Genomic DNA, 144,179 nt, shown 5'->3' on the forward strand with positions numbered 1-144,179 from the left:
GTGAGGGGGGGCTCTGCCGGGGACACCTGATGTGAGGGGGGGCTCCACTGGGGGACTCTTGATGTGAGGGGGGCTCCGCCAGGGACACCTGATGTGAGGGGGGCTCCGCCAGGGACACCTGATGTGAGGGGGGGCTCCGCCAGGGACACCTGATGTGAGGGGGGGCTCCGCCAGGGACACCTGATGTGAGGGGGGGCTCCGCCAGGGACACCTGATGTGAGGGGGGGCTCCACTGGGGGACACCTGATGTGAGGGGGGGCTCCGCCGGGGACACCTGATGCGAGGGGGGCTCCGTCGGGGACACCTGATGCGAGGGGGGGCTCCGTCGGGGACACCTGATGTGAGGGGGAGCTCCGCCAGGGACACCTGATGTGAGGGGGGGCTCCACTGGGGGACACCTGATGTGAGGGGGGGCTCCGCCGGGGACACCTGATGCGAGGGGGGGCTCCGCCGGGGACACCTGATGCGAGGGGGGGCTCCGCCGGGGACACCTGATGCGAGGGGGGCTCTGCCGGGGACACCTGATGCGAGGGGGGGGCTCTGCCGGGGACACCTGATGCGAGGGGGGGCTCTGCCGGGGACACCTGATGCGAGGGGGGGCTCTGCCGGGGACACCTGATGTGAGGACGGACTCTGCCGGGGGCAGGCGACGTGGCTAGTGACACGCTCAGGGCTCCCACTGATTCTGCATTATGGTGAGTTGAATGATTTATTTTATATTACAATGTAATAATAGAAATATTGCACTTCAATCATCCTGACACAATAACAATCATGGTGCCGGGATGATTGAAGTGCTAACACCAGGTGTTTGGAGTATCTTTATCTGCTGATTGTTAAACTTTCTAGAATACACATATTTTTATTGTGTAGGATCTGGGGCTGCTGTCCCGTCATTTCCCTCTCCCCCTCTCCCCCTTTCCCTCTCCCCCTTTCCCTCTCCCCCTTTCCCTCTCCCCCTCTCCCTCTCCCCCTCTCCCCCTTTCCCTCTCCCCTTTTCCCTCTCCCCCTTTCCCTCTCCCCCTTTCCCTCTCCCCCTTTCCCTCTCCATCCCTCATTCATCTCAGACTCTAACCACACCCTCTTGAGCCACGCCCATTTAAGCCACACCCACCCACTATGACGCGTAAACCACGCCCATTTTTCGCCGCGGCGCGCAAAGCGCGCCGCACTTACTATTTTTACTAAGCCACACCTACAAACGGATGCCCCGCCCCCTAATTATTGTACGGCTCCGCCTACAGCCACAAAAGTGTCCCACATTTTTTTTTTACAATGTTGGCAACTATGGGTATGCTACATGCAGAGTACAGGGTCCAGGGTGTGCTACGTGCAGAGTACACGGTTCAGGGTGTGCTACGTGCAGAGTACAGAGTTCAGGGTGTGCTACGTGCAGAATACAGAGTTCAGGATGTGCTACATGCAGAGTACCGAGTTCAGGGTGTGCTACGTGCAGAGTACAGGGTCCAGGGTGTGCTATGTGCAGAGTTCAGGGTTTGCTACATACAGAGTACAGAGTTCAGGGTGTGCTATGTGCAGAGTACAGAGTTCAGGGTGTGCTACATGCAGATTACCGAGTTCAGGGTGTACTACATGCAGAGTACAGAGTTCAGGGTGTGCTACGTGCAGAGTACAGAGTTCAGGGTGTGTTACGTGCAGAATACAGAGTCCAGGGTGTGCTGCATGCAGAATACAGAGTCCAGGGTATGCTATTTATGCTATTTGCAGAGTACAGAGTTCAGGGTGTGCTACGTGCAGAGTACAGAGTTCAGGGTGTGCTACGTGCAGAATACAGAGTCCAGGGTGTGCTATGTGCAGAATACAGAGTCCAGGGTGTGCTATGTGCAGAGTACAGGGTTCAGGGTGTGCTACATGCAGAGTACAGAGTTCAGGGTGTGCTACGTAAAGAGTTCAGGGTGTGCTACATGCAGAGTACAGGGTCCAGGGTGTGCTACATGCAGTGTACAGAGTGTGCTATGTGCAGAGTACAGAGTTCAGGGTGTGCTACATGCAGAGTACAGGGTCCAGGGTGTGCTACATGCAGTGTACAGAGTGTGCTATGTGCAGAGTACAGGGTTCAGGGTATGCTACATGCAGAGTACAGGGTCCAGGGTGTGCTACGTGCAGAGTACAGAGTCCAGGGTGTGCTATGTGCAGAGTTCAGGGTTTGCTACATACAGAGTACAGAGTTCAGGGTGTGCTATGTGCAGAGTACAGAGTTCAGGGTGTGCTACATGCAGATTACAGAGTTCAGGGTGTACTACATGCAGAGTACAGAGTTCAGGGTGTGCTACGTGCAGAGTACAGAGTTCAGGGTGTGCTACATGCAGAGTACAGAGTTCAGGGTGTGCTACGTGCAGAATACAGAGTTCAGGATGTGCTACATGCAGAGTACAGAGTTCAGGGTGTGCTTCGTGCAGAGTACAGGGTCCAGGGTGTACTACGTGCAGAGTACAGAGTTCAGGGTGTGCTACGTGCAGAGTACAGAGTTCAGGGTGTGCTACGTGCAGAATACAGAGTTCAGGATGTGCTACGTGCAGAGTACCGAGTTCAGGGTGTGCTTTGTGCAGAGTACAGGGTCCAGGGTGTACTACGTGCAGAGTACAGAGTTCAGGGTGTGCTACGTGCAGAGTACAGAGTTCAGGGTGTGCTACGTGCAGAGTACAGAGTTCAGGGTGTGCTACGTGCAGAGTACAGAGTTCAGGGTGTGTTATGTGCAGAATACAGAGTCCAGGGTGTGCTATGTGCAGAATACAGAGTCCAGGGTGTGCTATGTGCAGAGTACAGAGTTCAGGGTGTGCTACATGCAGAGTACAGAGTTCAGGGTGTGCTACGTACAGAGTTCAGGGTGTGCTACATGCAGAGTACAGGGTCCAGGGTGTGCTACATGCAGTGTACAGAGTGTGCTATGTGCAGAGTACAGAGTTCAGGGTGTGCTACATGCAGAGTACAGGGTCCAGGGTGTGCTACATGCAGTGTACAGAGTGTGCTATGTGCAGAGTACAGGGTTCAGGGTAGGCTACATGCAGAGTACAGGGTCCAGGGTGTGCTACGTGCAGAGTACAGGGTCCAGGGTGTGCTATGTGCAGAGTTCAGGGTTTGCTACATACAGAGTACAGAGTTCAGGGTGTGCTATGTGCAGAGTACAGAGTTCAGGGTGTGCTACATGCAGATTACAGAGTTCAGGGTGTACTACATGCAGAGTACAGAGTTCAGGGTGTGCTACGTGCAGAGTACAGAGTTCAGGGTGTGTTACGTGCAGAATACAGAGTCCAGGGTGTGCTACATGCAGAATACAGAGTCCAGGGTATGCTATTTGCAGAGTACAGAGTTCAGGGTGTGCTATGTGCAGAGTACAGAGTTCAGGGTGTGCTACGTGCAGAATACAGAGTCCAGGGTGTGCTATGTGCAGAATACAGAGTCCAGGGTGTGCTATGTGCAGAGTACAGAGTTCAGGGTGTGCTACATGCAGAGTACAGAGTTCAGGGTGTGCTACGTACAGAGTTCAGGGTGTGCTACATGCAGAGTACAGGGTCCAGGGTGTGCTACATGCAGTGTACAGAGTGTGCTATGTGCAGAGTACAGAGTTCAGGGTGTGCTACATGCAGAGTACAGGGTCCAGGGTGTGCTACATGCAGTGTACAGAGTGTGCTATGTGCAGAGTACAGGGTTCAGGGTATGCTACATGCAGAGTACAGGGTCCAGGGTGTGCTACGTGCAGAGTACAGAGTCCAGGGTGTGCTATGTGCAGAGTTCAGGGTTTGCTACATACAGAGTACAGAGTTCAGGGTGTGCTATGTGCAGAGTACAGAGTTCAGGGTGTGCTACATGCAGATTACAGAGTTCAGGGTGTACTACATGCAGAGTACAGAGTTCAGGGTGTGCTACGTGCAGAGTACAGAGTTCAGGGTGTGTTACGTGCAGAATACAGAGTCCAGGGTAAGCTACATGCAGAATACAGAGTCCACGGTATGCTATGTGCAGAGTACGGAGTTCTGGATGTGCTACGTGCAGAGTATAGAGTTCAGGGTGTGTTATGTGCAGAATACAGAGTCCAGGGTGTGCTATGTGCAGAATACAGAGTCCAGGGTGTGCTATGTGCAGAGTACAGAGTTCAGGGTGTGCTACATGCAGAGTACAGAGTTCAGGGTGTGCTACGTACAGAGTTCAGGGTGTGCTACATGCAGAGTACAGGGTCCAGGGTGTGCTACATGCAGTGTACAGAGTGTGCTATGTGCAGAGTACAGGGTTCAGGGTATGTTACATGCAGAGTACAGGGTCCAGGGTGTGCTACGTGCAGAGTACAGGGTCCAGGGTGTGCTATGTGCAGAGTTCAGGGTGTGCTATGTGCAGAGTACAGAGTTCAGTGTGTGCTACATGCAGATTACAGAGTTCAGGGTGTGCTACATGCAGAGTACAGAGTTCAGGGTGTGCTACGTGCAGAGTACAGAGTTCAGGGTGTGTTACGTGCAGAATACAGAGTCCAGGGTGTGCTACATGCAGAATACAGAGTCCAGGGTGTGCTATGTGCAGAGTACAGAGTTCAGGGTGTGCTACATGCAGAGTACAGAGTTCAGGGTCTGCTACGTACAGAGTTTAGGGTGTGCTATGTGCAGAGTACAGAGTTCAGGGTGTGCTTCATGCAGAGTACAGGGTCCAGGGTGTGCTACGTGCAGAGTACAGGGTCCAGGGTATGTTACGTGCAGACTACAGAGTTCAGGGTGTGCTACATGCAGATTACAGAGTTCAGGGTGTGCTACGTGCAGAGTACAGAGTTCAGGGTGTGCTACATGCAGATTACAGAGTTCAGGGTGTACTACATGCAGAGTACAGAGTTCAGGGTGTGCTACGTGCAGAGTACAGAGTTCAGGGTGTGTTACGTGCAGAATACAGAGTCCAGGGTAAGCTACATGCAGAATACAGAGTCCACGGTATGCTATGTGCAGAGTACGGAGTTCAGGGTGTGCTACGTGCAGAGTACAGAGTTCAGGGTGTGCTACGTGCAGAGTACACGGTCCAGGGTGTGCTACGTGCAGATTACAGAGTTCTGGATGTGCTACGTGCAGAGTACAGAGTTCAGGGTGTGTTATGTGCAGAATACAGAGTCCAGGGTGTGCTATGTGCAGAATACAGAGTCCAGGGTGTGCTATGTGCAGAGTACAGAGTTCAGGGTGTGCTACATGCAGAGTACAGAGTTCAGGGTGTGCTACGTACAGAGTTCAGGGTGTGCTACATGCAGAGTACAGGGTCCAGGGTGTGCTACATGCAGTGTACAGAGTGTGCTATGTGCAGAGTACAGGGTTCAGGGTATGTTACATGCAGAGTACAGGGTCCAGGGTGTGCTACGTGCAGAGTACAGGGTCCAGGGTGTGCTATGTGCAGAGTTCAGGGTGTGCTATGTGCAGAGTACAGAGTTCAGTGTGTGCTACATGCAGATTACAGAGTTCAGGGTGTGCTACATGCAGAGTACAGAGTTCAGGGTGTGCTACGTGCAGAGTACAGAGTTCAGGGTGTGTTACGTGCAGAATACAGAGTCCAGGGTGTGCTACATGCAGAATACAGAGTCCAGGGTGTGCTATGTGCAGAGTACAGAGTTCAGGGTGTGCTACATGCAGAGTACAGAGTTCAGGGTCTGCTACGTACAGAGTTTAGGGTGTGCTATGTGCAGAGTACAGAGTTCAGGGTGTGCTTCATGCAGAGTACAGGGTCCAGGGTGTGCTACATGCAGAGTACAGGGTCCAGGGTATGTTACGTGCAGACTACAGAGTTCAGGGTGTGCTACATGCAGATTACAGAGTTCAGGGTGTGCTACGTGCAGAGTACAGAGTTCAGGGTGTGCTACGTGCAGAGTACAGAGTTCAGGGTGTGTTACATGCAGAATACAGAGTCCAGGGTGTGCTACATGCAGAATACAGAGTCCAGGGTGTGCTATGTGCAGAGTACAGAGTTCAGGGTGTGCTACATGCAGAGCACAGAGTTCAGGGTCTGCTATGTACAGAGTTCAGGGTGTGCTATGTGCAGAGTACAGAGTTCAGGGTGTGCTTCATGCAGAGTACAGGGTCCAGGGTGTGCTACGTGCAGAGTACAGGGTCCAGGGTATGCTACGTGCAGACTACAGAGTTCAGGGTGTGCTACGTGCAGAGCACAGAGTTCAGGGTGTGCTACGTGCAGAGTACAGAGTTCAGGGTGTGCTACGTGCAGAATACAGAGTTCAGAGTGTGCTACATGCAGAATACAGAGTCCAGGGTGTGCTACGTGCAGAGTACAGAGTCCAGGGTATGCTACGTGCAGACTACAGAGTTCAGGGTGTGCTACGTGCAGAGTACAGAGTTCAGGGTGTGCTACGTGCAGAGTACAGAGTTCAGGGTGTGCTACGTGCAGAGTACAGAGTTCAGGGTGTGCTACATGCAGAATACAGAGTTCAGAGTGTGCTACATGCAGAATACAGAGTCCAGGGTGTGCTACGTGCATAGTACAGAGTCCAGGGTGTGCTACGTGCAGAGTACAGGGTCCTGGGTATGCTACGTGCAGAGTACAGGGTTCAGGGTGTGCTACGTGCAGAGTACAGGGTCCAGGGTATGCTACGTGCAGAGTACAGGGTCCAGGGTATGCTACGTGCAGAGTACAGGGTTCAGTGTGTGCTACGTGCAGAGTACAGGGTCCAAGGTGTGTAACGTACAGGGTCACGAGTGTGCTACGTACAGAGTCCAGGGTGTGCTATGTACAGAGTGCATATTTTAGCAGTGCCACATTTCAGCTGAAAAAAAGCCTGGGGCAAAATTATACAGTGCAAACATTGTCTGCAGCCATGAAAGATACAGCCACAGCACCTGTGATCATCATTATCATGCTGATGATTACACTGTGCAGCCTATATACAGTACAGTCACATGAAGTACAGTGTAATCATCAGCATGATAATGATGATCAGAGGTGCTGTGGCTGTATCTTTCATGGCTGCAGACAGTGTTTGCACTGTATACTTTTACTACTCTTGTTAAAAGTAGTAACAGTATACTGTAGCAACCACTGCAGGCTGAGTCTAAGGCCCCTTTCACACGATCGGACCATTCAGGTCCGCCTGTCAGTTTTGACGGCGGACCTGAACGGGCGCTCCGTGTTAGTCTATGGAGCGTCGGATGTCAGCGGAGACATGTCCGCTGACATCCGACCCCGTCCGATCCGCTAAAAGCAGACGGATGGCCCTACGTCCAGGTCCGTCGCTGGTTATAGTTATAGTCATAGTCATAGTTAGTAAGATTGAATAAAGACACCAGTCCATCCAGTTCAACCTGAGTGAGCACCCACAATTGTCCCCATCCCTGCACATTGCATCCCATCCAGATGCCCATCCACTATATTTTTTTATATATTTAGGGTACCCATGTAGCACCATCAATCTATGCAGTGCTCCACACATGTCCCCAAGGGGTCTGCAATCTAAGGTCCCCAACTCACACCCATACACCAGGGCCAATTTTTTTTTTGGACAGAAGCCAATAAACCTAACAGCATGTCTTTGGAGTGTGGGAGGAAACCGGAGTACCCGGAGGAAACCCACGCAGGCACAGGGAGAACATGCAAACTCCAGGCAGGTAGTGTCATGGTTGGGATTCGAACCAGCGACTCTATTGCTGCAAGGTGAGAGTGCTAACCACTACACCACTGTGCTGCCCCGGTGGATCGGATCGGGTGAGATCTGATGAAAACGGGCATTCTGTCCGTTTTCATCTGATCTCTTCATAGGCGGCAGCGGCGCCTGACAAGCCCCTCCCCGCTCAGTGAGCAGAGAGGGACCTGTCATCCGCCAGCTCAGCGGAGATCAACGGACAGATCTCCTGCTGAGCCGAGGGACCGAGGCGGGCTCCGTAGAAACGGAGTCCGCCTTGTGTGAAAGGGGCCTAACTCTAGTACTATAGGCAGTCAGTGTGTGGACTCCTAGTTTGGAATGCCAAAATCTGAGACAAGAGGCTGCAGGATGTGTTGGGTGCATATTTATGTGAGTGGATAGCAAAAAAGAACAGGAGATAGTGAACTGGAAAGGGGAGGAGGATGAGGATCGGTGAGTGTCTGATCATTGCATAGTCTTACCGGGAACATGTGGAGCCATGTAGTACATTGAAAGGTGTGGATGTATCAGAAGAAAGTGAAAGTAACTTTTCTCCTCTCTCACCTCGATCATTGCAGGAACTTCTGCAGTAGGGATGAGCCGAACACCCCCCTGTTCGGTTCGCACCGGAACATACGAACAGGAAAAAAATTTGTTCGAACACGCAAACACCGTTAAAGTCTATGGGACACGAACATGAATAATCAAAAGTGCTAATTTTAAAGGCTTATGTGCAAGTTATTGTCATAAAAAGTGTTTGGGGACCTGGGTCCTGCCCCAGGGGACATAGATCAATGCAAAAAAAAGTTTTAGAAACGGACGTTTTTTCGGGAGCAGTGATTTTAATAATGCTTAAAGTGAAACAGCAAAAGTGTAATATCCCTTTAAATTTCGTGCCTGGGGGGTGTCTATAGTATGCCTGTAAAGGAGCGCATGTTTCCCATGTTTGGAAAAGTCTGACAGCAAAATGACATTTCAAAGGAAAAAAAGTAATTTAAAACTACTCGCGGCTATTAATTCATTGCCGGTCCGACAATACACATAGAAGTTCATTGATAAAAACGGCATGGGAATTCCCCACAGGGGAACCCCGAACCAAAATTTAAAAAAAAATGACGTGGGGGGTCCCCCTAAATTCCATACCAGGCCCTTCAGGTCTGGTATGGATATTAAGGGGAACCCCGGCCAAAATTGGGGAAGCCCGGTGAAAAATAATATTGGCAATAACATACTGTAGCTCCCAACTGTCCCTGATTTCAAAGAACTGTCCCTCTTTCCTCCTCAGTTATCCTTCATTTTGGTCTCTGATCTATAAAGTTGTATATGAAATGCACTTTTTATCTTTTAAAAAGTATTACCCAGTTCTAAACCTTTCACCCACGTTCATATTGGGCTGATTTGGCATGCGATTTGACATGTAAAATTGCATGCCAAATCGGCGGCTATTGGCACCGTCCGAATCGGTGCGGCGCCAACTTCTCCTAAAAGTAGTTCCTGTACAACTCCTGGCGACTTCAGGGGGGCGATTTGAATAGACATCTGTGCATGAACCCGCACAGATGCCTGTCAAATCGCCCCCCCCCCCCCCCCCCCCCCCCGAAGTTGTATTGCATTGCCGGTTTCAGCTGAACTCGCACGATTTCTAACCCGCAGCAGTGTGGACCTAGGCTTAATCCAAGTTCTAAATTTCAAAAGCCAATATAAAGGAATAGTAGTGGGCGTTTACCACTCTACGAATCCCAGCAACAAGAATTTACTGATTCCTTCAGCTGGGATTGACAGCTACGTGCAGATAGGCTGTTGGTGGTCGGACTTTCCTGACTGGTCACAGTCAGCAATTATTTGCTCATTACTAGCGGCCGGTGACTGTGGCTCGATGCACTTTGTGGATTTGAAGCGTGCCTAATACCGCGTACATGCGGTCGGACTTTATCCACTTAATCCAATTTCTAAATTTCAAAAGCCAATATAAAGGAATAGTAGTGGGCGTTTACCACTCTACGAATCCCAGCAACAAGAATTTACTGATTCCTTCAGCTGGGATTGACAGCTACGTGCAGATAGGCTGTTGGTGGTCGGACTTTCCTGACTGGTCACAGTCAGCAATTATTTGCTCATTACTAGCGGCCGGTGACTGTGGCTCGATGCACTTTGTGGATTTGAAGCGTGCCTAATACCGCGTACATGCGGTCGGACTTTATCCACTTAATCCAATTTCTAAATTTCAAAAGCCAATATAAAGGAATAGTAGTGGGCGTTTACCACTCTACGAATCCCAGCAACAAGAATTTACTGATTCCTTCAGCTGGGATTGACAGCTACGTACAGATAGGCTGTTGGTGGTCGGACTTTCCTGACTGGTCACAGTCAGCAATTATTTGCTCATTACTAGCGGCCGGTGACTGTGGCTCGATGCACTTTGTGGATTTGAAGCGTGCCTAATACCGCATACACGCGGTCGGACTTTTCAATAACAAAGGTCCGACAGTCTTAACGACGGACTTTCGATGGAGTTACAATGGACTTTCGACGGACTTTCTAACGACTGGACTTGCCTACACACGATCACACCAAAGTCTGATGGATTTGTACGTGATGACGTACGACCGGACTAAAATAAGGAAGTTAATAGCCAGTAGCCAACAGCTGCCCTAGCGTCGGTTTTTGTCCATGGGGCTAGCATACAGACGAGCGGATTTTTCGACCGGACTCGAGTCAGTCGGAAAGATTTGAAGCATGTTCCAAATCTAAAGTCCGTCAGATTTTCGACCGAAAAAGTCCACTGCAGGTCCAATGAAGCCCACACACGGTCGAATTGTCCGCCGGACTCAGTCCAATCATCCCATATTTCAATGATCAGGTGATCTGAGAACCCCTGCTTGAAAGATATTCTCAAGCACACTTACAGCAGACTCCTCTCTGTTATCATATTCAAAGAACCTAATGCCTGAAAGTGGAACTCTGGCATGGAGATTTTTCCCTTTAACTGCCCCACTTCCCTGACCTGAAGCCCCGTAATTAAAAAAAAATACAAAAAAAACTATACATACCTTTTTTTCAGTAGTCTACTTGCTGGTCCAGTGACACCAATACAGCTTCCTCAGCAGGGGGGTGGGGGTCAGGGGGGTGGAGGTATTCTTCCTGGGTTTTAGAGCTTCTTAGTCCTGGAGTACTAGCCCAGCATCGCTCTAGTAATGATGTTTTAGAGCTTCTTAGTCCTGAAGTACTATCCCAGCGATTCTCTAGTAATGATGTTTTAGAGGTTCTTAGTCATGTATTACTAGCCCAGCGATGCTCTATTAATGATGTTTTAGAGCTTCTTATGCTGGCCATACACTATACGAAAAATCGGCCGAAAAATCGTTCGTATGGACACTTCGTTCGTTTTTCGGCAAGTTAGTGGGTACAAATCGATAATCGTTTGTGACGTTTTTGTGGAAAAAAAACGAACGGCATGTTTGGAAAATTTCTGCCGAACGTACGATAAATTGCAAGGTTAATGTGTTTCCCGTCCGAACTGCCTGCACTAGGTATATGTAAAAAAACGAACACAAAATTATTTATTCATGTCCACTGAACAGATTATCGGACATTATATGATGGCACGATCGTTTGCGGTCACGGTCGAACGTTCGTTTTTCGAAAATGGGTTCGGCCGATTTTCTGTATAGTGTATGGCCAGCATTAGTCCTGGAATACTAGCCCAGTCTGCTTGATGACGCACCCCAGTGACAAGACTGTTATTCTGCCCAAAGAGGACCACTGGACTAAAGATGAAGCTGGGGACAGTACTGGAGCATGGAGAGGATGAGTATAACTTGGCAATAATTTTTTTTAATACAGGAGCGGGGGTAAGATAAATATTTCAGAAAAAATGGTGTTCGGCTTGAACTTGACCTATGAACCCCTGTTTGTAATGAAGAGATATTGCCAAACACACCCACTGTACTCCTTTCTATCTCTCACATACAGAAAGCTTAATACCTGAACCAGTGATCTGAGATCCTCTGCTTGGGATGCAGAGAAGCTCCCAAACACACATTGTGGTCTTCTTTCAATCTTTTACCTACAGATGCTTGATATAAAATTACCAGAAGTCTGTCATCATTTATTCCTGTTCTTCTTTCTGTATAAGTTGAAGCTCTAGGTTTGCTATAAAACTGATGTAGCATACACAGCAGTGGTCTCCAAACGGTGGCTGGGGGTAGGATGTGGCTCTCTGCTTGCCTTTATCAGGCCTTTGGGACACTATTCCTCCCACTGATACAAGACACTATTCCCACGACACCAACAATGGGGCACAATTCCTGTCGCTGATACTAACAGTAGAGTACTATTCCTACCATTGACCCCAACAATGGTGCACTATTCTTCCAAATGACATCAGTGATTGGACACTATTCCTCCCACTGACACCAACTGCAGGGCCCTATTCTTCCCACTGACACCAATAATGGGGCACTATTTCTTCCCCTGATACCAACAATGGGGCACTATTCCTGCCAATGACACCAATGATGGGGCACTATTTACTTCCTTGATACCAACAATGGGGCACTATTCTACTCACTGACACCAATGATGGGGCACTTTTCCTTCCCCTGATACCAACAATGGGGCAATATTCCTTCCACTAATACCAATGATGGGGCATTCTTTACTACCATTGATGCCAGGGCATTTTCTACCCTCACTGGTCACAGTCCGGTATGAAGGACAGTAAACTGGCCCTATGTTAAGGGGTTTGGAGAACCCAGATACAGGGCATAGTTGCTACATAACCATTGTAATTTATTATTATTAAAACTTATTTTACAGTTTGAAATTGCAACTGCTGTGATTTTATCAAACAAAAGAAGCGAGGCAAAATTGCTACCTCTGCAAGCTTTTTATCTATATAAATGTTTCTCTAACAATCAGTTTATGTTATTATCATTTATACTGTGTACCTTATTTAAATCAGAAACCAAAGCTTTTTTGGTGATACTTCTATTGTGGGTCACAAGAGTGCACTTACTTTTGCCCTCTTGTGACCCAGAATCAGCCGCTGTCAGATGACATCACAGAGCCACTCCAGGCTCTGGAATGATTCTGACCATATTGTCAGGATCCACCCAGATACCTGATTGACAGCTGGCTCCAATTCTCAGCATGCATCTGATGGCAGAAGCCAGTTATACCCACCCCCTCACCAGCCCAGTGCTCCAGTGAGTGTTGGAAGAACAGAGCAGAGAGTGGTGACTGACAGTCACTGCTCTCCACTCCAAGAAGAATGAAAACTGAGCTATCATCTGTCATGTGATCACTCAGTTCTCGGGCTTAGAGCCCTTGCACACTGGGGCGGTTTGCAGGCGCTATTGCGCTAATAATAGCGCCTGCAAACCGCCCCGAAAGTGCCGCTACTTTCATTCCAGTGTGCAAGCCCCGAGGGCTTGCACACTGGAGCGATGCGCTGGCAGCACGGTAAAAAAAGTCCTGCTAGCAGCATCTTCGGAGCGGTGAAGGAGCGGTGTGTATACCGCTCCTTTACCGCTCCTGTCCATTGAAATCAATGGGACGGCGCGGCTATACCGCCGGCAAAGCGCCTCTGCAGAGGCGCTTTGCGGTGGTATTTAACCCTTTCTCGGCCGCTAGCGGGGGGTAAAACCGCCCCGCTAGCGGCCGCATACCGACGGTAAAACGCCGCTTATAATAGCGGCGTTTTACCGCCGACGCCGCCCCCCGCCCCAGTGTGCAAGGGCTCTTAGAGCTGACAGGAGACAGTTGCAGCATCAGACCAATGCTGCAGCATAGAGGTGAGCATAGATGTTTGTTTTTTTAAATACCACAAATTCCTTTAATGTGCTGATTATTATTTGGTATAGTATACAAAAGAAAGTAGCCGGCAACTCCAGAATCCAAAAAGTACAGTCTTTACTGCTACATATAGGTGGGTAAAAACCAGCTGGCACGTTTTGTCACAAAGCCTTGGTCACAGCACTATTATTTGGTATAGGTAACATATCAATAATACACAGTTGCTGCCTTTGAAAGCAGCTGGAGCTTATCCCTCAGGAGCAGCTTTTGAAACTAAAACTGACCATGCAAAGAACACATTTGTCACGTTCCTGATAAACAGGGCAAAATCCATTCAGTAACTAGCCCTGTGAGCATCCTCTCATCTAAAATCTTTTGACTAAAAAAAATCAAGGGAGTTGGGTGGAAAATAGTTGGCTGAACAGCAATGCTGGCTCTGTTCAGGTATTTTGACAGCCTGCTGTTAGAATACAATAATCACAGCAGAAGATTTGTCCCGCTGCACTGTTTAACGTGGATAGAGGAATCTGTGCGTATGGCCAGCTCAACCATACACGACTGTTTAGTCATAGAGATTTCTGTGACCTGACTAGACATACAATACAAGTAAGACATACTTCACACATGCAGTAAACCAAAAAATAATTCAATGATATAAACTTGATAAAATATGTAGAAATATAAGATATCATGTTTAGTGTGCTGATCACTATTTATATAGATAATTACCATGCTTACTGTAGCTGCTAACATTTTCCAAATTTGCAAAGCAGCAGCTTTCAGAAACCATCCTTACTAGGAAATAGGAATCACTATTCAGTTATGCAGACTTCTGTGGTTCTATGAAATATATGGAACCATGTTCTATACATGCAGTACAGCAGAAATCACTGATGTGAAAATTATAAGAAAGAAAGACAGAGGCCCCATACACACTATTAGATTTTCTGCTGATTTTTGTCTTCAGATTTACCAAAACCATGTAGTGCAAGGGCCTGCCTGATTGCATGCAAATTGAAACTCTTAAGGTTTGACCTCATATTACATGGTTTTGGTAATTCTGAAGACAAAAATCTGCAGAAAATCTAATAGTGTGTATGGGGCTTTACAAATGCGTTCCCATCGGTATCCAGATCACGTCTCGATCACAAGAAGAAGACTTATGCCCCATACACACGATCGGAAATTCCACCAGCAAAAGTCTGATGAGAGCTTTTGGTCGGAAATTGCGACCGTGTGTATGCTCCATTGGACTTTTGCTGGCGGAATTCCAGTCAGCAAAAGATTGAGAGCAGGTTCTTTATTTTTCGGTCGCAAAAAGTTCCTATCCGAAAATGCGTTCGTCTGTATGCATTTTGGACGCGCAAAAAATCACGCATGCTCAGAATCAAGTACAAGACGGAAGCGCTCTGTCTGGTAAAACTAGCGTTCGTAATGGAGATAGCACATTCATCATACTGTAAATTTTTGGATCTTTTAATGCAGCGCATTCTTTTGTTCTTTATAATGCTAGAATAATGAATTTGTTTTGCTGCTGATATTCACACAGAGTTCTGACAAACAAGTTTCCACAACAACATTATTATCTTGTATTTTTAAAGCTCAAGGAGGTTGGTTGGTTTCCCTTGTTAATTTGACATTGTATTTTTGAAATGTACCTGCCTACTCACAAACAAACTGTCCTATTTGAAGAAAAACACATAGGCAAGTATTTTCATATAAAAAAATCTCCATTTATTCTGGCTCATAACAAAACAAAGAGGAAGGCAATGATGAAGAAACTGCTTGAATTTGCGAAGCCTTTGTACCCCAGGGCACACATCAACTCTTTGTAAATAAAAATTGGTAGCCTGAGAAGTCCATATAATAGGGAGCACAATCTGGTCTAGGACTCCCAGAGATCAGCAACAGCAGCAGATGACATATATGTCTCCAGGCTGTGGTACTACAACAGCCTGCGTCTTCTGTCAGACCAAACTGAACCCAGGCCATCACTTTCTTGTCTTCCCTGCAGCCTTTCCTCCACGCTTCCCTGCAGCCTTCCCTGCAGCCTTCCTTGGAGGCTGTGGCTCTGGAGGTGGACTTGTGGCAGAAGGAGGAGGAGGATGGGCGAATGTCACGGAACGTCCCACACTCCGCTTGAGTGCTTCCGTCAGTATACTGCTTCCTAAGTTCTGGAACACAAGTCCAATGGATCTGGCTATAGGAACCCCCAAGAACTAGACAACACCAGTCTTGGAGTAAATCAGAACTAACTCTTTATTTGAGATCTCACACACATTTATACACCAGGCTGACTCAAAGCTAACCTAATTAACCTAATTAACATGAGCTCCAATAGGAGTCGTCCCGTCTCCTACATTGTATAGAGGACAATGTGATCAGCTCATTCAATTAACATACATTACCATAAACATCAACACAGGGTTAATTAGAATGAACAACAATGAGTTGACTACCCTTAGAACCTAGACTAAACTTATTTACATTAAACCCATTATAGCTGACATCAGACAGGTGAGTGGAGTTGATGACATTAGCATCTCCTCACAGGATGTGTCCCAACAGTATAATTCAGTCTTATCATTCTAATATGGCATATAACGGGTTCCAGAGTCTGTGTGTTTTGGGGGGACATGGAGCTGAATCCAAAGTAACACCAACCCCAGGGTCCCCAGGCATACAGCTCACAGAGAGCACCATTCCCCCAAATGCTAGGGCCCATAATTGATGGGCAAGAGGCTTGTGTTCAGTCCCCTCCAATAGCCTATGTCCCGGGTGAGTCTGTCACACTTCCCTCCACGCTTCCCTGCAGCCTTCCTTGGAGGCTGTGGCTCTGGAGGTGGACTTGTGGCAGAAGGAGGAGGAGGATGGGCGAGCGCACATAAGTGCATGTTATCAGTCATTTGGCCCCTCAACCCCTTATAAAGGGCCTGAAAAATAAGATTCTCACAGATGAGGCATTGGCCCTCCTCCACTTGCTGCAATTTTGCAGCTACATAGCAGCCATAGGCCTCTTCAGCGTCGGGGGGTGTTTTCAGGGCCACATTAGCATCCTTAATGAAGCCCAGTGCTGCCTCCTCCACGTTACTCCCCTTCCTGACCCTTTTTGTTGTAAGGTGGAGGGGAGGCACCTGGGATTGGGTGAGGCTACTGGCCCTGGCCACTTCCTGGCTGACACTTACCCCCGCCACCTTCTGGCTGACACTTACCCCCGCCTCCTCCTGGCTGACATATTCCAGAGCCTCGTCCTGGCTGAGGTCTTCCTGTGTATGAAAAAGGGACATAGTTTTAGTTTTTGGTTCATCAATCACACACCATTTTCAGCTCATGACTGTTGCAAATTGAATGTTAATTCTGAGCCCAGCATTTTTCATTCTTGTCACAATCATTTTTGGCCCCTACTGTCTATTGATATTTTAAACACTTTTTGTTAAATCATTCATTTGTTATCAATAATAACATCTAGTTAACAACAATAATTTTCGGACAATAAATATGTTAAAAAATACTATACCTGGCTCCAGCTGGGCTCCTCAACTTCCAGGATGGAACGCCCAGGTTGGTTCTTGGAAGCCTCTGCTGGGATTGAGGGAAGGGTTGAGGGAAGGGTGGATGGAAGTGTAGAAAGTGATTCCCTGGGTTCAATCTGGTCTTCCAGAAACCTGACCTTCCAGAAAACAGACTGGTTACATACACATCCTTTGCTGCTGCTCCTGATTTCATGAAAGCCTGGACCTTATTAAGCTCCTTCCTATACGTGCTTCTTAAGCTACCAATTTTCTTATCCACAAACTCTATGTCTGCGTCGGGGACCTGCGTCTTCACAAATTACAGCAGTTTCTCTAGCGATGCCTTCCTAGCTGGTTTATTTCGATATAAGGGGTTTTTAACCTCCCATTAATTTCTCATATCCCTGTATCTGTCTATGAACTGGCCCATGAATTCCGTGTCTTTGAATTGTTTCATATTTGCGGCAAGACAAAACACAAGACAAAAACACTAATATCAGGCTAAATTCTCCTAATCTTATCCCAATATAGGCCTCAATCTCGAATCAGTCTAGGCAACTGATGTCCCAAGTTAAAATGTTACCTTCGTCCTCACGATCGGCACTTCCTCCACTCACAGATTGTACCTACGACACATGCGTGTTAGCTTTATATACACTGCGCATGCGTGAAACTCCACCCGCGTCGCCCGCCCCTTTCTAGAATATTCCCCGCCCCTTCTCTTTCGTCACAGTGGGAGAGGAACATGGCGGAGACACAGCAGGTGCATAATAGCAGTAAGAGGAGGAAAGCCTGGAGCCAGAAACATCACGATCCCGCAGGAGATTTAAGGCCTCAAATGTGGCCTTTATAGAGATGGTGGAGATGGAGGACATCTTGAAGAGGGCTTACTATAACGGGAAGTATGGACCGTACCTAAACCTAAATGTGAGAAAGGCCAAGATTATGTCTAAAGTTGTGAAGAGTCTGCACAGGAATTTTGGGGTACGACGATCCAAGGAGCAATTGAGGAAATGCTGGTCAGACCTGAAATTGAGGGAGCAGGATCAGTACAGAAGGATCAAGAAAATGCTTCTAAAAAGTAAGTAGTTGTCCTGTGTTCCTATTATTATTATTACTTGCATGCTGCGCCATATGTTTTTCTTTACTGTTGTACAGTTTTAAATGGCTACTTTCATGTTCGTGGGCACAGTAATCGGTCGCAGTAAACATCATTCATTTGCCAACTAAATACAATGTTTTTGGCTGATAGAGGGTTGACTACATTTGGTCATGCTAATTTGTATTAAAAGAAGTTTAGGACATTGTTGTCTAGATGTTTTTAAAACTAGAAAGAATTGCAAACTTGATTCAGTGTAATGTAAGGAGAGGACACTCAGCAGCTGTTTACACACCTGGACTCAGGAGCACTAGTGTGGGACACCAGAACAAACTTTTTAGGGTGTCCCACATAGGTACTCCAGTGGATACTTTGGGTGTCTCCATGTATGAAACTTGTCCAAAAAAGGTAAGTATTCCAGCTTTGGTAAGGGAAAAAATCATGTCTTCAGCTTGGAACTCTGCCAAAGCAGACAATTGTACCCCACTTCCAAGCAATGTTTCATATTCCTAATTCTGCCCTCAAATATCTGTGTGCTAAGTATACCTTTTGTTTCATTATCATAGGGGAGAAAAGACTTGGGATGTCTGAGGACACCAGGAACCCCCCACCTCCTAAAGAAGGGGAACAGAGGACACCACAACCTCAGGATGTGGAGGAAGGAGAGGTGGAAGAAGTGGTTGAAATTGTCACCACAACAGGTGTCTGACACCACAGATCCAGGTAATAGATGTATGCCTGCATATTTATAATACATGGTGTGTATTTTTTCTTTTAGGTGATGTGCATGTTGTGGAAGAACAATCTCCTAATTTCACCAGTGACAGTGCACAAATGCTAATCCAGGACATAATGTTTTGTAGTCGGGATTTAGACATCATAAAGCAAAAAACAAATGAGGTTGAACAAAAACTGAAGAACATGATTGATGTACTAGGAAGAATCTAAATAACAATTTTTTTGCACCAATTTTTATACATTTTTGATGCATTTTAAAAGCCAAATTTTGAAGATGCACACAGTGTGTCAACATGTGCTATCTGCCATAAGGGGATATCAATGTACGCGTTTTGTGGGTGCAACCCCTTCCTCGCAACTCAAGTAGATAAGAGGAAGTGGCTGCACCCCCAAAACACGTCCATTGATCCCCCATGATGGGAGATAGCACATGTTGACATTAGGCATGGGATCAGGAGGGAAATCCCCAGTTTGACTCCCAATTTGTGTGCATCTTCAAAATGAGGCTTTTACAGGGGTGACATCACCCCATCTGATGAAGGCAAGATCAACACATTTTGATACCATAATTAATGTCTGATATTGTCTTCAGTTTTTCAATGTTGAACTTTGTAAGTTCCTGAGTTGTGTATGTTATGTTTTGAAACATGCCTGTTTATGTACCAAAAAATTTCCAAGGTAAAACTTTATAAAACCAAGATTTTTTTTACCCAAAAATGTTACATAATGCACATGTGCATATGCACGGAGTAAAAGGTTTTATACTTAACAATGTGTGGCTTCTTCTTTCATTGCTCAGTACTAGGGATGAGCCGAACACCCCCCGTTTCGGTTCGCAGCAGAACATGCAAACAGCCAAAAAATTTGTTTGAACACGCAAACACCGTTAAAGTCTATGGGACACGAACATGAATAATCAAAAGTGCTAATTTTAAAGGCTTATATGTAAGTTATTGTCATAAAAAATGTTTGGGGACCTGGGTCCTTCCCCAGGGAACATGTATCAATGCAAAAAGAAGTTTTAAAAACTGCCGTTTTTTCGGGAGCAGTGATTTTAATAAAAGTGAAACAATAAAAGTTAAATATTCCTTTATATTTCGTACCTGGGGGGTGTCTATAGTATGCCTATAAAGTGGCGCATGTTTCCAGTGTTTAGAACAGTCTGAGAGCAAAATTACATAGTTACATAGTAGGTGAGGTTGAAAAAAGACACACGTCCATCAAGTCCAACCTATGTGTGTGATAATGTGTCAGTATTACCTTACATATCCCTGTATGTTGCGGTCATTCAGGTGATTATCTAATAGTTTCTTGAAGCTATCAATGCTCCCCGCTGAGACCACCGCCTGTGGAAGGGAGTTCCACATCCTTACCGCTCTTACAGTAAAGAACCCTCTACGTAGTTTAAGGTTAAACCTCTTTTCTTCTAATTGTAATGAGTGGCCCCGAGACTTATTAAACTCTCTTCTGTGAAAAAGTTTTATCCCTATTGTGGGGTTACCAGTACAGTATTTGTAAATTGAAATCATATCCCCTCTCAAGCGTCTCTTCTCCAGAGAGAATAAGTTCAACGCTCGCAACCTTTCCTCATAACTAAGATCCTCCAGACCCTTTATTAGCTTTGTTGCCCTTCTTTGTACTCGCTCCATTTCCAGTACATCCTTCCTGAGGACTGGTGCCCAGAACTGGACAGCATACTCCAGGTGCGGCTGGACCAGAGTCTTGTAGAGCGGGAGAATTATCGTTTTATCTCTGGAGTTGATCCCCCTTTTAATACATGCCAATATTCTGTTTGCCTTATTAGCAGCAGCTTGGCATTGCATGCCATTGCTGAGCCTATCATCTACTAGGACCCCCAGGTCCTTTTCCATCCTAGATTCCCCCAGAGGTTCTCCCCCCAGTGTATAGATTGCATTCATATTTTTGCCACCCAAATGCATTATTTTACATTTTTCTACATTGAACCTCATTTGCCATGTAGTCGCCCATTTTTAAAGGAAAAAAGTCATTTAAAAGTACTCGTGGATATTAATGAATTGTCGGTCCTGGCAATACACATAAAAGTCATTAAAAAAAACTGCATGGGATTCCCCCACAGTCCATTACCAGGATCTTTGGGTCTGGTATGAATATTAAGGGGAACCCCGCGCCAAAATAAAAAAAATGGAATGGGGGTCCCCCTCAAAATTCATACCAGACCCTTCATGTCTGGTATGGATTTTAAGGGGAACCCCGTGCCATAATTAAAAAAAAATGGCGTGGGGCTCCCCCCAAAAATCCATACCAGACCCTTATTACGAGCACGCAATCTGGCAATCCGCCCTCCTGAACTGTACCAGGCCACATGCCCTCAACATGGGGAGGGTGCTTTGGGGTAGACCCCCAAAGCACCATGTCCCTATGTTGATGGGGACAAGGGCCTCACTCATCCCCACAACCCTTGCCCGGTGGTTGTGGGGGTATGCAGGCAGGGGACTTGGCAATAGCCCCCCTACCCGTAAAATAATCCACATATTTTTGCCGCGTTTCATGGGCGCTTTGGGGGGGCAAGGCAGGACGGCCAGCTTCCAGGGCCATCAGTGTATTTTCAGGAAGTCTGACCTCAGGCCCAACTGAAGCAACATAATTAGGAGCATTTCTCTTTAAAAATTGTGAAGTATGCAGCATGCTAGAACTATATGGTTCAGTTTGTACTCCGTCATATTAATTGCCATAAGAAATAGGCGGAACCGGCTGGCCATTATCCCAAAGGCATTCTCCACGACTCTTCTGGCTCTGGCCAGCCGGTAATTAAAAAACCTCTTCTCCGGGGTGAGGGTCCTCTGGGGGAATGGCCTCATCAGGTGATCACCCAGACCAAATGCTTCATCAGCGATAAAAACTAATGGGAGTCCTTCAATGTTCTCTTCCGCAGGTGGCAATCCCAAGCCACCACTCTGGAGACGTCGGTAGAACTCAGTCTGGGCAAAGACTCCACCATCCGACATTCTTACCCACGTCCACATATAAAAACAGACACCACCGCCATCAACACGATACTATTGAAACCCTTATAATTAAAATAGTATGACCCCGAGTGGGGTGGTGGGACAACGTGGACATGTTTCCCATCGATTGCCCCTCCACAGTTAGGAAAGTCCCAACGCTTGGCAAACTGGGAGGCCACAGTCTGCCATTCCTGTGGCATTGAAGGAAACTGTGGCGTCAAAAAAGAAACAAAAAAAATTAGTAATTTTGCACATAACATTGCAAGCAGATTAGACACAAACATTCTTGGCCAACATCAGTATAACATTTATTTTAAAGAGTATTTAAAGACAAAAATATAAGGTCCACTTATCAGATCTCACCCCCTCTGATGGCCCATTGGAAAAATTTTAGGGGGGAGGGTTATACATTATACTACAATGGAGCTGACAAAATACATTGTAAAGTGACTAGGCTAGGTGTGTATGGGCCCAGGATAGCATGCTGGGGAGGTTAGTGAAGGCAAATATGCATGTAGGCCAAAAAAGGAGCATTAAAAGCTTAAAGCATGCGTGAGGATAACGAGGGCATTCACAGCATAATCATGGTAATTAGGGAATGATGAAAGAAATACAAAACATTAGCAAACATTAAATAAATAGAATGTGATGTTTAAGGAGAAAACTTACCCTAATATAGTCCTTCTGCAGGACCTGTGTGATGGCAGAACAGGTCTCTGTAATAATGATCCCCAGAGCCTGGGGGGAGATGCCTGTAGAGAACTTGAGGTCCTGTAGACTTCTCACTGTCGCCAAGTAACGCAACGTGGCGACTAGCCTCTGCTCGGGAACGATGGCCAACAGACCGTGAAAAACGGGGTCCATCATCCGGAGAAAATTCCTGAAATTATCAGGATTATTCTCCTGGATCTCCCGCAGCAAAGGCATATGAGTGAATTGGTCACGCTGGAGTAACCAATTCTTGGTCCATGAACCCCTCCCCACCCTGTTCATGGATTGGGCTTGGGTCAAAGCAAGAACCCCAACACCAAGCCCCCGCATAGCACGAACTCTACGACGAGTACATAACTGCAACATGGCTTCAAAACGATCCTCTGGTCAGAACGAACTCACAGAACGCACTGAAAAACAGCAAGGCCTGAGGAGAGCGAGCTGAAAATCAGAAACAAGTGGACAAGAACGCACTGAAAAACAGATACGAACAGACTACACGCACTGAAAACCAGATACAAACCCACAAGTACAAACTGAAGAGCAGTAATGGACTGAAAAGCACGAGGCTGAAAAGCGCGAATCGTCTCTCACCAAACTTCTACTAACACGAGATAAACACGAGATTAGCAGAAGGAGCCCAAAGGGTGGCGCACTGGGTATTGAACTTCCGTGTGTATGCAAGACAAGCTTGAGCGGAATTCAATCGGAAAAGCCTTGGAAAATTCCGATCGTGTGTACGCAGCATTGCTGAAAACATTTTTCTCTGTTTAGTTCTTGTAACAAAGGAAAAAAAAAAGCAGGATGTACCAATTCAGGGGAAGGCGGAAGTGAAAGCAGGAGACCTTGTGATTTAGATGCGGGAAATTCCAAAACGAGGCATTGGTGAAGTCAAACAGTAATGAAGCAAAATTTCACAACGTGTTAGCTCAAGATCAAGATTTAAGAACAACTAAGGCCTCGTACACAAGATGAGAATAGCGGACGAGTGATCATTCCTTTTCTTTTTAAATGTTTGCATTCAAATTCTCTTCCGGCAGAATACATCTTTGGAAGAGATGTAATGTTATATATTGTATTGTGATGTATTCTCTTGCTTCCTACCATGGTCTTAGTCTTCTGATTTTTTTTGGACGAATACTGTACTGATTAAACTAAAATTGTACAATACCAAAAAAATCTTCATATTTGTCCCTTTGGATAATTTTGCATGAACTATCATGGCTGTCGTGTCGTGCCTGTCATACGCAGCAACTGAGCCCATCAAATGCAGCCACTGTGCCCATCAAATGCCACAACTGTGCCTGTCAAATGCAGCCACCGTGCTTGTCAAATGCAGCCACTTGTGCCCCATCAAATGCAGCCACTGTGCCCCTCAAATGCAGCCACTGTGCCCGCCAAATGCCACCACTGTGCCTGTCATATGCAGCCACTGTGTTCCTCATATGCAGCCACTTGTGCCTCAAATGCAGCCACTTGTGCCCATTATATGTAGCCACTTGTGCCCATTAAATGCAGCCACTTGTGCCCATCAAATGCAGCCACTTGTGCCCATCAAATGCAGCCACTGTGCCCATCATATGCAGCCACTTGTGCCCGTCAAATGCAGCCACTCTGCCCATCAAATGCCGCCACTGTGCCTGTCAAATGCAGCCACTTGTGCCCCATCATATGCAGCCACTTGCGCCCCTCAAATGCAGCGACTTGTGCCCGTCAAATTCAGGCACTTGTGCCCATCAAATGCAGCCACTTGTGCCTGTCAAATGCAGCCACCGTGCCCATCAAATGCTGCCACTCTGCCCGTCAAATGGCACCACTGTGCCCGGTCAAATGCCGCCACTGTGCCCGTCAAATGCAGCCACTGTGCCCAACAAATGCTGCCACTGTACCTGTTAAATGCAGCCACTGTACCTGTTAAATGCAGCCACTGTACCCTGCAAATGCCACCACTGTGCCCATCATATGCAGCCACTTGTGCCCCATCAAATGCAGACACTTGTGCCCATTATATGCAACCACTTGTGCCTATCAAATGCAGCCACTTGTGCCTATCAAATGCAGCCACTTGTGCTCATCAAATGCAGCCACCTTGCCCATCATATGCAGCCACTTGTGCTCCATCTAATGCTGCCACCTGTGCCCGTCAAATACCGCCACTGTGCCTGTCAAATGTAGCCACTTGTGTCTCATCATATGCAGCTACTTGTGACCATCAAATGCCGCCACTGTGCCCATCAAATGCAGCCACTGTGCCCGTCAAATTCCACCACTGTGCCTGTCAAATGCTGCCACTGTGCCCGTCAAATGCAGTCACTGTGCCCATCAAATGCAGTCACTGTGCACTTCAAATGCTGCCACTGTGCCCAACATATGCAGCCACTTGTGCCCCATCAAATGCAGTCACTTGTGCCCATCTTATGCAGCCACATGTGCCCATCAAATGCAGCCACGTGTGCCTATCAAATGCAGCCACTTGTGCCCATGAAATGCAGCCACTTGTGCCCATGAAATGCAGCCATTTTTGCCCATGAAATGCAGCCATTTTTGCCCATCAAATGCAGCCATTTTTGCCCATCAAATGCAGCCACTGTGACCGTCAAATGCAACCACTTGTGCCCCATCAAATGCAGCCACTGTGCCTATCAAATGCAGCCACTTGTGCCCATGAAATGCAGCCACTTGTGCCCATGAAATGCAGCCATTTTTGCCCATCAAATGCAGCCATTTTTGCCCATCAAATGCAGCCACTGTGACCGTCAAATGCAACCACTTGTGCCCCATCAAATGCAGCCACTGTGCCTGTCAAATGCAGCCACTGTGTCCATCAAATGCAGCCACTTGTGCCTGTTAAATGCAGCCACTATGCCCATCAAATGCCGCCACTGTGCCCGTCAAATGCAGCCACTGTGTCCCCGCCTACTCGCTGACTGCCCGACACTTACTCCATCTTGGTGGGGGATCAGGCAGCGGGTGGCGGCAGTGAGCTGTGGGATGGTGGGATGAGCAGCGGGTCAGGCAGCAGCTCCTGTGTCCTCCATTTGTCTCTTCTTGCTTCTGCTAGGCGTCCAATCGGAGCACCTGTGCCTTCAGCCAGTTAGGTGACGGGTATTAGACCCGCGCCTCCTGATTGTCTGAGAGGCGGTTCAGTGTAACATACCTGGGTGGGGTCCAAGCGCAATGCCTATGGCTCTAATCAGGTGCTTCAACAAAACACCCCCCTGCCCCTGTAATTCAGGTGCCTGGTGTCCGAAAAGGGGCTACAGCAGCCATGGATAGATTCATGCTATTCATGTAACCAACATATCAGCTGGAGTGACATTGGTTACTGCGCATGTGCATACCCATTGGAGGCATTTTTCGACAGAGGGAATTTATCTATAGAACAACGGCTTTACCTCTGTAGAGCTGGGTTGTGCTGCAGTGGTGTATGCCATTGTGCTCACCATGGATGGCAGCGTCCCAATGGGGAGAAAGCCCTGAGGGTACAGACAGGTGGAATCTGGTTGCCAGCCACGCTGGTGAAAGATGTCAGAGCCAACAAGCAGCTCTAGTGGGGGAACAGCCCGGGTGTGATGTCATGCACAGTGGAGCCTGCCGTCCAGAGAGATATCTGAGCCGCAGGTGGAACACAAGCGTGGTGGGAGTGTGAAGGTGGAAGCTGTTGTCCTGGCATCACGTTTCAGGCGTGGCCCATTGTCAAGTTACGTGACTGGGACAGCAAGGGGGATTTAAATAGGAGGGCTGGCCATGGGGCATTTCAGATTTTAAAGAAGCAGCAACTCATATTGTAACAACCTCAGCACAACTCTAGGTAGTTCAATATAAAACATATGACACTAATAATAAAAAGGCATAGTAATGCAATTATACAGATGAACAGAAAATGAATTTATATTGACACAAACAAAAATAAAAAATAGATAAAAAAAGAAAGAGTCAAAATTTTTTAATAACTAATAATAGAAAAATGAAAAATATATATAAAAATGGAAAATGTATATATAAAAAAAAGGGATTTTAAAATATAAAACGAGAAAAGTAAATAAATAATAAGGGGCTTTCTTCCCCTTCCATTGGGGCTTTCTCCCCCATCGGGTCGCTGCCATCCATGGTGAGCACAGCGGCACACACCACCGCAGCACAACCCAGCCCTGCAGAGGTAAAGCAGGTGTTCTGCCAAGAAAGTTCCCCTCGGCGGATAATGACCCCCCTGTACTGCAGCGCTTACACAGTACGAACAACAAGGGAACCGCCGAAAAGATCCGAGAGTGAGCTGTACACAGCGTCTGCGCAATGAGCAAGACATTGTGGCCGACGCTGCCGCATGCTCCCGATGCTCGTGCTACTCAGCAAGGGGAAGGTGTATTACTGTGATAATGTGTTTATTATCCTCCCCTTGCAGAGTAGCACGAGCATCGGGAGCGTGCAGCATTGTCTGGTAGCATCGGGAGCGTGTGGTAGAATGTGGTGTTAAATGTGCACAGGCGCGGTGTAAAGCTGACGCTCAGCTGTGTATGTTCGGCTATTTTCGGCTCGGTAGTGCTTCATACTGCACAAGCGCTGCGCCTGCGCAGTACATGGGGGTCATTATCCTCCGGGGGAACTTTTCGGCAAGACACCGTAATGCGCAAGCGCTGCGCCTGCGCAGTACAGGGGAGTAGTTATCCACCGGGGGAACTTTTTGGGGAAGACACCAGCATCATGCAGGAAGATGTTTACTTAGTGAGTCTTTGTTTGCTTTGTTATCCAGTGTGGTTTATGAGTGAACTGCTATCAACTGCTGCCATTGATTTATTGCTTGTGATTAGAACTGTCTTTGAATAAACTTACTGCTGTTTTTATTATACTTGCTGGTGTCACCAGATTTTTCATAAGTGCATACACATGTCATCTTTAATATTCACCAGTGGTCCTAATTGTTTACAGGTAAGCCTAAAATAAGGCTAACCTGTAGGAACAATAAATGTTTCCTAATTATGCACAGTTTAGGACAGGGATATGCAATTAGCGGACCTCCAGCTGTTGCAGAACTACAAGTCCCATGAGGCATAGCAAGACACTGACAGCCACAAGCATGACACCAATAGGCATGATGGGACTTGTAGTTTTGCAACAATTGCATATCCCTGGCTTAGGAGATATTTAATATACTAGCAGCCGATGACGTCAGGAGTGAGGTCATTGTGGCTCAGCCAGTCAAACTGTTGAAGCCCACCAGCCCGAATAGAAGACCAGGTGAAGATGGAAGCCCTATCAACGGTGACAGCGTGCCGCTTCACTCTAAGCTAAGTCTTTCATAATGTGCTAGTATGTGATGTTATTATTTTGCAGGAGAATTTTTTTTTGCGGTTTACTACTGCTTCAAGATATTAACTGTGCATCGTTTTTAAGTTTCAATGCTTATGAACTATCACCCAGTTCAGGGCTCTCTTGCAAAGCTGGCAGGGCTAAAGATGCAAAATTAAACAACTCGAAAAGGAAAAGGTTGTAAAAGAAGTAAGCCAAAGGGAACATAATGTTTTCATCCACTGCTGTGGGGACAGTCTAAATGAATGATACAGAAGTGTTACCAGGAGAAGTCTAAGGGCCAGTTCACACCATAGAAACGCAGTCCGGATGCGTTCCAGACGCTTTTCTGTATGCATGTTTTTGATGCATTTTTGATGCATTTTTGGTGCGTTTTTGATGTGTTTTTGGTGTGTTTTTGATGCAGTGCAGTTAATTTTTTCCCCCACTTTTTTCTTACCCTTAAATAAGGACATGTGTGTTCCAATGCATTATTGGTGCATTTAGGTGTCTACTGGAACTGCAAGCACTGGTGTGAACTTTGCCATTGAAAACCATATGACCTACTTTCCATGCGTTTTTGATGCAGAAAAAAACCACACTGGACTGCATGTGGTGTGAATTGGCCCAGGACAAATCCACTCCAAAACCTGTACTGATCTAAACCAAGAGAAAACCCATCTGATTCAGAATATGCACCCACTATTACTAATTTAGGGATTATAGTGATACACTACACTGAAAGAGCAAGGTGGAAAAGAAAAAGCAGTGGAGAAGGAAAGGGGGGAAGAAGGGAGTAGGAGAGGGAAAAGATGGGGCGGGGGGGGAGGAGGAAGAGGAGAGGAAGCTGCATGCTATAGGGCTCCTGCCAATGAGACTAAAGCTGGCCATACATGGATCAAAATTTGGTTCAGCAAGGGCTGGCCGAATTTCGATCCATGTATGCAGTGGTGTATTTTGGTTTTGTGCTGCCCTAGGCGTAACTAAAATCGGGTGCCCCCCATCTAAATTTGTCCCACCCCAGCCACGGTAAACCGTTTTTGTCTCAGAGTCTGATGGGGAAGCTACAGCCATTCACAGTGAAAATCTGCAGCTTTCTCATCAGACCCTGAGACATGATTCATCCAAGTGCCATATATAGAATTACTGGCCATGGTCTGATGTTCACGGTGATACCTCATGAGGACCCCGCCCTCTGTTATATAAGAGCTGTCACAAGAACAGATACGCCACACAGCAGGAGACTCCCATTTAGGTGGATCGTCCGGAGGACGAAGCGGGGAAGGAGAAGCCGGAGGAAGATGCCGGAGGAAGATGCCGGAGGAAGAAGCAGAGGACGATAGAGGAAGAAGCGGGGAAGAACAAAGTGGAGGAAGAAGAAGAAACCCGAAGGAAGACCAGAAGAAAATGGAAGAAGAAGCGGGGAAAGAAGAAGACATTAATAAAGGAATTGTCAAAAACTGGCTATTGCCTTTTTTAACATTTTTGACACTTTTTTTGTGAAACGGTAGGGGTACATTTGTACCCCATTACCAATTCAAACAATAAGCCCCCCCCTCACCCGCATACGCCCACAACCACTGGGCAAGGGTCGTGGGGAGGGGGCCCTTGTCCCCATCAACATGAGGTCATCCTCCCATGTTGCGGGCATGTGGCCTGGTACGGTTCAGGAGGGGGGGCGCTCTCTCATCCCCCCTCTATTTTTGCGGCCTGCCAGGTTGTGTGCTCAGATAAGGGTCTGGTATGGATTTTTGGGGGGACCCCCACGCCATTTTTTTTATTTTGGCATGGGGTTCCCCTTAAAATCCATACCAGACCTGAAGGGTCTGGTATGGATTTTGAGGGGGACCCCCACGCCTTTTTTAAAAAAAATTTGGCGTGGGGTTCCCCTTAATATCTATACCAGACCTGAAGGGCCTGATATGGAATTTGGGGGGACCCCCACGCAATTTTTTTTTTAAATTTTAGTTCGGGGTTCCCCTTAATATTCATACCAGACCCAAAGGGCCTGGTAATGGACTGTGGGGAAATCCCACGCCGTTTTTTTCAATGACTTTTATGTGTATTGCCAGGACCGACAATTCATTAATAGCTGCAAGTACTTTTAAATGACTTTTTTTAGAAATGTCATTTTGCTCTCGACTGTTCTAAACATGGGAAACATGCGCCACTTTACAGACATACTATAGACACCCCCCAGGTACGAAATTTAAAGGAATATTTCACTTTAAGCATTATTAAAATCACTGCTCTCGAAAAAACGTCCGTTTTTAAAACTTCTTTTTGCATTGATACATGTCCCCTGGGGCAGGACTCAGGTCCCCAAACACTTTTTATGACATTAAATTGCCTATTAACCTTTAAAATTAGCCCTTTTGATTTCTCCCATAGACCTTTAAAGGGTGTTCCGCGGCTTTCGAATTTGCCGCAAACATCCCAAATTGTTCGTTATTGGGCGAACGGGCGAACAGCCAATGTTCAAGTTGAACTCATGTTTAACCCGAACATAAAGATCATCCCTACTCAATACCAGTTTTTGTATTAAGTTGGTGTTTACAGTGACAATGGGTGTTATTTAATATTGGAAAAAAACACTTGGCACTACAAGTGCATTAGGAGAACCTAGGAGACAGCTAAAAGAAACACAAGCAGTAAATCAAAATCAAGATTTTATCAGATAAAATAGATATTTACAAATTTGCTTGCATAGCAATGGCCCCCCTACCCGTAAAATAATCCACATATTTTTGCCGCACTTCACAGGCGCTTTGGGGGGGGGGGGGCAAGCCAGGACGGCCAGCTTCCAGGGCCGTCAGTGTATTTTCAGGAAGTCCGGCCTCAGGCCCAACTGAGACAACATAATTAGTTGTGAAGTATGCAGCATGCTAGCACTATGTGGTTCAGTTTGTACTCCGCCATATTAATTGCCTAAGAAACAGGCGGAACCAGCTGGCCATTATCCCAAAGGCATTCTCCACGACTCTTCTGGCTCTGGCCAGCCGGTAATTAAAAAACCTCTTCTCCGGGGTGAGGGTCCTCTGGGGGAATGGCCTCATCAGGTGATCACCCAGACCAAATGCTTCATCAGAAATAAAAACAAATGGGAGTCCTTCAACGTTCTCTTCCATAGGTGGCAATCCCAAGCTACCACTCTGGAGACGTCATTAGAACTCGGTCTGGGCAAAGACTCCACCATCCAACATCCGGCCATTCTTACCCACATCCACATATAAAAATTCATATGTCGCCGACACCACCGCCATCAACACGTTACTATTGAAAGCCTTATAATTAAAATAGTATGACCCCGAGTGGGGTGGTCGGCTGATGTGGACATGTTTCCCATCGATTGCCCCTCCGCAGTTAGGAAAGTCCCAACGCTCTGCAAACTGGGAGGCCACAGTCTGCCATTCCTGTGGCATTGAAGGAAACTGTGGCGTCAAAAAAGAAAAAAAAAATTTGTAATTTTGCACATAACATTGCAAGCAGATTAGACACAAACATTCTTGGACAACATCAGTATAACATTTATTTTAAGGAGTATTTAAAGACAAAAATATAAGGTCCGCTTATCAGATTCCTCACCCCCTCTGATGGCCCATTGGAAAAATTTTAGGGGGGGAGGGTTATAAATGAGTTTGGGACCCCAAAAAAAAGCCTCTGGCACTCTGCCTGAATTTAAGGACAACAATAACATTTGGACACATTTTAGGGGGTGTTTAGGGTAAAGCTCTACAATGGAGCTGACAAAATACATTGTTAAGTGACTAGGCTAGGTGTGTATGGGCCCAGGATAGCATGCTGGGTGGTTAGTGAAGGCAAATATGCATGTAGGCCAAAAAAGGAGCTTTAAAAGCTTAAAGCATGCATGAGGATAAAGAGGACATTCACAGAATATTACAATCATGGTAATTAGGGAATGATGAAAGAAATACAAAACATTAGCAAACATTAAATAAATAGAATGTGATGTTAAAGGAGAAAACTTACCCTAATATAGTCCTTCTGCAGGACAGGTCTCTGGAATAATGATCCCCAGAGTCTGGGTGGAGATCCCTGTAGAGAACTTGAGGACTTGAGGTCCTGTAGACTTTTCCCTGTCGCCAAGTAATGCAACGTGGCGACTAGCCTCTGCTCGGGCTTGCCGCATGCAGGTGTCCTGCTTTGTAATATAAGGGGTCAGCAAAGCCAACAGACGGTGATAAACGGGGGGTCCGTCATCCGGAGAAAATTCCTGAAATCATCAGGATTATTCTCCCGGATCTCCCGCAGCAAAGGCATATGAGAGAATTGGTCACGCTGGAGTAACCAATTATTGGTCCATGAACTCCTCCCCACCCTGTTCATGGACTGGGCTTGGGTCAAAGCAAGAACCCCAACACCAAGCCCCCGCATAGCACGAACTCTACAACGAGTATGTAACCGCAACATGGCTTCAAAACGATCGTCTAGTCAGAACAAACTAACAGAACGCACTGAAAAACAGGAAGACCTGAGAAGAGCGAACTGAAAATCAGAAACACGCGGACAAGAACGCACTGAACAACAGATACGAACTGACTACACGCACTAAAAACCAGATACAAACCCACAAGCACAAACTGAAGAGCAGTAACGGATTGAAAAGCACGAGGCTGAAAAGCACGAGGCTGAAAAGCACGAATCGTCTCTCACCAAACTTCTACTAACACAAGATAAACACGAGATTAGCAGAAGGAGCCCAAAGGGTGGCACACTGGGTATTGAATTTCCGTCTTCTAGTCCCGTTGTACGTGTTGTATGTCACCGCATTCTTGACGGTTGGAATTTGGTGTGACCGCGTGTATGCAAGACAAGCTTGAGCGGAATTCCGTCGCAAAAACCATCCAAGGCTTTTCCGACAAAAATTCCGATCGTGTGTATATGGCATTACTGAAAACATTTTTCTCTGTTTAGTTATTGTAACAAAGGAAAAAAAAAGCAGGATGTACTCATTCACAAGAAGGCAGAAGTGAAAGCAGGAGACCGTGTGATTCAGATGTGGGAAATTCCAAAACGAGGCATTGGTGAAGTCAAACAGTAATGAAGCAAAATTTCACAACGCGCTCAAGATTACCATTTCAGAACAACTAAAGCCTCGTACACACGATGAGAATAACGGACGAGTGATCATCCCTTTTCTTTTTAAAATTTTGCATGCTTGTCTCATAAAAATGAAGGAATTACTAAAGTTAGATAAATTCTCTTACAACAGAATACAACTTTGGAAGAGATGTAATGTGTTATATTGTATTGTGATGTATTCCCTTGCTTCCTACCATGGTCTTTTTTTTTTTATTTTTTTTTTAGACGAATAGTGTACTGATTAAACTAAAATCCTACAATACCAAAAAAAATTTCATATTTGTCTCTTTGGATAATTTTGCATGAACTGTCATGGCTGTCGTGTCATGCCTGTCATATGCAGCAACTGTGCCCATCAAATGCCACCACTGTGCCCGTCAAATGCCGCAACTGTGCCAGTCAAATGCAGCCAATGTGCCCGTCAAATGCAGCCACTTTTGTCCTGTCAAATGCAGCCACTATGCCCATCAAAAGCCGCCACTGTGCCGTCAAATGCAGCCACTGTGCCCGTCATATGCAGCCAATGTGCCCGTCAAATGCAGCCACTGTGCCCGTCAAATGCCACCACTGTGCCTGTCAAATGCAGCCACTGTGCCCCTCATATGCAGCCACTAGTGCCCCATCAAATGCAGCCAATTGTGCCCATTATATGTAGCTACTTGTGCCCATAAAATGCAGCCACTTGTGACCATCAAATGCAGCCACTGTGCCCATCATATGCAGCCACTTGTGCCCCATCAAATGCAGCCACTCGTGCCCGTCAAATACAGCCACTCTGCCCATCAAATGCCGCTACTGTGCCCGTCAAATGCAGCCACTTGTGCCCCATCATATGCAGCCATTTGTGCCCATCAAATGCAGCCACTTGTGCCCATCAAATGCAGCCACTGTGCCCGTCACATGCAGCCACTGTGCCCGTCACATGCAGCCACTGTGTCCGTCAAATGCAGCCACTGTACCCATCAAATGCTGCCACTGTGCCTGTCAAATTCAGCCACTATGCCCGTCAAATGCAGCCACTGTGCCCTTCATATGCAGCCACTGTGCCATCAAATGCAGCCACTTGTGCCCATCAAATGCAGCCACTTGTGCCCATCAAATGCAGCCACTGTGCCCGTCACATGCAGCCACTGTGTCCGTCAAATGCAGCCACTGTACCCATCAAATGCTGCCACTGTGCCTGTCAAATGCAGCCACTGTGCCCATCAAATGCAGCCACTGCGCCCATCAAATGCAGCCACTGTGCCGTCCAATGCCACCACTGTGCCCATCAAATGCTGCCACTGTGCCTGTCAAATGCAGCCACTATGCCCATCAAATGCCACCACTGTGCCTGTCAAAGGCAGCCACTGTGCCCGTCAAATGCCACCACTGTGCCTGTCAAATGCAGCCACTGTGCCCGTCAAATGCCAACATTGTGCCTGTCAAATGCCGCCACTGTGCCCGTCAAATGCAGCCACTTGTGCCCCATCATATGCAGCCACTTATGCCCACCAAATGCAGCCAATGTGCCCGTCAAATGCCACCACTGTGCCGTCAAATGCAGCCACTGTGCCCATTAAATGCAGCCACTTTGCCCGTCAAATGCAGCCACTTGTGCCCGTCAAATGCTGTCACTGTGCCCGTCAAATGTAGCCACTTGTGCCCCATCATATGCAGCTACTTGTACCCATCAAATTCTGCCACTGTGTCCGTCAAATGCCACCACTGTGCCCGTCAAATGCAGCCACTGTGCCTGTTAAATGGCACCACTGTGCCCGGTCAAATGCCGCTACTGTGCCCATCAAATGCAGCCACTATGCCCATCAAATGCTGCCACTGTACCCGTCAAATGCAGCCACTGTGTCCTGCAAATGCCACCACTGTGCCCATCATATGCAGCCACTTGTGCTCCATCTAATGCTGCCACCTGTGCCCGTCAAATACCGTCACTGTGCCTGTCAAATGTAGCCACTTGTGCCTCATCATATGCAGCTACTTGTGACCATCAAATGCCGCCACTGTTTCCGTCAAATGCTGCCACTGTGCCCATCAAATGCAGCCACTGTGCCCATCAAATTCCACCACTGTGCCTGTCAAATGCTGCCACTGTGCCCGTCAAATGCAGCCACTGTGCCCATCAAATTCCACCACTGTGCCTGTCAAATGCTGCCACTGTGCCCGTCAAATGCAGTCATTCTGCCCTTCAAATGTCGCCACTGTGCCCAACATATGCAGCCACTTGTGCCCCATCAAATGCAGCCACTTGTGCCCATCTCATGCAGCCACTGTGCCCATCAAATGCCGCCACTGTGACCGTCAAATGCAACCACTTGTGCCCATCAAATGCAGCCACTTCTGCCCGTCAAATGCAGCCACTGTGTCTGTCAAATGCAGCTACTTGTGCCTGTCAAATGCAGCCACTGTGCCCATCAAATGCTGCCACTGTGCCCGTCAAATGCAAAGTTATCAACACAGCATCATACAATTGCTAGGGAGCTCCCCCTGCTTTATGATGCAGTCCTTTGTTACTGTGACTGAACGCAAGGCCTTACAATGAAAGATGTAGTCTTTGATCTTCTGTCTTCTGCTATCTATTATACTGCAGTGATTGTAATCTAAGGGTTTAACAAGCAAAGCAATAGTGTAGAATAATAATTGAAACCATTCTTGCTGTAAAACACACTTGTAACTGCATCCAGTACAGTTGTCTCTGAACCGCACAGTATCAGTTCTCAGCGAAGTTTAGGCTTGAGGCCTGCTTAAACTCAGTCTGCTTGAATGAGACCCCTATGCGGAACTACAGGTCTCAGCAAACACTGTGGTATAAGTCTAAGTGTGTAAAGTGCGTTAAAGTGCTGGTCTCAGTGCTGCCGTCAGTCAGCTCTGCCACACTGCACTGCTCCGCAAGATGACCAGGATCTTCAAATGGCTCCGTCAGGTGTCTCTGGATCCTTCCCGATCCGGTCACACTGTTTCTCCAGCACACAGGTGTAAGGCAGAGTCGCTTGTTGTTCCACTTGTTGCGCTCTCTCTGGACCACCTCCTCACAGATCCTCACAGGCAGGCCACGCGTTCAGAAGAGAAAGAAAATGGCCGCGCTGGGGCTTTTATATCCTACCCAGCATGCAGTTCAGTTACTCAGTGTTCATGGGTAGGTCAGTGATCATTGTGGGTAGGTGAAACCTTTCACAAGGTAAACATTAAGTCATTTCCTGTCAGGCTCTGTCAATTTCCTTGTGTGAAAATAAGCAAAGTCTCTTTCACATTTATACCGCTAGAGGGAACCAAATACCAATTCACAATATTGTTCATTGTTTAACATTACATGGCATTATAGGGCAAAAATACCAGCGCTACATATATATGAAAAAAAGGGATTTTAAAGTATAAAATGAGAAAAGTAAATAAATAATAAGGGGCTTTCTTCCCCTTCCATTGGGGCTTTCTCCCCACTGGGACGCAGCCATCCATGGTGAGCACAGCGGCACACACCACCGCAGCACAACCCAGCCCTGCAGAGGTAAAGCCGGCATCATGCAGGAAGATGTTTACTTAGTGAGTCTTTGTTTGCTTTGTTATCCAGTGTGGTTTATGAGTGAACTGCTATCAACTGCTGCCATTGATTTATTGCTTGTGATTAGAACAGTCTTTAAATAAACTTACTGCTGCTTTTATTATACTTGCTGATGTCACCAGATTTTTCATCAGTGCATACACGTCATCTTTACTTTTCACCAGTGGTCCTAATTGTTTACAGGTAAGCCTAAAATAAGGCTAACCTGTAGGTACAATAAATGTCTCCTAATTATGCACACTTTAGGAGATATTTACTATACTAGCAGCCGGTGACGTCAGGAATGATGTCATCGTGGCTCAGCCAGCCAGACTGCTGAAGCCCACCAGCCCGGATAGAAGACCAGGTGAAGATGGAAGCCCTATAAACGTTGACAGTGTGCCGCTGGAGGGCTTCACTCTAAGCAAAGTCTTTCATAATGTGCTAGTATGTGATGTTATTATTTTGCAGGAGAATTTTTTTTTTTTTTTTTTGCGGTTTACTACTGCTTTAAGATATTAACTGTGCATCCGTTTTTAAGTTTCAGTGCTTATGAACCATCACCCAGTTCAGGGCTCTCTCACAAAGCTGGCAGGGCTAAAGATGCATAAATCAAACAACTCGAAAAGGAAAAGGTTGTAAAAGAAGTAAGCCAGAGGTAACATAATGTTTTCATCCACTACTGTGGGGACAGTCTAAATGAATGATACAGAAGTGTTACCAGGAGAAGTCTAAGGGCCAGTCCACACCATAGAAACGTGGATGCGTTCCAGATGCTTTTCTGTATGCACGTTTTTGATGCATTTTTGGTGCATTTTTTATGTGTTTTTGGTGTGTTTTTGATGCAGTGCAGTTCATTTTTTTCCCCCACTTTTTTCTTAAAAAACTGGAACTGCAAGCACTGGTGTGAACTTTGCCATTGAAAACCATATAACCTACTTTCCATGCGTTTTTGATGCAGAAAAAAACCACACTGGACTGCATGTGGTGTGAATAGGCCCAGGACAATTTCACTCCAAAACCTGTACTGATCTAAACCAAGAGAAAACCCTTCTGATTCAGAATATGCACCAATTGTCCCTCTATTACAAATTTAGGGATTATAGTGATACACTACACTGAAAGAGCAAGGTGGAAAAGAAAAAGCAGTGGAGAAGGAAAGGGGGAAGAAGGGAGTAGGAGAGGGAAAAGATGGGGCGGGGGGGGGGGGGAGAGGAGAGGAAGCTGCATGCTATAGGGCTCCTGCCAATGAGACTAAAGCTGGCCATACATGGATCAAAATTTGGTTCAGCAAGGGCTGGCCGAATTTCGATCCATGTATGCAGTGGGGTATTTTGGTTTTGTGCTGCCCTAGGCGTGACTAAAATCGGGCGCCCCCATCTAAATTTGTCCCACCCCAGCCACGGTATACCGTTTTTGTCTCAGGGTCTGATGGGGAAGCTACAGCCATTCACAGTGAAAATCTGCAGCTTTCTCATCAGACCCTGAGACATGATTCATCCAAGTGCCATATATAGAATTACTGGCCATGGTCTGATGTTCACGGTGATACCTCATGTGTATTTTTTTATTTATTTATTTTATTTTATTTATTTTTTATACTGTTACTTTATTTATTTATTTTTTTCACTTTTATTGCTGTCACGAGGAATGTAAATATCCTTGTGAAAGCAATAGGCATGTGACAGGTACTCTTTATGGAGGGATCTGGGGTCTATAAGACCCCAAATCCCTCCTCTGCACTTAAAAGCCGGAAGTGATGTCATGTCATCGCTTCTGGTCTACGAGAAATGGAGCACTCTGCTGTAGAAGCATGTCTTGCTCTAATATTGGGCAAACCAGAACTGCAGTTGAGTTCAGAAATGTTGCATTTTGCTATCAGAAAACAGAGCAGCTGCTCATGTTGACTAGTATCACTATTATCTCTTCCATATACAGTAAAACCTTGGATTGCGAGCATAATTTGTTCCAGAAACATGCTTATAATCCAAAGCACTTGTATATCAAAGCAAATTTCCCCATAAGAAATAATGAAAACTCAGATGATCCATTCCACAACCATGTATTCATAAATCCTTCAGTTTATAGTCTGTTTAAAAAGATTATAGCAATGTGATAGGTTGTGTAACCATAAAATGTCCATCCACAAATGGAAGCCTCCTCAAGGGGATTAGAAGCAAAATCCAGCAGGAGCTACAGAGTATAAAAGAGAAGAGAGGCGCCTCTAAGTGCTGCAATATGGTTACATTTAATGAAGGTAAAACATTTAGCAACTCACATTGTTGATTAAAAGAGGCACATCTAAGTATGCGACACCCGGGGTAATGCTGTCCACATAGACCATCCTGTGCACCGACAGCCCCCTCCGCTGTCAGTCTGCAATCGTGAACGGGAATCGTCTACCCTGCAGTAGAGCGATCTGAAAGCGAGGCTTGAACTGCTCGTGGAGCGCAGCGTGGAAAGGGATGATGTCAATGGCGGTGTGGAGGATGGTCTATGTGGACAGCTTTACCCCGGATGCCTGCATACTTAGATGTGCCTCTTTAAATCAACCATGTGACTTGCTAAATGTTGTACCTTCATTAAATGTAACCATATCGCTACACTTAGAGGCACCTCTCTTCTCTTTTATACTCAGTTGTGACATGACACTACTTGTATATCAAGACATCGCTTGTATATCAAGTCAAAATTTATTAAAAAATGTTGCTTGTCTTGCAAAACGCTCTCAAACCAAGTTACTCTCAATCCAAGGTTTTACTTTATATTATATGCACTAAGGAAATGAAACAATCTTACACATTTTTACTAAAAGTTTCAGTTTTATTTTAAACATTTGGATCAACGATTTAGCATAAAACAAAGAATAAAGAAAAGTGACAAAACTATACAAACATCTGATATAAAAATATACATTTTTTAACCTTTCATATCACTTTCACACCTGAACATTTTAGGTGCAGTGCAATAAAATAAAAAAGTCCTGCTTGCTGCATCTTTTATAAGCTTTCAACAAAAAGTTATATAGAGTTCAATGGTAGCGCACCTAATATGCATGTAATGCCCCGTACACACGGTCGGACTTTGTTCGGACATTCCGACAACAAAATCCTAGGATTTTTTCTGACGGATGTTGGCTCAAACTTGTCTTGCATACACACGGTCACACAAAGTTGTCGGAAAATCCGATCGTTCTAAACGCGGTGACGTAAAACACGTACGTCGGGACTATAAACGGGGCAGTGGCCAATAGCTTTCATCTCTTTATTTATTCTGAGCATGCGTGGCACTTTGTCCGTCGGATTTGTGTACACACGATCGGAATTTCCAACAACGGATTTTGTTGTCGGAAAATTTTATCTCCTGCTCTCCAACTTTGTGTGTCGGAAAATCCGATGGAAAATGTCCGATGGAGCCCACACACGGTCGGAATTTCCGACAACACGCTCCGATCGGACATTTTCCATCGGAAAATCCGACCGTGTGTACGGGGCATAAGAGATGTGAATTGAGTCTAGGTTAGGTTCACGCTTCTGTAGGTGTGGGACTAAATCACACACTTTCCCAAACCTGCCGCAAAAACACTCTACTGTTATTAATTCTTAATGGCACCCCAAGCATTGGAAACGAATGGTTACCTATGCTAAGGGATTGCATAGCACTGCAGCTGCAATTTTGGAAAAGACTGCTGTGCCCATGCAAATGTGGCCACTGGAAAAGCAGCATAGTGGGAACCTTGGCTTAATGTTATTTTTGTATAATCTGTCTGTTTACTGTCACCTGTATTACACCTTAAGTAGCAGTACCAATACAACTTTTAGGGGCAGTAGCAAGTAAAATGAGGATTTGTGGTAGTCTACACCAGTGGTTCTCAACCTCAGTCCTCAAGCACACCAAACAGGCCATGTTTTGGGAATTTCTCTTAAATAAAATAACTGTCCAAAATACCAAGCCACTGACTCCGATTAAGGCTGGCTTCACACCTATGCGAATTGGATGTGGGTTTCCCCTCATCCAAGTCGCGTAGCAGGAGAATGTGACTGACTCTCTATGGAGCCGGTTCACATGTCTCCGGGGCGACTGCGAAGCGCACTGCTCAGAAACGCTGTGTGTCTTTGCCTCCGTTTCAGGGCCAAATTCAGGCAAAGATTCTGCTTGATTCATCCTTGAAACGAAGAACAGGGACGGACAGCGTTGCTGTGCGATCCGCGGCCGGTTTAGGTGTGACTCAAGCCTTAAAGCACCTGTGCAAGATAAAGGAAAACCAGCAAAAATGGCCTGTTTGGGGTACTTGAGGACTGAGGTTGATAACCACTGGTCTACACTATTCATTTGAATAACAGTTTAAAATGTTAAATTAGAAAATATGCAACCAACATTGATTATGCAACATACTATATGCAACCAAAATGAGGATATACTAAAAGAGAAGAATAGGTTCATAAAAAAATGATACTCACCTAGGTCCATGCTGCATCTTTCCCCCGCTGTGAACTGAGCGATCAACGGCCGCTCCACCCTAACCGAACCGTACCATTTTATATGGCCCCACATCTGAAGCAGGACCCAGAATGGTGCGGTTCGGTTTGGTTGTATGGGCCGCTTTCATATGGAAACACTCAAAATAGCATACCGTACCGAACCGAACAGATCCACTCAGTTGAAACAAGGCAATATTGAATCATTGGTGGTAAAAAGCTAAGGCTCGGTTCACACTAGGACGACTTGTCAGGCGACCTAGGTCGCCTGACAAGTAGCGTCCCATTCAGTACAATGGAACCGTTCTAATCGGAGCGACGCAAGTCGCTCCGACTTAGAAAAAGGTTCCTGTACGACTTTGGGGGCAACTTGCATAGATTTCTATACAGAAGTCGTTTTGTAAGTCGCCGTGGCAGTCGCGTGCAGGTCGCCTCGGTGAGGCGACCTGCAAGTCGTGCCGCCCCTGGTGTGAACCGAGCCTAAAGCTCAACTGAACCTTTATTTCAAATCAGGGGAAATATACGTCACGTGCACTACAACAAAAAGGTGTGTCCATTTCATTTTCTTTGGAAAGCAGCCACAGCCAGAGTGTAAAAACCCTGTCCTCTGCCAGTATGGTACAAAAAACACATTCCCTGCTGAATCAGAGCTAGAGCTCTCCAATCAGCAGGAGCACGAGCTTTGCTGATTGCAGTGCTATAGGTCTGACTCAGCAGGGGACATGTCAAACCTCTGCAGAGAGACCACTGCTTCTACGCAGATCAAAGACCACACTCTACTGTATGCTGGCAGGGGATAGACTTTCTACTCTAGATGTGACTGCTTTCCATAGAAAAATATCAGAAAGATATTGAACACCTTTTTTTGTGATGCACCTGGACCGTGTTTAGATGAATATGAAATGAAGGTTTAGTTAAGCTTTAATCAGTGAATGTTCTTCTTCTTGTTCCTCAAATACTTTTACCAACCAATAGAATAAATTAGAGCCATATTTATATGCATGGCACTAACATTGTTCCCCACCGTAATCAAAATGACAGTATAGCCTAAAAAAGTGTTAATGAATTGTTAGGCTTCTAAAATTAAATGCAGTATCAGTAAAATTATACCCGTTGGCAGCTAGCACACAAGCCAGAAAATTTCCTCTGAGCATAAGAAACTTTTGCTAAGCTTACATTCAAACACAAATATGGGTTATCTTTTTTAGCATACCATACATTAAGGAGATAAATAGTAATGTTCACATTTAAATCAATAGTAAAGATACCCATAGACATGACATCACCACTGGCTGATCAAGGCCAATATTTGATGGGTTGGGCAGTGAACATAAAACTACTGTTTCCTAGGATAAAAAGCTAGATGTGGCTTTATGCACCTTCCATGCCATCCCTATCGGCACAAAAATAAATGCTTGACTTTGCCAATTGCTTGTGTTTGTACAGGAAACTGGTCCGCCATTCATAAAGCTGTGGCCAGCTTTACAATGACTATATCCATTTTAGGTAGAGTGAGTCATTATGTAGTAGTCATTACTAAAACAGTCCAGCCAAATATCTCTTTATCCAGATTCAACAGTAATTTCCAGTGTTTTGTGTACAGTGTAACATAATCTTCTAAACAACGTTTTAAGAAAGGCTTCAACAGATAATTGGGCTGATCACTGCTTTATAATGGAACAATGTCCAAAGAGAAGTATTGAAAACTTTCATAATTTGTACATCCACACCTCCTCAAAAGACTCTCCTGACTAACGTAGCTGTAAAAACTGCAAACCAATCTGCCCATAAAATTACAAATCAAGGGTGATGTGCTATTCTCTCTCACAGGTCATAGCGTTAAAAATTACAATTGTAGAAGAAAGACTTTAAAAGTGTCCAGGAATGTGGTCATAAAAGATCTGAGATAGTTACATTTGGCTATCAAGGCCAAAAAGCAATGTTGAATATAAACGGGTGGCTTGCAAGTTTTAGGCTTTTTTTCCCAGCTGCCATAACAGGTAATCTTCATAGTATACACCAGTGTTTCTCAACTCCAGTCCTCAAGGCGCCCCAACAGGTCATGTTTTCAGGCTTTCCATTATTTCGCACAAGTGATTAGATCTCTTTCACTGCCTTAGTAATTACCACAGCCGTTTCATCTGAGGGAAATTTCTGAAAACATGACCTGCTGGGGCCCCTTGAGGACTGGAGTTGAGAAACACTGGTATACACATCAGATTAAACTGATAGCAATGGAAACTTCAAAATGCAGAGGAATGGTGAACTTGTTCACTGCTTAAAATTTCTTAAACCATTGTTTCTTCATATTTTCTTTAAGTTGGTGTTCCGTCACCAATGTTTTACCTTGGTTTTGAAACACATACATTGCTATACATACACCTGAGATGAATTGTCACCAATTGCATGGCCTTGATTTGTTTCACCTTGTGCTTTTTTTTTTAATTGTTAGCTTTTTTTTTTTTTTTTACTTCCCTGTGTAGCATGTCTAGGTCTCCACACTTCAATTACAATGACTATATTGGTTTAAAACATGTTTGGGGGGGGGGGGGAGAGTATTTTGCCCTATAGAGCCACATTTTGTATTCAGGTCAGTTGAATTAGACCTCCAAATCCCAACCAATGCTTGTCATATATGCACACGCTACAACATGTTAATGCTTGAGTTTATCACTGCTCATAGCACAAGCGTTTGTTGCGCAGTAATACATTTTAGGGGATTTTTAACCTAATGTTTCAGCAATTCTCAAACAGTTCTCATCTCACATGTCCTTTGTAAATTTGCTAAAACAGCTCCTTTAGTTTCCTCTGCTCGTTAACGTCAGCAGAATGCAATACTTGTTCATTAGTTTTCCAGACAAATAACATAACATAAAGTCTTTCTCAACTGTAACTCAGATATGAAAGCCAGTGAGTGCTGTCACAAGAGTGAGGATGATGATGCTTAATGTTCCAGTTACCCCCATGGCTGAATTACCTGGTCTTGTTGTTGGACTAGGCTTTGGACTAGGCTTTGGTTGTGGTGGAGGTGGTATGAACATGATTGCCCTTGCCAAGTTAGATGGTTCTGATTTTAGATTTGCTTTGTCTATGGCAACCAAGCTGAAATAAAGTACAGTTCCATTTTTTATAGTGAGATTTTCCGGGGTGAAATTGAAATGTTCTACAGATCCAGATGGCTGTGGTGTTAGACTGGTGATGTTTATAACTGTGCCATTTTCAAAGTTAACCAACAGTTCCTTGCTGTCAAGACTCATCCGTAAATCATACCTGGAAGCTAAAATGGAAATGATGAAGAAAATTAACACCCATACAAGTTATTGATGAACTTTTTATATGATTTGAAGTCTATTGCCTTTCCAGCACTATTTTACTTTATAGCCTAAATATAATAATAAAACTGATAAGTTACAGTTTGATTTTCACAGTATCCTTTTAACTTTCTCATTCTGCATGATGCATTAGTCAAAGTTTTGTTTTGCCACTGGGGAATTCTGCCTCTGTCCCTTTCTCCTTCTTCTTCCAACTCCACACCTCTTCAGTTTTATTGACTAATTATACTGTAAAAAATTATTGTGCAACCCCCTGCTCAGTCACCCCCTCCGAACCTCTATGGTCCTTAATGCTTGATCTTCTTCCCTTGTCCCCGGACATGGCTAGGCCACCCTCTTTACTACCATGTCTGTATCTCCTCTCTCACCAAACTTGTGCATGCTCCCCCACTCACTCTCAATTCATACCTCCATACCTCCCCTGCTTTTACCCACTTTTGCCCCCTCCCACCTTTTAACTCTTAACCTCATCCTCCTCTGCCTGCTTCCCGCACCCCCCCCCACCACACTCATGTTCTTTTTACAGACGAAAATTCAAATTCGAATAGTTTTCGAATACGAATAGTTGTCAAATTCGATAAGTTTTTGAATTTGAATAGTTTTCGAATTCAAATCATTTTTGAATTTGAATAGTTTTCGAATTCAAATAGTTTTTAAATTTCCAAAGAGAATAAAATAGAACAGAAAATAAAGGAATATAATAGAAAAAAATAGAATAGAAAAGAATATAACAGACATTAAATTAATAGAATATAATAGAGTAAAACAAAACAATATAGAATAGAAAATAAAAGAACAGAATAGACTAGGATATAATATAAACTAATAGAATAGATAATAACATAGAAAGAATATAACTATCTTCTGAAATTCAAATTTCAAATAGAAGAGATTTGAATACATAAGAAAAGAATAGAATAGAAAACAATGGAATAGAAAAAAAACAGAATAGAATAGACTATAATAGAATAGAAAAGAAAAGAATAAAACAAAAAGAATAGAATAGAGTAGAAGCAATATAAGCATTTCCCAAAATTCAAATCAATCCGAATTTGAATAGAATAGAAAAGAATAGATTAGAATAGAATAGAAAATAACAGAATAGTATAGAAAAAAAAACAATAGAATATAATATAATAGACTAGAAAGACTATAACCATGTTACGAAATTTAAATTTGGAATAGAATACATTTGAATAGAAAAGAATAAAATAGACTAGAATAGAAAATAAAATAGAATGGAAATGAATAGAATAGAATAAAGAAATAGAAAAAATAATACAATTAAAAAAACAATGGAATAGAATAGAAAGAATATAACCATTTCCCAAAATTCAAGTAGAATCTATTCAAATAGAATCAAAAATAATAGATTAGAATATGAAGATGATTATATTCATTCTATTCTAATCTATTCTGTTGTTTTTTTTTTCTATACTATGCTATTTACTATTCTATTCTAGTATTTTTCTATACTATTGTGCTATTTACTATTCTATTCTACTATTCTACTCTATTCTTTTCTATTCTATTCAAATTCAAATTGATTCTATTTGAGTTTTGGAAAATAGTTATATTATTTCTATTCTATTCTATTGTTTTTTTAACTCTATTCTGTTCTATTCTATTCTATTCAAAATTCAGAAGATGGTTATAATCTTTCTATTTAATTCTAGTCTTTTTTTTTATTCTATTCTGTTCCTTTGTATTCTATTCCATCCTATTTTGTTCTGTTTTACACTAATATATTCTTTTATTTTCGGTTATATTCTTTTCTATTCTATATTTTCTTTTCTATTCCTTTATTTTCTTTTCTATGTTATTCTCTTTGGAAAACTATTTGAATTCGAAAACTATTCCAAATCTAAAAGAATTTGAAAACTTTTAGAATTCAAAAACTGTTAGAATTCGAAAACTTCGAATTCGAAAACTATTCGAAATTGATTCGAAAATGAATTTAGTATTAAACTAATTTATGTAAATAACGAATCGAAACAAAACAAATATTTTTCATTCTGCACTTGTCTACTTGAATTTGAAAGTTTATATTATAAAGCAAAACATCATGTGTGCTACTGAGAACTTTAGGGTACAACAGCAAGAAAGCCAATATCAACTGTATAGTTCATTTTAAAAAAATCATACCATTTCCTTTATCCAGGTCATCACCAGTTGCGGTCCAAGACAGTTTGACTATCTGGCCTTCAATTATTGCATTCAAGTCAGTGATTTTACTTGGGCTATAGGTATCTGGAATAGGACCTGATGGCACATTTGTGATCACAAAAGCACCTCCTGAAGAGGTTCGAGAGAAATTTCCCACATTCTGATTCTCAAAGGTATTTTTTGGTTTTGGAGGGTTAGAAATGAGGGTACCTGGAACAAGAGGGAAAACCAATAGATTTATCAGTTTTTGTAAAATACAATAAACTACTAATAAACCAATAATTGACCAATAATGATACAAGGAGATTTTAATGATAATGTATACATCTTCAGAGTAATCTTATTGGCAGTGCTATTGATATCTGCTTAATTTTGGAAATGTTCTCACCATTTTCAACATAACCAGGTAGATATAAAGCCCGACTTTTTGCTATGCCTGCTTTGGAATCTTTTCCATAATTCTCAACCCGCACTTTCAAATTGTATCTTCCATTTTGCTTGTAGCCTGTGAAGTATCTGGTATATATTCCATCATTCTTGATAATATCAGCACCTTAAAGAAGATAAATGAACAGATTAAAATATCTTTTTTAACTGTATGGTCATTCACTTCATGATATTGTATTATGTAAAGTACAAACTTAAAAGTGGGGTATGCATGTGTAAAGCCAAAACTTTGGGTTTATCAGATCTGTACTTCCTTTGTGGAGATTCCAAAACAACAACAATCTCCTGCGCTTGGGGGCTTAGTCTATAGATAAGTGGTGTGGCCAACCCTCTGAATCAAACCATGCCTGCAGTCTTGCTGCCCTTCTCAGAACAATGGGTATTCTTAAAACTGAAAAAAGAGAAAGAAGAAGGAGAGCGCACCGACCTTGTGCATTACCAATGGTAAATTTTATTGCTTTTATAGCTTTTAATAAAATTTACCATTGGTAATGCACAAGGTCAGTGCGCCCTCCTTCTTTCTCTTTGTGGAAATTCACCATCTGTGTCCTGGTGACTATTGTCATTGGGGCAGAAACCTTTGATTATTGTAAGATGTTAAATTTGGCAGCAGAACAAGAGGGATTTCCCTTCACTTTGAAGAGATTTATTCTTAATGTTGTGTCCCTGGGACAGGAAGAAAAGGGAAATCTTCCTGATAGGACACTTCCAGGAAAATAAATCTTTGGGTCGTAACCCCCTCCTGACTTTTCACAAAAAATTGTCATCCTCCTGGCAACTTCTTAGTGCCCGGAAGGCATCAATTAAAGTCCTTTGCTTGCAGCAGCACCCCCTGGAGATCACTCTAATCTTCAGAAGGGAGCTGCAAAATGCTATGCAATGGCAGCAGGTTTGCCATCTGGTAATTAGCAGGCTTGTTATGCATTTGTAGAAGTGGTTTAAGCAGCTTTGCAGCAGCCCAGTCAGTTCTATACGGTATATCTGTTGTTTAGTGATGGTAAAGTGCCAACCCTCCCTTCTAGTCCAGGGGCTCATCTGGTTCCTCTGTGAGCCCAGGACAGTTGGAGGATACAGGGCTTTAGGATAGTGATGCAGGTGGAGGAGATGTCCCTTGAGAATTAACCGAGAAGTGCTAAATTCTGAGGACTTGTTCACAGGTACCAGAACCCTGCAAGGAAAAGCAAGTCAGAGACTTTGGGCTTTATATGCTAAAGCTGGAGAGTGTAAAATCTGGCTCACTTCTGCATAGCAACAAATCAGCTTCCAGGTTTTATTGCCAAAGCTTATTTGAACAAGCTGAGGTTAGAAGCTGATTGATTTCTACACAGAAGTGAGCCTGATTTTGCACTCTCCGACTTTAGTAAATAAACCCCAATGTCCTGATCTGCCTCGACTAGTGACACAGAAGACATTAGGGGTTGATTTACTAAATGCAAATAGACTGTGCACAGTGGCACTCTGCAAATTGCAGTTGCTCCAGAGCTTAGTAAATGAGCAGAAGCTCTGCTGACTTCCATCATCCAATCATGCACAAGCAAAAATGCTTTTTTTTTTTTTTTTTTAAATTTCCTGCGCACGATTGGATTTTCTTTCCAAAGTGAAGCTTCCCCTTATTTACTAAGCTCTGGAGCAGCTGCACTTTGCAAAGTGCACGGTCTATTTGCCTTTAGTAAATTAACCCATAAAAGTCTAACAGGCTACTCATGTCTCCATAAAGAGAACCTATAATTACTATTGTAGAGGGAGATTAACAGACCCCTTATAATTGTAGTGAATATAGAAAAAGAGAAGTTAAAAAAAGTTAAGAAAAGTGTTTTAGCTGTTTGCAAGAACGCGTAAATGTTATTTTTTACGATACAGTGTAATCACTGTATGTTAACGTAACCCATAGGCTGGTCAGTGAATTACAAACATTGTACTGCAAAATGTTTGACATCTAAAAATCTAAAATATAAGCACTTGCTTATCAACCATATTGAGACCTACACATATTTGGAGCTATACAGTGGTATTGAGGTGGTTAAAGTGGTTGTTGTTAAAGCAGTCTGTATAAAAAATATAAAAGATTGCAGCTACAAATCTTTTAGCAGCTGACTTTTAATAAATGGACACTTGCCTGTCTAACGATCCAGCATTATCCTCATCCTGTCTAGTTCTTTACTTGCCTCTGGGTTCCTGGCCCCGCATTCAAACTGTGCGCAGCGGGCTGTGAGACTTTCGGCTTCATAGCCGGCTTTGTGAATGGTCCTGTAGTCTTCTGAGACCTGTGATGTGTGTTTTCCAGAAGATTGCAGGGAGGGAGGGGGGAGGGAAGAAGAACTTCCTTCCCCTCTGACTAGGTGATCCAAGTGGGACCGGGTACCTGTCAACCCCCCAGCACCTAACCCTCCAGCACCCCCAAATCTTATAATTATCTGTCCACACGACCACCACTCTAAAATCTATTGGCTGGTCCTCTGTGTCTTCAGTGCATGTGTGGAAAATTCTCAATCTTGTGGAGAGGGCACATCGCTGGGATGCTGATCGATACCCTTTCCATGGGAATGGGGGGATTAAACATGCCCTGAAGAGCTAAGGAATGGACCTTTTGAGTTTGCAGTGGTGGACGTATGTCTACCCTTGGATCAACAGTAACAAAAAAACAAAATAGACTTTAAATGAATGAAGGTCTTGCCAATGACATTCAACTTTTTTTGTTTTATAGGTTATTTGATTCGGGTCAGTATACGTTGCAAAATATGATCAGGTAATTGATCAGCTGGTTGGTAGGAATAAATAGGAAAATTCAAGCCCTTGGCTAAGCTCTTCAGGCTGTTCTGTCACTGCAAGCTCAAAAGTAATTTGATCATATGTAACCTTAAAGTGGTAGTAAACCCCAAATCAAACATTTATTGTATTACTGCTTACAAATTATTAGATGTGATGGCTGCATTCGTTTTATTTTTTAGACTTACTTTCCTCTATTTTTACGTGGTGATCTAGCCAATAAGTCTGTTGTTTTTTAAAAGGAAATTCTCCCCAGCAGAATATTTCAGCTACAGAGATGACACAAACCATTTACCACTGATGGGGGTGCTTACAATGATCAGTTTTTATTTATGTAAAACCTCTCTCTCAAAATGTTTTTTTTTTTTTTTTTTGCTGTAACTGCTTATTAAAGTGGAGGGCCACCCTGAAAAAAAAATCACCAAAAATCCTAAAAAAAATTTTAAAAAAATGTGAAAAAAAAAAATTAAACTTACCTAAACCCTTGTTGCTAGGCAGTCTTCCTAATCTGCCTCTTCCTATTCCGCTGTGAGTTCTTCTCCTCGGTGAGCGGCCCCGTTGTCTTCTGGGAACTGTGTGTGTTCCCAGAACACCACGGGGCCATTCACAGAACGGAGCGCCGCTAACGCATGAGCAGTAGGAAACTGACAGTGAAGCCGCAAGGCTCCACTGCCTGTTTCCCTTTCCTAGGATGGTGGTGCCGGAACCCGTGAGCCGAGGGACGGGTCGGCCTCGGGCGGCCGACATCGCGGGCACCCAGGACAGGTAAGTACTTATTTAAAGTCAGCAACTACAGTGTTAGTAGCTGCTGACTTTAATTTTTTTTTTTAGGACGGAATCCCGCTTTAAGTACTAGCTGGAGTTAGGTGTCACATTTTATTTTATATAAATCTGCTAGTACATCTAACACTCCCCTCCCTCTAAACTAACAATGCTGTTTCCAAAGGTGCCTCCTGTGCGCCTCCATCCAAACTGGAGGCACATTAATACAGGAGTTACGTTACTGGCTAGATCACAGGTGAGAATAGAAGGAAAAAAGCCCTAAAAAATAAAAGTAACGCAGCCACCATATCTAATGATTGGTAAGCTGCAATACATTATATTTTATATATTATATATTTTTGGTTTTGGGTTTAATAGTGCTTTAAAGTACTTGTCCACATTTAAATGAAAATTTCCCTAGCCTCCTAGCATGCCTGATGGCTGCTGCCTCCCATAGAGAATTTTATATTAAACATGTACATGTACTTTAATTTTCAAGGAGATATAGGTTTCCATTACATGGGTAGTATTTCTGTACTTCTGTGTTATATTGTGTCTACACTGTAAAGTCTTTGGGTAGCTTTAGCAAACACTTGACCATAAAAGTGAAATGACAAAAAAGTAAATAAATACAAAAAAGTAAGTAAACATTGCATATAAACCATTACCTGCCCCATTGTCCAGGAGAGGTAGCGGTGTAGAAGTTCCATCTTGTGCTTCAATGTAGGCAATCACGTTCACTCCTAGAACTGGAGCAACCCCTTGTGTTACCGTAGCATACACAACCATTGGAGTGGGGAAGCTGTTAGTGTCTGCATTAAGAAATGGTTCAACAGTAATTGGGGGGACATTTGGATCTGCTGCTCGGGAATTCACCGTAATACCAAGGACTTGAGCTGAAGATTGTGTGTTGCATATTTTGTATGGCCAGTCGCCAGGCTATAAAGAAATAAAATTATTGTTGGAGATTTCACAGTTGCATGACAGAGAACTTCTGAGGTATGGTACACATTTTATGTTATAGAAAATTCTAGACATTTGGGGAAATCCTGTGTTCATTTGGCTTTATCATGGTTCCAGCAAGTCTGTCATGTCTATATGCTGAGGCCTGTTTGATGTGGTGTTCAACTTTCCATGACTGGAGTTGAAGAGTGCTTTAAAGGTTCTTTTGAAAGCCCCCTTGCCCCAGCATTTTTGGAAAGTACTGTAATTACCTGACAAGCAGCTTCCCAGGTTGATGCTACACAGCCATTCTTCAGAATCTTCCCAGTCCCATACTGCACATGCCATGCAGGGTGACACCTAACTCCACAGGTTTCAGTGAAAAGCCTATGTGCAGATCATCAGTTTGCTGCAGTGTTTTCCATGAAAGTCAAGTTTTGGCCATGCATGCATAAAGTGCAAAGTGCAGGATCAGAAAAACTAGAGAGGCTATGGGATGCTGGGCCAAATGAACAGTGAAGTATAAAATATTATAAAAAGTTGTCCAAACAGGATAAATGAACTTCAGACACTTCAGTCTAAGAACATTAAATGGGTTGTAAAGGCATAAGGTTTTTGTTATCTTAATGCATACTATGCATTAAGATAAAATCCTTCTGTGTGCAGCAGCCCCCCTCAGCCCCCTAATACTTACCTGAGCCCCATCTCTGTCCAGTGATGTCCAGGAGTGTCTGGGCTGTCTGAGACTCTCCCTTCTGATTGGCTGAGACACGGCAGCGGCGCCAATGGCTTCTGCTGCTGTCACTCAAAGTCAGCTAGCCAATCAGGAGAGAGAGGGCCAGAGCTCCATGTCTGAATAGACATGGGGAAGCGGTGACTCGGCTTGGGTGCCCCCATAGCAAGCTGCTTGCTGTGGGGGCAATCAACAGGACCCAGATATCAAGCAATCATGCTGCAAGTTTGAAAATTACTTGCTAAGCTATTGCTAGACTTGCCAGGCTTTACAAGTCTGCAGTACGGGACTCCAGATCAACTTTCTTTGCAAACATTCTGCAAGTCTGCTAGAAGTTCTGGATCAGTAATGTTGTGCAATAGTCATCCCACCACAGGGGTCACTGTGGCTGAATTTTCATGCTGTAGACTTGTAGAGCTCTTGCTGTAGACTCACCAATGCAACTTTGCTCTTGCTAGAGATTTGCCACACAAATTTGCTACAATTTGGAAAAGTGTGCACTAGAACTTGTGCTTCAAGTGCTCTGCAAGTGTACAACTTGCCTGTGAAAATGTGTAGCAAGTTAACAGACTTACAATTCAACACTGCCACAAATTTGTGGCAAGTTATCCTTTGCTATCTGGGGAGGGAGGGGCCAGGAGCACCAAAGAGGGACCCGAGAAGAGGAGGATCTGGGCTGCTCTGTGCAAATCCTTGGCTTTCAGCTTTTGTTCAAGGCAAAGGAATGAATAAGCAAGCATGTTCTAACTGCAATTAGATTGGTGCCAAACCCCCAGTGCCTTACCACTGAAATAAACCTTTAAAATACTAACAGCATATAAGATTTAAGTGCGCAAAAGTAATACATTGCAAAAAGAAAACACCCCCACATATAACAATAATACTAATAAAAAATAATAATAGTAATAAAAAATATAGTTGTTATACCTGAGCAGTGCCTGGAACTGCGAGACGGGCAGATTTTGAGGCGGCATCAGATACAAACTGCGCATTCTCATATATTTTGCCGGATGGATCTGTCAATTGAATGCTTGGGTTCAAAAGGTTCCAAGTCACTAAAAAGAAAGTTTCATTGCCCACACTGTTGTCCATGGTCACTTTGCCAGTCAGACACTGATTTGGTTCTATTGTAGTTGCAGTACTTTCAATCTGTAGTAGCAGAAATGGACATTAATGTACAAACATAGAAGGACACAGAAATTATTTTCTTATCAGTTGTATAAATGTGTGATTTCTTTAAACATCTAATCCAGCATATTAAAGTGTCTCTTAATCTAAGAACAAACATGTAACGTATTGCAGCCTACTAGTCCTTAGACTGGGTGGTTGCATTTGTTTTGCTTTTATTTTCCCTGGGTTTTTTTTCAGATTAAGTACATTTTCTTAGCTTTACCTTTTGATCCTACCGGTAATCCAATGTGCTTGTGATTTCCTGTGCATTGATTTGAAATCTCAAAAAAAGTTATCATCTTTTACCAGTTTTCCTCTGTGAACTTATAACCCCTCTCCAATGCTATGGAGGTGAGGAGCGGGGAAGGGGATTGTAGTCCAAATCAGGAGAACAGTCTAGGGTAACCACTTCCCCCCCCCCTTAAGTGAGAGAGTGTTGTCACCCAAGGACAGGTTAAAATACAGGAAAGAAAACCTAAAAACAGAAACGATTGCAGCCACCAAATCTAAGGACTAATGCTGCACTATATCCCATTTCTGTTGGGTTTGGATACATTTTTTTTTGTTCTATTGCTATTCAGGAGATTTCCCATCACTTTCTGCTCTGGGATCAATGTTCTATCAGACAAGAAGTAAGGGAAAATCCGCACCAGAGAAAAAGAGGACAGGAGTCCTAGCATTTTCAGACTTAAAGTGGTTGCAAAGTCAGAAGGTTTTTTTTATCTTAATGCATTCTATGCATTAAGATAAAAAGCCGTCTGTGTGCAGCAGCCCCCCTAATACTTACCTGAGCCCCATCTCGCTCCAGCGATGTTGCAGGAGTGTCTCGGCTGCCCGAGACTCTCCCTCCTCATTCGCTGAGACGGCAGCACGGCACCATTGCTGCTGCTGCTGTCAATCAAATTCAGTGAGCCAATGAGAAGAGAGAGGGGCGGAGCCAGGCAGCGGCTCTGGACACGGGGAGCTATGACTCGTCTCAGGTGCCCCCATAGCAAGCTGCTTGCTGTGGGGGCACTCAACAGGAGGGAGGAGCCAGGAGCATGAAATAAGGACCAGAGAAGAGGAGAATCCGGGCTGATCTGTGCAAAGCCAACTGCACAGAGAAGGTAAATATAAAATGTTTGTTATTTTTAACAAAAAAAAAAAACTTTACAATCACTTTAACTTTAAAAAATATATATTTCTGTCTGTGTTGTTGTGATCTCCCTCCACCTTCTCTCTCGGTGACAACCTTTTTACCAGACAGAAAATCAAGGAATCTCTCCAGTAAAGCCTGACACAAGCTCTAATCCTTCCCCACTCTATCCAAAGCTAAAAAAATGGCAACATGTACACTTTAATACATTTAAGATGCCTCAAAAGAAAAGGTGTTCAATGTCTTACATTTTACTATTTTTTTAAAGCAGCCACATAATGAGGAAATAGCTTGTCCCCTGCCCCAGCCATTGCACAGGGGGGCTCCTGGTCTGCGAGGGAAAACAATTGTCTAATGACAGAGGCCCTACAGAGCCAGACCTATAGCTGTGCAATCAGCAAATTGAGGATCTGATTAGAGAGCTCTAGCTCTGACTCAGCAGGGGTGGGGGGTGAGAGAGACCACTGCATCCACACTCGGCAGGGCACAGGCTTTTCTACTCTGTGGCTGTGGTTTATTTGTGAAGAAAACAAACTGCAAGACTTGTCATACCTTTTTTTTTAGATGCACCTGGAAAGACATTAAGCTAACTTAAACTGAAAGTTCTATTGGACTTTATTTAAAAAAAAATACATTTCTCTTTATCATTTAAATTATATATCATAGACATATGATATTCTTACATATACATGGCATACTTCTTGTTTTAATATAAAGGGTGCAGTTTTGCAGCACGATGATCATGCTTTTTTCAGTACTATACTATAGATGGGGCTGTGTTCATGTCAAATTACAGTTGGGTACGCTTACAATAATAACTCAGTATGCATATTGACTAACATGTTATGATAGGTTTGCTACAGAGAATATACATACCTGTATGGACTGAGCTTGGATATCCCCACTGCTAGATTTGATGCCACTGAAGGAATCAATTAAACCATTGGCATCAACTTTATCTGACGAATATAGTTTTAAACCACCTGCAGAGAATGAATAAACATGTATTATACATGCTATGTCTTTAAAGCCATGCACTTTGTGAGCTTGCAGCATTATTTAGCTTAGTAACCCATTCCAGCTTTGAGATTAATTACTAGGGATAAGGTGAACTGCAAAGGAGTTCGGATGACAAAGCTGAACCCCATTGAAATTAATGGGTACCAATTCTGTCAAAAAAATAAATAAAAAAATGCCCATTTTCTGGACTAATAAGAAAAGTTAAGAAAAACAATTTAAAAAAAATTCCATTTTGCCAGGAGCAGTGATTTTTAAAGCACTGACATTTACAAAGAAAAAAGGTTTAAATTGCCAGTAAATGACATGAAGCCAACAATGAAATGTCATTCACTGGTAATTGAAATGGTATAATTTTATTTCTCTGTAAATGTTACTTTTGCTGTAGCAAATCCTATAGCAAGAACACAAAATACATAGAATCTCCCTTCAAATTCATACCAGACCCCTGGCAAAGTACCTTGCATCCAAATGCCCGAACAGCAAAAATGTTGTCCTAATCTATCCTAATAACCATAACCTAACTATTTTTGAAAATAGTATGTTATGGTCTTTATGTGGTTACATGGTCAAAAAGCTTTTTTTTTTAATTGGGGGGAGGGGGGTTAATTTTTAAACATGCTATGCTTCAAATGGCTTGCTCTATTGCAAGCATTGAAAGAGAAGGGGAAGTCATATACTGAACATCTTACACATACAGTATACAAGTCCCAAATCCAAGCTCCCATCCCAAAATGATAAGTAAAAGTCTCTGTTTAGGGCAAATAAAATGGAAAGCAGCTTAAAACCTCTGGATTGCCTCTTAGTTTTTAATAACTACAAATATATGTACATCCAGGTGTATTTAAAAAAACTTCCATAGTTGTTCATCCATCAAAACTTCATGTAAGTTCATTTTATTTAAATAGGGCAAATAAGTATGCTCCTTACCTCCATCTAGTGGCCATAGTCTGGTATTTTCTGCATTCAAACATTCAACTGCTTCAGATCTGCGCTATAGCCGAATGACGGCTACAGAGCAGGTCTGCTCTGCCGGGAGGCCGTCAATAGACGTCCCCTTTGCAGGCTCGCCACGCCCCCCCCCCCCCGAAGGGCACGCGCAGCGTGTGCTGTGATCACCCGAGTCAATGAGACTCGGGTGATCACAGATCCGAGTAAAGGGTCGATCCCGACACCTTACCACGTGATCAGCTGTCAGCCAACGACAGCTGCTCACGTGATGTAAACAGAAGATCGGTAATCTTTTTTTTTTCTTCTCACGCTGACAGCGCGAGGAGAAAAAAGGCGATCACCGGCTTCTGTTTGAAGGGACATCGGTCCCAAAGAGGAAGAGGTGAAGCCCCCTCATATGTGCCAACCAGTACCGCGTACCAGTGCCACCTGCCAGTGCCATGAATCAGTGCCCACAGTGCCACGAATCAGTGCCCACAGTACGTAAGTGCCAGCAATCAGTGCCACCTATCAGTGCCCACAAGTGCTACCTATCAATGCCCACCAGTGGTGCCAATCAGTGCCTCATCAGTGCCACCTAGCAGTGCTTCCTATAAGTGTCACCTACCAGTGCAGATCAGTGGCCATCACTGCCACCCATCAGTGCCCATCAGTGCCACCTATTAGTGCCCTTCAGTGCCACCTATCAATGCCCTTTAGTGCTGCCCATCAGTGCCACCCATCAGTGACACCTATCAGTGCCCACCAGTGCCACCTCATCAGTGTCCACCAGTGGCACCTCATCAGTGCCCACCAGTACCGCCTATTAGTGCCCATCAGTGCTGCCTTATCAGTGCCAATCAGTGTTGCCTTATCAGTGCCCATCAATGCAGCCCATCAGTGCAGCCTATCAGTGCCCATCAGTGCAGCCTATCAGTGCCCATCAGTGTAGCTTCATCAGCATACATCAATGAAGGAGAAAAATTACCTGTTTACAAAATGTATTATCAAAATATAAAACGGTTGTGTATTTTTTTTTTTTTAATCAGTCTTTTTTAATTTTTTTAACAAAAAATAAAAACCCAGAGGTGATCAAATACCACCAAAAGAAAGCTCTATTTGTGGGGAAAAAATAATAAAAGTTTCATTTGGGTACAGTGTTGTATGACCGCGCAATTGTCATTCAAATAGTGACAGCACTAAAAGCTGAAAATTGGTCTGGGCAGGAGGGGGGTTTAGGTGCCCAGTAAGGAAGTGGTTAAACTGCAGAGAATTAAAACATAAAATTTTGTCACATTCACACAGAACACATTTTCAGGATGAAGGAAGAACAGCTATGCAATTTTTATAAATACATCCCTAATGCCGCGTACACACGGTTGGACTTTTCGGCTACAAAAGTCCGACAGCCCGTCCGACAGACTTTCGACTGACTTTTGGCGGACTTTTGGCGGACTTGCGGCTGACTTTCTAACGAACGGACTTGCCTACATACGATCACACAAAAGTCCGACGGATTCATACGTGATGACGTACATTGAACTAAAATAAGGAAGTCGATAGCCAGTAGCCAATAGCTGCCCTAGCGTTGTTTTTTGTCCGTCGGACTAGCATACAGACGAGCGGATTTCTGGGTCCGGTGTAGTTACGACGTAAAGATTTGAAGCATGTTTCAAATCTAAAGTCCCTCAGATATGCGGCTGAAAAAGTCCGCTGAAAGTCCGGGGAAGCCCACACACGATCGGATTGTCAGCCAGCTTTGGTCCGTCGGCGTCCGTCTGACTTTTGTAGACGAAGAGTCCGACCGTGTGTACGCGGCATTAGTGTTCAATTGTGTGTTTCAGAATATAAAGACAAAAAAAAAAAAAAATGGCATTTCCTTGCCAAATGTCTCTAGTATTTGTAAGCTACTCTGTTAATTTTTTTAGTCCACATGTTTTGGGGGCCTTATTGCTTTTTTTGTTTCTTATTAACTTTTTTGAGCACCAGTAGAATTGCAGTACTGTGCATTTCAAAAGTGATGTAAAAAACATACAGTATATATCATAAAATATTCAAGCACATTACAGAAAAAGGCAAAGGATTTTTTTCGGACTTTGGGGCAACAGGATTTACTTCTTACTAGGAGGGCCCTTGCTTGTGCTTCCCAATATCATGTTTACTCTTAACCTCCCTGGCGGTATGATTATTTCATATTTTTGATGCTGAAAGCGGTACCATTATTTTGCATGGAAATTTGGCATCTTATATTGTAGACCTGTAATTCTTAGGAATAATTCACTTAAATCTGTCAAAACCAGAGTCTAGTAGACATCCCAGGTATGATAAAGTTTGAAACACAAAATCATAAATTATAATATAATAAATAACTTTAAATAATTATACAAAATAATAATATAATAATAATAAAAATTATTCAATAATGTAATCAAATCAAAAACACTGAAATTTGCTCAGTTGCAGAATCGTCGCTGTGTTTGATGACGGATCACCCCACAAATTACTATCACCCAATTCTGCAAGTGATTCTAATTTATTATCGCTGTTTTCTAGCTGGTCTAAAAACACTTTTGATGTAAAGGGACAGTTTTGGTTGCTATGGACAATCTCCAGTTTCCAGGCAGAAAGAACAGTATTTATAATATAAAACTGCATGCAGTGCACTGGAGAAACTACTAGGGACAAAAGGGAGGTGAAATAATTTAATACAGTAATGTAATCTGTAAGATTACAGTGTACTCTATGTATTGTGTATGTTTTACTTTTTGAATTTGGTGCCATTCTCCGTCCCCGTGCATTGCAACGCTCGCAGGGAACGGAGCTCGGCTCCATGATGAATCGAGCGGAGGACGAGCCGCTCACACTGCGGGGAGACATCGCAGGATCCAGGGGACAAGGTAAGTAAGCTCATTCTGGATCCTGCGATGCGATCCTGAGTCTGGCTCGGGGTTACCGCTTTTGGTTCTGAAATTCCACCCCGAGCCAGACTCAGGAATACCGCCAGGAAGGTTAAGACCAGATATTTTCAATTGGGGCTTTTCGACAAAAATTCGGGAATATTCAAATTAACCAAAACACGTTCAAGTAATTTTTCTGAAAATCTGAAAATAAGAATGCAAATTCCAAAAATTCAAACAAATGGAAATCCGATAATAAGAGCGAAACTCCAAAAACCCTAAAATTCAAAAATCCAAAATAATAACTAACTAATAATAACTATGACTAACTATTAAATTATAGGTATTGGAATTTCCTTTCAAATTTGGCTGTTAGTGAATGTAACGAATACGAATTTATGTGAAGTTACGAATTATCCGAAATAATGAATGCCGCATCTAAATGAATGAAACCTAACAAATTAATAATAATAAATTATAATAATACATTTTTCAATTATTATTATTTATTATTATTATTAATTCGTTACTTTCCATTCGTTTAGATGAGGCATTCGTTATTTCGGATAACTTCAGATAAATTCGCATTCATTATGTTCAACAACAGCCAAATTTGAAAGGAAGTTCCAATACCTATAATTTAATAGTTAGATATTATTAGTTAGTTAGTTATTATTTCTGATTTTCTAATTTTCGGATTTTCAAATTTTCTTTCTTATTTTCGGATTTTCGTTCTTATTTTTGGATTATCAAATTTTTAGGTTTTCAAATTTTCGGATTTTCAAATTATCGAAATAACGATTACTGAATCTAAACGAATGGATTGTAACAAATTTTAATTTTTTAGAAGCTACGAATTAATTTGAAATAACGAATTTCAGTCATAACGAATGACCCGAAAAACGAACAAAAAAAACAAAAAACAAATGAAACGAAAACGAACAAATTTTTCGGCAGTGCATATGTCTTCTCAATATAATCCCAGAGGACACTAGGGCTTCTGTCAGATTGTGTTTAAAAAAGAAATTGTAATTGTATTTGCAGCAGTGTTCAATCTATTGTCCGAGTCTTTCAGACTTTTGTGGATCATCTTCGTTCAGTTGTGTTAACTCTTTTTTTTGTGGTACAATATATTTTATTGAATTTTAAAGAAAGGAAAAGAAAGGATAATAAATACATGACAAAATCTTTGAAATCATTATATACAAATTTCTCTTTGTTTTGAAGTGTTATCCTGATCAACTGACTGCTTTTGAAGCCGCAACCCATATTTTTAATTCCCAGAAAAGAACATAACTTACCTGTCATGCTGGCTAATTCTTCTAGGGCTTTATCTGCTTGGTTTCCTAAAGCAAGAGTGTGAATGACTGCTCCACTGTTTTGGACATCAATAAAACAGCTGCTAATACCCGAATCCTCTCCATCTGTTAACAACACAATCTCTGTGCCATAGGTGCTTCCATCGAACCCTTTATTTACCTGTGTATGTAATAAAAACATACTCTCAGTGGTTGATAATTAAGGCATATATGTTTGTTAACAAATAGCAAAATTGAAAATCATGTACTTGAAAATCAGAACATAGGACACAATGACGTGGTCAAGATCAGTGGCGTTGAGAGGGGGGGCTGGAGCCCCGAATGGGTCCCCGAAAAGCCTCAGGCATGCATCATTTAATTGTTAGCCCTGAGCGCTGCTGGTGCTGCCAATCAGGGACCGATCTTATCCCAAGCGCCGCCGAGTGCGGCCGAGTGCGGCCGAGTGACATAGCAGGTCCTGCCTTCTGGAGCCTGCAGCACCTATGATGGACGTCCTACTGGTCCAATGCCGGGAACACGGGACGTGTGACGTCCACTATAGGCGCTGCAGGCTCCAGAAGGCGGGAATTACAATGCGGCTGCCATGACACACATCACTGTGAGATCCCTGCTCGGTGCTCGGGCGGGCAGCTCTCCTTTCCTCTCCTCCTCTGGCTGTCTGCTGTGATAATGGGTGCACCACACACCACGGCTGAGCTGAGCTGAGCTGGGCTACTGCAGGACACATGAAGTCTGTCTTCTGGTCAGGTAGGTCAGTGTATGTGTGTCAGGTAGGTAGGTCAGTCAGTGTATGTATGTATGTATGTCAGGTAGGTAGGTTGGTCAGTGTACGTATGTATGTTAGGTAGGTGGGTAGGCCAGTGTATGTATGTCAGGTAGGTAGGTCAGGGTATGTATATCAGGTAGGTAGGTCGGTCAATGTATGTATGTATGTCAGGTAGGTAGGTCAGTCAGTGTATGTATGTCAGGTAGGTAGGTAGGTCAGTGTACGTATGTCAGGTAGGTAGGTCAGTGTATGTATGTCAGGTAGGTAGGTAGGTAGGTCAGTCAGTGTATGTATGTATGTCAGGTAGGTAGGTCGATCAGTGTATGTATGTCAGGTAGGTAGGTTGGTCAGTGTATGTATGTATGTCAGGTAGGTAGGTCACTGTATGTATGTATGTCAGGTAGGTAGGTCGGTGTATGTATGTCAGGTAGGTAGGTCAGTGTATGTATGTCAGGTAAGTCAGTGTATGTCAGGTAGGTCAGATAGGTAAGTCAGTGTATGCATTTCACTACTGTCAGTGTATGCATGTCAGGTAGGTCAGTGTATGCATGTCACATAGGTCAGTGTATGCCAGGTAGGTAGGTCAGTGTATGTCCGGTAGGTAGGTCAGTGTATCAGGCAGGTGAGTTTAGCAGTCAGCATTGATGGGCACTGGTAAGCCAGGCAGCATAGCTTCCTTTTCCTGTTTGCTATTGAGAAGGATTACACATCTACTTGCAGACGCATTCAGTGCTATGAGAACTGTAGTACACATATGGGGTTATTTACAAAAGGTAAATCCACTTTGCACTACAAGTGCACGGCAAGTGCACTTCCAAGTGCACTGAAAGTGCAGTCGCTGTAGATCTGAGGGGAAGATCTGAAATAAGGGGAAGCTCTGCTGATTTTATCATCCAATCATGTGCAAGCTAAAATGCCTGCCTCAGATCTACAATGACTGCACTTCCAAGTACACTTTCAGGTGCACTGGTAGTGCAAAGTGGATTTGTCTTTAGTAAATAACCCCCATAGAGAGGAGCATGTGACCAGAAATAACAGAGCTGCTCTCTCTCTAGTAGTAGCAGTGAGGTGCATCAGCGAAGGATCAGGCATGCGCACAGGAAAATAAAAAAGCCCGAAATCAACAGTTTTCATTAAAAAAAAACAAAACACGGATTTTAATAATAATAAAAAAACAGATCTGTGGTATACCTGATATTTTATAACAATTGATGTAAAAACGTGAGTTTAGTGTCATTTTAATTTGATTCATTAAGGTGGCTGCACACAAGTACAATTCTCTTGAACCTTTGCACGGAGCTCTGATAGTTCCATTATGGACTTGACAAATTTTGTAAAAAAAAAAAAAATGAAACCCTTTGATTGCCATGCCAAAGTTTTGAATTGTACAGTAAATTTTGGGATGCACATGTGCCTTGGCGAGGGGGACATCACCATCTCTAAAGTGAGCTCCCAGGGACTGTCAAGTAGCCCAAATCTTGCAAGAAAGAAAACTTCATATTTGTTGCAGTAGATTAAGGTGTGGTAGGGGATCCCCAGTGAATCAGGCTTTGTATATGGAGATCCTTGTATGGAGTGCATTAGAAGGATTGGTTTGAATCATACAAAAAGGAAACCTAGCTTCCCTTGCATCTATGCAACACCTTTGCGAATTATCCCTTAAATTGCGCTATGTACATAGTATATGATCTGCAGCCTAAGTAGATGCAAACCTGTAACAGTCATGCAGAAGATGCCAGCTTACATAACTCCCCCCTTCCTTCCATTCCCTCAGAAACAAGCCAGGACTCATGCACCTAAAAATATTTTTTGTGGTTCTTGGATTATGCAGAACTTGGACAGATTGTAGCAGATACAAATAGTTTAAGTAAAAAATATAATATAAAAAATTAAAAAAAATATTAAAGGGGTTGTAAAGGTATAAATTTTTTCACCTTAATGCATTCTATGCATTAAGGTGAAAAAACTTTTGATAATACCGCCGCCCCCAGCCCCCCCGTTTTACTTACCTGACACCTCGAAACTCGGCCGCTCGTTCCCGACCTCCATTCAGCCGATCAGCCTGGTCGCTGATTGGCTATAGTGGATGGATTGAAAGCAGCGCAGCCATTGGCTTGCGCTGCTGTCAATCACATCCAATGACGCGGCGCGCCGGGGGCGGGGCCGAGTGATACAGCGAGCAGCTATAGCCGCCGGCTGTATCACGGGAGCGCGCCCGCAATAACTAACCACCGTGCGAGGGAGCTCGCATTAAGGTGGTTAATTATTGTGGGGAGGAGCTGAAACAGCCGCCGAGGGACCCCAGAAGAGCAAGTTCGGGGCCACTCTGTGCAGAACGAGCTGCACAGTGAAGGTAAGTATAACATGTTTGTTATTTTTAAAGATAAAAAAATTTACCTTTACAACCCCTTTAAGTAAAAAAATATCATAGTCACGCAGATGTTTATAGACTTTTGGCTGAATCTCTAAAAGTATGTCCACAAAAATGTTTCCATTAAGAATAAACAAAATGTAAACTTATAAAAGAGATGAGAGTGTAGTAGGGGCCTTGTCCTCTGTAATAAAAAAATCTGCCAAGTAAAAGATTTTACGATTAAATTACCTCAAATCCTTGACGAACTCCAGAGCATATGTTTGTACCTCCATTTGCGATTTTCGGAAGAAGATTCTTGAGTCTTTCACGGTCAAAGGTGTTAGTTATTTTTACCAAATTAGACAGAACTGTTGCGCCACTAGAGAAACTGACAATTCCAACACGGGAACCCGTTTCAACAATCTGCATGATGTAAACTTCGGAAGCCTGGTACAGGCGGTTTATGCGATCGCTCTGCAAGGAACAAAAAGTTTATGGAAAATGTTAAGCTAAACTTAACCTTAAAGCGACATAGCATAGCACAGTGCTTGTGTCATTTGGCCCTTTCTATCACCTGAAATACCTGGCTGATCCTGCCTAGCTATACCTTCCCCTCTGTAAACTGACCACGGTATATTATGGCTGCTGAGCCTTGACACCGTGGTCAGTTTACGTGACTCTGTCATCCGCAGCTCTCCTGTCCTCCGCAGCTCTCCTGTCCTCCTCACGCCCCTCCCCTCCCTGCCTGTCAACTAGTGACAGTGCCCCTCCCCCTCCCTCCTGCTGCTGGAAAAACATGTACATCTTTATACTATCAGCACTGTCTCCTAATCCTGTGTCCCCCGTTTTTGTGATTTATAGAAAAAATGCAGCTATATATCTGATTTCTGAGAGCCGTTCGGCGTTCATGTGACAGGCTGGCTCGCTCCTCCTCTCCCGACTGATGTCAGCAGGGGAATCTCGGCCCTGCCCACTGCAGCTGTCAGACAGGGAGAGGAGAGAGGCAGTGGGCCATGTGAGCACCGATCGGCGCTCAGAAATTAGGTATATAGCTAAAAATTTTTTTATAAATCACACACACAGGGGGACACAGGATTAGGAGACAGCGTTGATAGTATAAAGATGTTAGAGTGGCTAACAACCACTTAAAGCGGAGTTCTTGTTTTTCTGTTTATTAAGAGCCCTTTCACACTGAGCTGCCCTGGGCGTCGGCGGTAAAACACTGCTATTTTTAGCAGCACTTTACTGTTGTTTTTGCGGCGCTATGCAGATGCTAGCGGGGCGCTTTTAACCCCCGCCAGCAGATGAAAAAGGGTTAAAACCGATCGCAAAGCGCTGCTACAGCGGCGCTTTGCCGAATGGTTCGGTGGTGCCGGCGCTTTAGGAGCGGTGAGTTCATTGCTCCTAATGCGCTCCAAAGAAGCTGCTGGCAGGACTTTTTCTGACGCCCTGCCAGCGCACCGCTCCAGTGTGAAAGTCCTCGGGCTTTCACACTAGAGTGAATGAAGCCGCTGTTTCAGGGCTCTTTGCAGGTGCTATTTTTAACACTATAGCACCTGCAAAGCGCCTCAGTGTGAAAGGGGTCTAAAAGTCAGCAGCTACAAAAAGTGTAGCTGCTAACTTTTAATAAACACACACTCGCCTGTCCCACGGTCCAGCGATGCGGCCCCCCAAAGCCTCGATTCTCTCCCTCGCCTCCCCCTGAAAGTCCTCGGGCTTTCACACTAGAGTGAATGAAGCTGCTGTTTCAGGGCTCTTTGCAGGTGCTATTTTTAACACTATAGCACCTGCAAAGCGCCTCAGTGTGAAAGGGGTCTAAAAGTCAGCAGCTACAAAAAGTGTAGCTGCTAACTTTTAATAAACACACACTCGCCTGTCCCACGGTCCAGCGATGCGGCCCCCCAAAGCCTCGATTCTCTCCCTCGCCTCCCCCTGGCGCCAGCATCACTAGTGTGGGCACCCAGCTGTGGCAGCTTGCAGCTTCACAGCTGGGTGCGCACTGTGCATGTGCAAGTCGCGCTGCATGTCCTGAATGGCTGAGCAATCTTCTGGGACCTGTGACGTGTCCCAGAAAATTGCAGGGAGGGAGGGGGAGAGGAGGAGTCGCCCAGGCGGCACGAGCGGAAGTGGGAGCTGGGTACCTGTCAAAACTAGGTACCCACTCCCCCCCTCCACCAAAAATGACATGCCAAGTGTCACACGATAGGATTTTGCGACAACAAATGTTCGATGTGAGCTTGTTGTCGGAAATTCTGACCGTGTGTATGCTCCATCAGACATTTGCTGTCGGAATTTCTGACAACAACTGTTTGAGAGCAGGTTCTCTAATTTTCCGACAAGAATACTGCTTGTCGGAAATTCCAAGCGTGTGTACACAATTCTGAGGCACAAAAGTCCACGCATGCTCGGAATCAAGCTCAAGAGCCACACTGGCTATTGAACTTCATTTTTCTCGGCTCGTCGTACGTGTTGTACGTCACCGCATTCTTGGCGTTCGGAATTTCCGACAACATTTGTGTGACCATGTGTATGCAAGACAAGTTTGAACCAACATCCGTTGGAAAAAAACCCATGGTCTTGTTGTCGGAATGCCCGATCCTTTGTACGGGGCATAAGGCTGCATTCACACCTGAGCGTAGTGTCTCTGAGCGCTTTTCCGGCGTTTCTGCCCGAATCCAGCAACAAAAAAAGCTCCGGAACTTGTTTGAGCTTCAGGCGTTTAGCTTCCTTCGATTTGGAGTGGAGATGTAAACCATCTCCAGAGAATAATAGATCTTTTCTCCTCTAACATTTTTGAGGTTCAAGCTTCAAGCAGATAATCAATCAGGTGTGAATGGGGCCTAAGAGATTACATATTGCTGGAAATGTAATGTCAATTTCTCATTGACGTTTTTTTAAAACTATACTTACTCCACCCATGCTTCCAGAAACATCCAGTACCAAGGTGACCACTCTGTCTTTATACTGCAGCAGGGTGAAAGTAGGGGCAGGGATATTGGTATTTTCCAACGGAGCAGATTTCATGTCAGGAGATTTCATGATGACATCCCATACGCTTTGGTGGTTGCATAATCTGTTTTGTTCATTTGGAGCTTCTTTGTTGTGCGTGTCTTCTTTGCAGAATGCATGTACCTTAAAAAGAAAAGATATGAAAACGATGAGCAGCACTAACTAGTCATCTCCTATGGGTGAAACTGATTAGAAGATATTGCTGGTACTGCATGAGAAGTTTCTAGATCAGTGGTATCTATCTGTAAGGTATCCAAAGTGCTTGGGATACTGGGAACCATTTAAGCCGGCCATTAATGGATCAAATCTCAGCCAGTTCAGCAGGGATCCGCTACATTTTTGCTAGTGTAAATCATGGCATTGCATGTTTTGGTGTGTTGCAACATAAGTGTCAGTGGGTGCCATTTACAATGAATTGCACCACAGTGTAGCAACTCTCCTCAACAAACAATTTAATGGACATATACCATTTTTGCAGATACTCAGCATTGCAGTGTACCACAACATTATTAGCATTGTGATGTGCTGCCATGCATTCTGCATTGGAAATTTCTGTTCAGTGCATTGGGGGCTATTCACAAAAATGGCATTGTATTGCTCTACACATAGTACAGTGCTTACGTGCCATTTTCATTACTGCAATGCACAGGTGTGAATAGGCCCCAAAAGAATTACACAAGCTGTCACTGCTGACCTCCCCCTCTAAAAATGCTAGTTCTGTGGTTGTCATGCTAATCCAATGAGAAGAACTCCACCCAAAAGGGGAAGTTATGCTTGTTTGCACCCTCTTCTCCCCTCCATTGCCACATTTTGAACTTTTTTGGTGGGGGGGAGCAGGTACCTGGTCCGCCCCTCTCCCTTTCCCCCCGCAGTCTTCTGGGACACATCCAAGGTCCCAGAAGACTACGGGACCATTCACAAGGGGCAGCGTGGCTTGAACACGCCACAAGGCTTCACTTCCTGCTTCCCTTACTTGAAATTCTGGCGCCTGCACCCGAAGCTGATTGAAGAATCGGCTTGGGTAAGGACATCACTGGATCCCTGGACAGGTAAGTGTCCTTATATTAAAAGTCAGCAGCTACAGTATTTGTAGCTGCTGACTTTTGATTTTTTGGGGGGAGCCTGGAGCTCCTCTTTAAGTACTTATATGTATGCAAATCAGGATCTCTGACTTTACTCTGATTTTCCTGACCTGTATGTCTGTTTCAGGTCAGAATTTCAGAGTATTAAAGATACAGATAGCTAATAATATTTTTAAAAATAAACAATTTAAAGCAGTATTAAACCCAAAGGTTATTTTCACCTGGTGATCTGGCCTGTAAGTCTGTTCTTTTTAAACAGAACAAGCTGTCCAGCAGATGAGGGTTGAGACAGACCACTTATCACTGACAGGGCTGCTTACAATAACCAGCTTTTATTTAACACCTTTATTTTTTATATATATATATATATAGATAGATATATATATAGATAGATATATATCTATATATATATCTATCTATATATATATATATATAGATAGATATATATATAGATAGATATTATATATATCTATATATATAATGTTGCTGTAACAGCTTAAAATAATGTGAACTGGAGTTTGGCTTCAATTTGTTAGTGTATCTCAATCTGCTACTGTGTTTAACACTATCCTGCACTCAGACTGACAATGCTGACACTGAAAGATGCCTCTTTTACTCCTCTTTCATCCATAGTGTAGGCACCCTGATACAGGAGGTATGTTACTGGCAGGATCAGCAGGTGAAAAAAAGCACAAAAAAAAGAAAACAAATGCAGCCACCACGTATAAAGATTGGTGAGCTGCAATATATTACATTATTGGTTTTGTGTTTGATACCGCTTTAAGTAATGTACAGTACCACTTTAAATATACATGACCTAATTGGTAGAAATCTAAGTAGCACAGAAAGAAGGATAATTCAACACAGAAATATTTCTAGAGACAGATCTTGTTCTCAGGCTTACAGGTTCTAGGGCTTGTCCATACATAATAGATTCATGGACATTGCGGTCCACATTTGGGTAGAATTCACAACCATCCTCATAGAGCCCAGTGGTTTGGTCAATTTCACAGTCTACTTTTGTTTGCTTTAGTCCATCATCAATATCAATTTTAGCTAAACCACCCAGACTCAAAGGACATCTGAAACAAAACATAGAAGATATTTTACATATTATACAGTATGAGATAATAATATTTTTAATGTATTTATATTATCTTATGCTGTTTGTGACCTTATGCAAATATTTGTGAGGCTACACCAGCCTTTCTCAGCCTTTCCAACACAGAGAACCCCTTGAAATAACATTCTTGTCTCAGGGAACCCCTGCTAAAAATGACTATATCTACAACTGATGATACATTAGTGTGATGGTCAGTTTTTTAGAATGTTCCTTACACTTGTGATCATTAGGAAGAATTACCCCCTTACAGAAAGCTAAAAAGAACACTGGTATTAGTGGGAACTTATCTGAGAGGCAGAAGTTGCTCCTTGCTCAAGATACCCCTAGCAACCTCTGGAGGAACCCTAGGGTTCCATGGAGCCATGGTTGAGAAAAACCCTGGTCTACACTATTTTATCTGATGAAAACTGGATATATAGAATTAATATTTTGTACAAAAAAAATAACAAAACAGCAAGCTTGGTAAACCAAAGAACATGTCATATATTGCAGCTTACCAGTCCTTAGATTTGGTGGCTGCATTAGTTCTATTTCTTAAAGGATAAGTTCACCTTTATAGAAAAAAGAATAACTGCACATATTTTTGCAGAAAAAAAAGTGCATTTATTATTTTTTCCTGCAGTAGCCTGAGAAGCATTGCACCTATGAGCAGTAATAGAGGGGGGGGGGGGAGAGGAAGAGAGAGATCGGGAGGGAGAGAGAGGGGAGAAAGGGAGAGGGAGAGAGAGGGGGGGGGGGGGAAGAGGGAGGGGGGAGAGAGAGAGAGGTGTTTTGCAAATTCAGTCTCATGGGTGAGATATTAAAGCTGAAATCAGGGGAAAAAAACTAAAACATTGTTTATTTGTATGCATTCTAGAACTGCTGTATACGCTGTAGTCAAACCAATTTTAAAGCTATAGGTTACTGAACCATGGAATTTATTTGAGCGTAAGCACTAGACATGGGCCGAACACCCCCCTGTTTGTTTCACAGCAGAACTCCCGAACAGGGGAAATGTTCTAACCTGAACGGCAAACCTCCTTGAAGTCTATGAGAGCCGAACAGGAAAAATGCCCATTTTGAAGGCTTATGAAGCCCGCCGCCGCCCGCTGACCCGAAAAAAAAAAAGGGCTCCCACCTCCTGGGAGGCCTCCTTCTGAATGCCTGCTCTGCGCTTTGACATTTCTTATATACAGTGGATATAAAAAGTCTACACATCCCTGTTAAAATGTCAGGTTTCTGCTTTATATAAAAATAAGACAAAGATAAATCATTTCTGAACTTTTTCCACCTTTAATGTGACCTATAAACTGTACAACTCAGCTGAACAACAAACTGAAATCTTTTAGGTGGAGGGAAGTAAAAATAAAAAAATAAAATAATATGGTTGCATAAGTGTGCACATCCTTAAACTAAAACTTTGTTGAAGGAACTTTTGATTTTATTACTCAATGTTTTTGGGTATGAGTCTATCAGCATGGAACATCTTGACTTGGCAATATTTTTAGTTTAGGAGAGCCTGCGCGGGAGACTTGGGAACCGCGAGCCCAGTGACCTTGAATATTATTTGGAATATTTTGTTCCAGAAACTTCTGATTTTGGGACAATCCCACCACATGTGTAACATGGAACCTGTCATTTGACATCCTCGGAAAACAAAGAGGGGATGCTGAGGGATAGATATTTGCGTTTCAGTGGAGTCATGTACCATCTGGTAAGAACTTTCAGGCTAACTTCCGTTAAGGAAGTGTTAAGGATACCCTTATAGGATCTTGAGACAGCCCTATGCCAAGTTTCCAGGCACCATTGTTTCTAGAGGTCAGCTTCCCATGCTAGCATGTAGGAGGACTTAGACTGGGTTGAGCAAGTGACGAATAAATTATTGCTATGCCTCCTCTCTGTTCCACGACCTGTCCGCACCAAAGTTCATAGGGTGTTATGTGGGGGGGTGTTAGGTTTTGTCAACCAGATAGAGGGGAGAAAATGTGAAATTTGCCGAAACCTGAAACGTTCTGAGTCAGGAAGTTCCAGTTTGATGACAGTAGGTGAGCGAAATGGGGCCAGGGTGTGCACACTTATTCAACCACATTATTTTAGTTTTTTATTTTTACTTCCTCCCCCCTAAAAGATTTCAGTTTGCTTTTCAATTGAGTTGTACAGGTTATAGGTCACATTAAGGGTGGAAAAAGTTCTGAAATTATTTATCTTTAGCTCATATTTTTACATCACCAGAAACCTGATATTTTAACAGGGGTGTGAAGACTTTTTATATCCACTGTAGGTAAGGGGCAGGGCCACCTGACCACATCACTCGGTGGGACTGACCCCTTATGACATCACAGACTGGCGCAGGTCTAGGCAGAAAGAGAAACAAAGAGAGGGAGAGGGAGAGGGAGAGGGAGAGAGAGAGAGAGCTGTTTTGCTAATTCAGTCTTATGAGTAGGATATTAAAGCTGAAATCCAGGAGAAAAAAGAAACATTATTTATTTGTATGCATTCTAGAACTGCTGTATATGCCAAACTTCCAACTCTGAAAATTCCATCCCGGCTCAGGTACGCTGCATACAGTGCAGGCTGCTCACACTCCACCCCCTCCACTCATAAAACATCTTGTAATCATTTCATAGATCGGAAAAGGTTCTGTGACTGGAGGGGAGAGATTGTGACATTCATCCACATCTCCATCCTATCACAACACCATGTAGTCTGTGAAAAGGATACAAGATATTTTATGTCTTCACAGCCTTCATTGTATGCAGTGTAATAGAACTTGGAGTGTAGATTCCAGAGCTGGAGGTTCGGAGCTTATAGCTGTCCTAGAACGAATTAAAATGTTTACCAACCAGCAGCATCCACCAATGGGACACACGTCATTAGGGCTAATTATTTTTTACACAGTAAATAAGCAAACATTGTTTTTTTCAGCTTTAATTGCTATTTTTAAAACTTTTTGTTTACATACACAGTAAAAAAAAAGCTATAAAACATCAGTTTAAAAATGTATTACCAGAATAAAATAAATCAACACAATTACATTAGTTTCCCTTAAGTATAAAAAAGGGGGGATTTACCTGGTTGCCTCCGATTTGCCTTGCTTACTGAGATACCATGGGATATCATTGTTGTATTCATCAAAAACACCCCATCTCAAGTGAGCCCATTCATGGACTAACACTCTCCCTGCCGAAAAATAATACATAAATAGATATTTACCGCATGTCTGCCTACATTTATACAAACCAGCATTACATACAGGTATTAATCAGTTGTTGTGCTGCTCTGTCTATAATGCTGCTGCCTATATGCACTTTCCTAGCCTACAGTATAAACATGTCACCATTGCTGTTACCAATACACTTTCTCCATTAGAGACTATGAAATAAAAGCTGTGTGTACACTGTCCCATGCTGCCCACAGATTCAGTAGAGGATAGAAACACCGCCAGTTCTGGAACAGACTGCGGCTTTTGCTCAAGGTAACCTGTCCTGAATTCTGTACTAGGGCAATAAATTGGATGGGGAGATGGAGGGGTTCAGCAGGGACTGGCCAAATTTCGATCCATTTGTGTCCTTCCATGTTTGGCAGAAGTCGATCTTTTAATTGACTTCTGTAGAGCGGGAATATTGATAAACTGTCATTGATGCGTGACTGTAGCCAATCGGAGAGTCACAATGTCAGAATACAATGTGCCGATGGGGATTTCTCCATCGACCTTGTGTGTGTGTGTAGATGGAGGAATCTGTTACGCTCATTTGTTTTTGTTCAGCCCTTCGGCTAAATGCAAAAAGAAAAACTGATTTTTTATGGCCAGCTTAAGACCAGAAGCAGTGCTTAAAGTTGGCCATACACATAAAGATTTTTCCGTGTGCAATACACAGCATGGGTGGACAAATCTCTGACTCTGGCTATTGTATTTTGACAGCTGGGATGGCAAGTTTCCACCAGGCCAGGAGGCGACCAACAGAGCCACCCAATGGACAAATTTTATCAGTAGCTCGCTAAAATTCTTACAGTATATGGCCAGCATAAGTATGTAGTACGCAAATATAGAATTACAAATATATAACAAAAAACATATATAATTGCAAATCAAACCCAAACACTAGGCTTTTTAAAACATTCCTACATATCTATACATTCCCATAGAGCTCATTTGCCTTACCTCTGGGACCATATATTCGCAGCACTCTATCATTTTGAATGAAATTGGGGGTGAGGTGTATGTATTTTCCAGGCTCCCCACAACCACCATATTGCAAGGTATACGGAAAATCTCCTTTAACAAAAGGATCAGCTATAATAATATCAGCCTAAAGAAAAAAAAAAGGTTAAAAATCAGAATAGCAGAAGCTTCTTGTTTGAAAGTATTCTAGTAGAAAATATGTTGTATCTTTGTGTACGTGGATCACATAACATTGAACTGATAATTTACTTCTGTTTTACCTTCTTTAACCTGTCCTTTGTTGGCCTTTAAATTGTCTTTATACCAAGAAACTTAATAAGAATGGCTTGTATGACAAAACATTGTAGGACCCCTTTCAAATCTCCTCTTCAACCCACAACTGTACTTAAAGTAGAACTTTAGTCAGAAAATTAAGTGCTGCTAGATCACTTCAGTCTGGCCCCTTTTGCAGGTATAGCTATGTAAAAGAATAAAAATATGTGCATGTAGTGTTTAAAAAACAGCAATGTATTGGGGGTTATTTACGAAAGGCAAATCCACTTTGAACTACAAGTGCACTTGGAAGTGCAGTCGCTTTAAATCTGAGGGGAAGATCTGAAATGAGGGGAAGCTCTGCTGATTTTATCATCCAATCATGTGCAAGCTAAAATGCTGTTTTTTATTTTCCTTGCAAGTCCCCCTCAGATCTACAGTGACTGCACTTCTAAGTGCACTTGTAGTGCAAAGTGGATTTGCCTTTCGTAAAAACCCCCACTGTCTCACCCTGCTCTGCACATGCTCACTTGCTCTCTATTTTTAGGCAATGTGCAAATTTTGTAATGGAAAATCTATTGACATCCTAAAGATTTACTGCTGTTCAGGGGCTCCGGGGTTCAGCAAAATGTCATCCTCCAGCAAGAAGAAACAGAAAGAATGCTGGAGGCAATTTACAGCACACACTAATTTTGGCAGCATAATGATTAATGTATGTTCCTTGCTAAAGAGAACATTATTTTTATCAAGCCGTTATGGGTAAAGTTCCACTTTAACATCTGTACTAAACTACCCATTCCAACCAATATACAGCATGCATGCTCTGGTGCCAATTCTGACCAATCTTGTCTGCTATCTGCTACTCCCATTACTTCCTATGCACTGCTGGAAATGTTCTCCTATTCTCCTCCTTGGTGTCTGTAAGAACAATTGCCAGACCTAAGTCATTCACATGAAGGGGAGGGGAGTTCATAGAAGAGTGCAGGAGTCAATTTGTGGGGAAATTTGATTTTTTTTATAAATCTTGTAGTCTGAGCCGGGGATTGAAATAGGGGCAGTAAAGTATGGGCACTGGGGAGTGCTTGCTGTACAGTGTGGGGGTAAGTATGGTAGTTTAATAAAGGTCCACTTTAAAGGCAATACCCCTGCTGAGAAATATGTCATTATGGATAAACTTTTAATAATACATATAGGAGCATACAAATTGCTCTCATCTTCTGCAATAATGAAGAAGAATCTTGTCTATGCATTAAAGCGGGTATAAAATCTTAACTGGACATTGATCTTTCAAAGACAGGTTTGGTCTGACTACAAATTCCAGCAGTAGCTGTAGGGAGTATGAGTGTCCGATGAGTTAGATCCACTTAAATGCTTAGCAGCTGATCAGTGGATGTGCATCGACACACTGTCTTGTTGCTGACAATCCTAACCTGGGCCTACAACTGGGATTAAATATGAATTGTATGTGTGAAAGAATGACAGCTAGGAAACACTGTATTTAAAAGAGAAAATATTAGGTTGTTACCTGCCAAAGATGCCTTGTAAATCCAAACATTACATAGTTGGTGAGGTTAAAAAAAGATATCAGTCCATCCAGTTAAGCTTTTGATGTGTGTGTGTGTTTATGTCAATAGTGCATTGTATACCCCTGTATGTTGTGGTCGTTGAGGTGCCCATCTAATAGTTTTTTGAAACTATCGACGCTCCCTGCTGATACCACTGTTTGTGGAAGAGACTTTCACACCCTTACTGCTCTGACAGTAAAGAACCCTCTACGCAGTTTATAGTTAAACCGCTTCTCTTCCAACTTTAGTGAATGGCTGCGTGTCCTTTTAAATTCCCTTTCACTAAATAGTTTTTTTCGTATGCTAGGGTCACCAGTATGGTGTTTGTTCATTGATAACATATTTATCCCCTTTCAAGCGTCTCATCTCCAGAGAGAATAAGTTCAATGCTTGTAGTCTTTCCCCATAGCTGAGATCCTCCAGTCCCTTTATCAGCTTTGTTGCCCTTCTCTGGACTCTCTCCAGTTCCAGCACATCCTTCCTGAGGACTGGTGCCCCGAACTGGACAGCATACTCAAGATGCGACTGGACCAGAATCTTGTAGAGTGGGAGAATTATCGTTTTATCTCTGGAGCAAATTCCCCTTCTATTGCATGCTAATACTGTATTCTGTTGGCTTTGCTTGCAGCAGCCTGGCATTGCATGCCATTGCTGAGCCTGTCATCTACTAGGACCCCCAGGTCCTTTTCCATCCTAGATTCCCCCAGAGGAGCTCCCCCTAGCCAGTAACTTGCGCTCGTATTTTTGGCACCTAAATGCATTACCTTACATTTTTCAACATTAAACCTTATTTGCCATGTAGTTGACCACCCAATTATTTTATTTAGGTCTTCTTGCAAGGTTTTCACATCCTGCGTAGAAGTTATTGCCCTGCTTAACTTGGTATCTTCCGCAAATATTGAGATTGAGCTGTTTATCCCATCCTTTAGATTGTTTATGAATAAATTAAATGTTCTAAGATCCATATTAAACAATCAGCGTTGGTGTAGTCACAGTGTTGGTGTAGATTACCATGATGGTGGTGGGACTTTGATCCCCCTCCCCCTAAATCAAATTCTGCATTGGGCCATTCTATTTAATTTTTATCCAATTAACTATCTCATTGCACTAAGCTGCTGCTAAATCTAAAGGGGACTGTACAGTCAGATTGTAATGTACTGTAAGTGACCAATTTTTGGCCAATCATGTTCTTATGCCCTCAGAAGGCCAAAAAAGTTGAAAAAACTTTCTAAACAATGCCATGCTATATAACATTATGTCTACACACTTACCTTGTCATATGACTCTGTTTTAGGCCTGCTGTAAGTGCTGTTGGTTGTCCAAGTGCTTGGAATTAAAATCTTAACGCTTTTAAAATACAGCCTATTTTCTGTAGCTTGCAATAGGTAGGTAGATCCGTCAGCCACCATTTTCTGTGAACAAACCCAATACAAAGCAATATCATGATAAGTACAAAGAGCTCATTAACATACATGCATAAAGCATTAATCCTATGTTATCTTTTCTCAGTCAAATTGTCTTGTTTGTGGCAGATTTGTTTAACTTTCCCTGTGCTTCCAACATACCCAGATAGCAGGGTGCAGAATGCATAATGGGATTCAGCTATCCATGGGTCCCATATGCATAGGGGCAAAGAAAACTCAAATGATTCTGCTGTTAGCATCCAGTCAGATTACGGTTAATTCCAGAGAATAAAAAAGTACCTAACTGATATCAAATATAACATTCATACTTATGTTCTAGTTTCCCTAAATAACCTCAATTTCCTTCAGGATTGCAATAAGGAACTGCTGACAATCAGCAATTTATAATCAATAATCAATAGCCCCATGCATTTACCCCAGTAGTTTAAGAAAATAAGGTCAAATAATCTCTACCTTCAATGTTCCCAAAACCCTCCCTGATCTCATTGACCAGTTCTGTATTCCAGTTAATGCATGCTGGTGTACTTGGCTTCATCTGTTTGAGAGCCAACAACCAAGACCCACAACAATCTTTTTTTCTCTACTCTACTGTATATATTATCGATACAATACAAACATTTCTATGTTCATAATTAGGCCTGAGCATCTGACAGCTGTGGCAAAGTTTTGTTGGTTGGTAAGTTCTAAGCATAGAAATATAGAAAAGTCTGCCCATTTTTTTTTAAATACATGTTTTGTATATTTTTTTTTGGTCCTTTTAGTTTGAGTATAGATCTATTTTTGTCCCAAGCCATTTACTGTTGCCTGGCTCACTACCTCTGCTGGAAGTTTATTCCAAGCATCAGTAAAAAAAAAACTTTCTAAGATTAGTTTTAAACTTTCCTCCAGTTAGTTTGAGGTCATGTCCCCGTGTTCTTGATTTTGGTTTCATATTGGAAAAACTGCCCTCCTGAACCTTATTCACCCCGGATCTAAGCCCTATTTATTACTGTTAAAGTAAGCCCACATGCAAATCCTACAATGGAAGTAAAATGGAGAGTGCTAATGTTGTATATTCAATACTACACCCAGAATGGCAATGGCTCTTATGCTAGTGCTGCCATTTATTCCATTTTCATCTATATTGATAATTACTGTGCCTTGCACATTACAAGGAAAGTATAGTACATACCTTTATATTTTCGATAAGTTTTGGATTTTCAGGAATCTTGGGATTTATTGCAAAAACAATGTCTTCATACCCATTATTAACCAGCTTTACTAGAGAGTCCTTAGCCGGCTGTGACAGCTGGAGTATGGAAGCTAAAATAAGAATCCCAGCAATCTTCATGGTTGCCCCGTCGGTGTTCCAGTGTCTTATGGCAGTTGTCCTGAGTAGAAGATTCAGTACAGTCCGTCCCAACTAACGTCTGTGTCAAGCTTACTGATTCCTGTTACTGGATAAGAGTTACACAATAATGTATCAGCTAATTCAATTGTCATAGTGTACTTTTTGCATAACCGAACAATAACATGTTTTTGCTAAATAAAAGTTTTTGTTGAGTGACAAAGGGTTCAGGTAAACTGTTTATAAAAGGAAACAGAGATAGGAACTATTAACTGTGGTACATAGAAAAAAAACTTCTTATCTTCCTGGACATTCAGTGGTATTGTCACCAGTAATAATCTTACATTTAAAGTACCATGGACAAAACATTTCTATTCTATGGTAAATTTCAAGAACAGATGAGCCCCTATTGTTCTTGATGGGAAAACAATTGCATTGTCTATTCAGCACACAAAGACATTATCTTGGTTAAATAAATTGTGCCTATGTCAAGCAATTAAAAAGAAGGATCGGGGGTAGTGGTCAGTGCTTTTGTTCCATTTAAAAGTGCTACTAGTGTTTTTTTTTTCAGCTGATCATGAAGGTTGGAACTTTGGAAGGTGGACACATGTATGGGCACCATACTTAAAATTCAGAGAACCTAGGTTTCAGAGTTATGGGGGCATGCGTGCATCAATAAATGATCGGTTTTCTGATCGATCTCTTACGATAGGAATAATCAATCTATAGTTGACAACCCATTCAATCGATATGCCACACATGAGGAAGTGGATTGATAAGTTATCAATCGCATCTCTGTTTTCACTATGTAATCTCATAATCTGGTTGGAATATGATTGTGTTCATAAATAAAGTACCTCAGTGCTTCCAATCGATACAAGCGATTGATAATTTTCTGCCAGCTGACCCAGTTTGATTGGAGCAGATCTAATAGGAGCCACACATGCATTAATAAATGATCAATATCTTTTTTGATTGATCTCTTCTGATAAGATTAATCAATCCATAGATGACAACTCATTTTGTTGATTTGCCACATGGGAATTGAATTTCGACTGATAGCTAAGATATGATCGTAACTTATGCAATCAATTGTATCGCTGTTTCCATTATATAATTTCATAATCTGATTGATCAAAATATAATTGTATTCAGGAACAAAGTATTTCAGTGCTGTTGATTGATGCAAAATGTTCAATAATTTCCAGCCCTGGCTGATTAATGCAGTTTAACGGAATCTTATCAAAATCAAGTCTAAAGCCTGGTATACACTAATGCCGCGTACACACGGTCGGAATTTCCGACAACAAATGTTCGATGTGAGCTTGTTGTCAGAAATTCTGACCCTGTGTAGGCTCAATCGGACATTTGGTGTCGGAATTTCCGACAACAAAAATTTAAGAGCTGGCTCTCAAATTTTCCAACAACAAAATCTGTTGTCGGAAATTCCGATTGTGTGTAGACAGTTCCAACGCACAAAATTCAATGCATGCTTGGAATCAAGCAGAAGAGCCGCACTGGCTATTGAACTTCATTTTTCTCGGCTTGTTGTACGTGTTGTACGTCACCGCGTTCTTGACGTTCGGAATTTCCAACAACATTTGTGCGACCGTGTGTGTATGCAGGACAAGTTTGAGCAAACATCCGTCGGAAATAAATCCAGGATTTTGTTGTCGGAATGTCTGATCATGTGTACGCGGCATTAAGTTTGTTTTCATTCAACCCAGCGGGTTGAACAAAAAAACTGACAGCTCCGGTCTGAACTGCTGTACTGACGATCCGGCGTTAGTACAGCGATCTCCCCACTGAGCTGTTGTGTCCCCCCCCCCCACCAGAACACTCTGTGCTGATCGGCAGCTGGTCGGCTGCTGGTTTTCCAGCATGCTTGCCCGACAGAAGCTGGCCTAACGGCTGCTTCTGTCGGACCGGCTGACATACACACGGGCCGTGTGTTCTAGGCATTAGTCAACTGTGAGGCAAGTTATGGCTATTCAGTTGTTTTGATTGCATCACACAATGATCAGATAAAAAAATGACGTGTGTGTGTGTGTGGTGACCATAATTTGAGTCTGAATGAAAGAGAAGTTATGGCTATTTGATTGTTTGTGGATTTGATTATTTTGATTGAGTCACACATTGGATGGATAATAAAATGAAAGTGTGTATGCCCACCTATGGAGGGATCAAGCCCAGGGGGGCGGCACTCTACAAGATTTGAATAATCACATTCAAGACCTGTGGATTGAAGACCACTTCCTCCTCATTATGGAACATTGCCTGGAGACCTTGTTTGCATTTAGCGGACTCAAGCTGAGTACAAAGGCTGCTAAGCCAAACACATACTGTGCTTCTAAATTTACTATTCTACTACTCATCAGTTTGAAGCTATTGTCAATCTTTTACTGTTAGCAAAAAACATTATTCTGCTTTTTAACAGTTTGGTAGTGCTGGGAAACCTGCAACCCAATCCAAGGGTGTGTCCTTGAGACATAAGTGCTAAATGTGCAGTGACAGGTGATGGATAAATGTACACATAATTTCATATGCTGATTACTGTAAATGCTGATAACCATTTGAAAAAATGTATTGCACAATAATGAAGGCTATCATCAGTACATGTTTAGTTTTTCTGTATATTTACATGCATTTTGCAAGAGCAGATAAGCATCATGTTCTTGCAGGCTATGAGCTGTCTTTATGTCCTAGACATTGATGTATTTCTCCATAGCCCCTAAGGATATGATTGTACAGATATCCTGTTTTACTAGCATTTTTTGTTTAGAACCTAAGTGCTGAGGTTATGGTTAGTTAACATGGCCACATGCATATTCATGCTATGCCTCCAAAAACATGCTGGTTCATTGACATCTAAGTTTAGGTTATCTGAAGCCCCATGTACACGGGATGCTGAGGCAAAGTCCTCTGAACAAATTTTTTTTGACACCTTGAAACCTGCGTTTAAAACGCCCGTTTAGCCACGGTTGCATGCCGCGTTTAGCCGCGTTTTACCACGTTTGCGTCTAGAAGCCTTTATTAAGATTACCTCATTAAAGAATCTCCCCAAGCTCAAAAAACATTGTAGTTAACTATTTCAGCCATTTTGACCAGAGTGAGTAGCAGCAGCAGAGAGAGCAGTTGTCTACTTGTATTTGCCTCTATTTTTGTGCTTTTTTTTTTTTGCAATGGATCCCATAATGAGCATATGTGAGGAAATGCTCCTGACATTGCTCTTGATGAGGCTAGAACGACGTAGAAAATTACGTGAGAGGTCCAGAGTCAGAGTTCGTCGCTATTGGACCCATCCTTTGATTGCGCAGCAAGTGTCGGCAGGATATTTTGTAAACATGTACTGACAGCTGCGTACCTACCCCGACAAATTTGTTAATTTCACACGCATGTCCATTACCACATTTGACCTTCTACTTGAAAAAGTATGACTATATATGGTCTATATATGGACTATATATGGTATATATATATATATATGAATCATTGCAAGTAATTAAAACATTTTTAACTATATTTTTTAATGTTTTTTCATTGTTTTCCATCATATTTTTGTCTTTTCAGCTCTAAAATATAGGGCACCTTTAAAAACGCTTACAAACGAAAACGCGCCCAAACCGCGGGTACCCGCGTTTAGCCGCATTTGGTGTCTGAAACGTGGAAATCTTCTGCGTCTGAACCCATTTTTTTGCTTCCAAAGAAACGCTGTTAAACGCAACTGCAAAAAAAGTCAATAAACGAGACTGTGTACATGGTCACATAGGATAACATTGAATGAGTTCAGGGGCAGTTGAAAAAAAGTGTTCAACTGCCTCTGAACGCACGTTTAACAGCGTCCCGTGTACATGGGGCCTTAGTTTGGGAATGTTGGGGAAATCTAGAGGCTCATTTATAGAGCAGATACAGATATCTACTCTTTGCTGGATACTGCAGTGATACTTCACACCATAATCTACCTTTAGGTGCCGTTTACAATATAAAGTTCTGTTTTCTTAAAGTGATACTAAAACCTGCCTTTTTTAAAAATTTCATTCAAGGAATTCAGATTTGCACATTGTGTATAGTTTGCTTTTTTGAATGTTTTTCTTAGTCCCAAAGCCGCTGCCCCCACTTTTGTTTTTGGGTGAAGACACCCATGCGTGTGCTTTCCATTAACATGCACAGCACCCACAAAAATATTCCTCTGCTCTCTCCTTGCAGCTCCAGACTCACCTACCCTCATCTCTCCCCTCTTCAGCCAGTAAAGTAAGTTCAGGGAGTGGTGTGGTTCATGGAGGACCTGACAGCTGTTAGAGAGACATCAGGTACGAGTTTAAGGATGGGGGGAGCACTAGTACTGGGGCATTTTTTACCTTAATGCTGTGAATGCATTAGGGTAAAAAATGTTTAGCCTACAGTACTACCTTAATGCTGTTTGACAGGTTACATCGCCGGGCACTCCTCCCAATATCTTTTTCCATCAATTTGTTCAGTGGCTCTGCTTTCTACATTTCTACAGAGTCCCGAAACAAGTGAAGCGCAATGCACAAGAAACAAAAACGGCAACATACACATTTCTAAAGCACAGTAAAGTTTATGGTAAGGTCACTGCTTTATAATTGGGGCCATAAGACTATATAAGCGTCTAGCTATGTTGGTTATCTTTCAGTATAGTCCAGGGTAATTATGACTGAGGTTGATGTTGCTACCTGGAGACATCAGATGGTGGTTGAATCAGAAGTGCAAGTAATTTGACCACCTAAAGACCCTTTATCTGAAAGATCTCTGAATAAACAGGCCTCATGTGTCTTTTATGTCTTTAGAGAAAAGAGGAAGAGCACTGCTATGCACCCCTGGTTAAGTCTTATTCCAGGAAAAACCAAACCAATGGGGGATTGCTAGACAGGTCATTGTGTATGTATATGATCTAGATATGATCTATTGCCAACCATAGATGGAGCAAGTCTTTTTCCTGTAACCACGGACTGCAGGAAAGAAAGTAGCTTGATTCCCTCATTAACACTGTCAGTGTTGATGGGGGAATCCCTCCTGTGGAGCCATTGTGTCCTCCCGCCAGGAGGCTTTAACAGCCGCTAGCATTAGGAGGCTTTAACAGCCGCTAGCATTAATCGCATGTAAAATCTGATCTGATCGATCAACTTGGATACATTCAGCCTGCCCATTCATGTTTTGAATCTCATCTGGTTCCTGCTAATCCCAGCCGAGATTCGAAAGGTCTATGACTGACTTAAAGAGGAAGTAAAGTCTTCCTTTTTATTTGTACTACAGGTAAGCCTATATTAAGGCTTACCTGTAGGTACCATAAATATCTCTTAAACTTGCACTGTTTAGAAGATATTTACTATATACGCCGATGTCATTGTCACATTCACACTGAATAAACGGCCGCCCGTGCCGTTTCTTCAGACCCCTGTCCTGTAATCGGTGGCTTACGCACACATGCGTGGGAGTGACATAATCGCGGCTCCAGCCAATCACAGTGCTGGAACCCACAAGAAACTCCAGGGAAAATGTCAGCCACCTCAGCGGTGTGCGCGTGCCGCTGAGAGAGCTTCATTCTAAGTATTTCATAATGAGCTAGTATGCATCATTATGCATTTGACTTATAGCTTTTTTTAAATTTATTTTTTTATAGGGTTTACAACCTCTTTAACATCATAAACTCTAACCTTCTGGGATAGATGAAAAAGAACGCCTTTCAGCGTATAGTATGTGGGCAAAGGACAGATCACCACGGCATCTAGTTACACAGACCAGAAAAAATGAATATATAAAAAATAAATGGTTAAACGCACATATGATTTTTGCACCACTACTTTTCCTTCATACTGGCTTTTAAAGTTAAGAATGTATAAAGGGGGCACACCTATTTGGGCCCACTTTCTTGGGACTGGGGCCACCCGGCCCTATTAGTATAGTTGAATGGCAATTAACTGTTACGTAGTGTTTTATGGGGCCACTGTCCCTTTAAATATTCTAAAGAGGGATCTGGGTTATCCAATGGGAATTCCTGGAAGTTTCTGGATTTTCCTGGGAATGTTATATAAGGGCTGCAGAGCGGTTATGGCTTCCTCTGCAGCGGCCAGGACAAAGGAAAGAAGAGCTCCCGTCACAGCATTTTGTGTGGTTGGGTCACCCCGGAATCTGGGGGGGATGTATTCTTAATAGTTTAAGCTGCTCGAGTTCTGACAACTGGGCAAAGCCTATTTGATGATGTGATGTTTATGTTATGCAAGTTTTTGATTATTTATAATGGTTGTTATCAGCATTGTAAACCAATAAATTGCCGCGGCCATTTCTGCCAAAACATTGTGTGGTGTTGGTCTTATTGATGTATCTAGGGAATAGGTTGGGCGGGTGTGGCTTACAGTCCAAGTGCAAATGTTTGAGTTGAATCAAATGTTTCTTGTACTGCAACATGTTTGATAGTTAGATAATATAATAAAAAGTTTCACACATAAGATAAAAATATGGGACAATTGAGGAAGAAAGAGGGCAGAGGGATTTGGATCCAAAAAAGAGGGACAATCCTCCAAATAAGGGGCAGCTGGGAGCTATATCTAAAATAAAAATCTGATGTATTTGGTAGTTTACCGACTAGGCACATAAAAAATGTCATACCATACGCGCTAAACAGTACAACTCAGGGGCGGACTGACCATTGAGCCACTCGGGCACTGCCCGAGGGCCCTGGGCCACTAGGGTACCCCATCAGGGTTGCCAGCCTCAGTAAAACCAGGGACAGTATGTATAAATCTGTGTTTTTTTATATCTGTCTGTGTATACATGTATGTGTATACTGTGTGATTGTATACTGTGTGGCCCCATAATCTCTAATTGCCTGGGGGCCCCATGAGTTATCAGTCCGCCCCTGGTACAACTCTTTTAGATTAGCAAATGATCACAGTTATGGGGAAAGCACTTTGACATGCATGATGTGTATGGCATTTCATACAAAACTCTACATGTTGAAATTGCAGGTTTTAAGTTCTCCGTAACACTTTCATAAATTTGGCAAATTGAAAATATAAACTGCAAGGCAAACATTTACCTTTTAAATTAGTTCCTGAGAGGGATAGAATGTGTATTTTGTTTATTAAAACCAAATTGCAGCCAATTTTTTTTTTTTTTTTTTAGTAGTAGAGTGAAGAAAGTTTAAAACCTTTCAAACCCCAGTGCTTTCATGTCACAGTGAAAAAAGTAAGGGGAAATCTTCCCAATTCAGTCACAGACAACCAAAAAAATACCAAACATTTTTGGTCCTTCCCCACTCCATTCAAAACTAGAGCTGGCCATACATTAGTAGAGTTCTGTATGAAAATGTTTGTTTAACCGCTTCAGCCCCGGACCATTTGGCTGGCCAAAGACCGGAGCACTTTTTGCGATTCGGCACTGCGTCACTTTAACTGACAATTGCGCGGTTGTGCGACGTGGCTCCCAAACAAAATCGATGCCCTTTTTTCCCCCACAAATAGAGTTTTCTTTTGGTGGTATTTGATCACCCCTGCGGTTTTTATTTTTTGCGCTATAAACAAAAAATAAGCGTCAATTTTGAAAAAAAAAACGCATTATTTTTTACTTTTTGCTATAATAAATATCCCCAAAATATATATGAAAAAATTTTTTTTTTTTCCTCAGTTTAGGCCGATATGTATTCTTCTACATATTTTTGGTAAAAAAAATTGCAATAAGCGTATATTGATTTGTTTGCGCAAAAGTTATAGCGTTTACAAAATAGGAGATAGTTTTATAGCATTTTTATTAATAATTTTTTTTTTACTAGTAATGGCGGCGATCAGCGATTTTTATCATGCCTGCAACATTATGGCGGACACGTTGGACAATTTTGACACATTTTTGGGACCACTGGCATTAATATAGCGATCAGTGCAATTAAAAATGCATTGATTACTGTAAAAATGTCAATGGCAGTGAAGGGGATAACACTAGAAGGCAGTGAAGGGGTTAATGTGTGTCCTAGGAAGTGTTCTAACTGAAGGGGGATGTGGACTGTGCAGGGAAACTAACAGATCGTCTGTTTATACTCTGTATGAACAGAGGATCTGTCAGTTCTCCCCTCAGAGAACCGGAAACTGTGTGTTTACACACACAGGCCCTGGGTTCTCAGTGTGCCCCGAGCAATCGCAGGAGCCCGGCGGCGATCGAGACCGCTGGGCACTCACATCGGCTCGGGGGGCGAGCGGGGGGCGCGCACCTCCTAGTGGCCACAGGGCGAAGCAACGTTACATAACATCGTTTCGCCCAGCCATGCCATTCTGCTGCATTACAACTATGGCGGCTGGTCGGCATGTGGTTAAACAATGTTCGTTCTCTTTTCTAATCTTTAGTGGGTCCAGATCGACGTTTGTTTTCGACTGCAGTAATGAGAAATTCGTAAGGAGCAGGACTGAAAATCTTTATTGTTTGAACACATAACTAAAATTTCCAACAGTGAATGTGTTTATCAGTCAGTAAAGTCCATTTATTCCAAAGTTGAATTTTAAAAACAAACTAAATTTTGAAGTACATGACTTTCGAACAACATTCATCAAATCATTGAATTTTGCTACAACTGTTCATACAAATATGCGTGAGAACGTTTATTTGAAAGTCTATGTATGGCCAGCTTAAGACAAGTTTTGACTGGAGTTAGGCTTAAACTTCTATGCTTAAAATGGTTATGTTGACCAGAAAATGTCAGTTCTAGAACTTATATTATTATTTAAGGTACTTATTTAGCGCCGTCAATTTACGCAGCGCTTTACATATACATTGTACATTCACATCAGTCGCTACACTCAAGGATCTTGCAATCTAAGGTCCCTAACTCACATTCATATACTAGGGCCAATTTTAGACAGAAGCCAATTAACCTACCAGCATGTCTTTGGAGTGTGGGAGGAAACCGGAGTGCCCGGAGGAAACCCACACAGTTAGTGTTATGGTTGGGATTCGAACCATCAACCCTTTTTACTGCTAGGCAAGAGTGCTACCCACTATACCACTATGCTGCCCATACAAGATATTAATGAGTACTAATAGTTCTACATTTGCTGGTATATTCTGAAAATATTATTACGTTCATGCTCATAAATGATTGCAAAATAAAGGATTTAAATGAAATGTCATATAATATAAATTTATGTCTAACGTAGATATGCGTTACCACTGATAATAATTTTCAAAGGTCAGATTGGTTAACCATCCTCAAGTGTCTATAGTACCGGACATCCCTGTCTTGAGCGGGCCTTACATAACTCAAATTTTGGCTGATTCCTGATGAATCAGCCAAAATTTCTTCTGTGTATGGTTGAAAAGTGCCTTCATCCAATGAGACATATACATTGTTTTGGTTTTCTGATAACCAGCTCCTTTCATTTATCCCACAGGGCTGAATAAGAGGAAACTTAATACGCATGGCCCACTTTACAAATATTGGAGAAAGTAATGATTGTTAATACTGGACACATTCGTCATTGCATTCCCGCTTGCATTGGAGGTGTTTGGGCATGTTCACTACCTCCCACTTTCTTAGAAGTAAACATACCTACTGAGGCAATAAAAAGTATTAAAGAAATCTATCATCTACAGCCAACTTAATGCCATCACCCACCATTCAGACCAAGATTTGGCCTCTATCAACAAATATTCATAAAATAACACACACATAATGCACACAAGATAAGCAAATAGCTGAACACATCATATATCAAATCTACGAATCTGCAAGAATAAATACCTTTCTGAGCTTTTCTTAAACTCCCGTTAACCTTGAGGCTGCAATGAATTATCTACTATGAAATCTAGAAGTTGAAAGTATCTCTGAGAAGAGGGATAGCAAAGCTGTTTAAATATAAGCACACATTCCTAGCTCAGCTGAGAAACCACAGCGAGCCATGTGACCGAGTAGTAGGAAATTCCATAGTTAGCCAAAGCATGAGTATAAAGGAATTTTGTTTAGCTGCCCAGTTGTTTAGGCTCGGTTCACACTGGGGCGACTTGTCAGGCGACCTAGTCGCCTGACAAGTCGCCTCCCGTTCTGTGCTATGGAACCGTTCTAATCGGAGCGACGCAAGTCGCTCCGACTTAGAAAAAGGTTCCTGTATTACTTTGGGGGCGACTTGGGGCGACTTGCATAGACTTCTATGCAGAAGTCGTCTCGCAAGTCGCCCCGGCAGTCGTTTGCAGGTCGCCTCGCTGAGGCGACCTGCAAGTCGTGCCGCCCATGTGTGAACCGAGCCTTACTGTAATAGAAGATAATCCCAGCTCTTACAAAACTCTGTCATTCATTAGCATTAATAAGCCTCTATAGTATAGCCTCTATAGTTAATCGGATTAGATTCTATCCATAGTATTCAAAATAGCTATGAAAGTTTTCTAAATCAACTATGACAAATATACAGTATGTTTAAAGGAGAAGTATGACCAAAGCTTTTTTGGCTATACTTCTCCTATGGATCACAGGAATGCAGTTCATTTGTTCTGTGACCCGTTTTCAGCTGACAGCTGCGCAGCCATTCACTGGGAAGTTCAGTGTATTGCTGCTTCTCTTCCCCCAGCTCTTATGCAGATGGGAAGAGAGGGAATGGGATCACTTATAAAAAAGGGAAAAAAGGTAATTATAATGTTTTTTTTATATCCATTAAAAAATGTTTTACCTTTCTTTTTTATTTTAACTGAATGGGTTGTTTTACAAGGTGATCGTTTACAATCACGTTAGGCATGTCAAATCACATGCCAAATAGAAGCCTACTGCCAGCAATGGCACCGTCCGAATCGGTGCAACGCCGACTTTACGGCACAGCACCAATTTACAAAAGTAGTTCCTGTACTACGTTTGGCGACTTTGGGGTGATTTCAGTAGACATCTGTGCATGAACCCACACAGATGTCTTTCAAATCGCCCCCGAACTAGTAATGAAACGCGGGGTTTGAAATCTAATGTGAACGAGGGCTCAGGCTACTGCAGGTGAGAACCAGTAGATTCTTGCTGCCATATCTAAAAATTACTTGCACACATTCAGGGGAATTTAAACTAGCCCTAATGACAGATTTTTGGTGGTAGTTCCCTTTAGAACTAGCTACGCCTAATTCAGGCAAGCATTTGCACTAGGGTTGATTAATCTGGGTACACACGGATCAAAATTAGTCTGGTTCAGCAAGGATCGGCCGAATATTATTCTGTGTGTAGCTCTCCCAGTTCAACAGAAGCCAATCAATAGTTTGATAGCAAAGAACAGTCAACCAGTGAAGATGTAGAGGACAGATGAAATAGGTGAAATAGTCATGAACCGCCAATAAATATTATAACAATTAGGTAATATGATTTGAGAAATACAGCTTTATATTAAATTTGGTCATATGTAATGGTGAAATAAAAGCAATTGTGGGTTTATTGATTTTTGCATATTTATTCTCCATAGTCCATGGAACCAAGGTTGTAGGAGGAAAATGTCCCTACATACTTTGCACCAGAAGGTGTCCTTCACTTTCATCACAGAGAGCTGGGTTGTAAATAATAATAAAGATGCAGTGCATTAAAAGAACATTCATTAATAGAAGCCCATTCCCCTTGATTATCAATGTGTAACCTTGTGAATAACACACTTCCTGTTCTTGAGTGGCTAGGATCACTCTTCCACTGTATCTATAAAGGCAAGCTGCTCCCCTGATTTGAACTACAAAAAGTTCTTTTTCTATTCATCTCTAATACATGGTTGAGGTAAATTATTCGATTACAGTAAACAGGCAGAAAATATTTTTTGTGCTTTCAGCTCACAAGGATAGAGGAAGACCTCTTTGTAGTCCAGCTCAGGAAAACAGCATGCATTCATACTGTGGAAGAGTGAAGGTAGCCACCCACTGACAGGATGTGCATTTATTCACAGGATTAGCAAGAAAGAATTAATCGAAAGTATATTATTATCGAGTATAAATCGACCTATAAAAAAAAAAATTCAACCACTACATCTAAGGACTGTTAAAGGATAAGTCACCTTTGGAACATGTGTTTAGGGTGGAATATGTAACATGTTTCAGCTCCTTCCAATCCCCCCTCCCTGTGACAACGGGCGTGGGATCCTCTCCCCGCACCCACTCTGACAATTAAAACGTGTCGTGGTCATGCGAGGCTTCTGTGAATCAATGAACTACAAGTAATGCTTTACAGGCTTCAGTGTAAAAAATAATTATTATTAATAATAATAATAATAATAATATATATATATATATATATATATATATATATATATATATATATATATATATATATTTTTTTTTTTTTTCAATAAAAGGTGAACTTATCCTTTAAATTGCTATATATATATACACACATGTATTAAAGATATATATGTATATATATTTATATATTTTTTTTTTGGGGGGGGGGGGATTTGGATGAGTTTAGAGTTTTTCTCTAGTCATCTCTATTAATGGGGAGGGGAATCAGTAGTTTACAGAGACAGCTTGAAAGGCAGATAAGAATATTTTTTCCTTTTACAGTTTAACTCACAGCATGTGACAAACACGTTATGTTTCTGACAAGATCAACAAGAGTTTTCTATACATGCTGAAAATGTTCTAAGAACATTTAAAATAATGCAATTATCACATCTAAGGCTAGGTTGAGTTTATTGTGAATTGGAGAACACGCTCACAAGACTCGACACGAGACAGACACACGCTGCACTAATTCTTAATGGCACCGCCACGCATTGGCAAAACACCGGCGATTTTGCGTGCGTTCTGTGCAGCACAATTTAAAAAAAAGGTTTGGGGATTTCTTTCCCTGCATTTCTGCAGATAGGGTAGCTCATTGAAATGAATTGGCTGCCCAGCTCTACATGCAGAAGACAGCCTCCACAAGTGTGAACCAAGCCTAACTACAATACAATAGATTTTTTTTAAATTTACACAGATGGTTATATAAGTATCTCTGCAAGAGAGATCTTGATTTCAGGTGTTGATATCAATTTGCAGCATATCAGATGACTGCCAAGTAGTTAAAACTCTCAAGACCAAATCATAACTGCCCATGTAGCTGTAGGCTTCGCGTGTCTGCAGAGGCTACAGAATGTTCATTCTATCTGATCATGTGTATTCTAATCAGAGAAAATTACCTTCTAATGAGGTAAACACCTTGAAAAATTGAATATCCCCTGATTTGCATGTTTGTAGGATGTTTATTTTGGCACCTTTAGGCTGTTTTTTAGCCCAATACCTGTAGGCACCCTTAAGCTATGTTTTCTTGACACATATCTCTTCTAGCTCTTTTGTTACCTGTTTATTTAAAATAGCAGGTCAAGTATTAATTAAATAGTGTATGCAAGTTGTGGGCAAAATTTCAATACCTGCTTGAATAAGATAGTATATGTGTCATTTTGCAAATAATAACATGCAGCCAAACATTTTGGGATGATAAAATAGATCTTAATAATATTGTATCCCTTTAAGTTTAAAGCCCATCTTTGGGTGGAGCTATGTTGCTTAAAGGTAATGTTTTTCTTGCTCAGGTACATTAGTGTAGCTTGGACCAATGTAACTGTATATTTCCATAGTAGTGACAATTTCTACAGTGATTTGCAGTTTCTACAGGGATCGGTGAGTTCTACACAAGAACTGATGCTACAAGATATACATACTTCTATGTTGGACCAAAGTAACTACGCAAGAAAAATCATACCTAAACTTCAGCTTTAACAGTGGATCAAGGGAATGGTGCAATTTGGGGAAGGAAAGTACCAACTGCCTATGGTTCCACCTGTGCTGTGCTGGACCTTTAAGAAGGAATAGGCTGCAAGGCATACCAATTTTCAATATTTTATTTGATATATATGTCCCAAGATAGGAGCTCTTGAAGCCTGGAGTTAGGGACCAGATAGAGGCACCTTTGTGTGGCTTTAACAAATAATTGCAAATGTATGCTACAAAAACCTCTGTTTTTATTGCAAATTGTTAAAGCTGTTTAGACTTTTAGGCTTTTGCTGACTGGCATGTGTGCCAGGGATCTTTTTGTATTGTACTATTTTATGAATTGCCCTGTCCAGGTCCACCTTAATTATAATGGGTACAAACTGTCCCAAGTGGTAGCCATTTCTTTTTTACATCCTGTATTTTGCCCCGTACAGTTTCACTTTTATGAGAAGCCACATGACTTATCATGGGAGGAAACTAGACTGCAATGACGAAAACGTATATAAATGCAGGAAAACGATACAAACACCATTCAGTTATTGTCTCAGACATCCTCTGTTAAAATACTTCAAAGAACTGTTTTCAAAATGTTCCATTCGTGGTTATGGTTTTGCTTTTAACTTAAAGAACTATTTTTGAACCTGATTGGTGGATTTTCCAATGTTATGGCGAAATTACAAAAAAATTTCCAGCCTAATGAAAGATTTAATTTATTGGTATACCATTTTCTATAACTCAGTCACAGCTTAACTTACACACAGACTAGTTTTCTTGTGCAATATAGCTATATATGTAAAATTATTATTATTTTAAAAATTTGTAAAAAATCCACATCCTTAAAAACTCCAAATCCTTAGTTGATCACGAAAAAAATGAAAAAACCCTTACAAAAAGAGCTCCAATTTGTTGTTATTGGAGTATTACAACTATGTTGTATTTAAATTCATGTTAAACTTAGTTTAATATAAGCAGCCACTTAGAAGGATTTAATCATGTGAGAAGCTTACCTAGGGATGTCTCCTGGAGCTACAGCGAGTTGTCCAGGTTCCAGTCCTCAACTCTCAGTGCAGTGTGTGAAGCATGATATATAGCCCTAGCAGACAGAGTGCATTCCTATGGTACCCTCCCCTTTCTGTATCTCCATCCTGTCTGTGGGATGAAGGAAACACCCTCTGGATATGCCTGAACAACATCATAGTAAAAGTTTCACAAGTCAAAGGAACCTTTTGTTAGTTTCTATTACAGTCTCTTTTCACGGGAGCAAAGTAAGAATGAAAAGAGCTAGTCACTCGCTTTATTATTATTATAATTATTATTATTATTATTAGTCCTTAGACAATAAAAAAGGAGTGCATGAAAACATCTAGGTATAAAAAAAATGACTTTCTGTTTCAATTATTATTTATTTTTTTTAATGTCATTGATATCATAGATCTACACAAGGAAGGTATTTCTTGACCATAGATTTCCATGATTTAAAATGTATGTTCAGCTAAAATGTTTTCTTCTTAGTTTGCAATAGAATGGCAAAGGGTTAGAACCCCCGTTAGGTTTAAAGTGGTTGTAAACCCTTTACAACCACTTTAACCTGCAGGTAAGCCGAGATTAAGGCTTACCTGTAGGTGCTTGAAATATCTCCCAGATATTTGAAAATTGGCATAGGGCGATTGCTTCTGCGCATGTGCCAGAGTTAGAAAGGGCATGCTGTGCCGTTTCTAGCTCGGGTCATGCCGACTCCGCGACTCACACAACTCCGGCCAGTCACAGAGCCAGAGTTCGCGGCCCCGGAAGGAAGAAGGGTGAAGAATGGACGCTCGCTACTAGCGATGAAGATGGGGACATTGCGGGCTTCTCCTGCAGGTAAGTGTCACATAATGGGCTACTATGCAATGCATAGTAGCCCATTATGCTTTACCTTTGCAGGGAAACAAAGAGGAAGTAACACCCATCAGGGCTTACTTCCTCTTTAAACTTCTACTTGGGACACTGTTAGGCAGGCCATACATGGTGCAAATTCACACGATTCCCCCAACAACAACACAGACAGTGCTGACAGGGGAATGCTTCCTGCCAAGTCATTGTCTGATCCCAGCGAGGGAGAGATGGAAGCCGTCCTCGCCGGGAGAAGACAGTGATTATTACTAGCAGCTATAGCAGTCACTAATGATAATCGTAAGAGAATCCAGCAGGCTGTTTGTACTCAAGTTGATCGATCAATTAACTTGATACATTCAGCCTGCCCATTAACAGTTCGAATCTCAGTGTATGGCCAGCCTTAGGCAAGTTATACATAATTATAATTCTTTCATTCAACACATTCGAGCTAGATGAGGGAACCCCTCCCGCAGAGCTAATGAATTCTTACAACATTGAGGCTTCTCCGCTGTCAGAATACAGTCATCAACACTGATCAAGTGGACATTTTCCAACAGGCTAGTGGTACAGAAGTCAATTGAGAGATCAACTTCTGTCCAACCAGCCTACCCATAGATGGATCAAAATTTGTCCGGCCCCTGCTGAACTACGTTTCTAAAGGCAAAATACCAAGAGGGGACCAAGGTAGTGTAGCAATAGACTTTGAAGGAAAATATTAAAAGGTAAATTAACACCATATCCTAGATTGTAAGCTCTAACGAGCAGGGCCCTCTGATTCCTTCTGTATTGAATTATATTGTAACTGTACTGTCTGCCCTCATGTTATAAAGTGCTAAGCAAACTGTTGGTGCTATATAAATCCTTTATAATAATAATAATAATAATAATAATAATAAATACACTCCCCCCTCCCCACCCCTAGTCCCTGCAGTACTTACTTCCATGGGTAATGAGCTGTCAGTGTCCATGCAGCCAGTGTAGCAGTCCAGGGATTTGAAATTCCTGCTCTTCTCCCTCTTCTTTCCAGGATAGATCAGAGCAATACTGTGTACTGGCGCTGACCAATCAGAATCACTCTGATCTGTCCTGGAAGAGCTGCAAAAAGAAGAGGGAAAAGAGCGGTGATTTCAAATCCCTGGGCTGCTTCACCAGCAGGGATCGGGGGAGTGGGGAGGGTATACATTGTTCATTCATATTTGAATTTTTTCGGAAAAGGTGAACTTACACTTTAATGGAGATCGAATGCACTCAAAAGTATAAAAAATGAAATCACTTGTCTGTGGCCCTCAAATAACTCACAGTTCCAGTCCAGGATCCCTCCTGCCCCAGGCAGTGGTGGTGGTTTAAACGCAAACATGTCAGAAAAGCTGGGATCAGCATGCCAGGATCCTTTGTAGTGCTAAACAGAGCACAACTTCCACAAGCTAAAAGGCTGTAGAGTTCCCCCAACTTTCTGTGACAGACTAGCTGCGTTTCCAAGAAGACATTTTTCAGGTAGTCATTTCCTTTCTTAATAAAGCAGGGTTCCACCCAAATTTTGAACAATATCTGTATGTATTCTCTTCCTTGCCTAGATGCTGACATGCTGTTTAAAAAAATTTAAATCGCCGTAATTACCTTTTATTTTTCTATTCTTCTTTGCACTTCCTGGTTCTCCTCCCGTGGGAGTAGGCGTGTTTCTAGCCTCTCCCAGACTCCTGGGAGCTAGTCTCAGGCTTCCCAGGATGCCACTGAGCATGTGCGGGAACGAGCGGTGAATGCTGGGAGCACAGCATTCACCACATCCAGGAAATAAATGCTCGTGGGCTTCAAATGCCCACAATGAAGATGGAAACCGCCTGCAGTGAATAATATAAGTTATTCTTTCCGACGAAATCTGACACAGGCGGACATATTACACACAATATGTGAGTATGTAATGCTGAGAAGAAAAGTTTGTGAATGAACTAAAAAAAAAAAAAAAAAACGATAGATAGGTGGACCCCCGCTTTAAGCCTCGAGAAAGGGGATAGCTCCCCAAAATGCATGACAGTGGGTCCAGCTACTATAATTTGTTCACTTCATACTGAAAATACAAAGATAACAGGCTGCTCATTATCATTAAAGGGCGGAAGAATATGCAAATCCACCAAGCACTGCAGAGTACTAAATAAACTTTGGCAATGGGCAGGGGAGAGGAGGGGAAGGAATGGTAGCAGAAATAGCTTCTTGTGGTGTGTGCATATGGGTGGTTAGGAGTGGCTGGTCCAGCAGGGGTGCGCGCCCCCCTGGTTTGCATGCGGGGATGCAGGTAGGGCACTGGACTCATAGCTTGCTAAGAGTTTTTTTTTTTTTCAAGCCACATGATTAGAGTCTGAGGCTCTAATTGGCTTGAAAAAGGTTGGGCTCTGGAACCCACTCAAAGTGACACTAGCGAATCAATATTCACTATTGTCTTCCGGCTTCTCCTTCCCGCCAATCAGGACAGGAGGCAGATCGGGTTGGCCGGAAAGAGAAACCGAGGAAGCCATGGAGGGGTGAGTGCAGAGGGACTGTCACCGTGGAGGGGCTGAGTGCAGACCTGGGGGGTTTGTTTGCCGCCCCCCCAAAAAGTTTAGCACCAGCCGCCACTGTGGGTGGTTGACAATTGGGACAAGTTTACTAACCTGGCCCATGATCATCCCTCTACTGTAAAGGTTGTTAGCCACCGGATGTCTGCCTGCTCCCACGGACATGAGATTGGTGCCCAATTATCAAAAATAGATGGACTGAGTGACCATGTGGTGGAAAAACCTGAACAGAAAAATGATTAAGTGAACAAAAGACGTGCATGTGAAACACACACTAAAAAGTGCACTTAAGGGTGTGCTTTAGTCCACCCCCAAAGGGGTAGGACCTCTACCCTGATCCTCCGGAGCGCAAGGCTCCTGACAGGGACAATGGGTTTCTATGGTCTGCCTAGCCAGAAGGCCTGGCAGACCCCGTTCTTCTAGGTCAGCCGAATACTTGGTCGGAGGGGCTCTCCCGAAGAGAGACCACCCAGGGGCAGGGGAGGGACAAACCTGAGGGCCACACATCCTCCCCCTAGGCGTCAGGGCAAGCCAGAGGACTCACACCCTTCATCCAGTGAAAAAACACAGACAAAAGTGAAAGTGAGACAAAACATGGGAGAAAAAATAAATAAGATAAATAGTGGCCGTGCACTGGCCAGGCCCTGAGGCCTGGACGACAGAAACTGCACCAAATTTAGCCAAAAGGCCCGGCCCTAGAAGGCACAGTGCATAAAATAAGCATTTGGTGACTATCCATGTGCTGGTTCACAGTGTGGGGTCCCACACCCAAGTGTTACTAAGAGTACCCCTAGGGCGACCACTGTTATGTCATGTCAGTGGGTTGCTTAACTCTTGGTAATGCTTTACTGAATTTGCCTGTAAGTACGCCAGCATTTTATGATACAACCAGGTTATGGTCGGGTGTGCGTGTGAAGGGCACATGAGGGGTACCTCTTTCCATGTGGGTGGGGCTGCTTTTATGTGAATGCCAACTTTAGGGCAGAACCCCAGCTTAGAGATAAGCCATACACTATGTGCAGAAATAAAATTTACAGTGTCCCTCTGTAAAACATTCGGTCCCAAGTTACTGCAAACCTTTTTCAGATTTTGCATATAGGAGGGAGCCTATGCTCTCTTCCCCAGTCCAGCAGATGTCCGACTACCTCACTCCCAGTGACAGAAATGGGCCCCACAATGCACAAAGCGTGGACCTAATGTTTACACTTAATTAACTCTTAACTCTCCTGTACCATGTGGCTGGATACATGGGGTCTCTGCACTGTGGGTTCAGTCTTAATTGCTCTTGGGGAACCGACAGCTAGGGAGGGCGTCAGAAAACCAACACCCTCGCTACCAGAGGACCTGTCACCCGATCCCGATACCGCACCTCGCTCTATGGCTGCTGGAAGTATTCACCAATTACTGGTTACCTGTAGCAACTACTCTCTTGCTCAGACTCTCCTGCTGGTTTAACCCATTGTGGGGGTTTTCCTCCTGTACCCTGAGTGTGTGCTTTACAAGAACTTTATTCTGATACGCCATTTACCACAATGCACCCCTTTGAATGATTATGAACCAGGCTCAAGAAAGGTTTACAAAGCTTTACTTGAAGGCGCTGACAAAACAGTCCAAGAGCACTCAAATCACTAACTATCTATTTCTTAGATGGCTAGGCAAACCTTTGCAGGTAAATGTCCATTAGTGGCAAAGTCCTTAAGCAGGTAGGTTCCCTTAGGATGATGGTGATTGGGGGCTACTCTGAGTTACATCTTCCAACCGAACCCTCTGCTTCTTTCCCATATGGTCCCACTCCCCTGAGCCCAACCTCACCCTAATGTGTATGCCAAACAGGGTGGAGAGCAGAACCCAAAAAGCCCAGGAAACCAGCAAACCCCGTCTTAACCCTTCCCCACCTAGACAGCCCATACTTCCTAACTAACATTGACCCACCATGTAGGAACTTGCCTACAGGTGGGCTTAAAGGAACCAGAAAGCACCCAGGTAATTAGTTCAAAACAGAGCAGAGCCTTCTTCAAACAAAAATTAATTTATGTTTCACTTTCTTTGCAGATGGAGAAAAAAGAAAAAAAAATCCCCATTACAGTGGGAAGAACAATGCAAATCCTTCCTTTACGCCCCAGTGGCAATGCTGACATGGCTAACATATGACTAACAGAAAATGTTTTACACAACTTTTATATTCATAAACACTTACATTATGAGTAATCCGTTCTTCACTAACAGCAAGGAAAGACGTTTTAGCACTCAGATGAATCCAAATTTGTTTATGTTTCCTTGTTAACAGCATTTCCTTGCAGCCCTAACAAACATGTTTGTACAAAATAAAAGAAATTAAGTTTGTCAAGAAGTATTTTAATAATGCCCTTTAGGAGAAATGGGCTTTTTTATGCCAGATAAGTTTTAGTGTCAGGGTATACTTTGCATAGATGTATATTTTTGCATGTGTGTATGGCTGTGTAACAACTAAAAGAGTCTGCAGCTGGACCTTGTTCAGACTACTGAACATGTCTATCAATCAATTCTATACAGGGCTATTGGTCCATGTATACAAACTATGTGCATACAACTAAAAAAATAAACATATATTATTATGCAGAAATAAAGTGTCAAATTAACAAATTCCGCAAACAGTGCAGTAGTGCAGATATCTTCAACAAATCCAGGCTCTATGCCCTTAATACCATGTCCATATCATGCATCCCATAAAAGTGCTCTCATGTTCACTTTTAAAATACATGCAGACAAATAAAGCAGAGCTCCAATTCTCCATCACCAACACAGCAAACTCACCTGATTTATATGACCACCCACTACAGGTAAGTCAAAAAAATGCTTGTCACACATAGGTTAACCACCTGATGACCAGCGACATTCCGATACATAGCTGGACTACAAGTGGTTATACCGGAATGATGCCTGCAGCTGCAGGCATCATGCCAGTATTGTTTTTTAGAGCTAATGGTTGGCTCTCTTGTAAAAGCAATTCTAGCAGCTAACTGGCTGCTGGATTACTTTTACATACAGCAAGAGGGGACGTCCCCCCACTCCCACCTACCAGAAGACCCTATCGACCAGCTGACGCTTCTGTCGGCTGATCATAAAGCCAAATAGAGAACAAAAGGGCTCTGTTCACCTCTCTGATATAGGAAACTGAAAGTGATGTGCCTATATCACTTCCAGTTTCCCCGGATGTGAAATATCAATATAAATATGAAAAGCATCTGATCATCTGATCACATCAATCATTTTGTGATCAAATGCTTTTAAGGGCAGAGGAGGGATTTGGGGTCTAATAGATCATAGGGGATATTTATATTCCCTGTGATAACAATAAAAGTGATAAAAAAAATAATTTAAGGGACAGCAACAGTGTAAAAATAAAAATAAATAAATAATTGATTTCAAAAAATTTTTTGAGCTCGCCCATACCCCTGTGCTCATACGCAAAGGCAAAAACATGTATTGGTCCCGCATGCATGCAAACAATGATCGTCCCACACATGTGAGGTATAATGCCGCGTACACACAACCGGTTTAGCCGTCGTAATAAACTCAAACGGTTTCTCGACGGAACTCCAGTGGAATTCCATTCAAACGGTCTTGCCTACACATGGTCAACCCAAACTCCGACCAAAGTCCGACCGTCCAGAACGCAGTGACGTACAACACTTACGACGGGACTAGAAAAAGGAAGTTCAATAGCCAGTAGCCAATAGCTTCTGTCTCGTACTTGCTTCAGAGCATGTGTCTTTTTTGGTCTGTCGGACCAGCATACAGACGATCGTTTTTGCCGATAAGAATTGGGTCCGTCAGAAAGATTTAGAACATGTTCCATTTCTAGGTCCGTCAGATTTTTCGAAAAGAAAAGTCCAATGAGGCCTACACATGATCGGTATATACGATGAAAAGCTTCAGTCTGATTTTTTCTGTCAGACATTCCGCTTGTGTGTACGCAGCATAACAGTGTACGTCAGATCATGGGCAGTAATTCTAGCACCAGACACCCTCTGTAAATTTAAAGTGGTTTACCTGTAAAAGCTTTTTAAGCGTGGCCTATGGAAAGAAAAATTAAGTTGTTTGTCTTCGTTGCACGGGCGTACATAATAAAAAATTAAAAAGAAAAAAGTATTTGGTATCTATTTACTTGGCATAACGTCTTTTAAATTGTTACAAATAATTGGGTATTATATCATGTTCTTGTGCATTTAAATTCATAAAATGCTAGTTGCCTGACATCTTTATTATGGCATTCTTTAAAATGCCTAGACACTCTGTATTTTTCGTATACTTTTTAATATTGTTCATATGTTTACTAATTCATTTACCTAAATGTCTAGTCGACCTACGTACTGGAAGCCACAAGAACATTACAGTACATAGGTTACATATGTGGTTTTGCACATAATAAATTATTTTATCTCATATTCTTTCCCATTTGCGATTTAGTGGAAATGTGTTTCTTTTTTCTTTTCTTGTATGAACTTGTTCTTCAAGGAATACATCTCTTACACCTGAAGAATCTGTTTGTATTATAAAAAGTAACCTTTTTAGTGGGGGGGCATCTATCACATTTTTAACCAGTGGTGGCCGCCTCCCCAAGCTTTTGGAAAAAAAAAGTCACTTTAAGAGTGACCAGGCACCGGACACACGACAGTCTATGGGAATCTTCCCAGCTGAATGCAAGCTGAGAAGCTGATTTGCCCGTGTTTAGGGCATGTGCAGGGCCCAAGCTGTGCGCCCACACACACTCCCACTCTCCAATGATTTGTCCCTGGCTCTTGTTCATTTTCTTTCATTGGCCGGGACCGAAGGGCGACTGGGCGGTGCTTTTTCAGCACTACGGCATCACTTCCAGTTCTCCTGGAGTCGGTGTGGAATGCGGACACTGAGACTACTTTATTACTGCAACCCAGGACCCTGTAATGTGAGGCGGAGAGCGTATCACAGATGTGGCGGGTGGGTGCAGAGCTGAGCCCGAGCGCGGTGTACCAGAGCAGAAGGTGAGTGACTGAGTGCAGGGACCGGAGGTGATCTCTCTCACTGTGAATGACAGAGGATTTTTGCATGCCTCTCCCTCCCGGCAACATGCTTCCCCATCCCCCGAGTCCACGGACTCCTTTGTAGGGTGGCTACAGAGTGACTGCACCACCCTGTCAGGGCTGTGCTCAGCCCTTCCTTCTCTGAGCTGGTCGCTCAGCTGTCGGCTAATTGCCAGCTCCTATCTCTCCACAGTGACTCAGCTGTTGATGATCTGCTCGTCAGTCCTGGCTACTTAAAGCCATTCAGCTCACTTCATCTCTGCCTTCGCCTTTGGTCACATCTCTGAGACTTTCTCCTGCGTTCCTGTTGAAGACTTGCTCGGCTGACATCTCTTCTGGCTCCTGATCCTGCTTGCTGTACTACTACGTTGATCTCTGGCTCTCTGACATTGGCATTGGCTGACTACCCGATCTGGTTACTGAACTCTGGCTATGTATTGACTACGCTTACTCTGTTTACCTTTTTATTATCATTAATCAAGTGTGATTAACTGTACTTCTGTCTCGGTCTGATTCATGGTTTCTGACACACCCGGTGTGTAGTGTGTGCCTGGCTCTCCCTCCCCCCACCTCTGTTCACTTTTCTCAGCTGCTGCAGAGCTTCATGGAGGGGGAGGGTGTGGCTGCTGAGTGTTGTGGTGCAGGGCAGTGACTGTCAACTGTGGGGTTCCCAAACCCCCCTTTCCTGCATCCTAAAATGGCCCCACCCTGCCTCTCCACCCTAAAACAGCCCCCGCCTCTCCACCCTAAAATGGCCCCCCTCCCTGCCTCTCCACCCTAAACAAACCCCCCTCCCTGCCTCTCCACCCAAAACAATAAACCCCCTCCCTGCCTCTCCACCCTAAACAAACCACCCTCCCTGCCTCTCTACCCTAAACAAACCCCCCTCCCTGCCTCTCCACCCTAAATAATAACCTCCCTCCCTGCCTCACCACCCTAAACAATAACCCCCTCCCTGCCTCTCCAACCTAAACTATAACCCCCCCTCCCTGCCTCCACCCTAAACAAACCCCCTCCCTGTCTCTCCACCCTAAACAATCTACAGTATATACCATATCTGTGGTGCTGATCTATATACCGTATCTGTGGTGCTGATCTATATACTGTATCTGTGGTGCTGATATATATACTGTATCTGTGGTGCTGAGCTATATACCGTATCTGTAGTGATGATCTATATAACATATCTGTGGTGCTGATCTATATACTGTATCTGTGGTGCTGAGCTATGTACCATATCTGTAATGCTGAGCTATATACCGTATCTGTGGTACTGATCTATATACTGTATCTGTGGTGCTGATCTCTATACCGTATCTGTGGTGCTGATCTATATACCGTATCTGTGGTGCTGATATATATACCGTATCTGTGATGCTGTGCTGTATACTCTGTTCTGTGATGCTGAGCTGTATACTCCTGACACTATGGGTGGAAGCAAGTAGAATACAGGGGACAGAGTGCATGGATTCTATAAGGGGTGGGGCCTATGGGAGGTGGGAGTGGTCAAAAAAGAAGGGCGGGGTCTGGCGCCCCCCCATCCTAAAACTTCACCAGCCGCCACTGTTTTGAACTATAATAATTTTCAGTGATATCGCCATTTTATAAATAAATTTGTTTTTGTTTTTTTGGACAACATCCTACCAAATGTTTTATCATTTTGGAGGATTGACCAATACTTTTGGCAACTTTTTCTACTCCCTTATAATCTCTACTGTAATCTGTCATAAAACAAACTCCATATTAACAGTTCTTCTCTGCTCACCCATGCTATTCCATTATTTGCATCCATTTTTGTCTATCGTAGCCCTTAAAAAAAAAAAAAGCAATTGATCAGGATGTTACTCTGCATATGATAATCACTGTCTAAATCAGTGTTTCTCAACTCCAGCCCTCAAGGCGCCCCAACAGGTCATGTTTTCAGGATTTTCCTTAGATGAAACGGCTGTGGTAATTACTAAGGCAGTGAAACTGATCAAATCACCTGTGCAAAATAATGGAAAGCCTGAAAACATGACCTGTTGGGGCGCCTTGAGGACTGGAGTTGAGAAACACTGATCTAAATGACAATTACGTTTCATACTGATCATTTGTCCACTTTCCACGTGGACCAACTCATTTTTTCTCCTCTTGCTGGTGTTATAATCATATAGACACACTTATAGGAGAGAAGAAAATAGCTGCACACCCCGAATAATGTCAGAAAAAAGGGAATGTCCCCCATATGGGGTTTTCTAGGCAGCAAAAGGTTGAGAAATACTGCATGAAGTATGATTAATTAGGATTTTATTATGACATAGTATCAAAAATTTGACAGAGACGGTCAAAACATGAGGTGCGGTACAAAAGATAAAAACAACATCACTAGTGTAGGTGTACACAATGATACACAGTGCTAAAACACTAAAGTAGAGATGATGTGCAAAAATCTGACGCGTTTCGACCCCACCGGGTCTTCTTCAGAGGATTTTGTAAGCTGTAGAGATGTTTACATATGTTGGAATTTGTAGTTATAATCATAGAGTAAAAAGAAAAAAAGAAAATAGTAGACATTTTTATATAATTACCAGTCACATTGTGTTATGCAATGTCTCAAAAGCCTTTAGAGGAGAAACCCCCTTACTTGATCCAAGAGTCCTCGGTCGACCGGTGCATCCACAGAGGGGGGTTGAAAGCCAAATGCCCATGCATGTCTTACGAGGAGTCACATTGGTGGCAATCCCAATGGCCTAGGAGGGGCACGGAGGCGGATGGACAGCACCTGCATTTAGGACATCAAATCACCATGCTATGAGTGTATTTTTGTTTAACAATCGTAGGGATATAATATAAGCTTCCAATACTAATTACTGGGAATGGTAAATTGGCAGCTAAAGGCTGGACAGAAAACCCCCACATATTCATATAAATGTATAAATATATACGTAGATTTTCCTTAGTCCTGCAGCATATGGTTATAGAAAGTGTATGCATCAATGTGCAAATAAGATCAAAGATTAATGACCATAAATGTATCTAAAAAATAAAGTAATTGTATTGTCAAAAATCGCTAGTATGATGGAAGAAATAAGAGGGAATGAAAATAAGAATGAAAATGAAGATGAAGAAAGGAGGGACATGGTGTGGAATGAATGTCAGGGAAGGAAAGGGGAGGAAAGAGGGGGGGAAGAGAGAGGGGGGAAAGGGGAGAGAGGGGGGAGGGACAATAAGGGAAGGAAAGAGGGGAAATGGAAAATGGGGAACAGAGGAAGGGAGTAGGGAGGAGAAGAGATAAGAAAGTTAGCCAAGAAAGAAATGTAGGAACAATGAAATGTGAAAATATACAAAGTAAAAAATGTGCAAGATGAAAAAGTGGACAGTGTGTGGTGAAAGTGGAGACTTGAGACTAGGTATGTGTGAGAGTGGCAAGGGAGTGGGATAAAAGAGCAAGACAAGACCAAGCAACAATAGTGATGCAAAAAAACAAAAACAAAGGCCAAACAAAAAAGGGGGGGAAGGGAGTGGTGATAGTGGTGGGATGTGGGTGTGGGTGCAAAAGTAAATAAATAAATAAACTGGAGTGAAATTTGACCTTATGTTTTCAAAGGAAAGTTGTTCCAACAATAGAAGAAAAAAATCACACTGTGGATATTCCCACTCATTATATGAGCAGTGTGGGCAAATCTACAATATCAAGAGATATAACAACAAGTGAATTCATAGATGAGATATAAGGGGGCACTCATAACGCAAAGCATGCACCATGGGGTCCAAATCGTAAAAATGTGGGGGTATTGTTACCTGTCCTCAGATTGCATGCAAAGCTGTAGCTGTCCTGATGGAACGTTAGGGATCAAGGCAAGATCCCCAACATGCTCCATCACTATATATATAGGAAGAAAACTGACAATTAGTCGATTGCCCTAATGGTGTGTAGGTGCATTGAAATCCACCCCCCGTCATCCCCTCCCTGGCAGGGATAGTGCCGCATGGCGGTGCTCCACATGTGGCTCCCCTGGCGTTCCAAAAAACGAAGGTCCCGGCTCTGCCATCACTTCCGTCACAATTGTGTAACATTGCGACCGCACGCGCGAAGGCTTGCGCATGCGCGGGCATAGACACGGTGTTCGGAAGGGATCCGGAATGTCGCTGGCAGGAGTCCAGGGTGGCCCTGCCACCTTGTGGGTGTATAGGGAAACACAGGGCCCTTGTGCCTCCCTACCCTGCCAGGAAGACACGCACAGGCAAAGGCTCCACACCAAATCGGCCAGCGGACCGAAGGTTGAAGATCAAGCCTAGCAGGGGGGAAAAAAAAGGGGAGAAGAAAAACAGCAACAGCCAAAAATACATAAAAACATCAATAACGCTACACTGTACATAGATACCTAATGCATGAACATTAACAATTATAGTAATTCATAAGTATAGTTCTACTAAGAAATTTGTTTTTTGAAAAAAACTTTTAAGAGAAAGTCTTTCAAAACTGTGAGCTGTTAAGGTGCAACTGGGCATCCACACATTATCATCACCAAAGATAATTAGATATATATCAATGCTGGTGTTTGGAGTAGATTAAATAGTGTAAAAAATGTAAAAAATGAACATATACAACATTTATATGTACAGCTACACTAGTGATGTTGTTGTTTTTATCTTTTGTACCACAGCTCATGTTTTGACCGTCTCTGTCAAATTTTTGATACTATGTCATAATAAAATCCTAATTAATCATACTTCATGTAGTATTTCTCAACCTTTTGCTGCCTAGAAAACCCCATATGGGGGACATTCCCTTTTTTCTGACATTAAAAATTGATAAGCCTTGCACTAAGGTACATTCACTTGTTTGCTGACATCAAGAGTGATCCCATCCTACTCCTGATGTACTGTTTGTGATGCCCTCACTTCCTGGTGTACTGTTTGTGATGCCCTCACTTCCTGGTGTACTGTTTGGGATGCCCTCATGTCCTGGCCCGTTCCTACCTGGTGTTTTGTCCTCCTAACCCTTTCAAGAGGCATGTCAGGAAGTCCTCATCCTACTCTCTTATATACCGCACTATTAACCCTTAATTAATCCTCCCTCCTCTCAGATTCCATATGACACTGACATACCTCCCAACTTTTTGAGATGGAACAAGAGACACCTATTAGCAAACGTATGTAGGCATAGTGCACACCCCCTGCCACATCCCCTTAAAGTGGATGTAAACCTGATTCATGAAATTTGAGCTGGGCACATATATCTGTAGTGTTTTGTTACCTGTCTCCAAAGAACTATGTCCCGTAGCTGTCTCCTGCTCAGTTCCTCTGTTATCAGCCTGATAACTTTTGACAAGTCCTCTGAGACGGGAGACAGAAGTGTGTGTCGGGGGAGGTTGCTATAACTAGATTAGCAGTCAGCTTGCCATCTAAGAGCAGAGCTATGCACATTCCTTTCTTCCTTTGCCAATGAGGAGAGGGGGTGTGTGCCTTTCCTCCAATCAGCTGTCTTGGCTGTATGCCCAGGCTTCACTGCAGTGTTAATCAGGAAGAGAAAATCTCCTAACACGAAGACAACTTTCTAAAGGATATATACAGATGAAGGCAGTAGGGAGATTTGTTTAATCTCTGTGTATTATCTGAGGCTGTTCACTTTACTGGGTATATGTGAGGGTTTACATACACTTTAACCACTTCAGCCCCGGAAGGATTTACCCCCTTCCTGACCAGAGCACTTTTTACAATTTGGCACTGCGTCGCTTTAACTGCTAATTGCGCGGTCATGCAATGCTGTAACCAAACGAAATTTGCGTCCTTTTCTTCCCACAAATAGAGCTTTCTTTTGATGGTATTTGATCACCTCTGCCGTTTTTATTTTTTGCGCTATACACGGAAAAAGACCGAAAATTTTGAAAAAAAATGATATTTTCTACTTTTTGTTCTAAAAAAAATCCAATAAACTCAATTTTAGTCATACATTTAGGCCAAAATGTATTTGGCCACATGTCTTTGGTAAAAAAAATGTCAATAAGTGTATATTTATTGGTTTGCGCAAAAGTTATAGCGCCTACAAACTAGGGTACATTTTCTGGAATTTACACAGTCTTTAATTTATGACTGCCTATGTCATTTCTTGAGGTGCTAAAATGACAGGGCAGTACAAAACCCCCACAAATGACCCCATTTTGGAAAGTAGACACCCCAAGGAAATTGCTGAGAGGCATGTTGAGCCCATTGAATATTCATTTTTTTTGTCCCAAGTGATTGAATAATGAAAAAAAAAAAAAAAAAAAAAAAAATTACAAAAAGTTGTCACTAAATGATATATTGCTCACACAGGCCATGGGCATATGTGGAATTGCACCCCAAAATACATTTAGCTGCTTCTCCTGAGTATGGGGATACCACATGTGTGGGACTTTTTGGGAGCCTAGCCGCATACGGGGCCCCGAAAACCAATCACTGCCTTCAGGATTTCTAAGGGCGTACATTTTTGATTTTACTCCTCACTACCTATCACAGTTTTGAAGGCCATAAAATGCCCAGATGGCACAAACCCCCCCCAAATGACCCCATTTTGGAAAGTAGACACCCCAAGCTATTTGCTGAGAGGCATGTTGAGTCCATGGAATATTTTATATTTTGACACAAGTTGCGGGAAAGTGACAATTTATTTTTTTATTTTTTTTTTTTTTGCACAAAGTTGTCACTAAATGATATATTGCTCACACAGGTCATGGGCATATGTGGAATTGCACCCCAAAATACATTCTGCTGCTTCTCTTGAGTACGGGGATACCACATGTGTGGAACTTTTTAGGAGCCTAGCCGCGTACGGGACCCCGAAAACCAATCACCGCCTTCAGGATTTCTAAGGGTGTACATTTTTGATTTCACTCTTCACTGCCTATCACAGTTTCGGAGGCCATGGAATGCCCAGGTGGCACAAACCCCCCCCAAATGACCCCATTTTGGAAAGTAGACACCCCAAGCTATTTGCTGAGAGGCATGGTGAGTATTTTGCAGCTCTCATTTGTTTTTGAAAATGAAGAAAGACAAAAAAAAAAATTTTTTTTTTCTTTTTTTAATTTTCAAAACTTTGTGACAAAAAGTGAGGTCTGCAAAATACTCACTATACCTCTCAGCAAATAGCTTGGGGTGTCTACTTTCCAAAATGGGGTCATTTGGGGGGGTTTGTGCCACCTGGGCATTCCATGGCCTCCGAGACTGTGATAGGCAGTGAAGAGTGAAATCAAAAATTTATGCCCTTAGAAAGCCTGAAGGCGGTGCTTGGTTTTCGGGGTCCCATACGTGGCTAGGCTCCCAAAAAGTCTCACACATGTGGTATCCCCATACTCAGGAGAAGCAACAGAATGTATTTTGGGGTGTAATTTCACATATTCCCATTGCATGTTTGAGCAATATATCATTTAGTGACAACTTTGTGCAAAAAAAAAAAAAAAAAATAATAATTTGTCTCTTTCCCGCAACTTGTGTCACAATATAAAATATTCCATGGACTCGACATGCCTCTCAGCAAATAGCTTGGGGTGTCTACTTTCCAAAATGGGGTCATTTGGGGGGGGTTTGAACTGTCCTGGCATTTTATGCACAACATTTAGAAGCTTATGTCACACATCATTCACTCTTCTAACCACTTGAAGACAAAGCCCTTTCTGACACTTTTTGATTACATGAAAAAATTATTTTTTTTTGCAAGAAAATTACTTTGAACCCCCACACATTATATATTTTTTTAAAGCAAATGCCCTACAGATTAAAATGGTGGGTGTTTAATTTTTTTTTTTCACACAGTATTTGCGCAGCGATTTTTCAAACGCATTTTTTGGGGAAAAAACACACTTTTTTACATTTTAATGCACTAAAACACACTATATTGCCCAAATGTTTGATGAAATAAAAAAGATGATCTTAGGCCGAGTACATGGATACCAAACATGACATGCTTTACAATTGCGCACAAACGTGCAGTGACAACAAAATAAATACATTTTTAAAAGCCTTTAAAAGCCTTTACAGGTTACCACTTTAGATTTACAGAGGAGGTCTACTGCTAAAATTACTGCCCTCGATCTGACCGTCGCGGTGATACCTCACATGCATGGTGCAATTGCTGTTTACATTTGATGCCAGACCGACGCTTGCGTTCGCCTTAGCGCGAGAGCAGGGGGGACAGGGGTGCTTTTTTTTTTTTTTTTTTTTTTTCTTTATTATTTTTTTGCTTTTTTATCTTATTTTAAAACTGTTCCTTTCATTTTTTTTTTTTTTTAATCATTTTTATTGTTATCTCAGGGAATGTAAATATCCCCTATGATAGCAATAGGTAGTGACAGGTACTCTTTTTTGAAAAAATTGGGGTCTATTAGACCCTAGATTTCTCCTCTGCCCTCAAAGCATCTGACCACACCAAGATAGGTATGATAAAATGCTTTCCCAATTTCCCAATGGCGCTATTTACATCCGGCGAAATCTAAGTCATAAAATGCTCGTAGCTTCCGGTTTCTTAGGCCATAGAGATGTTTGGAGCCACTCTGGTCTCTGATCAGCTCTATGGTCAGCTGGCTGAATCACCGGCTGCATTCTCAGGTTCCCTGTTGAGACAGGAGAGCCAGAGAAAAACACGGAAGACGGTGGGGGGGGGGCATTCTCTCCCACTGCTTGTAAAAGCAGTCTAGAGGCTAATTAGCCGCTAGGATTGCTTCTACATGAAAGCCGACCGCTGGCTGAAAAGAATGATACCAAGATGATACCTAAACCTGCAAGCATCATTCTGGTATAACCACTCAAAGTTGTGAATGCTGTACCTGAAGACAAAAAAATGGTTAACAATAAAGCACAGTAAACGGTAAAGTATAAATAATTACATACCTGAAAAACAAACATGATAAAACATAATAACAATAAAACATTGCAGAATAGAATACAGTAAAAAAGAGCAGAACAATAGAGAGAGAATAAAGAGAGAGAGAACAATAAAACGACAACTATTATTTTTTATTTTATATTTTTGTTTGTGTTTTTTTTTTTTTTTTTTTTTTACACTTTTTTTGTAACTGTAACTTTTATAACTGTAACCGGTTCCAGGTTCGGGTCTCTCAAAATGCGATGGCATCTTGGGAGACCCTGTGAAAGTGTGCCTAGTCTGTGGAATGCTGTACCCTACGCTAATACTCAGCTAGTGAATGGTAGCGTTCAAAACATTCACCAATGCAAAGACCAGGATTGTCAGGACAGGAGGGACAATAATAGTGGGTGTCACGCCTATATCCGCGCTTGCTGCAGACACAACATCTTTTTTGGGGGGTTCGTTGGGTAGGGGTACTCAGGAGGACATAAAAATGCCTCTCATGCAGCCGACTGCATTTGGTTGGGGATGTGAATGGGGGAAGTACGGGCGCTGCAGAAGTGGTGGGTTCCCAATTAGGATTGGCGAATGCACCAGGAAGGGCACTATGGGCATGACGGGCCTGTGTTTGTCTTCTTGGTGGCAGCGGGACACTATTTGTGCTTGCCACCTCACCAGCTTGAACTGCACTTATGGGACTCGCCACGTCACCAAGTGTTACTGCAGTGCTGGTTTGACTACGACCGGGGTGTACTAGGCCGCTGGCGCTTGCCAGTTCACCAAAACGCTACCAAAAAAACTGTTAACGATCGCAGGGATCAGGCCTGACTCTGCGAACGCTGCAGTTATGCATTTAGTGTTTTGTAAGTGACAGTGATCGATCGATACTGCACTTGGGTGGGCTGGGCTGGGCCGGGCGGAGGGGCAAAACGCAGGTGCTAGCAGGTATCTGGGCTGATCCCGCTAACACTGCGTTTTTGGGAACCCTAAACTGCTGGGGACGCCAGTATAGATCTGATCGGATCAGATATTGATCAGTTCAGATACTATACCACTAAGGGAGGTGTACAGTGCGTGCGTGGGTGTTAGCGCTACTGGCACTAACCTGACGCTGCCTGGGGCTGGTGCTTGCCAGTTCACCAAAACGCTACAAAAAAAACTGTTAGCGATCGCAGGGATCAGGCCTGACTCTGCGAACGCTGCAGTTATGCGTTTAGTGTTTTGTAAGTGACAGTGATCGATCGATACTGCACTTGGGTGGGCTGGGCTGGGCCGGGCGGAGGGGTAAAACGCAGTTGCTAGCAGGTATCTGGGTTGATCCCGCTAACACTGCGTTTTTGGGAACCTTAAACTGCTGGGGACGCTAGTATAGATCTGATCGGATCAGATATTGATGCGTTCAGATACTATACCACTAAGGGAGGTGTACGGTGCGTGCGTGGGTGTTAGCGGTACTGGCACTAACCTGACGCTGCCTGGGGCTGGTGCTTGCCATTTCACCAAAATGCTACCAAAAAAACTGTTAGCGATCGCAGGGATCAGGCCTGACTCTGCGAACGCTGCAGTTATGCGTTTAGTGTTTTGTAAGTGACAGTGATCGATCGATACTGCACTTGGGTGGGCTGGGCCGAGCTGGGCGGAGGGGCAAAACGCAGGTGCTAGCAGGTATCTGGGCTGATCCCGCTAACACTGTGTTTTTGGGAACCCTAAACTGCTGGGGACGCTAGTATAGATCTGATCGGATCAGATATTGATCCGATCAGATACTATACCACTAAGGGAGGCGTATGCTGCGTGCGTGGGTGTTAGCGGTACTGGCGCTTATCTGACGCTGCCTGGGGCGACGCATATCACCGCCGGGCGATCAGGGGGCTAAATCTTTATTCGGTAATAAACGGCGGGTGCCCTGACATTATAAAAAATAAACAAACTAACCAGCGTCACCCGTAACGGTTATACAGTGATCAGTGGTGAAAGGGTTAACTAGGGGGCAATCAAGGGGTTAAAACATTTATTAGATAGTATATGGGGGTCCCTGTCGCTATAAAACTCTTACGGCGAACCTAAATATTTACGTCCCTAACTAGCGTCACCAGCGACACTAATACAGCGATCAGAAAAATGATCGCTTAGCGACACTGGTGACAGGGGGTGATCAAGGGGTTAAAACTTTATTAGGGGGGGTTAGGGGGGTATCCTAGACCTACAGGGGGCCTAACACTCACTGCCCTGACACTGTAACTGTCACAAACTGACACCAATACAGTAATCAGAAAAAAAAAAAAAAAAAAAAAAAAAACCTGCTTGGTGTCAGTTTGTGACAGGGGGGGGGGGGGGTGATTGGGGGGGGATCGGGGGGCGATCGGGGGGGGGGATCGGGGTGTTTAGTGTGCCTGGCATGTTCTACTGTGTGTAGTGTGTTGGTGCACTTACATTGCAGTCTTCTCTCCTCGGCCCGGAACGGAAAATACCGAGCCGAGGAGAGATGACATCATTTCCTCTGCCTCTGTGTACAATACAGAGGCAGGGAAATGATCCCATTGGCTGAGAGCGATCGCGAGGGGGGGGCCACGAATGGATGGCCTCCCCCTCACCACCGATCGCCGGGGGAGATTTGCCGACCGCCGCAGGCACCGGGGGGGGGTCCGATCGGACCCCCCACCCGCGGGCAGGCAAGGACGTACATACACGTCCTTTTGCCTGCCCGTGCCGCTCTGTCGACGTATATAGTCGTGCGGCGGTCGGCAAGTGGTTAAGGGAGATACAGTGGGAATGGAAAGTATTCAGACCCCCTTACATTTTTCACTCTTTGTTATATTGCAGCCATTTGCTAAAATCATTTAAGTTCATTTTTTTCCTCATTAATGTACACACAGCACCCCATATTAACAGAAAAACACAGAATTGTTGACATGTTTGCAGATTTATTAAAAAAGAAAAACTGAAATATCACATGGTCCTAAGTATTCAGATTCCTTGCTGTGATGCTCATATATTTAACTCAGGTGCTGTCCATTTCTTCTGATCATCATTGAGATGGTTCTACACCTTTATTTGAGCCCAGCTGTGTTTGATTACACTGATTGGACTTTATTAGGAAAGCCACACACCTGTCTATATAAGACCTTACAGCTCACAGTGCATGTCAGAGCAAATGAGAATCATGAGGTCAAAGGAACTGCCTGAAGAGCTCAGAGACAGAATTGTGGCAAGGAACAGATCTGGGCAAGGTTACAAAAAAATTTCTGCTGCACTTAAGGTTCCTAAGAGCACAGTGGCCTCCATAATCCTTACATGGGAGACGTTTGGGATGACCAGAACCCTTCCTAGAGCTGGCTGTCCGGCCAAACTGAGCTATCGGGGGAGAAGAGCTTTGGTGAGAGAGGTAAAGAAGAACCCAAAGATCACTGTGGCTGAGCTCCAGAGATGCAGTTGGGAGATGGGAGAAAGTTGTATAAAGTCAACCATCACTGCAGCCCTCCACCAGTCAGGGCTTTATGGCAGAGTGGCCCGACGGAAGCCTCTCCTCAGTGCAAGACACATGAAAGCTAAAAACACCTGAAGGACTCCAAGATGGTGAGAAATAAAATTCTCTGGTCTGATGAGACCAAGATAGAACTTTTTGGCCTTAATTCTAAGCGGTATGTGTGGAGAAAACCAGGCACTGCTCATCACCTGTCCAATACAGTCCCAACAGTGAAGCATGGTGGTGGCAGCATCATACTGTGGGGGTGTTTTTCAGCTGCAGGGACAGGACGACTGGTTGCAATCAGGAGAAAGATGAATGTGGCCAAGTACAGGGATATACTGGATGAAAACCTTCTCCAGAGTGCTCAGGACCTCAGACTGGGCCGAAGGTTTACCTTCCAACAAGACAATGACCCTAAGCATACAGCTAAAATAACAAAGGAGTGGCTTCACAACAACTCCGTGATTGTTCTTGAATGGCCCGGCCAGAGCCCTGACTTAAACCCAATTGAGCACCTCTGGAGAGACCTAAAAATGACTGTCCACCAACGTTTACCTTCCAAACTGACAGAACTGGAGAGGATCTGCAAGGAGGAATGGCAGAGCATCCCCAAATCCAGGTGTGAAAAACTTGTTGCATTTTTCCCAAAAAGACTCATGGCTGTATAAGATCAAAAGGGTGCTTCTACTAAATACTGAGCAAAGGGTCTGAATACTTAGGATCATGTGATATTTCAGTTTTTCTTTTTTAATAAATCTGCAAAAATTTCAACAATTCTGTGTTTTTCTGTCAATATGGGTTGCTGTTTGTACATTAATGAAGAAACAAAAATGAACTTAAAGCGGAGTTCCACACAAAAATGGAACTTCCGCTTTTTGGAACCCTCCCCCCCTCCGGTGTCACATTTGGCACCTTTCAGGGGGGAGGGGGGTGCAGATACCTGTCTAAGACAGGTATTTGCACCCACTTCCGGCATAGACTCCCATGGGAGTCTATGCCTCTTCCCGTCCCGACCGCGCTGTCTGCTGGGAACACACAGCTCCCAGGAGAGAGCGGGGACCACTAGGGACGCGCAGCGCGACTCGCGCATGCGCAGTAGGGAACCGGGAAGTGAAGCCGCAACGCTTCACTTCCTGATTCCCTCACCTAGGATAGCGGCGGCAGCTGCCGAGAACCGAGGCGTCCCCTGCCGACATCGCTGGACCCTGGGACAGGTAAGTGGCCATGTATTAAAAGTCAGCAGCTGCAGTATTTGTAGCTGCTGGCTTTTAATATATTTTTTTTTTTTGGCGGTGTGGGTGAACCCCCGCTTTAAATGATTTTAGCAAATGGCTGCAATATAAAAAGAGTGAAAAATTTAAGGGGGTCTGAATACTTTCTGTCCCCACTGTATATACAAAAAAAGATGTGTTAAACCCACAAGTGCTTTTTTTACCACTACTATTCCTTTATATTGGCTTTTGAAATTTACAAATGCAGCAATTTAGAAATTGGACGAAAGGTTTGGCACTGGGAAACACTTTTTGAAAGATATAAAGTGTATTTTATATACAATTATATAGAGAAGACTAAATTGAGGAACAAATGAGGATAGAGGGACTTTGTTCCAAATCAGGAACAGTCCCTCGAAATCAGGAACAGTTGGGAGATATGCATTGATTGTGCATGTATGGGCGCATAGTAAACATACACAAGCAACAGATAAATCTGTCCTTACAATGAACTTTATTATGCACGAATTGGATTATACACAACTCTTAAACCATAAATAATTTTAGAACATGCACACAAATGGCACATCATGCATATACAGTTTGTATAGAAAATAATTACCCCCCTTTAAAATAACCACACTTTGTTACTTTGCAGCCTGAAATGAAGAAAGACAGTTTTTGTTGTATCCAGCTGTATTTACTAGTGCAACTTATAACATTCAAGTGAAAGATATAAAACCAACATGTCAGAACCCCCCCCCCAAAAAAAAACCAAACAAAACAAAAACAAAAAACAGAATTACCGAGTTAGAAAAAGGATCACCCCCCCTTATGTCAATAGTTTGTTGGACCACATTTTGCTTTAATTACCGCCTTTAGTCTGTTGGGACATGTCTCTACTAACTTTTGCTAGACTTTGCAATGCTTGCCCACTCTTCTTTACAGCACTGCTCAAGTTCAGTTAAATGTGATGGTGACCGTTTGTGGACTGCAGTCTTTAAGTAATTCCACATATTTTTAATGGGGTTTAAGTCTATGCTCTGACTAGGCCAAGGAAGGACATTCACCTTTTTCTCCTTCAACCACTGTGTGGTCATTTTTGTTGTGTGCTTTGAGTCATTGTCATGTTGGAAGGTAAACCTTCTTCCAATTGACAACTTTCTGGCAGAGGGCAGCGGTAGGTAATGCCCTACTAAGTATTTTATCTTTTAAGAGGATTGACCAATATTTTTTGACAACGTTTTCTACCCCCTTTATAACCTTATAATATCTACTATAATCTGTCACAAACGCAAACTCCATATTGTTATTATGTTGTTTCTTGTTTTTGTTATCGTTCAACAGTTCTTTGCTCAGCCCTGCTACTTCTTCCCCAAACACTAACCCTTGGCACTGACAAAAATCAAACCTTGAGCTAGGTATTTTTTTTTTATTTTTTACACACAGTTGTTTTTTTCTCTCTACAAGGAGAGAGAGAGAGAGAGAGAGATACAATGTATCTCTTTCCTCCATTCAGAGAGAGAAAACACTGGGGTGGGCTTCACAGTGACTGATCACTATGAAAGCCAATCAGAGGCTATCACAGCAATCAGGTGGCCCAGAACTGAGCGTTCCGGGTCCTGATCATAAGTACAGGGTGCCACGTGATCCCAGCACAAAGACCCAAATATGTGGCCCTACAGAAAAAAGCCCAGTCTAATGGGGCTGCATATTTGCGTATACTGACTAATTATTAACCACATCAGCCCCAGAAGGATTTACCCCCTTCCTGACCAGAGCACTTTTTACAATTTGGCACTGCGTCGCTTTAACTGCTAATTGCGCGGTCATGCAATGCTGTACCCAAACGAAATTTGCGTCCTTTTTTTCCCACAAATAGAGCTTTCTTTTGATGGTATTTGATCATCTCTGCAGTTTTTATTTTTTGCGTATAAATGGAAAAATACCAAAAATTTTGAAAAAAAATGATATTTTCTACTTTTTGTTATAAAAAAATCCAATAAACTCAATTTTAGTCATACATTTAGGCCAAAATGTTTTTGGCCACATGTCTTTGGTAAAAAAATGTCAATAAGCGTATATTTATTGCTTTGTGCAAAAGTTATAGCGTCTACAAACTAGGGTACATTTTCTGGAATTTACACAGCTTTTAGTTTATGACTGCCTATGTCATTTCTTGAGGTGCTAAAACTGCAGGGCAGTACAACCCCCCCCCCCAATGACACCCCAAGAAAATTGCTGAGAGGCATGTTGAGCCCATTAAATATACATTTTTTTTGTCCCAAGTGATTGAATAATGATAAAAAAAAAAAAATTACTAAAAGTTGTCACTAAATGATATATTGCTCACACATGCCATGGTTATATGTGAAATTGCACCTCAAAATACATTTAGCTGCTTCTCCTGAGTATGGGGATACCACATGTGTGGGACTTTTTGGGAGCCTAGCCGCGTACGAGGCCCCGAAAGCCAAGCACCGCCTTCAGGATTTCTAAAGGCGTACATTTTTGATTTCACTCCTCACTATCTATCACAGTTTTGAAGGCCATAAAATGCCAAGATGGCACAAAACCCCCCCCAAATGACCCCATTTTGGAAAATATTACAGCGCACACATGCAAAAAAGACATTTACATCCAGCAAGGCTAGTTTAAAACCGCATCTTGGGAGACCCTGTGAAAGTGTGCCTAGTCTGTGCAATGCTGTACCCTACGCTAATACTCAACTAGTGTATGGTAGCGTTCAAAGCATTCACCAATGCAAAGACCAAGATTGTCAGGACAGGAGGGACAATAATAGCGGGTGCCACGCCTATATCCGCGCTTGCTGCAGACATGACATCTTTTTTGGGGGGCTCGTTGGGTAGGGGTACTCGGGAGGACATAAAGAAAATGCCTTACTGCATTTGGTTGGGGAAGGTTAGGTGGAGAACAGAAGGGCTCTGATGATCTCTTCCTGGAATTTAAGGAAGGCTCCAGTCCGTCCTGAAGCTCTGTATAGCACATAAGCATTCAGCAAAGCCAATTGAAATAAATAAACAGACACTTTCTTGTACCAGCGTCTGGCCTTATGGGCAATTAGGTACGGCGCCAACAACTGGTTGTTGAGGTCCACCTCTCCCATATTTTGGTTATATTCATGGACACAGAGGGGTTTCTCCACAATACCAGTCGCCGTAGTAATTTGGACCGTCGTGTCTGCATGAAGGGAGGTAAGAACGAAAACATTCTTATTATCCCTCCACTTCTTAGCAAGCAAATTATTACACTGCAAGCAGGCTCTCTCCCCCAGCCTAAGACGGGAATCTACAAGCCGCTGGGGAAAGCCCCAATGATTAGGTCGCACGGTGCCACATGCTCCAATCTGCTGATCAAACAAGTGACTAAAAAGTGGCACGCTCGTGTAATAATTGTCCACATATAAGTGGTACCCCTTTTCGAATAAGGGTGACACCAAGTCCCACACAATCTTGCCAGCGCTTCCTATGTAGTCAGGGCAGTTTGTCGGCTTTACGTGGCTATCTTTTATCCTCGTAAACCATAAAACTACATGTATAGCCTGTGGCCCTGTCACAGAGCTTATACATCTTGACCCCGTATCTGGCACGCTTGCTGGGAAGGTACTGTTTGAATGACAAGTGTGCAGAAAACTTATACAGGGACTCATCAGCGCAGACAACTTGATGGGGAGTAAACAAGTCTGCAAAACGTTGGTTGAAGTGGTTTACGAGGGGCCGAATTTTGTAGAGCTGATCGTATCCAGGGTCTCCACATGGATGACAGAGTTCATTGTCTTTGAAGTGCATGAACCGCAAGATCTGCTCGTATCGTGCCCTGGTCATGGAGGCAGAGAACAAGGACATATGGTGAATTGGGTCAGTGGACCAATATGACTGCAACTCACTCTTTTTAGTTATGCCCATGTTGAGGGAAAGGCCCAGAAAGAGCTTAAATTCGGAGACCGTAATTGGTCTCCAATCTCTGGCAAGGGAGGACTGGGGAATAGTGGCGATGTGTTGACCAGCGTACAAATTGCTTTGGTCCACAATAGATGTATAGAGATCTTCGGTGAAAAACAGCGAATAAAAATCTAGTGATGTAAAATCAACTGTTTCCACCTGAATGCCGGGTTGGCCAGTGAATGGGGGAAGTACGGGTGCTGCAGAAGTGGTGGGTTTTCAATTAGGATTGGCGAATGCAGCAGGAAGGGCACTATGGGACACGACGAGCCTGTGTTCGTCTTCTTGGTGGCAGCGGGACACTACTTTTGCTTGCCACCTCACCAGCTTGAACTGCACTTATGGGACTCGCCACGTCACCAAGTGTTACTGCAGTGCTGGATGTACGACCAGGGTGTACTAGGCCACTGGTGTTGCCAGTTCACCAGAAGGAATAGCAGCGCTAGTACTGCTCTGCTCCATACAAGGGACCTGCGGTTCTTGTACATCAACGACAGAAGAAGTTCAGGGTCTGGTACGCCTGACCTTGGCAGGGACCACAACTCCGTCATCAAAGCTCCTGACTGTTAACGACTGTATCAAACGATACCAAAAAAACTGTTAGCGATCGCAGGGATCAAGCCTGACTCTGTGAACGCTGCAGTTATGTGTGTTTAGTGTTTTGTAAGTGACAGTGATCAATCGATACTGCACTTGGGTGGGCTGGGCCGAGGGGCAAAACGCAGGTGCTAGCAGGTATTTGGGCTGATCCCGCTAACACTGCGTTTTTGGGAACCCTAAACTGCTGGGGACGCTAGTATAGATCTGATCAGATCAGATATTGATCCGTTCAAATACTATACCACTAAGGGAGGTGTATGCTGCGTGCGTGGGTGTTAGCGGTACTGGCGCTAACCTGGCACTGCCTGGGGCGACGCAGACCCTATCTAATCCTAAAACCTAACTTATATCACTGCCGGATGATCAGGGGGTTAAACCTTTATTAGGTAATAAACGGCGGGAGGGGGGTGATTGGGGGGGTCATTAGGGGGTGATGGGGGGGTGAAAAGTGTGCCTAGAGTGTTCTACTGGACATGTGGTGTTTGGTGCACTTACTTGATGTGTTCTCTCCTCGGCGCCGGAACGAACAAGACCGTCTCAAGGAGAGATGACATCACTTCCTCTGCCACTGTTTACATTACAGAGGCGGAGGAAGATTGTCATTCGTTGGGAGCGATCACGAGGGGGTGGCTACGAATGAGTGGCCTCCTCCTCACCTCGGATCGCTCCCCTAACGATGCCGACCGCCAGGTACATGATTTTGCCTGCAGTATATCTGCGTTAGGTGGTCGGCAAGTGGTTAATGTGACTTATAGTGATCTTTTAACGACTCTATAGTTTCAGAACATGTTTAAAATCAACAGAGAAACCATACCCAGCTGTGGAATTTTATCTGGAGTAGCTAGCTGACAAAAGCCTCTTTGACCATTTGGTAGCATAATAATGTCACTTCAAAGGAGGTGGGAAGGGAACAGGAAGAACTTGATCCTAAAATGGTAGCTAGTGTCCTACCTTAAGAGAGCCCCCCACCCCCACTGGCTCAATGCAGCAGTTTTAGCATATGGAAGGGTGTGAGGAGGGGTGGGTTTTTTACAAGTGTATATATCAGAATACACACCCCTGGCTCAGTCTAATTGGTTTGTGGTCTAAGAAGAATGGGGGCGTAAGATTTCTCTCTGTGAATGCACCTCCTTTACTTTCTTGGTGTGTAACTTCATCTTTTCTGTAACTTTTCCTGTCCTAAAATTAGTCCTGATATACTGATAGCATTTGTACGTCCATTATAGCAATATTCCTATTTGTATTACTTTGTATTATTGGTAACATCTTTGTTTTAAGGTTGTATCATCTACGTTATATTGGGTAATATCTGGTTATTCTAATGTTTCTTTTCTGTATAAATAAATTTGATTGTTATCCTTTTTGCAAGTTATCATTTGTTACTGATTTTATTGGTTATAGCTGCAGCCGCATTGGTTGATTCTTATATAGACAAGGTTGTACTCACTTATTTGATGTATCATTAAGCGTATTAGTGAGGTAGGTATAAAAATTGCCATGACAATACTTGGCATCAAGGGGTTAATGTTGTTCATATGTTCACTAATTCCTTTATCCAAATGTCTTGTATTTCGACCTGGAGGCCACAAGAACATTCCAGTACATAGGTTACATGCGTGCTTTTGCACATAATAGATTTTATCTCATATTCTTTCCCAGTAGTACTTCAGTGGAAATGTGTATTTTTTTTCTTTCCTTGTATGAACTTGTTCTACATCTATACCTAACTACACCTGAAGAATTCCTTTGTGTCCAAAAAAGTAACCTTATTAGTGGAGGGTGGAGGGGGGAGAATCTATCACATTTTTAACTATCATATTTCTCAGTGATATTGCCCTTCTATGAACAAATTTACATTTTTTTGGGTAACGCCCTACCAAGTGTTTGATCTTTTAGGAGGATTGAGCAATACTCTTTGACATTTTTTTCTACTCCCTTTTGATCTCTACTATAATCTGTCACAAATGCATATTGTTCCATATTGTTATTATTTTGTTTCTTGTTTTTGATATCGCTCAACAGTTCTTCTCTGCTCACCCCTGTGTGGACCAATAGTGCTGTAAAGAATTGATTAATATATGTATTAAGTGCTTATGTTGCATTTTGGATACAGCAGCTTTGGTGTTTTTATAGATACAAGTGCTGGTGGATGCTATTAGAGTCTAAACATGTCTGCTCTCTGTTAGTACTTTGAAAGCACCTATATACTTGTTTCTCTAACTTGTGCTGTCATAGAGTTTAGAGGGCAGGTTGGTTCTACATGTATAAATCAACACCTCAGGGAAATAAATGTTACTAGCACTGTTGAGCATATCTTTAAATTGAAATATAAGGACAAGTTTTGTAACCTTTTTGGATTCATGTTCCTCCCCAAGAGCTGTTAGCTGGATGGCATCTACATACCTCCAACATTTGAAATTGACAATGAGGGACAGCCCAAAAAGTGTGTGTGGCAAAATTGCGCTGTATATTGGCTGTGGCCTAAAGGAACATAGTTAAACTGGTGCTCTGCGGAGCTAGAAGGGGGGTACAGATGCTCTGTGGAGGGAGATGCGGGCAATAGTTCTCTGCCTTAGGGTGGGACAGTGGCACTTTGTGGATGGCGGGGGGGGGGGGGGGGCACTTGCGCTCTGAGGGGGGGATGGGAGACACTGAGGGGGCTGGATGCTGAAAGAGATAAGTGGGGCTTATTTAAGGTAGAACTAGGCAGGAGGCTTACTGTATGTAATAGAAGTGAGTTTGTACAAATGACTGTACTAGCAGAGCAGGGAATTACATGAGAAGAGCAGCCTGTTTATGTGAGTAAGGCACAGATACAGAAATTACCTCTTCCGTGGCTTCTGCAATGGTTGTAGCACTTCTCTATGATGGCTGGGAGCAGGGCTGGACTGGGACAAAAATTTGGCCCTGGACTTCATCCAGACTGGCCCACTTTAATTTTGCAAACACGCACAAAAACAGTATATAAACTATACGCAATTGCGCAAAAACAAATAAAAACATCCTGCTGTAAGTATAAAAAACACAGATCACTGCACTATCGGTGAGCAGGGACTTGGGTACCTGTGATGTCACTGAATTAAAAAAAAGTCCCTGCATTGGTGGTTTCACTGGAAGGACAAATGTCCTTCTGTCTGTGTTGTCACTAGAAGAAAAAAATTGTCCCTGCATCCATCATATGTGATGTGCACCAGTAAATTTAAGGAGGTGGGGTGGTAGGAAGCTGGCAATGGGGATGAAGATGACAGGGGTGGGGTGGTAGGAAGCTGACGGGGGGTGGGATGGTAGGCAGCTGACTGGGGGATGAAGATGACAGGGGGTGGGGTGGTAGGAAGCTGACTGGTGGGATGGTAGGAAGCTGACAGGGGGATGAAGATGACAGGGGGTGGGGTGATAGGAAGCTGACAGGGGGATGAAGATGACAGGGGGTGGGATGGTAGGCAGCTGACAGGGGGGGTGAAGATGACAGGGGTGGGGTGGTAGGCAGCTGACAAGGGGATGAAGATGACAGGGGTGGGGTGGTAGGCAGCTGACGGGGGATGAAGATGACAGGGGTGGGGTGATAGGCTGCTGATAGGGGGATGAAGATGAAGGGTGGGGTGGTAGGCAGCTGACGGGGGATGAAGATGACAGAGGTGGGGTGGTAGGCAGCTGACAAGGGGATGAAGATGACAGGTGGGGTGGTAGGCAGCTGACAAGGGGATGAAGATGACAGGGGGTGGGATGGTAGGAAGCTGACAGGGGGGGGTGAAGATGACAGGGGTGGGGTGGTAGGAAGCTGAAAAGGGGATGAAGATAACAGGGGTGGGGTGATAGGCAGCTGACAAGGGGATGAAGATGACAGGGGTGGGGTGGTAGGCAGCTGACGGGGGGGATGAAGATGACAGAGGTGGGGTGGTAGGCAGCTGACAAGGGGATGAAGATGACAGGGGTGGGGTGGTAGGCAGCTGACAAGGGGATGAAGATGACAGGGGGTGGGATGGTAGGCAGCTGACGGGGGGGGTGAAGATGACAGGGGTGGGGTGGTAGGCAGCTGACAAGGGGATGAAGATGACAGGGGTGGGGTGGTAGGCAGCTGACGGGGATGAAGATGACAGGGGTGGGGTGATAGGCTGCTGATAGGGGGATGAAGATGAAGGGTGGGGTGGTAGGCAGCTGATGGGGGATGAAGATGACAGAGGTGGGGTGGTAGGCAGCTGACAAGGGGATGAAGATGACAGAGGTGGGGTGGTAGGCAGCTGACAAGGGGATGAAGATGACAGGGGTGGGGTGGTAGGCAGCTGATGGAGGGGATGAAGATGACAAGGGGTTGGGTGGTAGGCAGCTGACGGAGGGGATGAAGATGACAAGGGGTGGGGTGGTAGGCAGCTGACGGAGGGGATGAAGATGACAAGGGGTGGGGTGGTAGGTAGCTGACGGAGGGGATGAAGATGATGTGGGGTGGTAGGCAGCTGACGGGGGGGATGAAGATGACAAAATCTGTGGAGAATATCTATTAGGACATCTTTAAAGGTAGCCTGTTAGGGTTGAAATATGGGATTTGCCATCCTGGCTTGCTTTTAGGAACCCTGTTGTCAGTCACCCACCCTATAATTTGGCAGAACAGTTCCCTTCAAAAGTAAAGGTTGTGTGCTTACTTCTCCAGAGCCCTGTGCTTCCTTCTTTCTCTCCTTTTTGAATGCTGCAGCCTCTTTCGGACTCTTCAGCAATCAACACTGTTTAAGGACTGGAAAGATAAGAATTCCACACACCGTGTAGGACAGTCCAGGCAGCCAGGAACTGCGTGGGCTCCTCTGATCTGTCGTGGGTGGGACTGGAGCCTGGAGCAGGGGGTGACGTCATGTTGAGGTGGGCGGAGGGCCGTGCCTGCGCTCAGCACCTCATTGGCTGGCACGACGCCTGTCCTGGGCACATTTGGTGGGGTCTGGCGGGCGGCGGCAACTCACCACCAATCTGAACGTGCACACAGACAGCGCTGCCCAGACGTGGGGCCTGCACACTGAACAGCAGCACATTATGCATAGGCGCATATGCAGTGAGTGACACTCCAGGCCCTCAGAGTCACTCAGCACTATTTCAGCAGAGCCGCGCCGGCCACCAAGCCTGGCAAACTGATACATCCCGGCCTGGCCTGTACCCCCCCCCGGCTAGGCTAGGCAGCAGTGTACCCTAGGTGACAGTCTGTCACTGGAACTGGCCCACTGAGCTATCAGCCCACCGGGAAACTCCTGGTAGTCCTGATGGCCAGTACATGCCTGGCTGGGAGGGGGAATTAGAAGTAGCAGTGTGCCCAATCCAGACTCTGTATGCACACAGAACAGCACAAGGAAACCCTCCACACATACAGCGATCCTGATCAGGAGCAGAGCAGGGGGAGAGGAGGGGAGAGGAGGGGAGAGGAGGGTAGTGGCTACAGCACACAGCTTCTCACTGCAACCACTGTGTGCAAAATGGGGCTTACCTGTGATGAGAGACCAACCAGCACAACGCTGCTGAGAGATAGAGAGTCAAGAGATGACAGCTGCAGAGTTCTGCTGGCGGGAAACTGCTCAGATCTATGGGATGTCAGGACTCTGCTCCGTTTCCGGTATAGTCCCACAAGATCCGGGACGGTAGAGAGGTATGCATCTACCTGTCCAATAAACATAATATCCTTGCCTGATCCTCCTGAAAACAACCAGATCAACAAAATTTCCTTTCATGTCTAACAGTCATTTTAGTTCAAGCCTGCTGGATCTTAAATTTCATACACAGATAGATCTTAGTTTTTGGGCACTACACTGAAGGACTTGTAGTAATAATCTTATCATTATTATTTAACGAGATGGAAACACATGCCCCCTCAATGGATCACTTCTTCATTAAAGCAGTTGTTGGGGTTTTTGACAACAATAATGTTTCGATGGGACGATTCCACACAAAACAAGATCAACATCAAATGCAGCCACTGTGCTCGTCATATGCAGCCACTGTGCCCCATCATATGCAGCCATGTGTGCCCATCATATGCAGCCACTTGTGCCCATCATATGCAGCCACTTGTGCCCATCATATGCAGCCACTTGTGCCCATCAAATGCAGACAATGTGTCCATCATATGCAGACACTGTGCCCATCATATGCAGCCACTGATCCCATCATATGCAGCCACTGATCCCATCATATGCAGCCACTGTGCCCATTATATGCAGCCACGTGTGCCCATCATATGCAGCCACTTGTGCACATTAAATGCAGCCACTTGTGCCCATCATATGCAGCCACTGTGCCCATCATATGCAGACACTTGTGCCCATCATATGCAGCCACTTGTGCCCATCAAATGCAGCCACTCGATCCCATCATATGCAGCCACTTGTGCCCAGTATATGCAGCCAATGTGCCCATCAAATGCAGCCACTTGTGCCCAGTATATGCAGCCACTGTGCTCATCATATGCAGCCACTTGTCCATCAAATGCAGCCACTTGTGCCCAGTATATGCAGCCACTGGGCCCATCAAATGTAGCCACTGTGCCCACCGACCCCCCCCCACTCGTGGGGTTTGCGGCTCTGGCAGCACCCCCCACCCCACGCGGATTGCAGCTATGGCAGCTTACCCCCTGCGTGGCTGACACCGAGGGGACTTACCATAGCACTGCAGCAGCTCCCCTCAGAGTGGTGGCGACCTCCTCTCCAGCGCGAGTCTCCTCCGTTCCTCCTCCTAAGCACCAGGCATCCAATATTGTTGCCTGAGGCTTTGGCCAATCAGGAAGCAGGTCTGACCCCTGATTGGCGGTAAGGAAGGATAGTGTGGAAATAGGGAAAATTAATTCACTATGGTTAAACAATTGGGTGAGATCAGGGCGCACTCTCTGCGCCCTGAGCCCACCCTATTTTGAAGCCTATTAGAGCCTCTGGCTCTAATCAGGTGCTTCAAAAAGTACCCCCCCCCTAACACCCCCGCCATAGGAATCAATCTATGCGTCCGGTGTACTGAAAGGGGCCGGAAGCATGGACGGGGGGGCGGCGCCCATGCGCCCACAGTGCACAGCCCGCCAGTGATCTTGCGTCTGACTACCTGTCTACCAACCCCGCCTTCGTTCATCGCCTGTGCTTGTTTGCTGCCTGTCCTGACCTTGTCTCCTGGATTTCCTGTGTTCTCCTGCTGTTTGTACTCTCTGCAGCATTCCTCCTGTGAGTTCAGGGAGGGGTGGAACCGTGATGCCCTGGGCTCATAGGAAGTGAGTTGAATGAGATAAAGAGCAGCAGTGATTCATTGCTGGACCAGCGAGTCTGATGCGGACAATGCTGGAGAATAGGAGAGTTTAGTAGCTGGACCACTATACCTATACCCAAGAGCTGAGAGAGATCAATTAAATTATTTTTAGGTAGAATCGACCTTTATATGAATATCACTAAAGTAATGTATTCAGTCTGAATATAACTATTTTATGTGCCATTATTTTCAGACATACAGTATGTTGTTGGACGAGAAGCGCGACACTCACTATTAACAACATGATCATTTTCCTCTCAGTTTTCACTTGCCAATTTAATCCAAGCTGTAGAGAAAGCTTATGGTCTATTGTTATTCAAAGGGTGTCAGTGATCAGGAATGTTCCAGTTCTCTTGAATTCTTCTACCTTGGAAGGATTTAAGAGAATTGTGCACATGTTCATACAGATGTCATTGACTGCTGTAAAAAGTTCCACTTCAGAAGCCAATTGCCCTTTGAAGGATCCAATGTTTGTAGAAATGTGATCTGTGCCTGATCCAGGCAGTTTTGGGCACATTCCAAAAGATTGAATTTCCGTAGGCACGCCCGACCACTTCAGACCCCTCCTGTCTCAGACCCCTTCTTGAGATTTTTGATTGACCATATTGTAATTTTCTGGACAATTGTTTTATGTATGCATAAACCATAACAATGAACCTACTCGCTTCATTTTGGTAGTTAAATATACCATTGAAAGAGCATTGTTTTATCTGTTTAGTAAGTGAAAATGAAAAACTATTGATCTTGTCACAAATCCATTGCTCTTCCATGTAATATGCAGTCTTATCTCAAACTATATCGGTATGAAATCTATTAGGGCTCCACAACATATTCCCTCTATGTTATGGCGACAATGAGGTCTTCTGTAATCCTAATATGCTTTCTATCCAAGTGCAACAACATTGCTCCTTCATGGACACAGTATAGTGATTAAAAATTGTCACCCTAGGACAGGAAGTATTTTGTAGTCCAAATATACAGTAAATCAAGCAGCCTATGGTGACAATGCTGCATAGCTACAATACAGTAAGTGAGCGTTGTCACCCTAGGACACCAAATGTGTTACAGACTGGATCATTGGGCAAAAATAAAAGGAAAATAAGCCTTAAGAAAGTGAACTAATGCAGCCATCACACCAAAGGACTAGGAAGTTACAATACATTGCATTTTTATTGGGTTTGGATACACTTCAAATACCCCATATTTTTTTTGCTTTCCCATTCTTGCTCATACCAATGAACATGCATATTAAGATGATATGAATATGCATAGAGAGATGGTTTAAAGTGGAGCTTCAACCAAAAGGGGAAGCTCCGCTTGTCTGCTGCCTTCCCCCCTCTGCTGCCACATTTGTCACCTTTCGGGGAGGGAGTACCTGGTTTTGTCGTGGAGACTTCAGCCGGAAGTTCAGCCCTCGCCGCAGCCAGCACATTAAGAAAGTGCAGCACGATTTACGCATGTGCAGTAGGAAACTGGCTGTGAAGCTGCAAGGCTTCACTGCCAGTTTCCCTTCCCCAAGATGGTGACGCTAAGCCCCCAAGAGCCAATTCAAGAATCCGCTTGGGTGAAGACGCCGTGGGATCCCTTGACAGGTAAGTGCCCTAATAGTAAAAGTCAGCAGCTATAGTATTTGTAGCTGCTGATTTTTATTTTTTTGGTAGGGGAGCTAGAGCTCCTCTTTAATGTCTAAATGCATTAAAAAAACAAACACAAAAATCAGCAAAAGGGACATGACTTACTATTAATGCGCTGTGTCCCTTGTGGCTGAAATATTAGCTGGTCTACCTGACCGTGGTTTATTTTCAACAGAACTCCTCACATTCCACTTCTTGATTAGAGTTTGAACACTGCTGATTGGCATTCCCAATTCCTTGGATATCTTTTTATATCCCTTTCCTGTTTTATACAGTTCAACTACCTTTTCACGCAGATCCTTTGACAATTCTTTTACTTTCCCCATGCCTCAGAATCCAGAAAGGTCAGTGCAGCACTGGATGAAAGATGCAAGGGTCTGTCAGGAGTCCAGAAACTCATTGACCTTTTATACACACACACTAATTACAAGCAAACAGATCACAGGTGAGGATGGTTACCTTTAATAGCCATTCAAACCCCTTTGTGTCAACTTGTGTGCATGGTATCAGGCCAAAATCACCAGGGTATGTAAACTTGTGATCAGGTTATTTGGGTAGTTTCTGTTGCCATTATGATTTAAAAAGAGTAAACACTGTTGATTGATAATAGATGGCTTCAGCCAAACACTAACCATGAGTGAAAGAAAAGTTTTTGTGTTATCATTCATATTCTCTGAAAAATGGCCAAGAAATCATAAATTCTGCCAGGGTATGTAAACTTATGAGCACAACTGTACATAAAACCTGTTGCGCTTCCCCTTTAAATACTGTATATACTGTATAGATCAACAAAAGTCCAATTGATAACCAAAATGCGCCATGACACAATACGTAATGAGAGAGATTTACTAAAACTGGAGCACACAAAATCTGGTGCAGCTGTGCATAATAACCAATCAGCTTCTAACTTCAGCTTGTTCAATTAAGCTTTGAAAATAAAACCTAGAAGATGATTGGTTACTATGCACAACTGCATCAGATTGTGTGTGCCAGTTTTAGTAAATCTTCCCAAATGTCTATATAAACATATACTGGGGAAAAAAAATCAGATAATTAAATGCATTCATATAATATCCCACAATACCAAAATTGCAAATGAATAGAATGTATAATAAAGTGGAACCTCACTCTCCCAATAAACATTAATTATTTGTAATCCTTATGGTGCTAGCATTAGTAAATAGATAGAAAAGTATAACATATTTGCTTGTTTTAAACTTTGTTTTTAAATATCTTCAGTTAATTCTTGGTTTCTTGCCTAGGCAAATGGTGTCATACATCCCAGGAGTCTTCAGGAGGGTAAACAACTAGGTTGCTTTTTAGGTAACCCTGGAGTCTTCAGGAGGGGAGGAAAGGAGGAGGGGTTTTCTCAGCCAAGCACACTCTCCTGTATGCATGCCTGAGCTAAGGGCAGATGGAGTACAAGAAGTAAGTATTACATTAATCACCTTCCCTTACTCAAGATGGCCATGGTCAGAAATTCTAGGGAGTTGTTTTTCAAAGTGATTTCTCAACAAAATAAAGCATGGAGACATGGATGGATGGGGGAGTTTGCTTTGAATATTAAAAATGAATTAAATTGTGTTTTTGGTTTGTGGTGCTCTGATGCAGTGAACAGTTGCTTTAGTGATTGAGCTCCACAATAGAAATAGATTCCATCGACACAAGAGCAAACCTTCTGTTGCAGTTACTCAGAAGCAGAATGCCATTGCATAATTATTACGCCATCTTCCCCTTGTTCTTCATGAGAGCACCGCAGTGTTGGGATAAGCCTCACTGTATACAAGAACCACAGCAGTAGGGCATAGCACAGGGGGAGGGTAAGTGGGCATAGTACAGGGAGCGGGGGGGTACAGTACACGGGGAGCAAGAGGGCACAGCACAGGGAGAGGGTAAGTGGCCACAGTACAGAGGGCAGGAGAGCACATAACAGGGGGAGGGTAACTGGGCACAGTACAGGGGGCAGGAGGGTACAGAACAGGGGGAAGGTAAGTGGGCACAGTACAGGGGCAGCAGGAGGGCGGAAGGAAGGATGTCCCTTACATCAGAGTACGCACTGCTTGGCAGGAGGGACTGCATGGATGGATGGATGGATCAGGCTGCAGGGCTTGGCTTCATACTTCCCACCCACACATCCCCTTCTCTTAGGCAGAACACTGGGAGGATGGGAAGAGGAGGATTAGAAGCAGCTCTCTCTCCCCTCCTGTCTGGCTGTGCGAGCAGCGGGGGGGGGGGGGAGTGTCAGCACTGGCTCTGCTGAGCAGCTCTCCCAGGCTGTGATCCAGAGCTGTCAGTGAGCTTCAATCACCTAGTAAACTGGTCCCACTCACAGCCCGCTGTCTCTGTGTAGCAGTGAGCGGACTCTTGACTGTGCTGATGGCGGGGATCCCGGCTGCCAGCAGAGCAATTTAATTAGGCAAACGAGGCCCCTGTGAGTGCGAGGCCTTAGGCAACTGCCTAACTTGCCTAATTTGAGAGCCGCCTCTGCTGATGGGCACTGATATGCACCACTTATGGGGCACTGATAGGTGGCACTGATGGGCAGCCTTTATGGGCACTGATAGGTGGCAATAATGGGCACTGATAAGCGGCACTGATAGGTAGCACTGATGAGGAGGCACTGACAGGCATCACTGATGGGCACTGAAAGACAGCATTGATGGGCACTGATTGACATCACTGATGGGCGCTGATTGGTATCACTGGTGGGCATCACTGGTGGGACTGCACTGATAATCAATGCAATGATTATCAGTGCAGATCCCTCCTGTCAGGAAAGCCCCTTATCGGCTCTCCTCTACTCATGCTCTGACAGTGTGAATAGAGGAATGCCGATAACTGGCACTTACTATTTACACTGTGATCAGTGATTGGAGATACGGTATGTCAGAGCATCATACCGCACCACCGTTTACCACAATGTGCTCCACTGGGGGTGTGCACGAGTGGCTTGTTCTGAAGGACGTCATATGATGTCCAGTCAGAACAATTAAATCACTGTGTGTCTTCATATAGGTCACCTAAAAAGATATGCTGACAATACTGACAAAACGCGTTGGGACTAGTCCCCTCCTGCTCCGACATATCATTACTATAATGTGTACTACTGCTTACTTATTGTGCTAGAAGCATTTATGTGTGTGTTTGCTATGTAGGAGGGTAACTCTACCTTTAGGGTTGCTGTCTTTGGCCTGAACTCAATATGGGGGTACAGCTATGATTTTTAAGGGTTTTTTTCCCTTGGTCTGTCTTTTTTATGAGATTTTCTAAATAAAACAACTTTTATCCTCATATGTGTAGCAATATTCATTCTGAGAGGAGGTGTGTTGGTACTTCTGAAGTCCCACTTTTTCACCACATTGCTCTTTTACAATTAGGTACGGTAAGTATGAAGCAAATATCACTGGTGTCACTCTAGGATCTCTCCTTGGGTAGGTCCTCCATACTTCCCGGTATTATGGCTCAAGCTATAATACTCGCCAAAATACAGCACAGCACCATAGCATCATCCCATACATAAAAGTTTATTGCAGACCTTCCCCCTTTAAAATTGCACTTACAGACACGCAAACTAAGGATTGATCATGTAAATTTCAGTCAGATTACCCCCGAAAGTCCCAAGCTGGCAACACACTCCGCTCCATATCAATGTATCAGCGCATGCATGTTCCTTAGACAAAAGACAGTAATTACTGAACGCTGACGATGTCTGCTGATTTCTGTTGAATCGGCCGATACAGGACAATATTCGACCGGTGTGTCTTTAAAGCTTAAACTTCCATGAAAAGTGCTGGAAGTGATCTTTATAGTATGCAGAGATTGTCCAGCACATTGACTAGTGAAGGTTCATGCTCCATGCACACTGGGCTTAAAAAAATATCTATTCTCTTGGGAGTAAAAAACGCTCATATAGAGCATTCTTTGTACAAAGTTTAGAGGAGTTTAGAAGAGTTTTATGTTTTTTCTGCCAGTGAGCTCTAATCAGAAACACAAACCAGAAGGTTTTATATTCTGCCTCTAATGCCCCGTACACACGGTCGGATTTTCCGATGGAAAATGTCCGATCGGAGCGTGTTGTCGGAAATTCCGACCGTGTGTGGGCTCCATCGGACATTTTCCATCGGATTTTCCGACACACAAAGTTGGAGAGCAGGAGATAAAATTTTCCGACAACAAAATCCGTTGTCGGAAATTCCGATCGTGTGTACACAAATCCGACGGACAAAGTGCCACGCATGCTCAGAATAAATAAAGAGATGAAAGCTATTGGCCACTGCCCCGTTTATAGTCCCGACGTACGTGTTTTACGTCACCGCGTTCAGAACGATCGGATTTTCCGACAACTTTGTGTGACCGTGTGTATGCAAGACAAGTTTGAGCCAACATCTGTCGGAAAAAATCCATGGATTTTGTTGTTGGAATGTCCGAACAAAATCTGACCGTGTGTACGCCCTATAAGTGTTGAGCTCAAAATATGCTCTTAACGTCCTAATGTACATGGACACATACTGTAGGATAACATTGAGCTGCTTCTACAGGCAGAACACAAAACTCCTGTAGAAGCAGTGTTTTTTTTACGTCCTCTGTGGCAAGAGAGATAGCCTTTCAATGCACTGCATCTAAAGCGCAGTAGAGATGGTGACAATATTTGCATCTAGTGATCCAAATTCCATATTTCTGTTTGTAGGGTTCTTGGGGAAAGACCTGCCCTTTTGTGGTGGGAAAAAAACGTATAGATCCCAAAGATTTCAACACTGCTTTGTGCATTGAACCTTTTTAACTATTTACATGCCCACACATTAGTCCAGACTAATAGAACCTATTACTTTATCTTGATAGTTGACTTTTGAATGCACAAACTCTCATCCTGACCATTTTATTTTGTAACACTGAAACACTTATTGTTGAACTTCTCACAGTTTTAGTGAACTTCTGACATCTGTTTATATAACAGATTGTGTACAAACAGACATATTAGGTAATGTGAACTTCCTGGAATAATGGAGTTAAAGTGAATTTACTCTTGAATTTTGCCTTGGATGTAGGATGTTAAAAAAATTCTTTATAACTGACTTTATCAACTGTGTTGTTGACCTTTGACTTAAGGGGGCAGCCCTGGGAAATATAAAAAATAAAGATCAATGCAGCTCTCTATTTACAGAGGCGGCTCTCTAATTAGGCAAATTAGGCGGTCGCCTAAGGCCTCGCATTCCCATGGGTCTCGTGGCCACCTAATTTGCCTAACTTGTGTGTGGTGAGTTGGAGGCAATGTCCCCTGGTCGGTGTCCCGTTTTGTGTCCTGGGCTGGAACTAGTTTTCCCCACTCAGGTGCGGACTGTCACTGACCACTTGAGCACTGCCTGAGGTCGCAGGGTCAGTGGGTGGCTGTCAGGGCTGGGCTCAGCCCTTCCTTCTCTGAGCTGGCCGCTCAGCTGTTGGCTAGCTGCTCAGCTATTGGCTCATTGCCAGCTCCTATCTCTCCACAGTTACTCAGCTGTTGCTGATATCCTGCTCATCAGTCCTGCCTACTTAAGCCGTCCAGTCCAGAGGAGCTCTGCCTTCGCCTTAGTCAACATCACAGAGACGCTCTTCTGCATTCCTGTTAAAAGACTTGCTTGACTGACATTCCTTCTGGCTCCAGATCCTGCTTGCTGTTTTACTACGCTCATCTCCGGCTCCCTGACCTTTGTCTTGTCTGACTATCCATTCCGGTTCCTGAACTCTGGCTATGTTTTGACTACGTTTGTTCTATTTAATTTTATTATTAAACAAGTGTGATTTAACTGTACTTCTGTCTTGGTCGGATTTCATGGTTTCTGACAGTGGCACCATGTACTCCTCTCCCCTGACTCCTCCCCTCCTGCCGTACACCGTGGATCTCTGGCCATGTACAGAGCTTGCAGCAGCTGAACAGCTCTCTGATCTCCTCTGCAGGATGGACGATCACGATCTGTAATGGAGGACCTGCCAGAGCTGGAGCCCGGGGATCATCCAGGAGCCAGCCTGCAACAGCCTCATAAGTACAGCATGTACAATCCTGCCCGACATTGACACATCCCGTGATGATATACATGCCATCCTGCATATGCCACCTACTGACCTTCTGTCATCATCTCCATCCTCATCCTAATCCCCCTGTTCCTTGCATCCCACCACCCTACCATCATCTCTGCTGTTACGCTGTACCCCACTGCCAGCTGACTACCACCTTGCCTCCTGTCATCATCATCCCTCCCGTACCCCATCCCTGACATCCTACCACCCTGCCTCCTGTCATCATCATCCCCCCTAACCCACCTCTGACATCCTACCACCCCACCCCCTGTCACCATCCTCATCCTAATCCCTCCTGGTACTCCACTGCAGCTTCCTACCACCCCACCCCCTGTCATCATCCTCCCCCTGTACCCCAACCCCTGTCATCATCCTCTCCCCGTACCCCACCTCTGACATCCTACCACCCTGGCTCCTGTCATCATCATCTCCATGTACCCCACCTCTAGCATCCATCCCCTACCCCTGTTATCATCATCCTTATCTTCATTCCCCCTGTAACCCACTGTCAGCTGCCTACCACACCATGTCATCATCACCCCCCCCCCCCCTGTAACCCACTGCTGACATCCTACCCCTTCACCCATTGTCATCAACATCCCCATCATCCCTCTCCACCCCACCTCTGGCATCCTACCACCCCACCCCCGTCATCATCCTCATCCTAATCCCTCCTGGTACTCCACTGCCAGCTTCCTACCACCCCACCCCCTATCATCTTCATCCCCCCCGTACCTCTCTGCCAGCATCCGACCACCTCACCCCCTATAATCATCTCCCCCTGTACCCCACCTCTGACATCCTACCACCCTGCCTCCTGTCATCAGCATCCCCATGTACCCTACCTCTAGCATCCACCACCCTACCCCTGTTATCTTCCTTATCTTTATCCCCCCCTGTACCCCACTGTCAGCTTCTTACCAACCTACCCCCTGTCATCATCATCTCCATCCTTATCATAATCCCCTTGTGCCTGGTATCCTACCAACCCACCCCCTATCATCTTCACCCCCCCGTACCTCTCTGCCAGCATCCGACCACCTTACCCCCTGTAATCATCATCCCCCCATACCCCACCTCTGACATCCTACCACCCTGCCTCCTGTCATCAGTATCCCCATGTACCCCACCTCTAGCATCCACCACCCTACCCCTGTTATCATCATCCTTATCTTCATCCCCCCCTGTACCCCACTGTCAGCTGCCTACCACCCCACGTCATCATCATACTCCCTTTACCCCACTGCCCAGCACCGCATCCATTGCCATGAACATCCCCACTATCCCTCTCTACCCCACCTCTGGCATCCTGCCCCCTGTCATTATCATCTCCTTGTACCCTACCTCTGGCATCCAACCACCCTATCTCCTGTCATTATCATCCTCATCCCACCTGTACCCCAGCTCTGGCATCCTATCACCCTACCCCCTATCATTATAGGGGAGATATGATCTCATCCTCTCCCCAATGCTGCCACCATCACCCCAAACTGCATCCTGTCATCCAACTAACAGTTATATCACACACCATAATACTGCCTGCCACCCAGTGAGCAAACAATCAGTGAGCGATAATGATAAGCAGTAACCCATAGCAACCTATCAGCGAGTGGTAATAATGTGCAGTAACCTCTAGCAACCAATCAATTTGTAATAATGATAAGCAGTAACCTCTAGCAACCCATCAGCGAGCAGTAAAATTGCACAGTAACCTCTAGCAACCAATGAGTAAGCGGTAATGACATGCAGTAACCGCTAGCAACCAATCAGTGAGCGGGAATGATGTGCGGTAACCTCTAGCAACCAGTGGGTGAGCGGTAATGATCTAAATCCACACAACAGAGAAAACATTTAGGGCCCATTTACAGTTTTGTATTTTAGCAAAGCGTTCCACGCATTAACATGCATTGTAATAATGCATGGCAATGCACCTGCTCTATGTGCTGTGCGATGCAGTGCCATTCATGCTAAATGGTGCCCTTGGGGTTGGGTGTTAATGGGCAAATTCTGTTGGGGAATGTATAACCTGTTTTTTTATAAACAGCAAATTTTAAAGAAAGCAGATTTCATTCTGAAGAAGACAGGAACTCTTGTTGAGGGCAAATGTCTTGCTATAGGTTGAAAATGCTGAGAAATCTAGAGTCTGCAGGGCACTCAAAGCCAATGTGTCGGCTTCTCCTGCTTCTAGTAGGGGGCAGAGAACTGTATAGAGGGATCATATGTCTGCACTGTCTGTGGGGGGATCGTCTGTGGCTCTAGTGTTTGGGGCTGCTGCAGCAATGTGATGTTACCATGTTATCCAGGTGAGAGTTTGCTTGTCATTACCAAAGGTTCACCTCTCGCATCATGTCTGCAATCTCTGACCATCTCTTGCATCATGTCTGCAGTCTCTGACCATATATTAGCCTGATCTTCACGTAAATGGAGAAATATGGTTTTTGACTTTTGTTATAACTTAAATACATTGCTAGTAGCAGCTGCACAAATTGTATCTATACTTGTGTGCGTGTAATATCTATATATATATATATATATATATATATATATATATATATATATATATATATATATATATATATATCTAGATTTGCTGTCCCCTCAAAATAACTCAACACGCAGTCATTAATGTCTAAACCGCTGACAACAAAAGTGAGTACACCCCTAAGTGAAAAAGTCCAAATTCGGCCTAATGTGTCAATATTTTGTGTGGCCAACATTATTTTCCAGCACTGCCTTAATCCTCTTGGGCATGGAGTTCATTAGAGCTTCACAGGTTGCCACTGGAGTTCTCTTCTACTCCTCCATGATGACATCACAGAGCTGGTGGATGTTAGAGACCTTGCGCTTTTCTACCTTCCATTTGAGGATACCCCACAGATGCTCAATAGGGTTTAGGTCTGGAGACATGCTTGGCCAGTCCATCACCTTTACCCTCAGCTTCTTTAGCAAGGCAGTGGTTGTCCTGGAGGTGTGTTTGGGGTCATTATCATGTTGGAATACTGCCCTGTGGCCCAGTCTCCAAAGGGAGGGGATCATGCTCTGCTTCAGTATGTCACAGTGCATGTTGGCATTCATGGTTCCCTCAATGAACTGTAGCTCCCCAGTGGCGGCAGCACTCATGCAGCCCCAGACCATGACACTCCCACCACCATGCATGGCTATAGGCAAGACACACTTGTCTTTGTACTCCTCACCTGGTTGCCGCCACACACGCATGACACCATCTGAACCAAATAATTTTATCTTGGTCTCATTAGACCACAGGACATGGTTCCAGTAATCCATGTCCTTAGTCTGCTTGTCTTCAGCAAACTGTTTGTGGGCTTTCTTGTGGATCATCTTTAGAAGAGGCTTCCTTCTGGGATGACAGCCATGCAGACCAATTTGATGCAGAGTGCGGCCTATGGTCTGAGCACTGCCAGGCTGACCCCCCACCCCTTCAACCTCTGCAGCAATGCTGGCAGCACTCATACATCTATTTCCCAAAGACAACCTCTGGATATGACGCTGAGCACGTACACTCAACTTCTTTGGTCAACCATGGCAAGGCCTGTTCTGAGTGGAACCTGTCCTGTTAAACCACAGTATGGTCTTAGCCACCGTGCTGCAGCTCAGTTTCAGGGTCTTGGCAATCATCTTATAGCCTAGGCCATCTTTATGTAGAGCAACAAATATTTTATTCAGATCCTCAGAAAGTTCTTTGCCATGAGGTGCCATGTTGAACTTCCATTGACCAGTATAAGAGAGTGAGAGAGCGATAACACCAAATTTAACACACCTGATCCTCATTCACACCTGAGACCTTGTAAAACTAATGAGTCACATGACACCGGGGAGGGAAAATGGCTAATTGGGCCAAATTTGGACATTTTCACTTAGGGGTGTACTCACTTTTGTTGACAGAGGTTTAGACATTAATGGCTGTATGTTGAGTTATTTTGAGGGGACAGCAAATTTACACTGTTATACAAGCTGTACACTCACTACCTTACATTGCAGCAAAGTGTCATTTCTTCAGTGTTATAATAAAATTTTTACAAAAATGTGATGGGTGTACTCACTTTTGTTAGATATTGTGTATATATATATATATATATATATATATATATATATATATATATATATATATATAGTATATACAGTGGGGACGGAAAGTATTCAGACCCCCGTAAATTTTTCACTCTTTGTTATATTGCAGCCATTTGCTAAAATCATTTAAGTTCATTTTTTTCCTCATTAATATACACACACAGCACCCCATATTGACAGAAAAACACAGAATTGTTGACATTTTTGCAGATTTATTAAAAAAGAAAAACTGAAATATCACATGGTCCTAAGGTTTCAGACCCTTTGCTGTGACACTCATATATTTAACTCAGGTGCTGTCCATTTCTTCTGATCATCCTTGAGATGGTTCTACACCTTCATTTGAGTCCAGCTGTGTTTGATTATACTGATTGGACTTGATTAGGAAAGCCACACACCTGTCTATATAAGACCTTACAGCTCACAGTGCATGTCAGAGCAAATGAGAATCATCAGGTCAAAGGAACTGCCTGAAGAGCTCAGAGACAGAATTGTGGCAAGGCACAGATCTGGCCAAGGTTACAAAATTTCTGCTGCACTTAAGGTTCCTAAGAGCACAGTGGCCTCCATAATCCTTAAATGGAAGACGTTTGGGACGACCAGAACCCTTCCTAGAGCTGGCCGTCCGGGTAAAGAAGAACCCAAAGAACACCCAAAAACACCCGAAGGACTCCAAGATGGTGAGAAATAAGATTCTCTGGTCTGATGAGACCAAGATAGAACTTTTTGGCCTTGATTCTAAGCTGTATGTGTGGAGAAAACCAGGCACTGCTCATCACCTGTCCAATACAGTCCCAACAGGAAAGCATGGTGGTGGCAGCATCATGCTGTGGGGGTGTTTTTCAGCTGCAGGGACAGGACGACTGTTTGCAATCGAGGGAAAGATGAAAGCGGCCAAGTACAGGGATATTCTGGACGAAAACCTTCTCCAGAGTGCTTAGGACCTCAGACTGGGCCGAAGGTTTTCCTTCCAACAAGACAATGACCCTAAGCACACAGCTAAAATAACAAAGGAGTGGCATCACAACAACACCGTGACTGTTCCTGAATGGCCCAGTCAGAGCCCTGACTAAACCCAATTGAGCATCTCTGGAGAGACCTAAAAATGGCTGTCCACCAACGTTTACCATCCAACCTGACAGAACTGGAGAGGATCTGCAAGGAGGAATGGCAGAGGATCCCCAAATCCAGTTGTGAAAAACTTGTTGCATCTTTCCCAAAAAGACTCATGGCTGTATTAGATCAAAAGGGTGCTTCTACTAAATACTGAGCAAAGGGTCTGAATACTTAGGACCATGTGATATTTCAGTTTTTCTTTTTTAATAAATCTGCAAAAATGTCAACAATTCTGTGTTTTTCTGTCAATATAGGGTGCTGTGTGTACATTAATGAGGAAAAAATGAACTTAAATGATTTTAGCAAATGGCTGCAATATAACAAAGAGTGAAAATTTTAAGAGGGTCTGAATACTTTCAGTCCCCACTGTATATACAGTATATACCCTATTTTTAATGATATTTGATTAAAGAGTAATTGGTTAGAGAAAATTCTAGAAAATGTGAATTCATAGTTCATAGGATTTAAGGCTCTTAATATATGTAATTTATGCAGTTAATTTCTATCACTTGAATTATTTTTCCCATTATGTGCCTCATGTCTAAGATTTGCCTAAGGCCTCACAAAGCCTAGAGCCGCCTCTGTCTATTCATGAATACATTGTTAAATCTATCTTTTTTCACACACAATCACAAATTTGTCCTGATATCTGCCTCTTGCAGTCAATGTTCAGCAGAGCCCAAATAGTGCATGTATAGGCCCAAGCCATAGAGGTGAGTGGACTATGTTTCTATTTGCTCAGGGGAGCCGATCCCTTTCTTTGTATCTCTGTTGCCTAACAGGAGCGCTCTATAGAGATGTCAATGGCATTGATTAAATATGGGCATGTGCTTATGTAAGGGCACGGATGTCACCAGACCAAGCTCCTTGGATTATGTGTGCTGCAAAGCAGTGAATGATCCAGCCCACAGCTGCTTGGAATAAAAAAAAAAGCGTGACCTTGGTTCTCAGATAGAAATGAGTCCATGGGATGCCCGAGGTCATCTCTACTTGTGACTTGCAACACTTGCCATCCTCCATAAATTGCATTGTGCTGCTTAGCGATGGCCATAGTGTACATTACCACAGTGCAATAGTGTCGATTAGCCTTGATTGAATATACTGTTGCATTATCTGTGTTTTTTATATTTGGTAGGTTTATTTAATTCACACAGGAGCCACTGTATGCATTCTGGTAACACAGACAGCCAGTCCCAGTGATTTCATGGGGTGGCTGCCACTAGGGAGGAATCCCTGTGCATATGAGGTATGCCCAAGGTACAAAGATTAACCCTAACTGGTTAACACATAAAAAAAATGAAAGATTGGGTACTGATATTGGTGAGAAGACCTGACTCATAATCATTGTTCCAATTCATCCTAATGGTGTTCACTAGGGTTGAGGTCAGGTCTTTGTGCAGGCCATTTAACCTCCTACCCCTTAAATTCTTTAAAACATGCCCCTATAGATTTGGCATTGTGCACAGGGGCACAATCATGCTGGAACAGACAATGGGGTATATGGCACAATAAGTGTTTGTGTGTGCATAAATGTCTATACAGAACAGCAAAAAGTTCGTGCAGTCCACTTGGAGTGTTCAAGGTAACTTTCTGCTGATCTCAATGCACCAGATGCAGCACCTCCAAAGAGACTGCAGTATCTCTAGACACATAGATATGAAGAATAGCAGTGTGCAATCTCAGTGTAGTATTTTAGCAGATTTATTGTGGTGAAAAGACAAATGGTATCTCACATCTCACATAGCATGGGCTTCTGATGGACAATCTCAAAACAACAGGAAACCTCAGACCAATATAGGAGTACTGGGTGGATGGATACACCTGCAGGACCAAGAGAACACACCGGGGGCACCAAACTAAGTGCAGCATTAAGAGTAATGAGAAATACTTGTAAATTAATAACTCACATGGGAAGAATAGATGGCAATTTTTGTATGTAATCCGTGAGCGGTCGGCTCATGCATCTGCGATTGGGTGCTTTTCCCTACAACTTACAGCCTAGAAAATTGGGATGTTAGGCTGGATGACAGCTTAGATGAGGAATTGGAAAACAACAAGATGGCAGAGAGCTTCTTGTGGTATGCAGAGCAAACCGGAAGTGATGTCAACTGGATGTCGGGGGGGTGGAGCTATGCATTTCAAGGCCGCCTAAGCCTCTTTTTCAAGCTAAAGAAGATGTGATGAGCCTGATTTTTTAACTGTCACTTGGGCATTGCTGTTCTTCTTATTTGGAACAGACAAGCACCTTTCTCAGACTGTGACCTTAACCACTTAATGACCGGCCACTGTATATGTACGTCATTACTTTAAAGATGGATATCTCGGTAACAGCAGCAGCTGCTGCCACAACCAAGGTATCCATCTTTAGGACCGGCGTTTCTGTACACGATAATGGTGGTCTCTGCGGCGGGTTTGCCATGAGATCACCGTTATTGGCGGCGGGAGAGGTGCCACCCCCCCTCCCGCCGCTCTCCCGCGCCCTCGGCCGCTTACCGGAGCCGTCGGTAGCGGCGAAGGCAATCGGGTCCTTTCTGTGCCTGGGTATAGAGAAAAGTGAGGTCAAGGTGGCGCCCACCTGTCTCTATACCATAGGACGGCCGGAGCGACGTGATTACGTCGGCTCCGCCCACTTCTCTTAAAGGCACAATTTTTTTTGTGTCATTTTTTAAACAACTTTTTTTTTTTTTTTTTTGCATTTTAGTGTAAATATGAGATCTGAGGACTTTTTGACCCCCCAGATCTCATATTTAAGAGGACCTGTCATGCTTTTTTCTATTACAAGGGATGTTTACATCCCTTGTAATAGGAATAAAAGTGATCCAATTTTTTTTTTAAACAGTGAAAAAATAAATAAAATAAAGTAAAATAAATAATAATAAATTTTTTTTTTTAAAGCGCCCTGTCCCGACGAGCTTGCGCGCAAAAGCGAACGCATACGTGAGTAGCGCCTGCATATGAAAACGGTGGTCAAACCACACATGTGAGGTATTGCCGTGACCGGTAGAGCGAGAGCAATAATTCTAGCCCTAGACCTCCTCTGTAACGCAAAACATGCAACCTGTAGAATTTTTTTAAACGTCGCCTATGGAGATTTTTAAGGGTAAAAGTTTGACGCTATTCCACGAGCGGGCGCAATTTTGAAGCGTGACATGTTGGGTATCAATTTACTTGGCGTAACATTATATTTCACAATATAAAAAAAATTGGGCTAACTTTACTGTTGTCTTATTTTTTTATTCAAAAAAGTGAATTTTTTCCAAAAAAAGTGCGCTTATAAGACCGCTGCGCAAATACGGTGCAAAAAAAAATATTGCAATGACCGCCATTTTATTCACTAGGGTATTAGAAAAAAAACAATATATAATGTTTGGGGGTTCTAAGCAATTTTCTAGCAAAAAAAACTGTTTTAAACATGTAAACACCTAAAATCCAAAACGAGGCTGGTCCTTAAGTGGTTAAGATTGGAAGCAGATGGTTCTCTTAGATATCTTTGTATTCTGTAACATTAAAATAGAACTATAGGCTAAACTTTTTTTTTTCATTTTGGATAGAGCAAGGCCCCTTTCACACGGGTGCCCCCGTCTTGCGGATTCTACTCACTCAGCGGGGAATCCCTTCGCTCATCCCCGCTGAGCAGACAGATGACAGGTCCTGTTCGATCAGCTGTGTAGAGAGGACACGGACACAGTCCCGCTCTACTCTATGGGGAAATTGATTAGAAACAGACCGCCTGTCTGTTTTCATCAGATGCGATCCAATCTGCCAGACAGATGGAAAAAAGGACCACCATCCATCTGGATTTTGTGGGCAGGATCAGATCGGATGGCGACAGGTGTCAGCAGACATGTGTCCGCTGACATCCGCAGCTCCTTAGAGGAGACTACAAGATCTGATCAGGTCCGCCTGAAAAACTGACAGGGGGACCTGATTGGAAAGCCCATGTGAAAGGACCCTAAGGGAAGAAGATTATAACCCCTTTAGATTCATTTTGTATCATATGTGCCCCATAGGGGAGATTTACCTTCACTTCTTGTCCCATAGTCAAACAGGAAGTGAGAGGAAATCCCTGCAAATTAAGGGAATTTCTTGGGAACCTCCAGGCTACCAGAACTAGTGTCCTCATTGGAAGATTTCCCCTGTATTATATATCCCCTGTATATGCACTTTCCTGGGGACACTTTCAATGATAATAGTAAACAGGACAACTAGAGGGAGGGAATTTCCCTAATGGGGGCACACACAGAAAAAAAAAATGACAGGGGTTCTAATCCCTTGTCACCCTGTCCAAAACTAAAAAAAAGTTTAGTTATACTTTAACAACCCCATTCACTAGAATCCCCTGAACTCTATAAAATGGAGAAGTGTCTACACACATTTGGCCATAATGTGGGGAAGATGGTCAGATGTCAGTAAGACAGGATGTGATTAGCAATATAAATTTACATATTTCTCATATTTCTTACAGAGAACCCTTATTTTGCCTAACACACTGTGGACAGATTCTCCCATTTGAGCTGTGGATCTCTGCAGCTCCTCCAGAGTTACCATGGGCCTCTTGGCTGCTTCTCTGATTGATGCTCTGCTTGCCCAGCCTGTCAGTTTAGGTGGGTGGCCATGTCTTGGTAGGTTTGCAGTTGTGCCATACTTCTTCCATTTTTGGATGATGGGTTGAACAATGCTCCATGCGATGTTTAAAGCTTGGGGGTTTTTTTATAACCCAACCCTGCTTTAAACTTCTCCTGGCCTTCATACTGCTGTTTGTTCAGTAAGGTTCTCTAACAAACCTCTGAGGGCTTCACACAACAGCTGTATTTATACTGAGATTAAATTACACACAGGTGGACTCTATTTACTTATTAGGTGACATCTGAAGGCAATTGGTTCCACTAGATTTTAGTTAGGGGTATCAGAGTAAAGGGGGCTGAATACAAATGCACGCCACACTTTTCAGATATTTATTTGTTAAAAATTTTGAAAATGATCTATCAATTTCCTTCCACTTCACAATTATGTGGCACTTTGTGTTGGTCTATCACATAAAATCCCAATAAAATACATTTACGTTTTTTGGTTATAACAAGACAAAAATATGTATATGTGTAGCACAGCGCTTTACAATATAATGTTATAGGATATTAAAGTGTATGTGAATGTTGGAGACAGGACAATAATTTGGCACTTATTTCATATAATCCAACAGCCCTGTTATATAGTATCCATATACAGTATGCATATAATAGATGGTCAGCACATTGAAAATGACATC

At 43.4% G+C, this 144,179-nt stretch overlaps 1 protein-coding gene across 1 annotated transcript; it reads right to left on the minus strand.

Annotated features, from left to right (window-relative positions):
- Nucleotides 1-39,178: 39,178 nt before the first annotated feature.
- Nucleotides 39,179-92,383, minus strand: LOC141103520 (calcium-activated chloride channel regulator 1-like). Its single transcript, XM_073593194.1, has 15 exons — nt 92,239-92,383; nt 77,378-77,642; nt 76,054-76,194; nt 72,945-73,092; nt 71,854-71,962; nt 68,585-68,762; nt 66,500-66,721; nt 63,839-64,063; nt 60,453-60,630; nt 55,184-55,290; nt 52,930-53,151; nt 50,996-51,266; nt 46,741-46,905; nt 46,332-46,562; nt 39,179-44,131 (listed from the first exon to the last, which is right to left on the minus strand). Exons 2-15 carry the CDS (start codon nt 77,534-77,536, stop codon nt 43,749-43,751), a joined length of 2,739 nt encoding a protein of 912 aa, XP_073449295.1. The 5' UTR covers nt 77,537-77,642; nt 92,239-92,383; the 3' UTR covers nt 39,179-43,748.
- Between the last annotated feature and the right edge of the window lie 51,796 nt (nt 92,384-144,179).

Source organism: Aquarana catesbeiana, linkage group LG07, assembly GCF_042186555.1.
Source record: "Aquarana catesbeiana isolate 2022-GZ linkage group LG07, ASM4218655v1, whole genome shotgun sequence".
NCBI lineage: Eukaryota > Metazoa > Chordata > Amphibia > Anura > Ranidae > Aquarana > Aquarana catesbeiana.

What these genes read in the sequence shown, in the direction of transcription:
- LOC141103520 (XM_073593194.1), bottom strand. Translation starts at nt 77,536, where the DNA reads ATGAAGATTGCTGGGATTCTTATTTTAGCTTCCATACTCCAGCTGTCA. An exon ending in AGAATTAGCCAGCATGACAG is followed by an intron (nt 55,291 to 60,452) that starts GTAAGTTATGTT and finishes CATTCTCTGCAG; the next exon opens with GTGGTTTAAAACTATATTCG. An exon ending in CAGTTCCAGGCACTGCTCAG is followed by an intron (nt 51,267 to 52,929) that starts GTATAACAACTA and finishes ATTTCTTTATAG; the next exon opens with CCTGGCGACTGGCCATACAA.